General features: G+C 45.6%; 1 protein-coding gene across 1 annotated transcript; it reads left to right on the top strand.

Moving 5' to 3' along the window:
• The first annotated feature begins 25,176 nt into the window (after positions 1 to 25,176).
• Positions 25,177 to 139,585, top strand: FKBP8 (FKBP prolyl isomerase 8). Its single transcript, XM_086947019.1, has 9 exons — positions 25,177 to 25,460; positions 55,143 to 55,494; positions 56,108 to 56,277; positions 57,481 to 57,569; positions 59,129 to 59,346; positions 69,395 to 69,567; positions 71,706 to 71,783; positions 96,742 to 96,873; positions 135,305 to 139,585. Exons 2-9 carry the CDS (start codon positions 55,176 to 55,178, stop codon positions 135,389 to 135,391), a joined length of 1,266 nt encoding a protein of 421 aa, XP_086803145.1. The 5' UTR covers positions 25,177 to 25,460; positions 55,143 to 55,175; the 3' UTR covers positions 135,392 to 139,585.
• Positions 139,586 to 144,179: the final 4,594 nt, after the last annotated feature.

Here is a 144,179-nt window from a genome sequence, read left to right as displayed (position 1 = left end):
CACTGGCTCCAACACCCACACCTTCTGCCCGGGCTGGTAAACAGTCAAGACAGCCTTTTGGTCATGCCAAGCTTTTTGGAGTTCTTGGCTGGCCTTAAGGTTTTCGGATGCCTTCTCCATGTATTCAGCCATCCGCGAGCGGAGGCCGAGCACATAGTCCACTATGTTGGCTGCAGGCTTTTTGAGAGGTCTCTCCCATCCTTCCTTCACCAAACACAGGGGTCCTCTTACAGGATGCCCGTACAAAAGTTCAAAAGGGCTGTAGCCAACCCCCTTCTGTGGGACTTCTCTGTAGGCGAACAAGAGGCAGGGGATCAGGACGTCCCATCTACGCCGAAGCTTTTCCGGTAGTCCATGAATCATCCCTTTTAGGGTCCTGTTGAATCTCTCAACAAGCCCATTGCATTGTGGATGATAGGGTGTAGTGAACTTGTAGTTGACACCACATTCCTTCCACATAGCAGTTAAGTAGCTCGACATAAAGTTTGCACCTCTGTCGGAGACGACCTCCTTAGGGAAGCCCACTCTGGAGAATTCTCCAACTAGGGCTCTTGCCACAACAGGTGCTGTAGTGGTCCTAAGGGGAATAGCTTCAGGATACCTGGTGGCATGATCCACTACCACCAGTATAAACTTGTGCCCTGATGCTGTCGGTGGTTCCATGGGACCGACGATGTCGATCCCCACCCGTTCAAAGGGCACCCCCACCACAGGCATTGGTAAAAGGGGGGCCTTTGTCGTGCCACCTGACTTACCACTGGCTTGGCAAGTGACACAGGAGCGGCAAAACTCCTTGGTATCTTCGTTCATGTGCGGCCAGTGAAAGTGCGAGACAAGCCTGTCCCACGTTTTCGTCTGGCCTAAGTGACCTGCTAAGGGAATCTCGTGGGCCAAGGTAAGTAGGAAACCACGCTGAGACAAGGGGACGACCAGCCTCCTGGTCATGCCAGGCTTGGGGTCTCTTGCCTCAGTGTACAGGAGTCCATCTTCCCAGTATACCTTGTGGGTACCTGTGGCGTTCCCAGCAGCCTCAGCAGCAGCCTGCTGTCTGAGGGGTTCAAGAGAAGGGCAGTCTAATTGGTCCTTCCCCAGATCTTCCCTTGAGGGTCCCCCTGAGCCCAAGAATTCAACTTGATCAAGTTCGAACTCTCTCGGCTCAGTTTCCCTCAATTCCTGTAGGTCAGCCTCCTCTGAGACTTGATCCTCGACCTGGGGCAAGGGGGAAGGCGCAGCCTTAACCCTACTGCTCTTTTTCTTGGGAGGTGTCTGGTCCGTTGTTCCAGGATCCAGCACCTGTTCAGTGGGGCATTTCCTGACCTGTGACCTAGTCACAGCGAACACATGTGCTGGCAAACCTAACATTTCCATGTGAGTCCGGTGCTCCACTTCTGACCATTGTGACGACTCCAAATCATTGCCCAACAAACAATCCACTGGGAGGTCTGGACTAACTACAACCTTCTTTTGGCCAGTTACCCCTCCCCAGGAGAAAGCTACAATTGCCATACTGTGATTGGTAGTGACATTGCTTGCATTGGTCACCAGGAATTCTGTACCTGGCATGATCTGTCCAGGGTCCACGAAGTTAGGCGTCACCATGGTGACGCTGGCACAAGTGTCCCTATAGGCCTGAGCCATCTTTCCATTTATAAAAGGCGTCTGTCTGTATTTGCCCAAAGTATTGGGGCTTACGTCAGGGGACACGTCCGCGTCCCCGGTACTGACAAGGACAGCCTGAGTGAGTGTGCCAACTAAGTTGTCACGCCCCTCAGAACCCAGGGTTAACCCTACTAAACCCTTGGGAGGCGCACTACCACTGCTGACTGTACTAGGGGGCACAGGTGCCTTAGGGGCTGCAGTGGCAGGAGTCTGCCCTCCTCCTTTCTTGGTGCACTCACTAAACCAGTGAGACTTACTTTTACAGTACTGGCACCATCGTTTGGATTGGCCTTCTTTCTTCTTTTGGGGAGCCTGACCCCCACCCTCTTTGGGTTGTTGGGGACCTGTCGAAGACTTCTGGTCATTTTGTTCCCCCTTAGAATCTTTACCCTTCTGGTCTGCTTTCTTCTGACCACCTTGATTCTGGCCCTGGTTCTGTTTAACTCTCGTACGAACCCATTTGTCTGCCTTCTGCCCCAATTCTTGAGGAGAGGTCAGATCCGAGTCGACAAGATGCTGATGCAACAACTGGTTCTGACAATTGTTTAAAATTTGTTCTCTCATCATCAAATTATACAATCCTTTGTAATCAGTAACCTTACTGCCCAGCAACCAGCCCTCAAAAGCCTTAGTGGCACAATCGACAAAATCAGACCAATCTTGAGACTGCGTTTTCTGGGTATCCCTGAACAGCACCCTGTACTGCTCAGTGGTTAGGCCGAACCCTTCAACGAGTGTATTCTTCAAGACTTGGTAATTGTTGGCGTCCTCTACCCTTGTGGTGAGGAGCTTGTCTCTTCCTTTACCTTCAAAGGAGAGCCACAAGATAGCTGCCCACTGACTCTGGGGAACGCCTTGCACAGTGCAGGCCCTCTCCAAAGCAGTAATCCATTTGTGGATGTCGTCCCCTTGTTTAAAGGGGGGCACTATCTTCCCAAGGTGTTTCGTATCGAAACTCTTTTCCCTATTACTAGGTACATTGCTGCCACCAGTGGGGACTGTCCCACTTAACTGTTGCTCTCTAGCGAAAGCAAGCTTTTCCTTGGCCAGGGCAAGTTCTTCCCTTTCGATCCGCAGATTAGCTGCCCTTTCTTTCGCTTCGTACACTCTCCTCTGAGGGGACGTCATCCCTCTTTGAGAAGAGTTGTGAGAGCCGTTGGTATGAAGGGATCTGCCAGAGCCTCTTGATAGAGATCTGGCTCGTCCATTCCCCATGTTAAGCTGACCTGATAGTGGCCCCAGGGGTCCCCCAGTACCGCTATCATGTTTGCTTAAGTTGGACCTGCTTAGTCTGCCGACTTCTACCTGTCCCTTATCTGCCTCGTCCCCTGAGAGATCCTCATCCTCATCCTCCTCCACATCCTCGTTCTCGGTTGCGAGGTGAATGAGGTCAGGATCGTCCCGGGTTCCCTCGAGGGGAGGCATGTCTCCTTCTGGATTAGAAGAGCTACGAAGTTTCTCAGCTCTCCTGGCATCATAAGTCTCCAAGAGACCAATCAGAAAGGACGTTGTGGGGTTAGACCCCTGCTGAATCTTCCGGGAGTGACACAATCGTCTTAACTCCTTGAAGCTCAGCACAGTATATCCTGAAGGGATGACCTGTGGAGGGTCAACTGACACAAGGGGAGACTCGGGGTTTCCTCCTTGGCCCGACATACTGTTTCTAGTGTGGTGTAAGTGATGCACCTACCTACACTACGTGTTTTCCTACTTTTCCCTTGCTAAGAGCTGTAGCCAAGGTGTGCTAAGCCTTGAGGAGCTACAACAGCTGGTTCAGTAGAACTCAGAGTATTCTAAGCTTTAGTTATATGTACTAACAGTACTTGTGCGATCTTTCAACAAGATATTCTTAGGATACGTGTGGTAAAACAACAGCAAGCTCAAATCCCAACCGCTGCTCACCAATGTGAGAAGTTGGCCCGATATGCAACGTTCGCTATTCTAGCGACCGCTATGTATCGTTCCAACGACCCTTATGGTGTTTGGTTGTAAGTCAACCTATAGACCAGCTATCCTAGTAGCGTGGATACGAGCAGTCTAAGGCTAAAGACTCGAGAGGGCGCGTTAAGCCAGCTGTTTACCACACATGTACCCCTTGAACACCCAGTGAAAGGACACCACACAAGTGTTATGAAAATAAACAGTATATTTATTAAGAATCACAACAGCCCTGTACTCTTTATGAGGACAGGGTACTAAGCACAAACCAAATCTCTTTAGCAAATACTTCAAGTGCACAGTTTAGAGACAAGTGTCCGAGGACACGGAAAGGTTAAGGCAAGTCGGAAGCGAGGGACTCGGGACCCTAGAGTAAGGAGGCTATGCAGGCACCGAAATGCCGAGTTACCTAGCCACGAGGGCTGCGGCTGCACAAGTCTTACAGGCGTCGGGGTCTTCGCTGACGAGCCAGGAGCCGGAAGAAAAGGAGTTGCTGGCCGGCGACCAGTGTTGAATAGTTCGTAGAGATTGATGGAACCTGAAAGCAGAGGGGACCAAGTTCGTACTACTAGCCAGTAGTTAGAGGGTACCAGGAAGGCACCGGTTGGCCGTCACCTCGACCAGGTGAGTGGGCGACGCTAGGCTCTGCAGTCTCACGGACCAGGAGGCGTTGTCGGCGACCACGGTGGAGGTGCGAGCTGTCCCACGACGGATGTCGCTGTCGGCGTCTTGAGTGGACCAGGAGGGTCCGGGGTGCTTCTCAAAAGATGGAAGCAAGGGCCAGTCTGGAGCAACCAGACCGGCAGTGTTGATTCTTGGTCGTCGTCACAGCAGGGCACAAGCCAGCGGCTAGTGACCAGACAACGTGCTGAGCAGCGAGCAGAAGGGCCCCACGCAGATCGTGGAGATGCTGGGAGGCTGCACTTCGGTGCTAGAGCGGCTCAGGGTCGGGGCTTCTCGGACCCCAGAGCACTCACCAGAGAGTTATCTCGATGGTCGTGCTGGTTTTTAAGAGCGTGCAGGTTCTGATGATGGCCGGTCCCTCGAGGTCTCGTCGCACCCACAGATCACAGCTGAGCTGATGACGTGGGTAGAGGTCAGAGGTGCCAGGGAAGCCGGTTCTCGTCGAGCTGGGCCGTCTGATTCCTTGAGGAAGGACTTACAGCAAACCGCAGAGTTCTTAGATGGTGCCCGCTGATGCAGGGTGACTACTCCTTAGTCACAAGGGAGAAATCTTAAGAAGAGTCTTGAAGTCCTTTCGTAGAAAGTATTCTTGATTCAAAGATGATCTCATTTGGAAGGGTCCCCGCTCCGGCCTTTATCCTAAAGAAAGGGGTGGGTACATGACTAGGTCCTGCCCTAAGGGTGGGACCAGGAAGGGGGGTAGTTACACCCCTCTCCCCTGCCGGACTTTCCCCAGGCCAGGGCTGTCGCCCCTGGAACTGGTTCTAACCGGCAGATGCGTAGTGAGCACCGGGGTGCCACTCCGCAGTCACCTTCTCGCAAAAGCCCTACCTACCCAGAATACACAAACCCTGTCTGGGACGGTGCGAACACCGCCCTCGACAGGAAACCCTTTGTCCAAGTGCTCCTCGCTGGAAGGACTCCCAGCAGCAGGAGGTCAGACTTGTGTCTGTGGTGGCAGCATCCATTTTGTGGAGCTGAGGCCTTCGTTAACTTTAACCGGGGTTCACAGTTACGTACATGTCGTGCCCCTCTAGAAGGGCGGAATGCTAACCTCGTCGCCAGAGTTGGTGAGAGGACAGCATCCCGATTCGTATGACACCTTACTCGACATGTCTTGATAACGCGACACCGAAGTTACCGATATGGTACGCGTTATCATGGAACAGCCATTGGGTCTTGATTCCGCAAGCTGCAACCGGGCTCGGCTCGGGCCAGAGCTTAGTTCACACGAGCCCATGCACTCTGCCTTCAGGATTGTCAAGGCCTGCCATAGGAGTGACTGATAGGGACTCGGGTGTCCATTGGAGGGTTAGATATAGGGCTACTATATCTAAAGCAAAGGGTGATTACACGACTTTGCCCCAGCTGTCATGCAGCCAGTTGTGTCAAATTTAGGAGGCCAGTCAGGGGTGGCATAATACATGCTGCAGCCCCTGGCGGCCCTGGATACACCTACGCCCTGGGTTACAGGGTCTGATAAGGTGGCCCAGTACCAATTGGTATATGCACCTAGGGTACATCTCGTAATTTAGAAAGAGAACAGCCAGGCTGTGGGTCTGATTGGCAGGCCCACAGCCAGAGAAAGTCGTAAACCAGTGAAACAAAAGCGAAAAATCTGGGTGATCATGGGATTGCAGACCCTACTCTCCTTCACCACCGCACAAAACAAAAAATGACCGACTTCGCCTCGATGTACTTCCAACCAGGGACACTGGGAAATGCACTACGGATCGACTGGTCCGGCAACTTTCTTTACTCTTTTCCACCGATTTCCCCTGATCCTCCCCCCACTAAAATGGCAAGATGATACTCAGAGCGCCAGAGTGGCCACGTCAGTGGTGATTCACGGACCTGCTTTACTGGTCACAACGTCTACATCTACATCTTCTGACGAAACCCCAATCTCTCCTCTTTGAATTTGGCTCCATGGCTCCTGAGCTAGTACAATATGGACATTTGAACCTGCCACAAGACTGCATGGAAATCCTGAAAGAGGCCAAGTGACGGTCCACCCGATCAGCTTATGCCTTAAAGTGGAAGAGGTTTTGCATCTGGTGTGCCTCCAAAAGTGTGAATCCTACAACATGCGAGGAATATATTATTCTTCCATACTCGTTACATCTTGCAAAGTCTGGCCTCCAATTCCTTCCATAAAAGTTCACTTGCCAGCTCTAACTGCATACAGAAAATGTTCTTCACAAACCTCTGTTTTCAAAATCCCCTTCATCAAAGATTTCCTAGAGGGTTTGAAGAAATCTTTTCCCGCCTTGTGCAGGATTCATTTGAGCCCATACGCAAGGCATCTCTCCAATACCTCTCTTGGAAAACAGCTTTCCTTGCAGCAATCACCTCAGTATGCAGGGTTAGCAAACTCCAAGCTTTGTGTTCTCATGAACCATACACAGTTTTCCATTCTTCTAAGGTGGTTATGAGAACTCGCCCAAAATTCGTCCCTAAGGTAGTTTCAGATTTCCACGTTAATCAAACTATTTCATTACCCACATTCTTTCAGAACCCATCCACACCAGCTGAGAGAACACTTTGTTCTCCAGATATACGGAGGATTTTAAAGTTTCATCTTCACAAAACACGCAGATCAGACAGACCTATAATTATTTTCCAGGCTGCACTGGTCTAGCCACTTCTAAGCAATCCATTTGAAGATGAATTGTTTATTGCATCCTGTTATGTTATCAGAAAGCTAATAAAACACTTGATGCCTGACCTAAAGCACATTCCACTAGGGGTAAAGCAGCCAATGCTCTCCTAATGTGGAAAATTCCCATTACAGAGATTTGCAAGGCAGCTACATGGAGGTCTATTCACACTTTCACCAAACATTACTGCCTATATTCTTACGCTATGGCAGACACCCAAGTAGGGTAGGTCTCCCTAAAAAATTATTTGCTTAAAGAGCTTCTGGAATCAGGCTCTGTCTTCTCCACCGCTATAAGTAGGGACGTACTTGCTATTCTATTTGGTGCTCATGACTATCCATGGAAATCCCCTATGAGTGAAGGAATAGTTTCTTACCTGTAACACCAGTTCTCTGATTGGGGTATTTCCATGATAAGTCGTAAGAAGAGATGCTCATTGGTCGTATACATATCATCAATCTTTACCTAAAAAACTGAGATAATTGCCTGTAGCCAAGCATGATACAATCCCGGAGGTCTCTGGGGCCTTAAAGGTACCATGTCTGCTTTCAGCTCTTATAATGGCATCCTATGAAGCTACACTGTCATGTGCTTCTTCATTTCTATACTCTTCTAAAATAGGGTTTGTGAAAGACATTTGAATTGTTTTAGAAAACAACACCTCTCCTTGCAACCTTTTTTATTTACAAAATTAACATTAATTTGGTCATTGTAGCCTCCTCTTACAGGCTGCATAATATTTTCTTAAGTGAGTCTGCAGGCCTTTGCAAAGAAACATCTACACTTAAGAAGCTATATTGGATAAAGTGCTCCGGAGTCTCGCACTTGGGAGGGATTATTTAGTGCTTATGACCTCATGGAAATACCCCTATGAGAGAACTGGAGTTACAGATAAGAAACATTCCTTTCTGTTCACTGGATGGCTCTTTAACATCTTTGAAGTGCATGGTGTGGCCTGCTGAAAGGATAGGAGTAAGTACAATGCTTATTTTTTAATTGGGTGGTGCTGACAAACATTACTCTTTTCTGTGTTCACAAAAAGTGCATGCACAAGCATGTGGCCTTCCAGCAGACTTAAACCATGGCATGATGCCTGCATAAATGTTAGAATGCCCTAATGAGGTGGTCATACTGAAGGTGATTGCCAAGTAGAGTGCAAGGCTGTTCTTCTAATTAACTGTAAAACCATCTGCTCATGCATGTGCCATACTGAGGTAGAACGTTTATTCAAAAGTGAAGGCTCTTGCAACCCACCCTTGCAGTAGGTACACTACAGGAGGTGCCACAATTTTATATATTTATTTGAAAAGTTTTATAAAGCGAGAACAAGACCCTTACGGGTATCAGAGCGCTGTACAGTTGTGGCGAATGGACAAATAAAACACAATTGCACAAATGGTGTACATAAATCTACACTCTGTCGAACAGAGGGAGGAAACCATCAAGGTCAGGAGTTGGGCCGACCCGGACCTAATCAAAATTGCCCTCGAGCAAGATACAAATTAATAGACAATAATACAGTAAGTCAAAACAATAGTGTAAAATAAGAATCAATTGCCCTAGCGCAAGATACCAATTATCAAACAAGAATACAATAAATCGAAACAACGGTGTAAAATAGGAATCAAACTTGTAGACAGGGCATGAGAACAAGTTGATGCTGGTAGTGTTCACTCAAGAATAGCCATTTGACATGTTTCTTGAAAGATGCAGTGGAAGGATAGGATCTGATCTCAGAATGTAGAGAGGCCCAAATTCTTGGAGCAAGTCCGGGGAAAGCACGATTGTAAGATCTTTATTGTTTGGATTTGGGAGGTTTTAAAAGTAAGGTAGACATACTTCTTAGGTTCTGATATGAGCCCGATAGTTCAAGCTTATTTGCCAAGTAAGCTGGGGTGTTGTAGTGCATGGCTTTATAGTTCAAACAAGCTATCTTGAAGCGTATCCTAGCTTCGATAGATAGTCAAATTTGTTGCAAAAGGACAGGGGAGATGTGGTCATGCTTTCTGGAGCCTGTGATGAGCCTGGCCGATGCTTTTAGAGTAGCTCTGAGTGGGGCCAAGCTAGCTTTGGGCAGCCCAGCAAGGGTCACCAAGCCGTATTCCAGTCGAGGGTTAACCAAGGATTGTACAGCAGGCCTCATGTCTTCGTGGGGAAGGAAAGGCTTGAATTTCATATGGGTGTTGAGTTAAAAGTTGGCTCTCATAGTAGTTGCACTGATGTGTGCTTGCAAGTTTAGGTATTTGTCAATGGTGATGCCTAACGATTTAGCAGAGTCAACGACATGAGGGGTGCAATTAAGAGAACTGAGTTGTTTAAGCCAGGGTAGGTGCAGAGTGGTTGGGGGGGGAGTAATCAGAAGGAACAATTGATGGAAGAAGTCACCTAGAGTCATACTCATGAGCGTGCATCCAGAGAGTAGGAGATGTAGAGAACAGCTATACTGTATCTGACACAGGTGTTCATTTACAAACTTCTGTGTCACAACGCAACGTCAAGCTCACATGTTCCCAGACAGAAGATCATACACGGCATACTATTCTATAACATACTATCCAAGTTCACATGTACCCAATCACAGATTTGTCCATGGTTTTACAAGCTAAATCATGCTACAAACAGACGGTCAATTCCTAACCATCACTACCCTGTTTCATCGTTACACTGAAAAATTCAAGGGCTAGGTTATGAGAAGTGGATGATCTGAGGGAATTATCTGTCTTTAATAAGAGGGTGGAGGTGTGTAGGAAGTTCTCCTTTTTAGGTCTCGCCTGTCGATGCGCATGCGCATCGAGCAAGCGAGACTATTGTGAGTTATCCACTCTTTATCTACACTGCAAGGAATCGTGGCGATTCCTTGCAGTGCCCGTGACTTTTAAGGTCAATGCGCATGCGCATTGAGCTTATGCGCATGCGCATTGACCTTAAAAGCGCGTGCGCGTGCACGTCCGTCTTTGTTTACCCGCTCCGCCCCCTCCCGCCGTGTCGCATTTCTCCTCCCCCTCCCCTCTCTTCCTTCCGTCTAACTTCCTTCCGTGTAACATCGCCGCAACGGTCACATCACTCGTCTTTCCTAACACTAAGGCTAACCCTCCGTCCTCCAAGCCCACCCCCCCCTCCCCCGGTAACACTCCACGCGGTTTGCGTCCCTCGCGCAGCTCACCCGCTCCGCCCCCTCCCCTTCCCGCCGTGTCGCAGCCTACAGCAAGACTGACGCTTTTCTTGCATTTAAGTCCGTACACCTAGAGATGTTTGTGCGTCCCCAAAAAGTACTGACTTCAAGAACATTGTAAGCATAAACGTGGACTCATAAAGGGTGCTTTCTGTGTGAAGCTGCCCTGCGCCTGCTGTCAGGTCAGATCCCAGGGTCGAGTGTCCGTGTCCAGGGATGCTCCATGCTCGGCACAGTACTTCCAGAGCCTAGGTGATGTGTGGTCGTGTGTCAGGTAACGACGGTGGCTCTAAAAATAGATGTGATAACCGAGAGGGACAATAGGAGCTCGCAGTGATAACTTTTCAGTGAAAGGTGAAACTAGGTCAGCAGCCCAGTTGCGTAAGCAGCTGCTCTGGATTCCCTGCCCGCATGTGAACTCGTTGTGTAACTCGCATGCTAACAAAGACATCACATGGGCCAGGCTCAGGAAACTGCCGAATTTTAATGACTACTAACTCGCATCTTCTGCTCTGCTTGTCGACTCGTTGTGTAACTTGCATGCTAACAAAGACATCACATGGGCCAGGCTCAGGAAACTGCCGAATTTTAATGACTACTAACTCGCATCTTCTGCTCTGCTTGTCGAGCAGTCGTCATTTCCATAGAATGACTACAGAACAGTACTAAGTATCAGGGCCCAAACTAAAATTGTTATATTTATAGTGGGCTGCGGAAATCATTACATTGCCCACTTCTCTCTTGAAAACATGCATGGCCACTGCTTGCTGTGTAAGATCGCTGAATATCACCGACGAGGCCATCTCCACGGATAATGGGAAGACAGGGTGCTTCCTGGGCTAATGATCTGGTGTGAAACAGGCAGGCCCAAGCTGTAAACTCGACTTCTCAAGATCACGGAATGGTGGATCCTGATAACAAACTCTCTCTCCCTGTGCTTCTGTACTTTTGTTTGCACGGATTAATGGGACTTAACAATAGGATGCTCTATGAAATAATGGACGTTTACATGGACAGTTTAAACCCCCTATTGATTCAGTATGTGTGCTCACGACCCAACTTCTGCACCGTATGATACTTATTGTATAGTAAGCCGCAGCAGTACATTGTTTTGGATTACTAAAAAGCATTTTGATTTCGTAAACTTTGAACGTTAACTGGTAAGGATGTCTGGTAATTCACTCACTCTCACTCACCCTCACTCTCACTCACCCTCACTCACCCTCACTCTCACTCACCCTCACTCTCACTCACCCTCACTCACACTCACCCACCCTCACTCACCCTCACTCACCCTCACTCACCTTCACCCTCACTCACCCTCAACCCCTCACCCTCACTCACCCCCACTCACCCTCAACCCCTCACCCTCAACCCCTCACCCTCCCTCACCCTCACTCACCCTCAACCCCTCACCCTCACTCACCCTCAACCCCTCACCCTCAATCCCTCACCCACACTCACCCACATTCACCCCAACTCACCCTCACTCACACTCACACTCACCCACCCTCACTCACCCTCACCCTCACTCACCCTCACTCACCCTCACCCTCACTCACCCTCAACCCCTCACCCTCACTCACCCTCAACCCCTCACCCACCCTCAACCCCTCACCCTCAACCCCTCACCCTCAACCCCTCACTCACCCTCACTCACCCTCACCCTCAACCCCTCAGCCTCACCCTCACTCACCCTCAACCCCTCACCCTCACTCACCCTCACTCACCCTCACTCACCCTCACCCTCAACCCCTCACTCACCCTCACTCACCCTCACCCTCACTCACCCTCAACCCCTCACCCTCACCCACCCTCAACCCCTCACCCACCCTCAACCCCTCACCCTCACTCACCCTCAACCCCTCACTCACCCTCACTCACCCTCAACCCCTCACTCACCCTCACTCACCCTCAACCCCTCACTCACCCTCAACCCCTCACTCACCCTCACTCACCCTCACCCTCAACTCCTCAGCCTCACCCTCACTCACCCTCAACCCCTCACCCTCACTCACCCTCACTCACCCTCAACCTCATGCTAAAGATTTACAAAAAAAACCATAAACAATTCTAAAAGCACTAACTCTAATGCTGCGAGACCTATTGCATTTCTAATGCTTGTTGTCATGGTCGCCCTCACTTTTTCCTCACCAATACTGATAATTTTGAATGGAAGTGGACTGGAAACCGGCTAACCAGGCCTTAGTGTCAATGCTATTTCCCTAAAACAAGGTAAAAAGATAGAACTGGCTTACACTGTGGCACCTCTGTAAGTCCCTAGTAAACTGTACACTTGGTACCTAGGGTATGGGTACCACAGAGGGTCCCTAAGAACTGCAGCATGTCTAATTCCACCCAAAGGGACCGCCATACAAATTGCATGCAGACTGCCATTGCAAGCTGCATGACATAGTGAAAACACAACATGGTACACACCTCTGTGGGCCATGCCAAAGTCACCATATATGATATATGTAAATCACCCCAACAGCACGCCTTACAGCCCTAAGGCAGGGTGTTTTATATCCTACGCGAGGACATATCTGCATGACCAGATATGGCCCTGAGATGTCTAGTTCAATTGATAGATATTGGTAGTGAACAGGGAAGCCATCTTAAGTTATTGACTGGCTACGGGTCAAAGCAAGTTACCCAGCTACATAATGGCTTTACTGAAATCTATGGTGTTTGGTATCAAACGCCTTGGTTTAATAAATCTATTCTGATTCCAATGTAAGATGTATTATACATGCACCCAGAGGGCATCTAGTGTGCTGGCTGACTTGTGCAGTCCAGCCTGGCACCACAAACCCATTTCTGATCCCCTGCAGGCTAGAGCCTGTGTTCTCAGGAGGTCCGGAACAATGACTGCCCTGGCAGGAGATGTTCACACATCCTCCAGGAGGATGGCTAGTAATTTAACATATCAGGGCCAGTGACTTCAAAGTCCCTGCTGCCTTTGATATGTGACCTCAGCTTTCCCCAGAAATAGATGCCACCCTGAGGCACATTTGGCATCAGGACAGACAGGAAATAAGATATGCAAAGAGACGTGGGGCACTACCAGGCCAGTCACACCCCTAAGGTGGGCTGCCTGATGTTAACCACAAAACCACAATTGCTTACAACATCAGCCTGTCTGGCTTCAACATGGCCGCTGCTTGAGGCATTTTGGGAAAGACGGACGTGCAATACAGCGTTTTTCCTCAAACGAGATGTAACGGATGGTACAGATGGAGATTCAGGCGCAGGGACTTCAGTTACCACCATGGCCTCCCAAATCCTACTGACACTTCTAGGGGTGCCCAACGCTCGGCCGCAATCTATCCCTGCCTGCCTCTACCGTATTTTGGACAACAAACAGTGCATGAGTCTTCCTCTGGAGGCCAGGAGGACTTTTTGCTCCCCTCAATGGGGAGTACAGCTGGAGAAGGGGGTGGGGGCTTTAGTGCCAGTTGAGACAGCCCAAATCCTACTAAACCTACTAAGGGGTGCCCACCACCCAACTGTAATCTCTCCCTGCCTGCCTCTGCTGTTCTTTGGTAAATATGTGGGAGCAAAGTTATAACTGGGACAGTGTGGGATCCTTCCTGGGGAGGCTGGGAGGGACGCTTACCCTCCACTTTCCCTACCCGATTGACTGTCCCATCTTGGACTTGCAGAAGGTGTAATCATGGTGCGAGCCCAGTGAGGGAACCCATACCCTAGCAATGGTTATTTAAATCATTCCTTTTACCTTCCATCTCGTACCACCACCTAACATGACGGAGACACCCGTTGGCCCGAGCTCCATCCATCTCGCTTGACAATGTCTGGTACCAATTCTTTCAAGATCAAGTTCCCCCCGAATCTTTCCATATACGCAAAGAAAAACCTGAAACATAGGACTCTGAGAGACCATCCAGAAAACCTCTTTGCAGACCAGTATCATTGCCAATGCAAAGGGGCCCTCAAAACTGACCTCCTTCTCTACACACACAACACTAACCTATGGATCAGGTCTCTTTGCAATTTTCTCCCATCCTACTCTCTTTCTAACATACCCTTTGGTCGCAAACTCATATGTTTTTCTCCCTTTGGCCTCTTGGGTAACCTTGCTATCTCTATCTACAACAAGAAAATCATGCTCCAAGCCAACAACACAATTTTGACCACAAACTGCATTATTTATTCCACCCTCAAGCCCTCCAATGATGCTCCACGCTCCCCTTCTCCACTCATCCCTAACACCCCTCACCCACTCCTGACCCCTTATAGGTCCACTCAGACAACGCCTCTCTCCCTGGACTCCCCTGCAGTCCAATATGCCCCCCTCAGCCCATTGCTCACAGCCAACACTAGACCGTGAACACCCCTCCCCACAGACTATCTCCGCACTGCCGATCTCCAACCTCCCACACACTAGTATCTCCCCCCTCCGATCGCCTTCCCCACCCTCTTCTCTGCCTCACAGTCGACCCATATGCCTCCCCGCCCTTCCCCTCCTACATCACCCTCTGCCATCGCATCTCTTAACACCAGATACCAACAGCCCACATCTCCCCCACTCATAACAGATGAACATAACTGGCCCCTGCTCAACAAACTCCTTTCCTCGTTCTCCTACCTCTCTCGAAGGATCAACATCCTCTCATTGCCTCTTTCCCATCTAAGCATCTCTCTATCTTCATGTTGCCGCTCCTTCCTTCATCCCCACCGACGCCATACACTCCTACATACCGAGAGACAGCCAACTACACAGACGTAAACTGACACAATCTCCCATAGACTTCTCAGAATTATCCTATCTCCGAGAGTTATGCAACTTCAAGTTCCACCCCCACCCTCTTCCTCTATGAGGAGAGTTGTGGTGCAGCGGCCAGAGTGGCTGACTCCAGAGCGGGGGGGTTCACGGTTCGATTCCCTGCACCGGTGGCAGCTCAGCTCAACATCATGTGTTTCTGGGCAATAGCTCACTTAATCTCCCCGACGGCCCCCAGCGCCTTGAAACCCTTAAGGGGGTGATATGTTTGCTCTTTAAAAATACAAATAGGAATTCCACCAGTGAGCTTCCCGATCCCCACCATTATCTCAGACCGCAGGCTTTCTAACACACACCATCCTCATTTAAGTCCTCCCCCACTTAACTTGATACAAATCCCACCTCCCTCCTCGAACAGCCTAGCCAGAAAGTCAACAGCTACTCCCTGAACTGCATGATACACAATTGTCGGCCTGCAGGCAAATACTGTCTAGAGATATCGGCCTCGATCCTGGACCATAATCTTGATATCCTGATCCTCACTGAAACGTGGCTGACCGACTCATCTAACCACGCTCTAGACCTTCTACCTCCTCCCAATTGCTCCATCATATGTAGAGACCGAAAAGATAGACCAGGCGGAGGTCTCACACTCATTCACAGAAACGTATTGAGATGCAGCATCCTCCAAACAACTCAGTTTCAGTCTTTCGAAAGCATGTTGTAGAAATGTTTACATCCACTACTTCCAACATCAGACTGATTGTAATTTACCATCTACCGTGTCATAACAATTCCTTAATCGAGGAATGTATGGATCTCTTCACCTTTTAACTGATTAGCTCAGACAACCCGATCTTCCTTGGAGACTTCAACCTCCACTGAGGAATTGAGGGTAACAGCATGATGGACACTTTAATAGCCTTTCTCAAAGACAACGATCTCCAACAAAATAGCCTTAAACCCACACACCACAAATGTGCCATCCTTGACCTGATAAACTCCAATTCCCCCAATGTACAGTCATATGACCCCATTCCTGTTGACTGGTCCAACTACATGCAGATCCCATTCTCCCTCTCCGGCTTTTATACCAAACGTTTTGGGCAACCCAAGAAAGAGAAAATATGGTTTAGGGACACGTCCAAACTTCACACAGAAGCCATGGCCCTTCCTTTTATAATCTCGATTTCTCCCCACCTTGATATTATTGAGGCCACTGACAAATACAACTGCTGCATGGAATCCCATATCGACAAATTTGCACCCCTGAAGTGCAAATGATCTAGATCAAAACAATCCAATCCTTGGTTCTCAAAAGAACTTTACGAATAAAGAAAGCTTATCAGAAAGTGTGAGAAAGAATGGAGATTAGCGCCCTCTCACCACTGTATGAATAAACTTTGCAAAGAGCGAAAACACAAAGACCGAATCCATAGAGCCAAATCCAGTCACTTCTGAGCACTTGTGAATTCTGCAAATAACAGACCAAAGCACCTGTTAAGATTCTAGCACAAACTACAAACCCATCCACAACTTCAGCTCTTGAGCAATCAGTGGCCCACTGCAACAACTCTGTGGACTTATTTGACAGAAAAGTCAGAGACATCCATCTCTCACTACACACCAGTGAACCTCCAGAAACAGATTCTACAGTGCAAGGCACTTCATTCATGGTCATCTTTCTTCCCCATTTCCGAACGAGACCTACAGCGAACAATTTCTAAAGTTAAACTCTGGAACCATCTTCAGGGCGCCATTCCAGGGTCTATCAGCAAATCTAATGCCACACACCTACTCCCCCTTTGGACCAACATGGTCAACTCCTCTCTTTAGCAGGGCCTTTTTCCAGAATGACTATAAGTCGGTCAAGTCTCTCCTTTCTTGAAAAAACAATCTCTCGACCCAGAGACATGAACAACTACCGTCCAGTCTCCTCACTTCCATTTTTAAGCAAAGCCCTTGAAAGTTGTGTTGCTTCCCAGCTGACTTCACACATTCGAACTAACAACCTCCTAGACTCTATCCAATCAGGTTTCTGCCGGGGCCACATAAACAGAAACCTCGATCCTACAAATAGTTTACGACTCCCTTAGAATCCTTGACTCTTGCCTCTTGGTCCTCCTGGACTTGTTTGCTGCATTTTACACTGTCAACCATCTGGACCTACTTCGCACTCTTGAACAATGCATGGGCTGTGGAGGCACAGACCGTCAGTTGTTTCTCATCTTACCTAACCAGCCGCTCCCAATTTGTGAAAATGGGCTACGCGTTCTCGGGACCAGTCAATCTACATCAAGGGGTCCCTCAAGCCTCATTTCTCTACCCAGCCCTATTTAACCTGTACCTAGAACCACTATGTGTGATTCTCAGAAACGCTGGGATTCTTTTCCACCTCTACAATAACAACACTCAAATATAAATGAAAATCTCTTCCTCTGGAGATCTTGCCCTCCTTTAAATCACGCTCCTAAAGATTCAAAACTGGATGTCTAACCATCATCTAAAACTCAACCCAACTAAAACAGAATTTCTTTTGATCTCAACTCTGAAAGCAAAAACCTCAGTACAGGAATTGATGGCCAACTTTCCTGTCCTGGATAGCTGATCTGCCATTGTCCACAGTGCTAAATCCCTTGGTATCACCCTTGACAATCACCTAATCCTTCACAGCCACAACACAGCCATGGCCAAAAGCGTACAACACCAACTCAGGCAGCCGCAGGATGTCAGACAACTGATCCCGAACAAGACCTCAAGACAGTGGTGCAGTCTCTTGTCCTCTCCAGATTAGATTACGGAACCTCCCTTTTCTCAGGCATTGCCAAAGTTCATCTAGGCTCACTGAGAGCAACTTTACATCTCTACATACAGCAGCATGCTTCGTGTTAGGTCTCATGAAATGTGAGCCTCCAATGACTTCCCATTGAAGCTCGGCCCAATTCAAAATCACCTGCATTTATTTATTTATTTATTTATTGACATTTGTAGAGCGCGGCGAATACCCGTGGGCGTCTCAGCGCTAATTAAGGGATGGATCAGCAACTGGGGTAAAGAAGATATGCATGGCTATTGGTCAAATAACCACGTCTTTAGCTGTTTGCGGAATGTGAACAGGGAGGGACTTGCTCGGATATGTGCAGGAAGGGTGTTCCAGAGTCTAGGGGCGGCAACCAGGAAACGCCTGTCGCCCCAGGTGACTGTTCTAGTGCGAGGCACAGCCAAGAAGTTCTGAATAGAGGAACGAAGAGATCGGGTTGGGACATGATGGAGAAGATTCTGTTTGAGAAAGTGGGGACCTTGATTATTGAGTGACTTGTAAACAATACACAGGGATTTGAATTTGATACGGCTGCGTATCGGGAGCCAATGGAGATCCCTAATGCTGTTTGTAACTGGTGCGAACTTGGGGATCCCAGCCAGCATTCGTGCGGCTGCATTTTGGATTGACTGCATCTTATTTGTCTCTCGGACTTGGGCATTTAAGAATAGAGCGTTACAATAGTCCAAGGAGGACAGGACTAGTGAGCTGACCAGTGTTTTCCCGGCCGTGTTCGGTAGGAAAGGTAGTATTTTCCTAATCATTCTCAATTTCATATGAGCTGAAGCCGCAGTTTTATTCGCATGTGCCACAGAGCGAGTAAACTGAAAATCTCTGGAGCAAATATGGGTTCCGGAAATGCCCAATCCTACTCCTGGAACTTACCACCTTCAGTCAAGAACGGTACATGAGCATGTCATTTTCTGGTAGCGTCACAAGAATCTGGAGCGCCTTAACTACCTTCATTTACCTAACAATCTGCATAGTCACCTTCAAAAAAGACCTCAAGCTCCTCCTATTTGACTGACAACTAGGTTCCTCAACCTTGACCATACCTAAGTACTCTATCCAGGAGACGAGCTACCTTCATTGTGTATCCCACCATCCTAATCAATGCTTAAACCGTGTACCTCCCTGCCCGACGGCTGCATTTGTCCTGGTCGCAGCTAATGATGCATTATGTCTGAACTGTTGTAAAGCGCTCTGATGCCTTCGGGCCATGTCTACGCTATATAAAATTGCAAAAATAAATACATAAATTGACCTCTGAAATTTGTGGGGCCTCAAGCAACTTCCAAAGTTCAACTATTTTGCACACTTTTTAAGTTGAGAAATATAGTTTTTAAGCCAGTATTAATTAACAATACAGCAAAGTCCTAGTCCACCGGATCACATAAATGGCTTCGAAGAAATCCAACAATATGCTATCAAAAGAGGTCCAACGGGCAGGGCAGCGGGAGGTCTATCGATTTACTTGAACACCAACATCCCATGGTCACTTAAGTCAATTGAGTCAGGTCAAACATGGATCCAATGTATTAAAATCACTCTCCCTCCCGAGCTCGTTTCAGGACAACCGGATTCGCAAGATGGTCGGTCACTGGTCATATGCAATATTTATATACATCCGGCATCAAAGAGTAAATTAGAGAAAATTCTGACCCTTAAAGCACTTCTCAAATCCTTGCAAGCCATTTACCCACAGGCTGGCTTGGTGGTTTCTGGTGACCTGAATATGTTCCTACTACAAACAGATCCCGCTTACGACATCCAAAGAACCAAGCTGCACGGGAAAACAATCCCTCCAACATTAACAGACCATCGTAAAAAAGATAAATATGGCAAGATGTGCGCCCATATGTTAGCCGAAATCGGACTGATCACCTTGAATGGCCGATTTTCGCAGGACCAGCCGGCATCCTCGACCAAAATTGCCAAAAATGCTCAATCAATCCTCGATCATACCTTGGTGGACTTTGAGGTATTACAAATAGTAGTCACCTATAGAATAATCCATAAACTGGAGAGTGATCACAGTCCACAAGTAATGGAGATCAGATCACAACACTTAAGGGCACCAGCAACCAAAGATCTGATGGTAACCCCGACCCTTTACAATCTTAATCGGTTAGCTTGGAACGGAAAGAATGTAGGTGAAATCATGGTTCACGTGAAAACCACGGCGGCAGAAGACGAGGAAAAAACCACACTAGCATACCAGGATAACTGGGAAAAAATGACTGCAACCCTGACTGACAAATTTGGTCAACAAAAGCAGACTAACGAAAGAAAACCCTCTAAGACACATCAAGCGCACTTAGGAGCAATAGGGAGCAAAAAAAGGATTTCCAATCAGAAAATCAGAAAACTTAAAGGGAAAGATATAAAGAGGGGTGACGACATCAAGAGGCAAATACACATTCTAAAGCAAACATACAAAAAAGAAGTATGGACCGTAAAAAAAAACCATCAAACAGAAATCTGGCTACAATTATTAGAAGCCAGCAAATCGAATAACAACATGAAATTCTGTGCAGAAATTAACAAAGTAGCCAACGGAGCAGGTCTCGATTTTAATGTAAATATACTACAGGAAGACTGGATCCACCATCTAGAGTATGGGTACTCATAGTACGGCCCGCGGGCCGGCAGCGGCCCGGCAAGCCTTCCGTGGCGGCCCGCGGACCATGAGACATAGTACCCGTGTTTACAAAGACTGTCTCCAAACACTCTGCTGCTCTGTGGGGGCCGGGCAATTTATTCCGGCGAAGCCGAGTGGAGCTTCAGGGGCGCAAAGAGGGTGTGAAATACAGCATTGCCTCATTCACATGCAAATGGTCTTTTTGAAGACCTGTGAAATGCTCGGGTGGGGCTGTGTGTCTCTGCGCGCTGGGGAAGCAGGCTGGGGAAGCTGTCTCAGCCGGGTGACACAGGCAGGGTGGGGTGACAGAGGGAGGTAGAGGGACAGAGACAGGGGGGGGGGGGGAGGGAGGGAATGGAGACAGAGAAATGGAGACAGAGAAATGGAGACAGAGAAAGGGAGACAGACAGAGGGAGGAGGGCGATAGAGGGATGAGGGTGACAGAGGGATGAGGGCGACGGAGTGCAGGAGGCACAGTGAGGGAAGGGGAGTGAGAGAAGGGGAATGAGGGTGGGAGTGAGGGAAGGGGAATGAGGGAGGGAGTGAGGGAAGGGGAGTGAGGGAAGGGGAGTGAGGGAAGGGGAGTGAGGGAATGAGGGAAGGGGAGTGAGGGAAGGGGAGTGAGGGAAGGGGAGTGAGGGAAGGGAGTGAGTGAAGGAAGGGGGATGAGGGAGTGAGGGAGTGAGGGAAGGGAGTGAGTGAAAGGAGTGAGGGAAGGGAGTGAGGGAGTGATGGAAGGGGAGTGAGGGAAGGGGAATGAGGGAGTGAGGGAAGGGGAATGAGGGAGGGAGTGAGGGAAGGGGAGTGAGGGAAGGGGAGTGAGGGAAGGGGAGTGAAGGAAGGGGAGTGAGGGAAGAGAGTGAGGGAAGAGAGTGGGGGAAGGGAGTGGGGGAAGGGAGTGAGGGAAGGGAGTGAGGGAAGGGAGTGAGGGAAGGGAGTGAGTGAGGGAAGGGGGGTGAGGGAAGGGGAGTGAGGGAAGGGAGTGAGGGAAAGGAGTGAGGGAAAGGAGTGAGGGAAAGGAGTGAGGGAAAGGAGTGAGGGAAGGGAGTGAGGGAAGGGGAATGATGGAGGGAGGGAGGGAAGGGAGTGAGGGAAGGGAGCGAGTGAAGGGGAATGATGGAGGGAGTGAGGGAAGGTAGTGAGGGAAGGGAGTGAGGGAAGGGGGTGAGGGAAGGGAGTGAGGGAAGGGGAGTGAGGGATGGGGGAGTGAGGGAGGGCAGTGAGGGAAGGGGGGGAATGAGGGAAGGGGAATGAGGGAGGGAAGGGGAGTGAGGGAGGGGGTGAGGGAAGAGGATTGAGGGAAGGGGTGAGGGAGGGAAGGGGAGTGAGGAAGGGGGTGAGGGAAGGGGATTGAGGGAGTGAGGGAAGGGGAGTGAGGGAGAGGAGAATGAGGGAGGGAGTGAGGGATGGGGGTGAGGGAGGGAAGGGGAGTGAGGGAGGGGGTGAGGGAAGGGCGGTGAGGGAAGTGAGAGTGAGGGAGTGAGGGAAGGGGAGTGAGGGAGAGAGGGGAGTGAGGGAAGGGGAATGAGGGAGGGAGTGAGGGAAGGGGAGTGAGGGAGGGAGTGAGGGAAGGGGAGTGAGGGAGGGAGAGAGGGAAGGGGAGTGAGGGAGGGAGAGGGGGAATAGGGGGAAGGGGAGTGAGCGGAAGGGAAGGGGAGTGAGTGTGAAGGGGGAAGGAGAGGAAGGGAGAGGGAGGAAGAGGGAGGGAGAGGGAGGGAGAGGGAGGGAGAAGGAAGAGGAGTTAGAGGGAAGGAGATGAAGGGAGAGGGAAAGAGAGAGGCAGAGGGAGTGAGACAGTCAGATGAGGGTGAGATAGGGAGAGAGAGGGAGTGAGAGGGAGTGAGACAGTCAGAGTAAGGGAGACCGGGGAGGGAGAGAGGGAGAGAGGGAGATGGAGGGATGGAGGGAGGGAGGGGGAGGGGGAGAGGGAGAGGGAGAGGGAGAGGGAGAGGGATATATATATATAGTCTATCTATATATATATATATATATATATATATATATATATATATATATATATATATATATATATATTGCAAACAGGTTACTCCTTCCACTTCCACCAGAGGACCCCGGCGGCGAAGAAAGAGACCCGAACCACTTCTGGATTCAGGCAAGATGTTTAATATCACCAAACAACAGTCGATATACCGGGGTCTGGTAGCTCAGTGGACGAAGGCGACTGCTGCAGGGACCTGTGTTCAACCTCATGGTCACAGTTTTTTGTTGTTGCTCGAGCCCCGCCCCCCCACTGACTCTGCCCCCACCGGTGCGGCCCTCGGACACAAACCACACTGTAAATTTGGCCCTCGAGAGAAAGTTTGTGAGTACCCATGATCTAGAGCAAACTCAAATGACCTAAGCGCATGAAAGGAACCAACATCTCACCACCCACCGCTGAATGAAAAGCAGGAAGAAGATCAAACCTTCGGTGCAAACTGGATTAAGCAATGCCAAGTCCAAATGGTCTTGAAAAAACTGAGGTGCGCCGGGCCCGAACGGCTTGCCTAATGGACTTTTTAAACGTGATCAACCGGTTTGGGCAGAATATCTCACACCATTGTATAATCACGCATTTCAATCAGGAAGTATTCCTCCATCATGGAGAGGGAGCATCTTGTACCCAATCTTCAAAGCAGGCGCGCAAACAGATCCAGCGAATTACAGACTGATTGCGCTCATTGACGTAGAGGCCAAGGCATACGCATCAAATCTCCTGAAAGCACTGGAAGATTGGGTTAGCCTCAACAACATCCTCCCAATGACACAGACAGGATTCAGGCCTGGAACCAACATGTCATGTAACCTGACAGCGCTGAATCTTCTTGTCGATAAAGCAATGGCCAAATCTACAAAACTGTACACCTGTTTTGTCGATCTAAAAGCGGCTTTCAACACAGTACCAAGGGAGATCCTATGGGAAAAGATGGCCAGCTGGGGCATCCCTCCGAAGTTGCTACGGGCCATCATAAATTTGTACACATCCACCTGGGTTAAGATAAAACTTGGCAACGGGGACAGAACAACACCAAAAATCCCCACCTATATTGGCCTCAAGCAGGGATGTGTATTGGCCCCCACCCTCTTTAACATCTTCACTGCGGACCTCGATAAGAGCATCTCAGAGATCCAAACTGACCCTCCAAAGTTAGCCCAACACAAAGTAAGGAGTATGCAGTACGCTGACGACATAGTCCTTTGCAGCCAGACCCCGCTGGGTCTTCAACGTGCTATAACAAGGCTGCACAAATACATCTCCACGCACGGGCTACAATTCAACTGCAAAAAAACGAAAGTGGTCTGCTTTGCGTCTCAGCCAGGGCAGCAAACATTCAGATAGCACATCTCTGGAAACAACATAGAGCAAAGTAGCACCTATAAGTATCTGGGAGTACTGGTCGACTCGAGATGGTCATTAAGAGATCACACCCTGCACAGAAAAGCCCAGGCTAACAAATTGCGGTTCGCCTTAAACATACTAAAAACAAAACTAAAATGTCCATCCAATGAATATCTGCTGAAAGTGATTGCTGCCAAATTCTTACCCTCCCTCACGTATGGCTCCGAGCTTTACAGAGGTAAAGACGCTAATTTCCTGAACCTCCAACAGTCAGCGTTGTTTAAACATCTTTATCAAATCCCGCAGTTTGCATCTCAGGCGCAGGTAGGCCTTGAATTTGGGTTACTAAACCAGCACCAAGCTAGACAAGCCGCCTTTATAAAAACATGCTGGAAACTAAGAGCAGCTCAGGAGGACACACTGATGGGTCACTGTTGGTCTGAAATTAACAAACAAACAAAAGGAAAAAAGACATGGAAAACAACACTGGAAGAAGCTTTGAAAAACTTAGACATGCAAGAGACGTGGAACACTAAACACACCTTCGCGGCCTTCAAAAAAGTAGCCAATGGTGCGGCAAAACACAAATCATGGATTGCTGATAAAGCAGCATTGGCCAAGAAAAACCATGGCTGGATGGTATTGCCCACGTATGAGAGATGCGAACCGTAACCTTATCTAGTTAATTACATAACACCATCCACGCAACAAATGCTACTACGACTACGGCTGGGAACCTATATCACAAAAGATCAGATCCCGGCATGGCGGCAAACATGGCCAACAGCACTGTGCAGACTTTGTGGTCTCTCAGAAGAAACTTTGATCCACGTTTTGTGCATCTGTCCCTCTCTGAGTAACTTGAGACGGTATTATCTCCTTCAAACATTCCGCCTTTTCCAAATTAGAACATGCCGGTCGGCAGTCATGTTTGTACTGAACAGCCAACAGTTGCAGATAGCCTGCAGGGCTACCAGATTCTTTCAGAAAGCGAGCCTCCTACTGCTGAAATCCGAAAAAGAGGCGATCAATGGGTCAAAACCTAAAGACACAGCGAAATAAGTGACTATGAAGATTGATAATGAAAGTCAGACTTTATTTCTCCGAAAAGGACATCAGTCTCAGATGCATTTTTAATTATTTATTTAATAGAATAAGCCTTTTTGAAATTTACTTTTTTTGTAAAGGTTTTAATTAACCATACACAATAAAATGTTACTTACTTACTTACTATATAAAATTGCAAAAATAAATACATAAATTGACCTCTGAAATTTGTGGGGCCTCAAGCAACTTCCAAAGTTCAACTATTTTGCATACTTTTTAAGTTGAGGAATATAGTTTTTAAGCCAGCATTAATTAACAATACAGCAAAGTCCTAGTCCACAATCAAAACCACCCATTGAAGCACCTGTAGCCCACCATGCTCATTATCATCACTGTGGAAGTCACTGAGCAACTTCCTGTCTCAGAGGCAGGGAAAGAAGGTAAACAAGAGGCAGACCAAACCGCAGCCAATAGGAAGGGTGCGCTGAGGAGCCAATCGGAGTGCGGCTTTCAGCAGGGATCCAGGAAGTGGCTGGGAGCTCAGGCTCAGCAGCGGTGGGAGGTTTTGAGGCTCCAGGACTGCAGCTCCGGGTGCAGGGAGCCTATGCGGGCTTGTTTATTTATCTTCGTTTTAACAACTCTCGTCTTTCCAACAGACCCTGCCGTCAGTGACGATTGATGTTCATGCTGTTTATTTTTGCTATTTTATTTCCATGCCATATTTGCATTCCTGAAAAATAACGGTTAATCTGAGGTGAGTCTTCTATTTAGCCTAATTTCTTGTCTGTGTGTTATTAATATTTGCATTTCAGCCGTCGCTTATGTCTAAATGTGACGCATGTAGCCCTACGTCATAAATAACAAGAAACATGTTGCTCCAGTTACATTTTCGGCTGAGGGTAACACCTTGTCACTAAAGACTCAGTGCTTTATTCGTGGGCTTTGATAGTTAAAAATCGTAGTTTCTGGGTTGGTAGTTGAACTGGATAAAGAAACACGAGCCACGACTACAACTCCCAGAATGCATCTGCCATTAAACGAAGATCCAGGATTAGACATCCCTGTGGCATTAGGTCATCTGGTAACCTGGTTTTGTACTCGCCTTAATTTCCAAACTCGATTAACCCAGAGCTAGTAAAGTAAGAGTAAGTAACATGCTTTATTCAAGGTAGAACTTCAGTGAGACGGACGGTCTAATTCCCAACTGTATGGTTAAACATGCAAGTAATTATTATCATAGGTTGTTTCTTTGGCTTTTAATTGGAGGTCTGCACTAGTCCCTGGCTACAAAGCTTTCAATTGGTCCTCTGTCATGATTGACAGCTTAGGCAGTAACTTTGTTTTTGTTGCGATTATCACTTTGCATTGTGGTATTAGTAGCCTCATTTTAACATTATTGGCATGGCTTCAAAATCCCAGTATACATCTCGATCTTGACTAAAAAGCCAAGCCTGGCTTAAGAGGTCACACGTGTTATTGGATAATTTTAGAGCTACATTTTAACCCTGATTAGAAGGCCAACCAGAAGGCGATGTTCAGCTGGCCTCCTCAAGAGTTTGCATCAGAACCTCAACTAGGATGCTGTGCACGCCTGAGAACTGCACTCGTTTTAGCCTTGAATATTACCTACGTTTTCCCAAAATCAAGAGCTTGTTATTTTGAGGGCTTACTGCATTTCTTCATACCACATCTCAGTATGATTCAATTGTGTCTTGAATTCTAGTTTAAGAATGTTAGAAATTATTTTATAACTACACGGGAATATGTAATCGTAATAAAAAAAAGGGCAAAATTATATTTTAGATGGACGAATTGGATTTCTCTTTACTTCCTAAAGATCCTTCCTGTAGATATTTGATGTTTAAATGTCTGCGTTGTGCCTCTCTGGGGCGATTGCTTTCATTAACTGTGACACTTAATCACAAGCAAGAAGGTAGTGTAGTTCTGAGAGCTCCCCTTTTGTTTGTTTTTATTGTTTGCATTCTGGCATATACAGTTTTATGTTAATGATGAATAGTTGAAAATGTAAGTTATAAAATGCAATGATAAAGTAATTGTTGGCTACGTTTCTAAAACCTGACATGGTCCTAGAGGACATTTCAAGGTGAGATCTATAAAGTTTTCCCACAACAGGTTAAAGCCTACTGTTGTTTCATAAGTATTGTTCTGGAGAATTTGTCACTCCCTTCTTTTCACAGTGAAATGTGGGTTTCTAGCAATAACACCTCATGGTACTTTTATAATTCCTATATAAACCGTATATCTTAATTTGCTCCATTCCAGGTGTGTGTAGCTCGTCCAGTCTTGTTTTTCCCTTTACATTCATATGTTGTTTTTACTTTTCTTTTTTGAAACCAAGACCTACCCATTCAAAATTTGAAAGTCAAAACAAGGCTTGATGATGCTCTTACAAGAAGGGATAGCTGGAGTTTCTCAGTTATATGTGGCCAGTTTTTGTTTAAGTTTTTCAAATTGTTGTTTCTGGGAAACCATAGGTGTCACTGTGTGTTATAGGTGCATTTCAAAGACCATCTTTCCAGTCACAAAAGTGTGTCCTTTAACTTTTTAGTTAAATCATTGATCTTTTTAAATTCTATATTGTGATTCTTGGAAAGATAGTGGTCCCTCTGTTGTGTGCCACTTTCAGCTAGTCCTGTCTGTAGGAAGGTGGACATGTTACCCCCAACTTTTTGCCTAGTGTTTAGCTGGTTTTCGACTTAGTTGACCTGGGACCCTGCTATTCAGGACCCCAGGCCCTCTGCTCTCTCTGTTAAAATGGACTCCATGTACTCTAGGTACATACCAATTGGAACATGGATCACCTTGTGAGCCCCTGTACAGTGTACCCTAGGTACCCAGGGCATAGGTGCATCCAAGGCCTACCAGGGGCTGCAGCACGTATTGTTCCACCCCTGGCCTTACTGTTTGACACAACTGGCTGATCACTCAGCTGGGGCAAGGTGGTGTAATCACCCTTTGTTTTAGGTATAGTATCTCTATATCTAACATATACATGGACACATATATTCCTATAAGTCACTCCTATGGAAGGCCTTATCAATCCTGAAGGCAGAGTGCTTGGAAATATGTGAGATGGTGCTCTAGCATGAGCTGAGCCTGTCTGCAGCTTTCGGAACCATGTCCTTTAGCTGTTTCCATGATGGTGCCATACCATTACTCTTAAGTGCATTATAATCCTTGCAGTTATTGCTAACTTTGGTTTGGCATTATCAAAACATGTCGAGTAAGGTGTCATACGATTTGGAATACTACCCCCTCGCCAGTTCTGGCGACGGGGGTAGCATTCCACCCTTTTAGAGGGACACAACATCTACAGAACTAGAACCCCGGTAAAGTTAACCAGAGCGTCAGCATCACAAAATGGATGCTGCTGCCACAGACACAAGTCTGACCTCCTGCTGCTGGGAGTCCTTCCAGCAAGGGAGGCCTGGACAAAGGGTTTCCTGCCTGGGGAGGTGCCAGCACCACCCCAGACAGGACTTTATGTATCCAGATAGGCAGGGCTGAAAGGAATGAGACATGCCTGGGGCACACAAGGTGTCCCTGTGCATACCCCGGTTCACACCAGTTGCTGGGGCACTCCAGCCCCAGCTCTGGCGCAAAACCTGACAAAGGATAGGGGGTGTAACCACCCCCCTTCCTGGTCCCACTCATGGGAGGGACCTAGTCGCTAGTACAGCCCCCTTTAGCAGGATAAAGGTAGGAGCTGGTCCCATTCCAAATTAGATTATCCTGAACAACTCTACTAAGAAGAAACTCTGGACTTCGACGTTCTGCTCCACAGAAGACTGAAGAAATCTCCCTTGTGGCCAAGGAGTGACCACCCTGCATCCGCAGGCACCATCAAGCGTCCTAGCGGTTCACTTTGTCGTCCTTCCTGGCGGAACCAGACTTCAGAGCCCGACGAGACCCTGACTTCCAGACCTCTCTGACCTCAACTCACATCTGCAGCACAGCTGAGATCCGTGGGTGCGACGAGACACGTGGGACCGGCCATCTTGAAGAAACTGCACTTCGCTTCCAGCACGACCTCTGAGGCACCCTTGAGTGAGTGCTTTGGGGATTGAGAAGGCCCGAGCCCCGAGCAGCTCCTGCACCGAAGACCAGCCCTCCAGCATCCACGAGATCTGCGTGGGGCCCTTCTGCTTGGTTGCTACTCGACGCGTTGTCTGGTCACTTGCCGGCTGGCTAGTTGCCCCCTAGACGACGAAATCTTGAAACTACGCCGCTGGTCTGGTTGCTCCAGACTGGCCCTTGCTTCCCTGCAAAGGAGAAGTACCCTGGACCCTCCTGGTCCGCACCAGACGCCATCTTTACTTGCCGCGTGGGTTGCATTTGCCAAGGCCTGTTGACTCCGATCCGGGAACCGACAACGCCGACAGCGAGAGCCTGCGTGGGACAGCTCGTGCCTCCATCCTGGTCGTCGACGACGCCTCCTGGTTCACGTGGCTGCAGAGTCAAGCGTCACCTCTTCACCTGATCGCGACGACATCATCTGGTTCCTTCCTGTTTCCACTCCGGTCACTGGCTAGTGACTTTGAACACTGTCCCCTCTGCTTTCAGGTCTCCATCTTCTTCGATCCGCCCTTGGATCACTCCGGACATCTTCCTCCTGGTCGCCTGCAGCATCTTTTCTCCAAGGCTCCATTGACTTCAACAAGGAAACCCGACACACTTTCACACCTATGCAGCCGCAGCCCGTGGGTGAGGTAATGAGAGCATTTCGGTGCTCATAGGTAGATTGACTCTCCTAGTGTCCAGGTATCCTGTAGTTTTGGTCTCAACCAGTCGGAACTGTCCTTACTTACCTATTTTGTAAATTGTTCGTGCCCATTGACTTTGCATTGAAACCTGAGTGTGTGTTCTAGCACTGCACACGCGTCCCGTGGGCCTCCTGCTCCTTACCTAAGGTTAGGGTAGTGTAGCCCCAGCGATTCTACAGCCTCTGGGCATACTCATTCCTTCTATCGTTCTATTTAACCCATTTACTTAGTATATGGTTTGTCGTGCCCCTAGGGCACCATTGTAATTGTGCAACTTACAGTATTTTTCTGAAGAGTATTGTTATGTGCTTAGCCCTCTGATCTCATAAAGAGTTCAGAGGTGTTTGTTAGTAATACATTTATTGTTTATTTTCATAACAACCTGTGTGGTTTCCTTTCATCTGGTATTCAAGGGGTTATATTTGGTAAAACAGCTGGCTTCACATGCCAAAATAGTTTAGCCTAAGTCTGCTCTGTCCATGCTACCATTAGGATAGCTGGTCTATAAGGTTGATTTACAACCAATCATCATAAGGGTTGTTTGGACTGATAAAAGGTGATCACTAGAACTAGTGAGCATCATATATCAGGCCAACTTCTCACACTGTCTTATTAGCCAGCTTCACCTTGTATTATGATACTTGTAATTTCGCTTCTAACATTGAAAGAATGTGCTCAGAAATCGCAGCCTGCAAAGTGCTGTTGACTAAAAATCAGGGCCGGCATAAAGTGTCACACATGACAAGCCTTCTTGCCAGCTACACCAGTTATTAGGTTGCACCCTCTTACTTTGTTAGCCAACATATTTAAATGCTTTGAGTTGTGAAAAAAACACTAGAGTGTTTTAGTGGTCAAGTAACATACCTCAGATCCTTGGCAAGTGTTCAGGAAAAGCAACTACAGAATCATGAATACTTTTTTATTTATTTAATAGATTGATATCTTTTGTATAGCTCTAATACATCTTTTCTCGAAAGCCACTGTAGAGAGGTAGGGGGCGGACTAACAGCATAGCTCCAACTAGCTTCTTAGTAATTAACTCCGAGATTTTGTGTTTTGGAAGCATTCTGCTAGATGGTGCAGCCTGATCCTTGGGCAAAGGAGGGTTGGTCATGTTTAGACTGTTGTGGGTTAGATGCTTTTTAAAAAGATTGGGTTTTTAAGTCTTCTCTGAACTTCAGGTGAATCTGTTAATGATAGTTGAAGTTCCGTCTGAAGACAAGAACCCAACACTTTGAGGATCTTCCATGTTTCAATAGCAATACAAAACAAAAAAGTACATCATAATTAAAGAAATATCTAGACAAGCTTTTAATAGTCCTGAAAAAACGTACAACGTCTTGTGTTGCTGTTGTACCCTGATCTCCATGAGAAAACACGGGGCACGGGGGACAAGATCTTTGTCGGTTCGTAATCTAGCAGTCACAATAAGCTGTGTGAACTGCGTCATACAGACAGGTAATTGAAAATACCTCTTTAAGGAGCAATTTATTGACTGCTGAGACTAGCATTATCCCAGCGGCAGTCTTGCCGGGGCAGGAAAGGAACAATAGACTTGCTAAAGTTGGTTTACTCTAGTGAAATGTGAGCTGCATGTTTTAAATTTAGTTTCTTATCTCATTGGGAAAGAAACAGACTGTCCGTGCTATTATGGGTAAAAGGCAATAAATGCTCGGCACCTTCATTATACATTATATAAGACCCTGAAGAGTATCAATTGCTTTAATTCAGTTAATGGTCCTGAAGAATGTGGGATTAAGGTCAAGATGCCACCGAAATGCTGCATCGACACAATAACCTTCTTCTTTTTGTACTTTGAATTCATACAGTTGCTTTTTATGAAAATGCTGGTCCAAATGTTTTTGATGATGTATCTGGTCCAATGGATGATATATTATATCAACAAATATTAATGGGATTTTTTTTGATAAGCAATTTTATTGTTTTGACAAAGAACAAGAACCCGCAGTTTGGCATCGGATAGCGACAATATTCACACACAGCCAACTGAAAGAGCAGATACATTGCCTTTGACCCCATCCTGTATCATTGAATACAAGCATTATGTACTAAGTTCAGGTTACTCCACGGCATCCAGCCATTTGCCCCACACCCTCCGATATTTCTTTGGACAACCCCTTGCTTCATACATGGGTTTTTCTTGATCCGTTCACCAATCTACCTCCCTCTGCCATTTCTCAGAACATGGTGGTGTGGGAAGCTTCCAGTAGGCGGCTATGTCCCGCTTGGCCACAACCATAGCTGTATTGAAAAGTAGTTTCTCGTTCCTGGACCCGTCCAGTCCATCCGTAATCGTGAGAAGTGAGTGTCGTGGATCATGGGGAACCTCCCAACCCAGAATCTCAGTAAGCTCGCTTTCGATCTCACCCCAGAACCGAAACAGTCGGGGGCATGCCCATACCATGTGGAAAAAGTCAGCCGGATTGTGGCTGCACCTCATGCACGATGCAGTCGGGTAAAAACCGGCTCGATGTAGGCGCCTCGGGGTTAAGTAGGCAGCATGTAAATAATACAATTGAATCAAGCTGAGTTTAGCGGATGCGGTGGCCATCTTGGGTGACATGAGGGCATCTTGCCAATCTTCCTCAACCTGGGGACCCACCCACTCCTCCCATCGGCCCAACTCGGTCCAGTGAGGTCGGGGTATTATTGACCAGTGTCCGATAAATGCGGGAAATAACCCCTTTCCCTAATTCGCCTAGCATTGTCTGTGCTTCGGGAGGACTGTACTTAGGGATCCTGGTGTTATCCGATATTTGTACGTGGAGGGCGTGTCTCAGTTGCAGATATTCGTAAAACTGTGCTGGGTGCAAGAAGTATCTGGACTGGAGGTCCTTAAAAGAGTGCATGAGGCCGCTCGCCCACACATCACTGAGTTGAGAGATCCCACATTCAAAACCCCTGCAGCCTACTGACCTCCCGGAGCCGTGTACCATGCGCAGAGTGCATGACTTCCGGCAAGGTAGACAGGATGGATTGCCGTACATTAGGGACTGGATTTTGGGCAGGCCGAGCTCGCTTAGTTCAAGCCTGTAGGCCGGGTCGGACCTACCCCGTTAAACCCGTCATGTATATTCAATAGGCGAGTCGCCAAGTAATATATGTATAAATGTGTCATCCCCATGCCCCCGTCGAATGATGAAATCCGGAAGATGTTTAACGCCGGCCGGCCCCTCCCCCCCTGAGGAATTTAGTAGCCATAGTGTCCAGCTCCCGAAACCACCCCCGTGGAAAACAGAAGGGGGTGTTTTGGAGAACGTAAAGAAATCTGGGAAGAATCATCATTTTAAACAAAGCGACCCTCCCCAAGGGGTTCTGGGGTAGTGTCTGCCACCTGTGGAGATCTGCCTTAGCTTTCTTCACGAGCAGGGTGACATTGAGGGACCAGCCCTATTCCGGGAGGAGAGTAACCCAGATTCCAAGATATTTAAAAGACTGACGCCGAAGCGGTATCGTGGACTACCAGCCGTAGCAATCTCTGTAGAGATGTAATGGGACCAGGACCCACATACTAGAGTTCATTCGAAGGCTGGAGGCTTGCCCGAAGGTTCTGGAGACAACAAGGGCCTGATTTGGCGGATTCAACCAAAAAGAGCAGGACATCATCCGCATAAAGTGCGATCTTGTCCACTTCAGAGTTGGGCCATTCCCATCCCCGCACAAGACCTTCGGACCGAATCAAGGTCGCTAGAGGCTCCATCGCCAAGGCGAATAGAAGGGGCGAGAGGGGTCATCCCTGCCCCGTTCCCCTTTGAAAGGGGAAGGCGTCGGAGTGAACTCCATTGACCAAGACACGCGCTTGAGGCCGGGTGTACAGAACTCCGACCAGCTGACGGAAGCTGAGACCAAAACCCATCACGGATAGCACATCTTCCAGGTATTTCCAGTCCACGGAGTCGAACACCTTCTCAAAATCGATAAGAAGCGCCAAGTAAGGGGCAAGCACCTGGCGGTTAGCCAGGGCCAGATGCAGCCTCCGCAGACAGTGTCTGGTGCCCCGCTGGGGCATGAATCCGCATTGGTCCGGGTGGACCAACGTGGTAAGGAGGGATTCAGCTGCTGGGCAAGAATTGCAGCGTACAGTTTAACGTCCGTTTTGATGAGGGAGATGGGACGATAGTCAGCACAATAGGGAGATGGCTATTGTGACTTCGGGAGGACCACGATGGTGGCCATGTCGGTCTCTGGTGGGAAGGAACCTTTCTCCAAAGCCCGCCGAAGTGTGATCAATAGCCTCGTTAATCTCGTCATGAGAGATCGGGCAGTCAAGATCGGCCTGAGCAGCAGAGTCCTGCTGAGCAAGGTGAGCACCAATAGCATCCAGCAACTCGAGGAGTGATCGTCCTGGGGTTCGTTCGGCATACTGTTGACGGTAGAAGGCGGGAAATGCGCCGGCCATAGCCACCGGGGATCGTTGTGTCGACCCATCCTGATCCAGTATCTCCGGGATAATGCGGTTTGCTCTGGGATACATGGCGAGCCTATGCAGGATTGTGCTGTTTTTATCACCCCAGCCATAAACTCCGGCTACGGAAGATCTCCAGAGGAGCTTGGCGGCATCCAGCGAGAGTTGTTTAATTAGGGCTCGAATGTTAGTGAGGTGCTGCTCTCGAGAAGCATCGCCAGCAGCTGAGGGGAATTGCTCAAGGCGCAGCACTTGCGCCTCCAGCGAAGTGATTTGTAGCAGCCGGGCTACTAATTGCAATTCTTAAAAACAGAAATGCCCTGCCTTTGCTCAAGGCTGGTGCTTGCCCTTTGCTATCCACCTTGTCCTATGGAAATAGTGGCCATTTTTGTGGGCATGTGTGTGTGTGTATGTATGTATGTATATATATATATATATATATATATATATATATATATATATATTCACAGAGAACTCCAAACGCCACTTCCAACCACGTAGATCAGCTAAGCGTCAAGCAGGAGACGGACCACCAGATTAGGTAACAATTCTTTTAATCCAGGTTTAACGTTCGTTTCAGGAAATGCATAACGCGTTTCGGGCTGCAAGCCCTTGTTCACATGCACAAGACTGTTTGTTACATTTTTACATTTATAATGCCAAGTGATCGTGGTACACGCCCCTCCCACACATCATGTGGTCATAGACATAGTAAACATACTTTTTACCGCAACATGGGCAAACAAGCTATAAGAATAGTATAAATACATATATTTAGACATAAAATCATTGTCATATATTTTGAAAGCAATAAAACTATTACATATATATATATATATCCATCGATCTGAGTTCGCTCTGTCCCAGCCCTCTTAATTACGGTGTGCCGCAGTGGGGTGGCGAACACCAATACATCCAAAAGTCGTGTCAAAGTCCATTCAGGAACAGAACAAAACAAACCGCGGCCCAAATGTGATCGCATTTGGGCCACAGTGTGTTTTGATCCTGAATGGACTTTGACACAGCTTTTGTATATATATGTGTGTGTGTGTATATATATATATATTGTATTTTGTGTGTGTGTGTGTGTATATATGTATGTGTGTGTATATATATATATATATATATATATATATATATATATATATATATATATATATATATACATATATATATATATATATATCTATCCATATATCTCCTGGTTTTTGCATATACCAGAGATGAAAATATTAATTTTCCTCGTCTAATGTAAAGGAGACCAGTTCCCTCAAGCATCTCTGCCTTGTCCAGTGGCAATTCGAATATAGCATTTATCAATAACACCAAAAGGGATAAGTATTTATATTTGCTCCTTGCTATGGCAGTCAAAGGTGATGCTTTAACTGGCAAAGATAATACAATCAGGGGGGCAGGGGAACAAAAAGCGGCACAATCAGGGGACAGAAGGCACGACAAACGGCACAATCAGGGGGCAGAAGGCAAGAAAAACAAGTGCAATCAGGGGGCAGAAGGCAAGAAAAAAACTAGTGCAATCAGGGGGCAGAATGCAAGAAAAATGGCACAATCCGTCCGGAGGGATGAGGCGAGCAGGGGACGGAAGGTGGGCTGCAGGCGGATGGCGAAACAACAGGGGAAGGAGAGACGGTGGAAGGAGAGGCGCACGGAGGAAGAGAGGGAGAAACTTTTCAAAGTGAAAAGAACATATCACCACTGTATGACATCCTCTGGAGCGGAAGCAGCCATCTTAGTTAACAGCACCACTAGGCCACATATCTTCTGACTGCATGCAAGATTTAGGCACCACCGCAGACATACACCGAGCCAAAAAACTCACGCCGAGCCCAAATAAAATCATTAACGGCCCCACCGACAGGCTTATGATTCTGCAGATGTGGCAAAGTGTGGACGGGCCTACAGAACGACAACGAGCCACTAGGAGACCTACCCACCCCCAACAGGCCCCAAAGACAAGTAGACTGTAAAAGACCTCCCTGTCTGCATTGTCCCCATTAAGAGCGAGACAAAGGCAAGGCAGCAATTAACATAACAGGCACACTAATGTGCGCCCGTCATCCCTGGACGAGTTAGGTTTGACTTAACATCAAAAAAGGCAAATATTTACAACTGGTTATTTCAGACTCCTATCCTCTGTGGAAATCAAGCTTCGTCATCTGGCGGATGCAGGTAAAAATACTGTACCACGCGTGGCCGTCTCGCGGAGCATAAATTAACATAAGTGTGTAACTGATCCCTGAGAGGAGATGTCAGCAGCCTCGTTAGCTTGCACGTTATTCCGATTCTGTTCTGTACCAGCAAAAACGTTTTTTTTTTTTTTTACAATGCGGACAGAATCTGCAAAAAAGCGTTGATAATGCTAAAGGACAACATCGATTTGTATTTGCGAATTCTTCTTCCAAGTACTATGGGCAGATCCTAACCCTTAAGTCATTGTGCTGTTCAAAGAAATATCCTGTTCAGTGGGGGAAGTTAGGCACGTTCAGCATGACGGTCCTTAAAATTGTTTAATTAATCTTCTTTTGTATATAGCAGTAAACATCAGTCTGTTCATTAAGGAATCTGCATACAGACTGCAGTCTGTATTCATTCGCGTATCGTTCGGATAATTATGGTAGTTGCAACTTTATTATAATTTAAAAAATGTTTCCCTGCAGAGGCCCAAACTTTACAACAGGTCATAAGAATAAAGGAAATTGCCATTTTTGGGAAATCTTTCTCTACTAGCCTAACAAATAAGTAAAGCCAGAGAGGGCACGTGCGGTGGGCAGCGTTTCCAAAACTACATCGAAATGTAAACTTGTACGTGTGAGGCTTGTAACAACAATGATGATGGTGCAAACAGTGGGGTTGGTTAGACTCTGCCCGTGCCAGCAATTCTCTGGCCCCCACACAGCTTGCACCCGATGGAGCATCTGACCTCACAAGGGGCTGCCATGAAAACCAGCAGGACCAGCGTCTACGAGCGGGGAACGGATTCAGTGCCAGATAAGCAAGAAGGCATTCCGCCGTAAAGAGCGCGCGGGGTGCAAAGCGGAGTCACGGGGAAGTGAACCCGGGGATGCTTTACTACACTGTACTCATCACTCAGCACTAGAGCGCCGCTCCCGCACCCCTGTGTCTTAATCCTATACGGATTACCTCTGTCTTTCGCCCTTTTGGCAGATGTTTACATATCTCCTCGAAGTGACATTTTGCCAAAAAGCGTTGGCAAAGCCAGTAGGTCCAGGCAATGGAAAGCAACGTTACTATACCGTACGTGCCATACAAACATTACGAATGTCAACGCCTGAGGAGTGAATCCTGGATGCTCAGCTGGAGGATTACAAATTTTATCAATCTTGGAAACCAGATGAGGTTTTGCCTTACAACATGAGGGTTGGTATATGGTAGGGGATCACAGAAAAACAGATTGCATCGTGAAAATCATTTGACTTGCAATGCCCTTTTCTGCTTTTCACGGCGTGTTCACTTTGCGTGCACTTTCATGTATGCGTAACACCACCTCATGTTCCTGCCCTGTATGCTAGAAGCAATAGGACAGATCAAACGAGGCGCTCACTTTTCCGGTGAAATCTGAAACCTGGCATTTTCAGAAAACCCTAGTAATGTCAGATGCATCGGCGGGACCATTTCATGTTCCTAATGGGACCGAACCATATGTCAAGCCTTCTAGTCCTAGCAAGTGCCTACGTGCCCGAATGACTCCACACCAGGACCCTGCCTTGTCTACACACCAAAGGAAACATTGCTTACGCTAGGGAGGGTACGAGAGGGCACGAGAGGGCTGTCAGCCATCACCAGGAATGAAACTTGACATCAGACCAACATGCTTTTCTTGCAAAGCACCACGAAGTACCAGCAAGCTATATATCAAATATAGATTATTATCACTGTGGCGAGGGAGGGGAGGCAGGCGAGAAGACGGGAGGGGGAGAAAACGGCGAACCAGCGTTCACTGAGAAAAAAAAATGGCGGCCGCAAAGCTCCAAAAATTGCGGATTCGGGAGCGTGTCTTTGTGATTCTGAGTGACGGATGACGTCACAGGTGGAAAGAATGCAAAGTACACGCCCCCGAATCTGAAAGAGACGGGGCTTGTTTGGAGTGACGCCTCTCTCCTCCAATGGCTGGCCTCCGTTTAGGAAGCCAGCCAATGGAGAAGAGAGGCGGGTTCACACTCCGTTTCTCAAAACACACTGAAAGACAATAATTCTCCTCGACCTAAACAGTGCGCTTGCGGTGCCAAGACACAGCCAATTTAAGACAAAGGCATAAGGGGCGCATCAATCTATGCTCCACATTTCTTCCATTCAAGATTGAGTTTAACTCTGTTGCTAAGGAAGGAAAACAATGCTCTTAAAAACAGTTATGGGACAAAGTCATTGTAAATGTACTTAAGTACACCTGTTTAACCAAGACTTTAGCACTGAGCTACAGGCAAAACACACTTCCATCTGCTTCAGCATGAAGGTGTTTGTAGCGCTATGCAGTGGAGCCAGTGCTAGCCAACGCACACAGGGGTACTGCCGGGCGTGCACAGTTCTCGGGTCCTGATTCACGTGCACACGTGTGTGTCTGTGTGCTCTATGTCTCTGTGTGTCTGAATGTGTACTGTGTCTGTATCTGTGCGTTGTGTATCTGTATGTGTGTGTCTGTATGTGTGTTGTGTGTCTATGTGTCTCTATAGGTGTGTGTGTTTGAAAATGCGTGCGAGTGTGTCTGTGTAAACACATTGCTAGGCTGCACCAGTGCGTTTTAATCAATTCAGCTGCACAACATCTTCGAGGCATGAACAAGGGCTTGTTTTTATGGTGATTATAGCAGACAACTCCAGTGAGCAAGTCCGGAAATTTCAAATAATGGCCAGGTCTACTTGCAAAGTGATCAAGCATTTGCAATGCAATAGGTCTCGCAGTAGTGAGAGTTTGAGCTATTGGCATTGTAAATGGCAATTCTTTTTAATTACGTGTTGGTTTTTAAAACCTAAATGAAAGGCATTGTCATTTACAATGCCAATAGCTTAAACTCTCACAAATCCTTCAACGTTCAAGCCACAAAACTATCGGCCACCTGTTTTGGCATCATGAGGATGTTAAATAAAATCTTCCCCCTCCTTCCCATGGAAGCCAAACAGGTGGCCATACAAGGTCTTATACACTCACGCCTCGATTTTAACAATGTGCTTTATCTCGGTGCCCCAGAGTACACCCTGCGCAGACTGCAGATAATGCAGAACTGCGCAGCGCGCTTACTGCTCAAAATCCCTCGTAGACAATCAGTGAGGGCCGGACTGGTTAGCCTTCACTGGCTACCGGTTCGGCAGAGGGTTCTTTTTAAAGCAATGTGCATAGCCTACCAAGCATTCTGGGACACAGGCCCCAGCATTGCCCGTGACTTAGTTACTCACCACATCCCCAACAGAAGCCTTCGCTCCAGCCAGACCTTTCTAGCAGTGGCGCCAAGAATAAAAAGATCCAGGTCAGGCGGAAGGACGTTTTGTCTATAATGCGTCCAGAACCTGGAACTCTCTGCCACTACATCTCAGAGCCAATCCCAACCTCACTGTGTTTCGTAAACAATTAAAGACTTTCTTGTTTAATTCCCCCCATTAACCATTAGTGTTCTCCTCCTCTGTTCTCCGGTAGGTTCTGGTTACTTTAGCGCTTGGACGCCTCCGGGCAGCAAATCGCGCTTTACAAGTTCACATCTATTCTATTCTATTCTATTCTACCTATTGCATTGCAAATGCCCTCTTTCGGCCGCCTCAGAACAGTGTAATTGTGAAGGGCATATGAGGTACATATATGTTCCTTAGTAATTATAATACACTAACACTGCTGGAGGGTAACTGAACACGGAACAATAATGGAGAGAGGTGAGAGCTGATACAAGACAGTGCATATTGCATTTTTCTTGATTTATCTTTGTTTAGTAAATTTTATTTATTTGTTTTCTTTTTATCTGCACCTTGTTATTGCAGCAACTTTCACCTGTTTAATTTACCCTTAACTTAAAATGTCTTTGAATCCTGCGTTTGTGATGATGTCCTTTTCTGATCCTCTGGACAAATGTACAATACTAGCACAGAAACTGTCAAAGAGGACAAGTGATTGGTGGAATGGAGTGCAAACATTGCTCACTAAGTTTTACATCTTACTTTTGTTTCTCTTTATTTCGTTTTCAATAAGTGTTTCCTTAAATGTGTGCCCTTGCTCTTTGCAGCCATGAATATTAGGAATTTAGATGAACTTACCAACAACGGCTGGATAACATTTTGTCACATGCACTGCATGAATGTAAACCTCCATGTTGCATGCTGTATTTATTTATTTGAACAACAACCAAACCAAAAACAATGATCATATACAAGAACAACAATTGACACCATAGTATGTGTAGGCAGAAAGCAGTCCATACTGAATAAGAACTATTCTTCAGTCAAGATCCTCTCTCAGTTAACTAAGCAGCGCCTCACATTGAACAGTATCTCCAATCAGCCCACGTTCTCTCATCTCAAGTGTAGCATTCGATTACAGGACCTGACTTCTGATGTGTTATTTTCTCTACCGGAGAGTACAATTCTTAATAATGTATTGGAATTGAAAGTGATGCGGTTGGACCTAAAGGTTTTCCTTCTGCAGCTGCATGGCAGATAGGTGTGAGTACTGGCGAACAACAACATGGTAACGTTAGTTCTACAAAAAAAAAACAGGGGTCCTAGACCCAGAAATTGACCTGTAAACCTCTCATCTGGGTAGCACTTTTGTGGGTTTCTCATGTCCGTTGGGGAGTGTACAGTCTTGGATATTGATTGGTTTGGCATGAGGGTCTACTCAGCCTGGTGAGGTGGATTTGCAGCAGTCTAGTAAATAGTGAGGCTATAATATAAGGCTGTGCTTTTTGTGTGGATGGGATAGTTTGATGGATATTAAGGTCTAATGAGATTAAGGACAGGAGTACGGTCCCCCCCATTGGCTTGGTGAAAGGAATTCCTATGGTTGTTTCCATTTTTCTGCACAGCTAAAATAATTATAGTTGGAGATTTAAACTAATGGACTGATGCCCCAGTTGGCAAAAGTGCATGGAATGTTGTTAACTCTTGTAATCTTTGAAGTGACAGAAAAGATTTAAGGTATCCACCCACCATAAAGTCCATACTGTGGACCATCTGTGAACACTGGAATCTTGTATCGAAAATCTACACAATTAGCCTGTGATTTCGTCATCTCGCCATCTTATTAATTTTCAGTTGAACGCATACTCTAAATTAAAAAGAGAATGTTTTCACAGCTGTAGCTGGTGTGGAATAGACATAAATATGTTTGAAAAGAAGCTGGAACTTAAGGCTCCAATGGAGTTATGACCATTGCTCAGTCAATACTAAATGGATCTCGGACTGGGTCTTCAGGTGCAAGTGTTAGGCAAGAGATTATTTAATGAAATAAGGACCTAGACTTTAATAGTTGTAACAATCAATAGTAGAGAAACGGATCGAGCATGGTTGAAGCAAAGACTGATGGAGTTGATCCAGGGGCGTAACACAGGCCCCCGCATCCCCCGCAGTGCGGGGGGCCCAGGGCCTGCAGGGGGCCCCCTCAGCACTGTACTCACGCCAGAGAGCTCCGGATTAAATCCGGGGCGGGCCCCTCTGTGCACCTTGCAGGGGGGCCCCTACAACTTTCGTTACGCCACTGAGTTGATCCCATGTTGGTGTGCCCAAATCCTCGGTGGCACCTCTTAGAGCTGCATGCTAAGGAGCAAAAAAACGACAACAGTGTTACTCCGATTTAAAGAGACCTCCACTGTCTGCCACTTGAATCCAGAATTAATTTCAAAATAGCCTGCTTCACACACAAGGTGAATTATCTCGGTCTGCCATGTTATCAAAGAAATAACCTTAACTTTTAAGGAGGCCAGGGGAACCCCAGCGGTAGATCGAACTTTCTGCTGTAAATCCCCATGACGAAAAATCTAATGCTCTCAACCAAGCTTTCCCTTTGCAAGCTCAAGTCGGGGCGGGGCTAAGCATGTAGAGGGAGGCAAGCCCCGGAGCTCCTCCGCGGTCGCCCTCCATAAACATCGATCCTGGCCAGCAATCCTGGAACACAGCGCCACAGTCTGCGCATGAAGGTCCGGTGCCCCTTTTAAGAGGGTCGACGGAGCCTGGAAGGGCCTAGAAGGGCTGAAAACTGGGGTTCTTACCTCTCTCCCTGCTCGTGAGATCTGCAGGCGACAAGATGGCGTCCGCGACTGTCGAGGCTGGCGTCAGGCAGTAAGGGGACCCTTCGAGGCTGGCGGCAGCACTGGGGAAGCTGGAACCCAGCCGCTGGGACCGGAAGAAAGATTGCTGCTCCCGTTCACGATAGCGGTGAGGAGGTATCGCATGCCGGCGGGCGGGGGCCACCCAGCGACATCTGTTTCCCCCCAGCTGCCTGACCCTAAGATGGCGGCGCCCGGGACAGGCCGGACTTTTGCCATTTAGCGCGAAATCTCCTGCTGAGGGCCCTACGAGATCCCCACTAAGGACGGCGGAGCCCCCCGCATCGCCCTGGACCCAGCACCAAGAGCAGAACGAGGTCAGAAATGGGAAAAGCAGCCGAACCAACACGGACCCAGACGAACATCATTCTGCCTGCCCCCCAAATGGCGCCCAAGTTGGGTCACCGCACTGGAAAAACATCTCTGTATTCCCTATCTGCCTGGGAGATAGAGGGGATGAAAGCACACATCCTCCCTCCACAGGACTTACAGGGTTAACCAATCCTGCTATTTCCACGCATTAGAATTAAGATGGAAAAATTGTGCTGGGGGAATTTATGGCCTTGAGAAAATCTTTCAAAACAACGAGGTTTCCTGAAGTTTGTCACGTGACATGACCAGTGCGAGCCACCTAAATCCATAATACTAGACTATCATCAAGCGCGGAGAGAAACGTGGAGACAGAGAGCTTACTTGGTTGCTGCTGGGATTGAGACCTCCGTCATGACTTCAAACAAAGTAGTTGTAAAGGGACAGCTGAAATTCCAGGAGCCTAGTCCCGACAGGTCGACGATTTCGAAGGGCTGGAAGAGGTCCCCCGCTACACGGTGGAGGAGGGCACTGGACATTCCAGGAGCCTAGTCCCGACAGCTCGACGACTTCGGATGGCTTGAAGTGGTCCCCCGCTACACGGCGGAGGAGGGCACTGGACATCGAATGCTGTCTTATTTAAAGCGCTTTGATAACCTATTCGGTTCAAGTTACTGAAATGTGCAACGTAACTGATTCTATGTAAACTGCTGTGTTAACATGTAACGAAACTTGTGCTATGTAAAGCGCTCTGATAACCTAATCGGTTCAAGTTCGCGCTATAGAAAACTCTAAAAATAAAATAAATAAATAAATAAAATAAGCTCCCAGAACTTTGAACAGCCTCTCTGAACATCTCAATGCAATTGAAACTGTCTAACCTTCCATAGGGCCTTACCAACTTACAGTTGCACACACTACCTGAAACCAGATGGTCTCTTCTTTACTATTGCATCAACTACATCATTGGTTTACTCAATTTTTCTCTTAGTTGGTTTACGTATTACCATACATATAAATTGAACCTCTCTTCATATTTCTGCTAGTTCTGTGTAACCTGTTTGAGGTGAAGCACTCTGCTATCCATGCGGTGAGGTCTTTACTATATACCTACTACAAGAAATTACATAAAAAAGGTGTCTCGGACAAGGCCCAGTAACGGATCCAGAACCTCACTGTCAAATTAAAATATAATGGCTTCCCTACTGGCTGCACACTTCATTATTCACACGAGGTCATCCAAAGGCTGAACATAGAATGCTGAACTGAGTATTATTCAATAGAATTAAGGCATTAAAGCCCTCATTTGCATACCCTGGTAACTGGAGAATGTCCCCTGTGAAGGAAGTACTTGTGTGTTCTATTTTGCAGTCCCAGTTAGGGGCTCGCGGAGTTATTGTGTAGGTGAGTCAGGACTTTCTACAGATGTATCCTTGATTTCAGTGGCAAAACTGATAGACTTGAGGAAGGTCATGTTTCCTCAGAGATCTGAGGGAGATTTACATTTTAGATCCTGTTTGTCTGAGTTATTAGTGAGGCTGCAGAGTATGCTAAAATTATGTTATTTCTGAATGGAAGATGATGATGACTATGAAAGTCCACTTCCACGTCTATGATCCTGAAGAGAAAATGGCACTGGGTGTCACCGTGCTTGTCTGAAGGAACAAAGTTGTAATGTTGCAGGTGTAAGTTAGAACACCGCGAGAGTGATGAATTGCAAGATCTCCAGGATAGCAAAATTGCTTTGTGCTTCAGAATACTGATAACAATAATAATTTTATTAACCCCTTTGATGCTCATGACGGAACGGTTCCGTCATGAGCATCGGTCGAATTGTGCTTATGACGGAACCTTTCCGTCATGACCACACCCGTTTTCATTAGGGCTCAGCACCGGGGGAGAAATCGGGGCCGCACGGAAGAGGTTAATAACTATGTTGTGCTTTATACTACACTTTTCCCATTTTAAAAGGCTATATATAACAAGTTTGACAATTGGCCAATTTGCGGCAGCTCAGTTTACCAACTTCTGAAGGATGGTAGGTTGAATCGAAATTTGCCTAGCTTACGTAACGGTAAGTTTCAATTCTATTAAGGACACGGAGGCGAGGATTATGCTATATCTTCCTTCGCTTTATTAACATAAAGTCTCCACAGCAGCTTAGGAAAAGATATATAATAACCAAAAATGCTTAAACATAAAGCATTGACGGAATGTTCAACAAATCAAACAACAACTCCCAAGAGTCTCTTTGTATAATGATAGTCCATAGTCCTTCCACTCTGTCCATCACCACTATAAATCCGGACCTCTCATCTTCTTCCTCCTCTTTCTTCGCGCAGATCACGCTGAAGCCTTATTGGTCCTGTTTGGCACCCTCGTTGCCTGTCGAAAAAGAAACAGCATCAGCGAGGTGGTCCAGGAATGCGACAACAAGGCGAGGAGCATTCAATGACTGTTACAGTACCAACAACGTAAAGGAAAACGCTTTACTTACTGCCATACGGGTGGGAAAGACACCACTGTAGTCTGGGTGGGATAATCCTCGCCTCCGTGTCCTTAATAGAATTGAAACTTACCGTTACGTAAGCTAGGCAAATTTCGATTCTATGTCAGGACCGGAGGCTTCAGATTATGCTAGTTCAAAGCTTACTTACCACCAACTGGGCCAAATCCACCACCGGCTTAAAATAAAACCTCTTAAAGGTGGAATCCGAGGACCAATCCGCCGCTCGCATCAGGTCCTCCAAACGAGCACCCACTGAGAATGCCTTAGAGGCCATGGCCCCCCTGGCGGAGTGTGCTCCAAAGAGAGAAGTATTGATGCCCGCTTCTTGCATGACCCACCGCACCCACCGAGCAATAGTGGGCGAGGAGACAGCTTTGTGTGGCTTCCGCAGGGCAATCAACAACTGACGCTCGCCCGGAGGGCGTAACTCCAAGGTCAGGTCCTCATATGCTTTGAGGCATTGCACAACACACAACTTAGGAGTGTCAAGAAAAGCTGGATATGAAATGGATCGCGACGACGTTTTAGTGCGTCGGCCCACGGTAAAAGTAACCCCATCCGGGGAAAAAATGCGTGCAGAGACATCCAGCGCGCGCACATCAGAGACGCGTCTACAAGAAACCAAACATAACAACATGGCCAACTTCGCCGACAGCTCCTTAAGAGACAGATAGGAATTGGCCGGCCAAGACAAGAATAAGTTCAGAACCAAATTGACGTCCCAAAGGACGGAGTACCTGTGTTCAGGAGGCAACGCGAGGCGGATAGCCCGCAGGAGCCGACAAACAAAAGGGTGTTCCCCTACCGGATGGCCATCGATGTGGTCGTGGCCTGCCGAAATCGCCGATCGGATAGCATTGATCGTTCTATAGGCCATGCCCTTGTCGGCTAAATACGCCAGGAAATTCAGCACGGGAACGAGGCCTGCGACCAAGGGATCCAAACCCCTTCGTAAACACCAACGCATCCACTTAAGCCAAGCGGATCTGTAACGATTCGTCGTACTATCGGCCCATGCTTTGGAGAGCAAATGCTCAACCCACCCCGAAAGGCCCGGTAGCGTCCAGCGTCTCCTGAGAGTCTCCACGCCACGAGGCGGAGAGAGTTCTGCGTGACGAGGGGATGAGGTTCCTGATCCGGGCTCGTCAGGAGCAGAGGAAACAGGGGGAGTAGGATTGGAAAATCCCAAGAAAGTTCCAGAAGAACCGGAAACCACACTTGAGACCTCCAGAGTGGCGTAACCAACACCAGCTCCGCTCCCTGGCGGCGTATTTGGGCCGCCGCTCGCATGATCATGGAGAACGGGGGAAACGCAAATGGCTGTTCCCGACTCCAATCCTGCAGAAAGGCGTCCGTGGCCTCCGCTAGAGGGTCCGGCCTCCAGCTGAAAAAACGCGGCAGCTGGTGGTCGAGACGGGACGCAAAGAGATCCACCAAAAAGGGACCCCAGAGACCCTGCAGCCATCGGAAGACCTCCGGATCCAGTTTTCACTGGCTGGCGTCCCTGAGATGTCTGGAATGCCAATCCGCCACCTGGTTGGATTGACCCGGCAGATACTCCGCCGTCACCGCAATGTGACGAGACAGGCAATAATCCCAGAAGTCCTTCGCCAGGTCCGCCAATGCGCGGGAACAAGGGCCTCCTAGATGGTTCACATAACGAACCGCCGAAATATTGTCCATCCGTAGCAGGACACAGGCCTTGACCGAATCTTTGGTCCAACAACGAACTGCGAAGGAGCCCGCCAGGAGCTCCAAACAATTGATATGCAATCGTTGTTCTTCTGAAGACCAGGCGCCGCCGGTGGAAAAATCCCCGCACCGGGCGCCCCAACCCGACCTGCTGGCGTCGGACTCTATGATCAGGTCCGGAGCCGAACCGAAGATCGCCCGACCATTCCATGCCTCCATGTGAGACAGCCACCATGACATTTCCTCCTTCACTTCGTCCGTGAGGGGGACCCACTGATCGTAACTCATCCCACGGCGCAGATGTTGCGCCTTCAGACGTTGGAGAGCCCTGTAGTGCAGCGGGCCTGGGAAAATCACCTGGATGGAGGACGAGAGAAGACCCACCACCTTGGCGATATGTCGCAGGGACGTACGATCCCTCGCGATCGTCTGCCGAAGCAGGTGTCGTATCTTTGTGACCTTCCGACACGGCAGGCTCAAGACCGCCTGCACCGAGTCCACCACGAAACCTAAAAAAGTGATTTTCTGAGTGGGAACCAAAACCGACTTGGAGCCGTTGACCACAAACCCCAGTCTCTGGAGTAGACCGACAGCTTGTCGCAGCTGGTCCGCCAACACCACCGGGCACTGCCCCATGAGGAGGATGTCGTCCAAGTATACTAACATACGGACCCCTTGACTTCACTACCGGGTGGAGAATCTTCGTGAAGCACCACGGGGCCGATGAAAGGCCGAACGGCAGCGCGGTGAATTCGAACACCTTGCCGTCCCACAGGAATTGTAGGAAACGACGATGAGGGGGGTGGATGGGGACGACCAAGTAGGCGTCCTTGAGATCCAGTCTCACCATCCAATCCCGAGGGAGGAGCACGTCTCGAAGGAGGTGGATACCCTCCATTTTGAAATGCCGATAGACCAACCACCCATTTTCACACAATGTCCAGCACTCTACAAATGTATGGAAACGATCTATTTCTTTATCGTTCTAGTAACTAACGAAAAAATAATTATGGGTAAACATCATATAACACCATATAGTTACAGCATTCCAATTATTTCATCCAAGTAAGTTAGGGAGTCTTCAATAGTTGAGTAATCTTTTTATTCTGTTCAAAATGTTTTCTTCATAAAAGCAATGTTGTAGCCAGTGCCTACGCGTTTCGTCCTGACGGACTTCTTCAGGGCCGATTAGTCACTGTTTTCCTGTCTAGTCTGATGCTTCCTCTAATGGAATTGTATGTAAATTCCTTTCTCAGCGTAGTTATGCAAGTGTTGAGACAAATATCTTGTAAACAATAGTCGGTTGTCCCGTGATTCAAAGAGATGTTTTCGTACTTTCTTTGATGAGGTAATTTTTTCTTAACCGGAGTGTTATGGGCCCAACTTATTGTTGCGAAGTGTAAAGTCGAAGCATCATGGCATCGTGACCGCATTCATTTACCAACCACCCATTGAATTCCTTGAGATTGATCACAGGCCGCTTGCCCCCATCCGTCTTGTCCACTAAAAAGACGTTGCTGAGGAACCCGTGTGGGTGGCGCGTTGATAGGCGGATGGCCCCCTTGCGCAGCAAGTCCGAGACCTCCCCGTCTATCAACTGCGCGTCGGACACCGAAAAGACCATCGGGCGCGGGGTCCTCACTTGCGTGGGCTGGTCGTAAAATTCTATGTGGAACCCTCGCACAGTTTGCAAGACCCAAGCGTCGGCAGTGAGCAATTCCCACTCCCCGTAAAAGCTTGCCAGCCGCCCCCCAATAGGAACTTGATCCAAACAAAGGACACTCACCGGGGGCGTTTCCCTGTCCGGAGTTCTTCTTGAACCCTCTGCCGCCGAAGCGTTGCCCTCTGGTGGGGTAGAAGTTGGTATAGTTGGCAGAGGTCTGGTATTGACCTCTTCCGGAGCCTTGTCCTCTGTTGTTGGTCTGCTGGCCACGGCCGATCGCGCGGCCCCTACCGCGACCGGCCCCTCCGGAGAAACGCTGGTGAAACACCCTCTTAATGCTGGACTGGGCCTTATCCAGCGACGTGAACGTGTTCACCAACTTGCCCAGTTCCCTGATGAAGGGTTCGCCGAAGAGGCCCCCCTGGGCCACAGCACCCGCCTCCGACGAGGCCAGGTCCCCCAATTTTGGGTCCAACTTGATCAGGAGCGAACGCCGCCTCTCCGTCGACAGGGCACAGTTGGCGTTGCCCAAGAACACTATCACCCTCTGGGCCCAATTCGAAAGCACCTCCGGAGAAATGACGGTGCCATTCGCCTTAGCTTCCTCCGCCATATCGAGGATCTTCGTGGCGGGCCCCACCGCATCCAGCAGTTTATCCTGGCAGGCCCTCCAGGACCGATCGATGCCTTTCCTGGGGTCCTTCATGAATTTTGCCAGGAAGGTGGCCATCTTGGCATCCAACTCCGGGGTCATGGCCACCTTGCCCTCCAAAGTCGGCCTAGGGCACTCCCCGCGCAGGCAACCTCTCGCCTCCTTTTCCAGAGGCTTGCGCAGCCTGCCGGCTACAAACTTCGCCACAGTCTCCCCCGGAGTCCACGCCGCGGAACGTGGATGGACGATCTCGTCCGGGTCCAGCATGCCCGACTCATCCCGGGGCATCTCCTTGGGCGGGGGCGCCGGAAGCCAAGATCGGGTCGACTCCCCGTCGTCATCCGTATCCGGAGAGTCGTACACCGGAGAGGCGGGGGCCGTCGACACGTCCCCTGAAGCACCAGGGTCCACTAAGGGAGCCGGGGGCAACGCCGTCGCCTTCGCCAGGAAGGCGTCCCGAAGACGCTCAAACGCGCCCCGGTCCACGCCCTGGGCCTCCGATGACGGTCCCTCCTTACAAGGCCTCTTCGGGGCGGGTGGCAACCCGCCGGACGTCCCCGGATGATCGGGGGACGGAGGCACGTGCGCAGATGCCAGCTTCGCGCACTCTTCCACGATGCGGGCGGAAAGGCGGTCCTCCATGGGGCCTACCACCTCCGTCACGCAGCAGTAAATCGAATTGTCCACCGCCTCGTAAAATTCGTCGTCTTGCAGACAGGAGTAGGGTTCCTCCTCGTACTCCCCTTCCATCCTGGATCTCAAGGGCAAAACCAGGGCACCCTGTAGGGCGGCAGTCGAGACGGATCTCAAATGTGGGCAGGCCAACTGGCTGCGATCAAGTTTTTGGCCAACCGACGTGGCAGGTGGGCAGCACCAACCCCCAAGCGCGCAGACCCTCCTCGCCAGGACCGGGTCTCCGCACCCCTCAAGCGCGCTAAGCCACACTGTAGTTAGGACGGTGCATAAGGTCACCCGAAGGTGTGTCACGCGGTCAGAGCCGCAATACAGACCCCAACGGGGCGTCAGGAGCAGGGAGGTACAGACCCTGAGCACCAGGTGTCAGAGGGGTACGCGAGGGTTGGCTCCTGCGCAAGCAGACTCCACGGCGCGGCTCCTGGCACTGCGGAGGCGTGCCGAAGGGTCGGCGAGACGTCCGGGCGCCCCCTGGCGGCTTACTCACTCACTGCACGCAAATGGGAAAGAAAGATCGCGTAGGAACGAAAAAAGCGTTCCCGCGACCGGGGACTCTGTAAGGGAATAAACCATGCAGGGAGTCCCCAAGGTTGTACACACAACACAATCAGCAAACACCAAAAGGAAAAAAGTATGAAAAGCACTTATCTGGCTGCGGGAGCAGCGAAGAAAGAGGAGGAAGAAGATGAGAGGTCCGGATTTATAGTGGTGATGGACAGAGTGGAAGGACTATGGACTATCATTATACAAAGAGACTCTTGGGAGTTGTTGTTTGATTTGTTGAACATTCCGTCAATGCTTTATGTTTAAGCATTTTTGGTTATTATATATCTTTTCCTAAGCTGCTGTGGAGACTTTATGTTAATAAAGCGAAGGAAGATATAGCATAATCTGAAGCCTCCGGTCCTGACATAGAATCGGCTTTTCTGGGATTCAGACTTTTGACCCCCCAGACACAGCGTACCTCAGTGGCGAGCATGTATCAGACTCAACTATCCTCTTTAAAATGTAAACTATCATCTTTGTTAAGTCTGTACTTTGTCCTGTTGTGTCTGGAGCCTATGAATGAAGGTGCCGAGCATCTCCCGCCCTCCTGAACTTAAGAAAAGTATGTTTTGATGGAAATCTGACATCTGAGGCATTCCAATGTCTCTTAGGCTCTGGCTGTCCTTGCTTCTGACTTGCCTCCTAAAAGCTAGCCTATATTATTCTGCTGCTGCCACCACTGCCCTCCAACCATGGTTATTTGTGACAGATCCAAAATGGTGTTTGACTGCTTGAGGCTGACTGAGTAAGACGTCCGTCTTGAAATGACAGCATTTTTCAGCATAATCACAGAAAAGGTATTCTGGCTTTGTCTTGCGTAAAGTTGTATCTGAGGAACATGGATTCACCAAGCCCTCAATCAAGAGTGATCAGAAACGAACACCCTGAAGTTATTTTTGGAGCACTGGATTGACCCTTGTTTTGACTATACTTTTGGATCTGCTGAGGAGGAAAAAGCTATATTTGGGTTAATGTTGAAAATCGTTTTGACAAGCTGCAGTGTCTATCTTTTAAAATAAAATAAAAATTAAGTGCATCGTAAGTTCACCTTGGACGACAGATGTTGGGTCTGATGCAGTTTTACCAATTTGCAAATTCTCCTCCCCAAACTTTATTGCCAACTGCTGTGTAGCAGAAGTTGTGTTGAACTTCTTGATTGGTAAATCTTTTTTACTTTTCCTGTTTTGTAATACTTTAACATTTATGCTTGCCAACACATGTTTGAGCTGTTAAGTGTCTTTACATTTACCTGTGAGGTACACTCAAGTTGCCTTAGCAGTTGGGTGGGCAGACAACAAGACCATAATATCCAGATCATTGGTAATGTTTTCAATTCATTCCTGTATGGCAATTGAAACTGCTCCCCATTTATAGTCTTTGAGTGGGCCTGTGAAATTATTCTTCCCGGCCTTGGCCGTACTCAAAGGCTTCTGCATCACTACAACAAAAATAGCAATTTGTAAAAATGTATTCATCCTAGATTACATTAGTTATTCCTTATGTATATGTATTTCAGACAGATGTAGTGCCCACAGTTTCAACGGCTTTTGGAACTATTTATCGCGTTTGAAATTGGGGTGCCTGCACACACCGTCACCCTTATAAATTTACTCTGAGCTTCATCCAGCAAGTCCATTTAATTCTGCATTAGGGCCACATTTGTACGTTTTGTGGCAAATGGCCCTCTTTATTGGCGAGGATTAATAAACCTGTGGGGCAGTGAAAAGGTTTATATCTATTTCAGAGATAATGTATCAAATAATTTTCCCTATCAAAAACACTTGTAACGGTGCAAATCATGGATAATAAAATAAGTCTATGAATATTGATCAGTTTTTAAGTTGTTAGGAATATACCACATCCTAAAAGTATTCACAACTGGACCACCATGTTACTTATTTACTTCTCTACACGTAAAACGCAAGGTGTGTTATTTTTTTGTAAAGCTATTAACAGTTAGTTCAGTTCAGTCGCCGGAACATAATAGTATGGCATAGTGATTAGGTTTATGCTCTAAAACTTCAAGAATTTAGTCCTGATTCACATAATTAAACCACAAATCTATAGAAGCCAGTAAGCTCACTCCGTGGTTTGAGCTTCTTTTGCCCTGACCTGGCAGTCTAGGCTGGACTGTTCCCATTGCAACGAGGTTAAGACTGATTTGCATATGGCTGGATCCAATCTGAGGTGGCAATGTGGGCAACATAACGATGGACTGGGATGCGGCCAGAGTAATTACCAGTGGCAAAGATTAATTTAAGTTTTGCATCCATCACTTTTTTGTAGTCTTTATTGCAGAAAACTGGGCATAACCTACGGGTCACAAGTTTTAATTCACAAATGCCTTTTATACACCAGAGTTCATTGAAAGGAGTGCCAGTCAATTGGTGTAATAATAGCATCTTAATAAGCAGCAAGGAAAATTAATCATGGAGCTTTTTATACAACTGGCAAATAGAATTAGTCAATGCATGTTAGTAATGCAGCTGTACTCTGAACATGGCAGCAGGTGGTAAACCTGTTCATAATTCCTTAGTTACTTGAACTTGCTCAGTAGCTTTTCAAACATTCTGCACCTGCAGAACATGATATCCCTTTGGCCGCAATCCCATTCTCTAAATCCGCTGGTTATATAACTGACAAAACAGGTCACCATATCTCGCCTATCAACTTGCTTCGGTTCATTCAGTGGTTCTTCCCACTTAGATGGCAGTGATGCAGTACTTTCTGCTCTTTCTGCTCTTCCCATATCAGCAACCCCACCTCTCAAGAACCTACTTCCTACAGCTGTCTGGCTGCTTAGTGGTGCTAGGAAATCGGATGGTAGCACAGGAGTGTCATTGCTCAGAAGACTTAAGACACTCTTGTTCAAAATGTACCTTGATGTTTTTCCTCTTCAGCACGCCTTCTGAGAATCTACAACTCTGCATCACCTTGCTCCCATAGAAGACTAAACACACATATGTTCAGATTGTAACTTATAATGTAACCTGTCCTCATTCTCCCCACCCCTTTGCCCTTTCCAAGCTGCTTACCTTCCTTGTTGTACTATTACAGTTTTATGCAAAGTACTATGTTGCCAGGTCCCCGCTATCACACATCTCAAATAAAAAGCATATATGTAGATGTCAGCATTATATTATTGTCATTTATTTAGGTTATCAGCTGCCATAAGAGCTGTGTTGCACTCTTGGGTGTCTGGTGTGCTCTCCATGCCATTTCAGTGTTTTAATCTCAGATCAAAGTCTGAAATCTCTTTGTATGAAATGTTATATGCTTAGTGATATGACTTGCATGGACAGAGGTTAATCAATGGATTCACCTGTAAAAAAAAAGTATCTGCAGTCTACAGATCTGTCGTTTCTAATAAGCCATGTAGGGCATCTCCTGGGTGTATATGACTTGTTTTGCCTAGCAGATACTCTTGAGTGTGTTTGTCTAGATGATTGTTTCTGTTGGGAGCCTCATGTTAACTAATTTCCATGTGGTGTATTTAGGCATAAGTTACAACTAGCTTTTGAATCGCTTGTCTGGTCAGAGCATAAACTAGTTTCCACATCCAAGCCAAAAATATATCCTTTGCACGCCTAGCCATTCACGCTCTACAAGTAGTGTTTGCAAAATGTATGTTTTCTGTCCTTTTCTTCTGTCTTCTGATATTATGTTTGAGAGACTGAAATAATCAATCATGGTCTCTATCCCATCTTTGGTGTGGTTATTTAGATCTTCAAACCTAGTATAGCATGGTCTTTCATCAACAGAGGTTACATTTTGGTAAAATTGAAGACACCTTTGTTCTCACATTCATCTATAGGTGTCAAAGCAGACTTTAACCCATTTTGGGAGACTAGCATTCTAGAGAATAGACCTTCTTGGTATAGCCAGTGCTTAATTTGTAATAGAATAAAGTCTGGGGCACAAAGTTTGAATGAGAAGCCTGCGGTTGTTACGATTGTGTGTTGGTGTGCCAAAAACTGAGGCTGTGTAGAGCTGATTACACCTCAAGCCTCTAATCCACAGTTTGACACGTCCTTTCCTTTATCTCACTTTTGCAGGTTACTTTACATCCCCACTTTTCTCCTTTTGTCACAGTTTTATGTCTTTCTCTTCCTCCATCTATCCCTTGTGTGTGTGTTTCCACTTTCTTGCCTAGTTCTGGTTCAATGTTTGATGAGGAAAGATAGGTGCCTGTCTCCAAAACATGAATATCATAGGGCCCCGCCAGCATCCAACAGTTCAAATTAGACACAATATATTATTCACTGATTAGCACTGCTTCCTGGTTCTTCCCACTCTGGCATTGTATAACTATGACGTGTAACACGTTCTAAATGTTTTAAGTAAATCTTAAGTCAATTGTACAGTAACAGAAATTTGAGAACGTTTGATAGATAAAACTGTAAAGTTGTCAATTAACTTCACCTACAGCACAATTGATTGAAAATCACTCACTTCTAAAAAAATTTAATCTTAAAGGTTTTTTGTTGTTGAGCAAGTTTAACAACAATGTTTTGTACGTTTAACTACTTTTCATGTAACTAACAAAGCGATGCATAAATATGGTGTAAGAAACACATTAACAAGAGTATTTCACAACTGTCAAAAGAGCTAATAGGTACTTTTATTGAGGCACCTAAATAAATAACAGTAGCCAGTACTCTAAACAAGCTGGCCAATCAGGTAAATGTGAAAAACAACAGACCGAAAACCTGTTAAAATCTTATAGTCTGTGAAGTCCAAAACTACCAACATCCATTCAAGTTGCTATTATTTTGATCAGAACTTGCATCTTTGTCATTCAATTTCTTTTGCTTCTAAAAAGACTTATTTTCGGCTCACCTCAAGCATAAGTTCTGACTCTTTTTCTCTTGTTGGTATTTTCAGAATCCAATTGGATTCTTTTCCCATATTCAGCCAATGGCTTCCCTTGAGGAGAACCAGCCAGATGTCCCTGACGCGTGCGACTCGGAAGGGAGTGGCGGCAGCCCTCCGGATTCTTCAGACAGCCAAAACAAACAGCCAAGGAGATCATCGCTGCTGGACAACAGCACTGAGGACTTTGAGATCATTGACAGCGAAGATGACGATTTGAGTGAACTGCCTCTGCTGGAAGACATAGGGACCACAAAGAAACCAATTGCTTCTGACGAGGAGCCACAATCGCAGAAGTCTGAGAATGTTGAGGATGAGGCCCCAGAGGCCAAACCTGCTCCTGAGGAGTGGTTGGATATCTTGGGTAGGTTAGACTCAAAATATTTACTCTTAAAAAGTAAATGGGGCTAGCCTTTTGGAAAATATGTATATTGATGACTAGCCAACTCATTCATGTGACTATTAAGACTAAAGTAGGGACCACATCATCTCATGCAACTTCGTATGTTTATACCGTGTTTGGCCTATTTCCTACAGGTCTTCTGGGAAATGTTAGTTTTCTTTTAAGCCATTCTGTCCCCAATAGATCGATTTATTGGTTGATTTTTTCTATATTTAAAGTTAATGTGTAGCAGAAATGCAATATCTCCTAACAAGTATGTAGAATAATGTTATACTCCTGATACAAAATCAATAACGTATGCAAGTCAGCCATGAGGAATACCTGCTGGATTTGAATAATCAACCTATATTTTAATGAAATATATTGGGTGAAAATGGTCGGTGGTCTACTGCTACAGTTTAATGTCATTCACCAGTATGTGCTGTTTTTAACTTGGTAGGAGTCTCCTGACTGTGGCGTAGGCATAGTCTACGCAGAATTCCCACGTTTGTGTAGTCTGTGGACATCCACGGTCTATCGTTTTGTCAAAGCGTGGCCTTTCAGCTCTAAATGTAGTTTTCATGTCTATTTTCAGGAAGTGGCTTGCTTAAGAAGAAGGTTTTGGAGGCCGGGAAAGGGGTGGACAGCCGGCCCAAGAGCGGCCAGGAAGTTACAATACAGCTCAAGACACAGCTAGAAGATGGGACATTGGTGGAGGAGCAGCCAAGCCTCACATTCACTTTGGGTGATGGCGATGTCATGCAGGTGGGTACCTCGGATTGTGATTCGTTGCGCCTGTCATCTTGTAAATGTTTATTGTCCATCAAACGCAGTGTGCTTCTTTAATTTTAATTGCCAATAATATTGCTCTTTTTTTTCCAGAATTTACCTCCTCTTGTCCGTCAAACGGATATGAGAAATTTGTGTTTAATACACACATGGTTCCTTAAAAGCTCTACCTGATAATGCTTTTATAAATCGAAATTTCCTTCACATGACAGTTTTTTAAGAGTTCTTTCTACTCTTATGATGTTAATCTCTGGTTGAAGTAAACAGAATGATTCTCCATTCAGGATTTGTCATATACCCACCTATCCGGCGCAGGTTACAGACGTCTGTATTCAGCACCAATTACAAATCTTAAGGTTACGTGTAGATCACTTGCCTTGTCCAGCAAGGAGTCCATAAAAGGCGATGTGAAAGGCAACTTCTTTGCACAGAATGTTTCTGAGGCAGCCCTCCATGGATTGCATTTAATCCATGAGCCCTGGCTAAAGACCTAGTAGAGGATGCACCAACATGAACAGTTGTGCCAGCATCCTCTTCAATCTACTTTCCTTGGGCGAGCCTTGATTTTTGTCCACACCTTGTTGTCCCACTCTTATGGAAGCATCAGTCTCTTCAGCATCATAAAAGGCTCGATTTATTAATTGTAATCGCACCTTCAGCCTAATGATCTTACTTCTATATGGGCACTACCTCCTAGAGTGTCCGGGTCGCACCTAGAGTGTCCGGGTCACACCTAGATTGGTGAGTGTCCAGGTCACACCTAGATTGGTGATTGTCCGGGTCACACCTGGTGTGTCCGGGTCTCACCTGGAGTGTCCGGGTCACACCTAGATTGGTGAGTGTCCGGGTCACACCTAGATTGGTGAGTGTCCGGGTCTCACCTGGAGTGTCCGGGTCACTCCTAGATTGGTGAGTGTCCGGGTCTCACCTAGAGTGTCCGGGTCTCCCCAAGAGTATTCGGGTCTCACCAGTAGTATTCGGACCTTAACAAGAGTATCCGCACTTTACCAGTACTGTCCATTAGACCGCACTACATTCCCTTGTAGCCGCTATGTGTCTCCTTCCCATGTATATCTGAGTGGGCATGAAGTGGGATGTGGAGGAATGGATATTTGGACAGTTTTGACTCTTAACACGTTATGACGTCGACGATGAATGTCCTCGTTTTATCCTCTACAGGCCCTTGATCTCAGCGTGCAACTTATGCAGTTGGATGAAACATCCTTAATTGTGACTGATGCAAAATATGCATATGGGAAACACGGAAGGTAATGGCCGTTTTACATTGCATACGTTTGTGTTTCAATTGTAGAAATGTATCACTTTTGTTTTAGGAAATAAGCAATCCAAACCACGTCAATGGTCTGGTCTGCTTTATACAAGCAGTCCGCTCTATATGTTATTTGGAATAATACCTCAACAAATTTTATTTCTTAGCCTAGAAATTCCTGTAAGAAGTTAAGGTGGTTTTTAGTTTTTAATATAGTTCTTTATTGTTTCAATGTATTTGACTGCGGTTTTTAAATATATTGGAGGTGACAGATGCAGGCCCCAAGCCATGTGCCTTGCTGGTCCACTCGCTCCTGTTCACACGCGTTAAAGTCTGGATTAGTGCTGGGTCATTTGAGTGTTCAAACCGGGAAGAAAATGTTTTCAGTTATTTTTCCGATCATTTTAAAAATGCATTTTCACTGAGGTGGAGAAAATGCAGAAAGAATGGTTACTGGGTTATGTCTGTGTTTTTGCACCATTTTTATTTGTTCACCACTGAGGTGTCTTTTGGAATCTTGGCAGGTATACGATATTTTTGTTACCTAATTCAGTGGTACTCATTTTATCTTCTTAAAGGATGAAAGGCTGAGTATACCTACCAGGAGTTAAACCTGTGACTATGAGGTCAAACACAGACCCAGAGAGTGAATGCATTAGTCACTGTGACACAAGATCAGTTTCTCCACCTTTTCCTTGATATCTTATATTACCTACCCCTAATCGACATTCCTTGCACACTTTTTCTTCCCTTCATTCTCCTGCTTTCACACTTGGTCTCTCTGTTCTAGTTTTGTGCATCCATTTCAATGGTATGCCAAAAAAAAGAAATGATTAAAACATCTCTTTTTTTGGACTATAGAAACTCTCTATTCTCGTTGATCATTAATACTGCCCTCCTTTTTGGAGTTATTCATCAATGTGCTTCACTCCAGAACCAAGGCCAAAGCGGTAAGGCATGGCAGTGTTCAGGGAGAAAGGGTTTGGAAAGGTCCTAAGGTAAAAATATGTTGTAAATGTAAATCGTTCTTTAGACATGGCAATATCACTCTTTTAATGGAAATCTAGAACTGTCATTGAGAGATATCTGCCTTAGAATGACCAAGGGGCTTTTAAAGTGGTGATGCCTTAGAGGAGTGACATATTTATTTATTTGTGGTATTTTTTGGTTCTTTTCATTTCACCTTGCGGACCCTTTAGTACATTTTGAGGTACTTAACAATATGTACATGTTGTGGAAGTTTCAAGTACTGAAACATGGTTTTTCAATTTGAAGATTGTGTTGAAGGTTTCCTCTTCAATAGAGCAAGGAATTGTAGTTGGAAAAAGTGTATTTCTCAATAAATAAAAAAAGTCCAAGCGCATTCTTCCTACTTATATGTTGATAGTGATGTAGAAATCCTTTAGGCGCGACAGAGTGAGGATTGGTATGCTCATTTCTTCTTGTTATGGTCCGAGTGGGCCCTGTTAATGGACGTTGACGCATTATGCTCTGTTCAGCTGATCTTCAGTTGTGTCTTCTTGACAGTATGTATTTCTTTTGTGTGTGTTTCACTAGTAGCCAACTCATTCCTCCAGATGCAAGTCTGCACCTTGAAGTCAAGTTATTGGATGTAAAGGATGGCCCTGATCTGGAGACTCTGGTTGGAAAAGAGAAGGTCGAACTGGCCAATCGGAAACGAGAGCGGGGAAACTTCTACTACCAACAAGGAGATTATGTTCTTGCAGTCAACTCGTACGATATAGCGCTACGGATTATTCGCTCAAGCTCTAAAGGTCAGCAAAGCTCATTAAGGTTAATTTGCATATGTTGATTTGATCGATGCTTAGTGACTACTACCCAGTTCTTGGTGCTCAGCAGATGACTTTGAAAGATCTCAAATGTGTGCTCCATTGATACTGTTCTCAAAACAAACAAGGCAAACTAGTGGTTTGTCTGATCATTTGTGCTTTCATCCTCTCACTCTGTTGAATGTGGCTTCAGCTGACCTAAGCAGTTGATTGTGGATCCAAAGCCCAGGTTAGGGTGCACTGTGAACTAGTGATTGACCCAACTCATCCTTGTTCTTAGTTGAGATAAATACTGAAATAGGTTCTAAGAGAAGGAGACCGTAGTTTCGGCAGCCCACTGCAAATGTTTCTTCTTCAGCCTTTTTTATCTGTCCTCACCTGCAGAAAGTAGCCCATTTTGGAACCGATGAACAGAAACAAGAAGCATTTCATGGAAACTAATCACTGGGTCTATATAATTTGTTTGCGCTTGGCAATTTTAGGGAGTCAAACCTTTTGATCACCAGAAAGGAAACCGAAACTTTTAGAAAGAGCAGAGGACATGGAATTTCTAGGCAAGGATTCCCAAGTAGATAAAATTGGGTTCCATTACAAGTTTATTATTAATTGGTTAGTCAAGGGCTGGATTATTGTATCCAGTGCTACAGTCACTATAAGGAAGATGTTGAAAGAAAAAAAGGGGATCCAGTGTTGACCTGTTGGACGGTCTATGCTAGGTATGTTATGATAAGAGGTGCACGTACATCAATCCAAGTCATATTGAACCGAGGAGAGCAACAGATGGAGAAGGGGTTCTGTTTTCCTTGTCGTTTAAGTATACATAGTGATACGTGTGACTAGGATAAAGGTGGGTAGTGCTGTTTGCTATGGAGTGCTGTTAAATGTGTGAAGAAAGACTAACTTTGGACTACGGGAAGTGCTGATTGTGTGCAGTAAGGGCTGTCTATAATGATTTCATGTGGCCTGTGTTCTAGGCCTGACCAGGAACTGTCTAAGTTTATGGAACATATGGAGCGAGCTGCATTTTAATCGTGTGCTTTATTTTAAATTTTGTCGTGCTGCTGGTAACGCGCTATAGAGCTGCTAGAGCTTATTAAATTGTGCTGCCTACCTTAGGTGTCGTTTTTTTTAGGCCGGGGAACAGTCAGGCTCACTCGCACTGTAAATTGGATTCCACCCGCATTCGGCGGGATATAGCTAGCTTAGCGGGTCCGACCGCCATCTTGGGTGGGGTTGAAGGCTGGGAGCACTTCGGGCGCCATCTTGCTTAGGGCAAGGGACGCAGGAGGCGGACTCCCGCTCGGTCCAATATCATAAAAGGATGGACGAGCAAGGGCGCAGCGTTCGCGCGCGACGTAGGCGCGCCAGAGGTAAGCCCGTTTGCGCAACGGGCGCGCATAGGGTCGCTCCCTCTATCCCCCCGCACTCTCCACGCCTAGCCTATTCTCGGGCTGAACTACTTGAACTCAGACCGAGCCAGGCGCTCTCGAATCAGAAGGCTAGTGTCTTATCTAAGCCTAACTCCCTCTCTTGTGGGTTGCTTAACGTTCGGTCGCTTTGTAAGCACCATACAGAGATCGCTTTCCTCATCGAGTCTTCGGGGCTCGATGCTTTGTTCCTTACGGAAACCTGGACTCGGGAGGACTGCTTGGTTGAACTGGGCTTGGCCTGCCCCCCATGTTTTAAAATCATTCACACCCCTCGGGTGAAGAACAGGGGTGGTGGAATTGGCGTCATTTATAGAGAAACGCTGGGTCTCTTCCAACTTAAAATTAGAGAGGTTTCGGGCTTTGAGCTGATGGGGTTCTCTTTTAAAGATCTTGAGAGAACACTGTTCACGGGCGTTTTGTGCTATCGCCCGCCGGGCTCTGCACCCTCCCTGTCAGATTTCATTGACCTGATATATGACCTCTCTAATACCCACTCCAAGCTGCTGGTCTTAGGGGACTTCAACCTGTGGCCGGGTGGCCCGCTGGACAGTGCGTTTACGACACTTTGTCAAGCTTTCAGCGACATTCAGCTGCAACAACTGGTCCGGTCCGCTACTCACAGGTGAGGTCATGCCTTGGACCTGGTCTTCGCAGCCGTACAACTAGTAGTGGTCAATGATATCCTATGTCAATACTGGACTGACCACTCACTGGTTGCCTTCTCTCTCTGTCTGGGGGAGTACTCCTCGGGGGAGGCCGGCGCCAGACAGGCTAAATTGGGCAGACACTGGTCTCGACTTCTAAACTCATCGCTGCTGCCTACCTTACTACCAGATAATTTCTGTCTGAGTAATTCGGCGGTGGAAAGTTATATCACCTTGTGCCGGTCCATCTCGAATACCTTGGACACGGTTGCGCCTCTCCGTAAGTCTCGAGGTAGATTGAACCGGGCTTGTCCCTGGTATACGGAGGAGCTGCGGCAGCTGAAGTTGAGCTGCAAACGTGCCGAGAGAGCCTGGAGGAAGCAGTACTCGGACCCAGCGAGGGCTTCCTTCAGGCTGGCACTGCAAGAATACAAGGTGCAGATCAGGCTGGCTAAGGCGGCTTTTCTGGAAACCACCTTAAACCAGGCGCCCAACAAGTCACAAGCCCTGTTTAAAATCGTTAGGGACTTGACCCACTCTGTGTGCGCGGCCAACACTGTCCCTGCGTCACAGGCCTTGTGTGACTCCCTGGCGAGTGCCTTCGAGGAGAAGATCGTTAAGATCATGGAAGGCTTAAAAAACCCAGTGCCTCCTGCTCTCGGTTTGGGAGCTCCGGGCAGCCTGTCCAGTCGACCCCGCCCGAATGTCTCTGACTTCGGCTTGGGAGCTCCGGACGGGTCACCCAGTCGACCCCAGCCGAGTGGCCCAGTCCTTAGCTTGGGAGCTCCGGACACTCCTTCCAGTCGACCCTTGCTCAGTGGACATGCCCTCAGTTTGGAAGCTTCGGACGTCGTGGCCGGTCAAACCCGGCTGAGTAGGCTTGCCTCTAGCCAGGCAGCCCGGGCAGCCCCGGACACTTCGCCCAGTCGACTCCAGCTGAGTGGTCATGCCTCCAGCTTGGGAGCTCCGGAAGCTGTGTCCAGTCGACCCCAACTAAGACGCTTCCCCACTCCCTACTTTGAGGAGTTTTGCAGCCTGGCACGAACGGTGTCATCGGGTTCTCCGCTTGACCCATTGCCACCCAAATTCTGGAAGACATTTCAGGCGGAACTCTTCCAGCCTCTGTACTCCATCTGCCTCCAGTCTTTGGACTCGGCAACGGTTCCCGAGTGCTGGAAGCTGGCAGTCGTGTCACCACTGCTTAAGAAACCGACTCTGGACCCCGCCTGTCTTTCCAACTACAGGCCGATCTCTTTGCTCCCTTTTCCTATTAAGATCGTGGAAAAGTTGGTGACCCGCTCCCTTTTGGGCTTCTTGGAAGAAATCGGGTGGTTCGATGAGGCACAGTTTGGTTTCCGTCCAGCGCATGGGACAGAATCCGCGCTGGTAACCGTACTTGACAATCTTCGTTCGCGTGTCGATAGTGGTCGGGCAGCCTTTCTGGTGCTGCTCGACATGTCGCCCGCGTTCGATACGGTTTGCCATCGGACCCTCATCAGGAGGCTGGAGGAGTGCGGGGTCACAGAGGGGGCAAGAGACTGGCTGGTATCCTACCTCAACAACCGGCAGCAGATGGTCGCGCTTCCTCCTTTCCGATCGGAGTTGCGGAAAGTAGGGCAGGGGGTTCCACAGGGCTCGGCCATCAGCCCTATACTTTTCAATCTTTACCTCCGCCCTCTGGTCCAGCTTATAAAATCTTTTGTTATCTCGGCTTTCAATTATGCTGATGATACCCAGCTGGTCTTCTCCCTGGAAGGAAATAATGCGGTCCCGCTGGAGACATTCCATCGCTGCATGGCAGCTACAACGGATTGGCTTCGGGCCAATTCCTTGCAATTCAACAGCACAAAGACCGAGGTGCTCCACTGCTCCATGGACCGGATTCCTCGGGTACTTCCGGAGAACTTTTGGCCATCTACTTTCCCCGAGACAGTGTCGGCCGCGGAGTCAGCTCGTAACTTGGGGGTGATTTTCGGCCCAAATTTACAGCTGGACATGCATGTTAATAAGACCATCTCCATGTGCATGATGCTGTTACGCATGCTGCGTAAAGTCTTGCCCCTTATTATTATTATTATTATTATGTTTCTTATATAGCGCCAGAATCGACCCCCGAAGGGGTATCTCCGCGCTTGCCTTGGGAACCCGTTCTGGCTTTTCCCTGTGAGATAGCCCCTACAAGGCATCCCCAAGGTGAAAGCCAGGCATCCCGCCGCGGGGGGCCGTTGTGGAGATTAAGCAAGCTTAATGCCCAGAGTTGCAGAGTGTGAACCCATGATTAGGTCAGGCACCGAAGCGAGAATTATCGAGTCCAAGGACATTTGAGCTCAAGACCCTGCAGCGTTGGGAATCGAATCCTGGTCCCGGGTCTGACCTCTGCTTCAGGGTCTGCCTGCTCTAACCAGTGAGCCACACTTCTCCACTTCTCCCTGAGCAGGCCAGGCCGGAAGTAGTGCGCAGGACCATACTGAGTCGTTTAGACTACTGCAACGCGCTGCTTCTGGGGGCCCCAAAAAATCTGCTGGGGAAGTTACAACAGGGTGCAGAACATGGCCGCTAAGCTGGCTCTCTCTCGCCCTAACCTTAGCTCCTCCACCTTAGCCTTAAGGGACCTACACTGGTTGCCGGTGCACTTGCGTGTATTGTATAAAGCGGCGTGCCTAGTGTTTAAGGCGGTACATCGACAGGGCCCAGTGCCACTGCAGAATATGTTCGCTTGGTACTCTGCCTCGCGGTCCCTTCACTCTTCTTTGGCACAATTGCTTGTGGTTCCGAGGTTCCAGAGAGTAAGGATGGGTGGCCGCTCGTTTAGTGTCGCAGCGGCCAAACTCTGGAACTCCCTGCCACTCCCTTTGAGAAGTCAAAGGGACTACTTCCCATTTAGGAAAAGCCCTAAAAACGCATCTCTTCCCTAGGGATGTCTGAGCAGTGGAAGTGTTGTTGACCGGATCTCAAGCGCCAGGATGACCTTGGGGCGACAGGACCGCGCTATATAAGTACACCTACTACTACTACTACTACTACCGAGACATGGGTAAACATCCATGTCTCTCTGGTGCTAAGATTTTGTGGTCTTTAGCTGTGGAGGAGAATAATGTAGAGTGGCAGCAGGGTAGTGCAGTGTGCCGTCTGTGAGGAAAAATGTGTAGCACCGAGACCCCTGCCCAAGTGGCGCTGGGGTTTCGAATTCTTGAGCTGCCGTAGGAAAATGATGTTATATTGGGGAAGGAAATATGTCCGGTTCTCTGCATTGTCACTGTGGTGGGGGAAGATGCAAGACTGCTTACTTGGTGCTGTGAGTTCAGGTTCTTTGGCTGCTTGGGGAGAATGGTATGTTGTGTTACAGTGGTTGACAAAGTGAGAGCTGTACAGTAGTGTGTCCATGGAAGGGCGAGGGTGGGGGTAGGATTGTAGGCATCCCTGTAGGAGGGGCACAGGAACATTTCAATGTGTGAATAGGTAAGATGAGCAAGTGACTGAATTCATGAATGAGCATAGTATAATATAATACAGGCTCAAACTATAAATTAATTCTGAACAGATTCTCCAGTTGCAATTACCCATCTTGCTGGAGTTAGAATTTGTATTTTTAGTACAAGGACTCTCCTCTGGGAATTTCTTTTTTGATATGTGCAATCTATATTGGCTCCCAAGAAGTACAGGGCCATTCCCTAAATCTAGTTTGGAATGATAGGATCCGAATCAGACAATTGAAGTGCTATATTAATGGGCATTAGTGATTGTGTACCTCAGTACTTTGTATCAACATAGGTTTACCTAATTGGTTATGGTTGTTAGAGAGTCAATAAATACTTTATTGTAGGAAGTGTTCAGGGCTCCATTTAAAATCCAAAGTGCTCTATTAGTGGTAGTGTGGGTGAGCAGCCTTAGGCCTAACACAGAGGAGTGTAAGACATGTATTGCACACACATGATCAATAATAGACACACGACTCAAGAAGGAGAACATGACCAATTTGGTAAAAAGTTTACTTTGTGTATTTTAAGACCCAGTTCTTCGTAATAAGGTGTAAGTACGCTTCTAATGAAAAATACTTTTCACTTTCAAAAATTGACTCTTAAAAAGGTTTCCACACTGTCCAGTGTTATCCTATGGGGTAAACAGTATCGCTGGCAAACAGGTGGGTATCGAACTTACAATTTCAGTCTACAAAGCCAATAGTCAGCAAGGGCCAGGAGTCCGATGAGTATCAACACGACACCACCAGCCTCACAGGGGGGCCAGGTGCAGAGGTCCTAATCGGAGTTCGACCCATTGCTTTACAATGGAGCAAGGGAGACAGGGGTGCATGGAGTCACAGTTCTTGCAGGTAAGTAAATAGGTTGCAGGGGCCAAGCTTTGGGAGTTAGGTTAAGCACAGTGGGGGCACAATGCAGCACCAAGCATACACCACCAGTGGTACAGGGGCAGCCAGATGCAGGGTGCAAATTTGACATCAGGTACCCAATGCTTTTCAATGAGGAGTCTTTGGTCGGCAAAGGGGCTGCAGGTTTGACACAGGAGGTCGCAGGAGGAAGGCTACTGACAGCAGAGGTAAGTTGGGATGTAGGGGGTTGTAGGGGCACTGTCGGTTCAGGTCAACAAAGTCCAGGGGCTTCAGGTGCAGGGTGCCTTTCGATGTCTGAGTCTTCCTATCGGAGCCAGTCACGGTCGAGGGGAGTCTCTGGATTCACACTGCAAGGCCGTCATGGAGGGCAGGAGGGGTCAGCCAATGCTGGGCACGAGGTCGGGATCGCCAGGGAGACTTCACTGCACAGGTGAGCCACTCGGGCCGTAGCCGTCGGGTGCAGAGGGGCAGGAGACACGGATCCGCCTGGATTAGGAGTCCTTGGTATCGGTTTCTTCTGGACTAGTCTGCTGTCCTTGGGAGATTGGAGGCTTTATTGAAGGCAACAGTGAAGGGCGGGTGCCTATGGAGTGGAAGAAAGCGGTGATGAACCCTATGCGAAAGAATGCAGCACATCCGTGGACAGACCTTTCCAACCTCCGACCCATCTCCCTCCTGCCATACCTTAGCAAGATGACGAGAAACATGTGAATACCCACCTGTCTAAATACATTGAGGCAGCGGGGGGTCTAGACTATTCTCAATCAGGGTTTAGACCCAATCACACCACCGAATCCGCCCTCCTCTCAGTGACTGATACCATCAGGATGGCGCTGGATGGGGGGGTGGGGGGGCTCGATGATTCTGGTGCTGTTAGATTTGTCTGCTGCCTTTGACACGGTATCACATGAGATTCTTCTCGGCCGCCTGCGGGAGGTGGGCATAGGAGGCGTGGCTCTGTCCTGGTTGGAGAGTTTTCTCTCAGACCGCTCACAAGGAGTCAGACTGGGCTCCCTTCCTTCCATCTCAAGGGAGCTCACCAAGGGAGTGCCACAAGGCTCATGCCTAAGCCCTACACTTTTTAACGTGTATGTGGCCCCCTTGGCTGACATTGTGAGAGAATATGGGTTCACCCCGGTATCGTACGCTGACGACACCCAGCTTTTGTTCCCCTTTCAGTCCCTCACGCCCGCAATAAAAAAAATCTTTTGCGGATGGTATGAGAGCCGTATCAGACTGGACGGCCACAAATTGCCTCCAGTGCAACGTAGGCAAAACAGAGGTGATGTTATTCGGGGAGGCCCTCCTTCTGTGGTCTCCAGAATGGTGGCCCCTGGACCGTGGGCCAGTACCAAGTCCAAAACAGACGGTGAAGAATCTTGGTGTGCGACTATATCAGGCACTATTGCTCAAAGAGCATGCCAGTCAAGTTGCCGGATCCTGCTTTCATACCATTGGACTCTTGCGGCGTGTCTTTCCATTTTTGCCTGACTCTCATAGAAAAACTCTTGTCCAGACCCTTGTAGTCAGTAGGCTGGTCTACTGTAACGGCCTGCTCATCTCGGCCAATGAGGAACAACTTAATAGATTACAAGTGGTCCAGAATACTGCGGCGAGACTGGTTCTCAACGCTTTGCCCAGGACTCCCTCACGTCCCCTTCTGGACAAACTCCACTGGCTGCCTGTCCGGCAGCGTGTGAAATTCAAAATCTGCTGCACCATACACAAATGTCTTTTTGGCTCTGGCCCTAAATATCTTATTGACAAGTTCATTCCCTACAGCCCTGGACGCTCCCTGCGTTCCAGTAATCAACAGCTGCTCCAGGTCCCTAGGATTAGGAGGATTAGGCAGGGAGGCTGAGCTCTCTCTTACAAAGGTCCCATTCTCTGGAACTCACTTCCACTCACCCTAAAACAAAATTCCAACTTCCAATCTTTCAGGAAGCTTCTTAAAACTTACCTATATTCGACCTCCTAACTGCTAGACACCTCTCAGCTTATAAACCATTTGAACACCTGTAGCAAAGCGCAAGCGCGGAGATACTCCTTCGGGGGTCGAGTCCTGCGCTATACAAGAATATAAATAAATAAACCGTCCTCTAGGGGTTTTGGAGGTCATTGTTGTACAAGATGGGTCGCAGGGTCGTCAAATCTGGAGACAGACCAGTAAGGTTTGGGCCAAGGCAGCTGTCTTCTGGCCTCTGCTGCAGGGTGTCTTCTTTCTTCCTATGTTGTCGCAGATCTGCTTTCTAGCTGTGGGAAGCCACCTAAATACTAAATTATACCTCTACCCAGGATGTGCATTGTTTCTGACCCAGAGATCAGAGGCTCTCCATCCACAGGTACTGAAACATGTCTGTGTGTGGAAGGCTGCCTAAAACCAGTCGGTGCCCACACCAGGGTTGGTAGATTTTCAGGGGCACCTCTGAGGTGCCCTTTGAGTACATGTTTTAATTAATCTCACACTGGTATCGGTGTGGATTTATTACAAGGATTTGTTTGGTACCAAACACTCCTGGGTTCAGTGAAGCCATCATGGTGCTGTGGAACTAGAGTTGTCAACTTCCCAGCCCATGTCCTCTGTATTCCCTGGCACTTAAAATATTAGGGAATAGTTCCCTAGTATTGTAGGGACATTTGCGGTCATGCAGATATACCCACCCCTGGGATACAGTGCACCCTGCCCTAGGGCTGGTAAGGCCTGCTAGAGGGGTGACTTACCTATATCATAGGCAGTGCTAGCTGGCATGGCACACATGCCATCTCGACTTGGTCATTCTTTCACGTCACAGAGGCATGCCAGCTGCAGGGACAGTGGCATGGTCCTAGTGAGTGTCTCCCAGGGGACCTCTTCAGCTTCCAGGCCCTAGGTACCCAGTGTACCACTTAATAGGATCTTACAGGGGGGGGGGGGGGGGCAGAAGTACCGATTGTGGACATGTTTTTAGTGAAAGAACACTTGAACTGGGACCCTGAAGAGTAGGGACCCAGTACTTTACAGTCAAAGTTGCATCAAAAGGTGGAGGAGTACTGCAACAGAACCCTATGTTCTCACATGTTTTTAAATATTTTACCCATTATTGAAGCTCGTCTGTATCTATATTTCAGCTAAGTGGGAGGAGGAATGACTTCAGTAAGTAAAACAAAAAAGAAACCATAAACTTTGGTTGGACATGTTTATGACTTTTTAGGCCAATATCTTGTTTAGGTTTTAATCGTTGCTCAGGTCTGTGAAATATGGCAACAGTTGATACAAATTCCTATACTTAAAAATCCATCATGGAGAGAAAGACATACAGAAGAAGTAGATACTAAAAAAGGAGACATTTTGCAGCAGTACTGAGGTGTAGTGCCCGGTCAGGGTCCGCGCATCCTCCAAATACTGAAGCTTGTTGTTCACATCCGCCTACTGCACAAGCCTATTCTTCAGTTCCTTGATTTGCTGATGGATAACATGTTAGGATTGTGTATACACTGCCTTAGATGTCAGTTCTTCTGAATTCACTTGAGTGGAAGAAAAGACAGGACAGAGAGATGTCTGTGCTGCACCAGTATGCCCGGTAGAAGAAGTGATTTAGTAAAATAATACCTGTGTTCTCTGTTATCCGCAGTTGATTTCACCCCTGAGGAAGAAGCAGAGTTGTTGGATGTGAAGGTGAAATGTCTGAATAATCTGGCAGCATCCCAGCTGAAATTGGACCACTTTGAGGCAGCCTTGAAGTCATGTAACTTGGTGCTGGAGCAGCAGCCCGACAATGTCAAAGCTCTCTTCAGGAAAGGAAAGGTATGTGCATGCTTCAGTCTTGGTACTAGTTGTGTGCTTTCACAGCTGCAGTTCGTTTAAGAATTCTCTTGTCCACACAAGCCCTCTATTTAGAAATCAGTGCAAAAACATCAATGGAAAACTCAAAGATTCCTACAATTTAGACGAAAATAAAAAACACTTTGTAGCGTGTTGTTGGTGACTGTTTTTTTGCTTCACTCCAAAATCTTCCTTCTTAGGAAGTCCTCCTCTTTATGCATCATTTACCCAGTGCTCTTTTCTCACCTTTTCTTAGCATTTGTTTTTATACGTTTCTTTATTTTGGATGACTTGGGGGTCAGGGGGTTTAACATGGAGCAGGAGTTGTTCACAGGTCCTGGTTTTTCCCAAGGCAGAGAACTGCACGAAAAAACTTTTAATTATAGAATATCCAAACTGACACCAGGTCCAGTTTCTTTAGTTTTTGAACTTTGTCTGTTTTCCAGGCTAAAGGTTCTTGTAGTTTCAATAAAGCTGTGATCGAGGAGTGGCCAAAAAGAAGAATGGCAGCCCAAATTCTCCTCTTTTTATCTTTGCCCTCCTTATATAAACTTCAGACTCCTCAGTCTCATTGAGGCTTCTTTTATTCACACCCCTCCTATGATTTGTTTACGATGTTCAGTTGACTATTGCTGTTTGGAGGGCAAGGTTGGGAAGAGCACATTCCCGAGAATTAGCCAGGTCTTCTCTAAAGTTAGGGAGGTTCCGGCACTGGCTTGGTTGATGCATAGAAAATGGAAGAATGTCCATAGGTTTCTCCTAGCAGTAGTTCAAATAGCATCAGCCCTCCAAATACTGCCTTGGTGAGTGGCGATTACAGAACCTGCTGAATGTCTGTGGATGTCTGATCGTGACGAAACCATACGAGACGTCAACTAATGAGGAATCTCTGGGGAAACTGGAAGGGCTAAGCAGCAGTGTGTGGAATCTGGTTGAGTGAAGAAGCTCATGGGGAAGTGGTGGGAGAGCGGTACAGTAGTGACCCTCCAACAATAGTGTAAAAAAAAAACCTGCAAATAATGGGAGCTCCTAAGGCAGGGATTTGAAATATCAATGTAGAAAAACCAGAGGCAACTCTAATGATATCAAACACTAATTTATAAAAAGCGCATTCAACAGAAAAAGAGGGCATGTGAGGAAGTTACATAGAGGGTGTGGCAAACAACATTCTTGTTATTATTTAATTTTAAATCAGTTATACTTATATAGTACCCAGAAATTATTAAAAAACATTTTTGAACTAAAGCCTTCAGCATAGGTATCAGAAATTTACAGCACTCATTTATTACATTCATATCCTCATTCATTCAATCAAACATACCCACTCCAAATGCAGCAGAGTACATTGAGTATGACTAAGACTTCTAGTTGCCCGTTTTAACAGATTTTTTTTACAGATAAATACAGACCGAAAACAATGTGTTTCCTGCCATTATTCATTTTTAGAAGCGGAAAAATACTGAGAATGTTGCTTGTTGTGAGAGTCTCTCCACTCTGTCCTTCATGAGTTCTTTAAAACTGTACACGTGTCACTTAACAACCCCTGAAAAATCTTCAACTATCACTGTACCTCAACTGAATGTTTCGAGGTCTAGAGAATTCTATTTGTGCTATATTTATCATTCGAAAACGCTACCAATTTAATCATAACTCGGTTAAAAATAATACCCGGAATACAAAAGAGCATATTTAGCTTTTTTTAGGTTTAAGAGTATAGAAAAGGACTGGGATGACTTTTGAATATTTGGTTTGCGTGGTAAGGGAACGTGGCAGAAAAATGTTCTTAGTCTTAGGGAAATTGGTCCGAATCATTCAAAATAAATTAAGGGTGGCAAGGAAGATTGGAGAAGGCCAGAATAGATCAAATTGAATGGCGGGAATAGAGGAACAAGTGCAGAACCTGATAGTTAGTAGACGTGAACAAATTTAAACCTGGTACAACAGGATCCAACTAGAACTTCATAGCAAGCTAACGTCGGGCACTGTTAACACAATAGGAGATAATGTCTGAATTATATTGGTGATGGCCATGCTGTCTTCTTAATAGTCTCAAGATAGACTCTTCATCTCATTTGTGAATAAAACATTTTTCTTTACGGTTTCATTATTTGGATTCACAGGTTTTAGCGCAACAAGGCGATTACAGTGATGCTATCCCAATTTTAAAGAGCGCTTTGAAGATGGAGCCTACAAACAAGGTATGCTGTTACTGATCTATGATGTTCCCATTTATGCAGCTTTTTGCTGCCCTAAGACCAGAACAAATGTAAGCACTGAGTGGCAGCTACTGCTCTTTTATTTGCGCGTTGCTCTTTCATGGCTAGGGTGCATATCATTTTGTAGCACTTTGATCCTCTCCTCTCTACCTTCATTTAAAAATCTAATATATGTAACTGTGAGAAAAATCACTTGCTCATAGCTACAGTGACTTTTGTAGTTGGAATTGCTGCATACATGGATTCGTTCTGCTGATTCTGATGGGAAGGGAGAGGTTTTTCTTTGGGTTTTTTTCTCTTGAGTTTCTCCTCCATCTGTTGTCGTCATTGGCTTGTTTTCTCCAGTATTGGATCTTTCATAGATTCACAAGCTTGAATAATTATATGTTGTCGAAGTGGGAGTCCTACAGTACCATAATAAAGCAGTATGTTTTATTAACATAGGCTGTAATGCCAATAAACAATCACTTTAATAGCCTATCTATGTCCTTTTAAAAAAAGGATTAAACTTTAGCCAATCAGGCGATCGCACCCTGTAGAACACTGCCAAGAGAGGCAGATTCCCTCAGGTTTTCTGCTGCATGTCGTGTGAAGAGATTCTCGCTGAGCTCTGCTCCGTTTCTTCAGCTATTACTTCTTTTTGAATCTACCAAGATTATATTTTCTGTTTAATTTGTTTGACCCTGGCACGAGTATGTCAGAGTAGCAAAAACAAGGTAAAGGACTACAAAATAGGTCTAACTTAACTCCTGATGAGAAGGACACTGCGGATTCTTTTACTTCACAGGAGAGGTCAAAGCAGAGGGCTTGCAAGCGTCTCCAGAGATGCGCAGAAAAACCATAAAAAAGACTTACTATGAGTCTTCATAAGGCACTTCTCTGAGGGAAAGAAAATGGGGAAAAAACTTTCTCAGAGGCAATATCAGAAACTACAACTCCCTCTTCAGCCTCGAAATCCTCATAACCTGACAACGAGTCTCCTACGGCAAAACTACTGTAAAAAATCATTGTTGACAGCAATTACGATGACAGTATTGACTAGGCCTCGTGTACGGCAGCCTTGTCTAAGGCGGCCTTGTCTACCGCAGCCTCCTCTAAGACTGCATTGTCTACGATGGACTTGACTAACTAGTCTACAATGGGCTCGACTGTCTAGTCTACGCTGGCCTCCTCCATGAAAGTTGTCTGTGACTATAACAACAAAGATAGTATTTTGGGGTTCGAGGGAATTTAATTTATAGACCTATTAAGAGCAGTTTCCCCCTTATAGCAATATAAATAACAATATATCTCTTCGGGTCTTTACGGTGCACTAGGATACTGAAAGGGATCAAGACAAAGGAGTGTGATCTATGTTAAAAAACTCTCATTTCCAACACACATATCTTCATGGTTGGCTTAATCCTAATGGAAATTCATCCCTTAAGGACTAGAACCCTCACTCCCCCATGGGTGACATGCTTCATCATTTGGGTTCCTCCTTACCAGCAAGAAAACCTAGTCTTGCTGGGAGCTACGACTTCCCAAATATTTACGAAGGAGCTCAGAGATGTTTTTCAGTATGTTTTTAGGGAGGATACTAAATCCCATACGAGAGCTAGTGGGGTGATAGAGATGCAGTGCAATAAAGTGAATAAACAAATGTGTTAAAGGAAGTGTATTAAAACTGTCTAGGTTGATGCACAAAATACAATTTTATTCACGTGCTCAAACTGGCAGGATTAAAAAAGCAAGGTGTGGGGAACGGGGACGGGAGAATGAGAATCGTTACGAGTTGAAGCAGGTCTGTAACTCTTTTTATTCGGTTTAACAACACCGAGATAAGTTCAAGGTTTGAAAGTACAGTCTCCTGGGAAACAAACAATGCACGAGGGTCCTCTCCTTTGGGGAAGGGTCCGGGTCTTCGGTTCCAGTCTTGAGGAAGCGGAAGTTGACCACAGGGCTGGAGATCACTCGGAGAAAAGGAAAGAAAAACAGCCACGTTAGGGGCTGGGCTCGACATATACAAATGTGGGAGGAGGGTAGGGTAGTGAGGGTTCACCAGGTTACTAACACCAAACCTATCAGTCAGGGAGTGTAGGCGGCCGACAAGATACGACGGTAGTGACCACCCTCAGACTACCCCGTCCCACCCCGTGATTTGAACAACCCTTGAAAACGCCCCCGTACCTTGTGGAGCCACACTTCTCCCCTGGAAGTGTGGCGGGGCGGCTCGTGGTATCGTTGGCCTCCTGGCTTGTCGTTACTCAGTTTCAGGGGTCCCAGCAGCGGTTCCACGACAGCGGCTCCGTCTTCCTCCGTGGCGTCCTCCTCGTGTTCCAACTGGCATTCCGAAGGTTTCGCGCCGGCAATCCAGAACGGAGCTTCCTTAAACGCCCCCGCCTCCTCCGGTTGGTCAGTATCGGGTGACGTCGTCTGACCTGATTGGGCGAGTGCAGGTGGACATGCCCCTAGCGTCACAGGGTCTGGATACAGAGGTACACGTCCCTGAGGCAGAGCCGGGGAGATCCAGGAAACGTCCAAAGGATCCTGCGGACGGGGTGGAAAGGAAGAAGCATTAGCAAGGACACCCCGTCCGTCCGAGTCAGGGAGTTCATCTAAGTCAGGAAGCTCCGCTTCGTGACACATCCCACCCCCAGGATTGACCCGATCGGGGGAAATCGGATAGCGGGACAGAAAGTCAACATTCCCCTGCAAAGTACCCTTTCGATGACGGACCTCGATCTGGAAGGGCTGCAGGGCCAAGAACCAACGCAAAATGCGATCATTGTTCCCCCTATTACGCTGAAGCCAAGTTAAAGGAGCATGGTCCGTGTACAACACAAATGGCCTCCCCTCAAGATAGTACCTCAGTTTTTCAACACCCCAACGAACAGCCAAACACTCCTTCTCAATCGTTGAATATGCCTGTTCTCTCGGAAACAGCTTGCGGCTGATAAAGAGCACGGGCCGTTCAGCCCCAGTCTCATCCTCCTGGGAAAGGACCGCACCAATGCCAACCCCCGAAGCGTCAGTCTGGAGGACGAAGGGTTTAAGGAAGTCAGGGGAAATGAGGACAGACGAGGAAGTCAAAGCGTCCTTCAAGGCTTGGAAAGCCGAAGACTGTGCTAGAGAGGGTGCAGGAAGTGCAGCAGATTTGGTATTCTTCCCAAGGAGGTCGGTGAGAGGAGCGGCCAGGCTAGCAAACTGAGCAATGAACCGGCGGTAATAGCCCACCAGTCCCAAGAAGGCCCTGAGTTCTTTCTTTGAAGTCGGGTAAGGCAGAGCGTTAATTGCTTCCAATTTCTCCATCTGGGGCTTAATTTGTCCATCGCCCAAAAGATACCCAAGGTATTTTACCTGCTGGAAAGCAAACCGGGACTTCTTCGCATTGATGTGGAGACTGGCCTCCCCAAGACTGGACAGTATTTTTTTGAGGTGAGACAAATGGTCCTCCCAGGTTTTACTAAACACTACAATATCGTCCAGGTAAGCAGACGCATATTGTAGGTGAGGTGCCAGCAGCGTGTCCATAACTCTTTGAAATGTAGCTGGCGCCCCATGTAAACCAAAGGGGAGTACTGTAAAATGGTAATGACCAGATGGCGTTGAAAATGCTGTTTTTTCCATGTCTTTTGGAGCAAGGGGAATCTGCCAGTATCCCTTGGTGAGATCTATGGTGGTGATGTACCGAGCCTCCCCAAGGCGTTCCAATAACTCATCGACTCTGGGTAGAGGGTACGCATCCTGTTTGGATACCCGGTTAACGGCCCTAAAGTCGATGCAAAAACGGATGCTACCGTCAGGTTTCGGTACTAACAACACCGGCGAGCACCAGTTGCTATGGGAAGGAACTATGATCCCAGCCTTCAGCATGCCGTCTACTTCGGCTTGGAAAGCCGAGCGTCTGGCCTCAGGAATACGATAGGGCTTCTGTTTCACCACTGTATTTGGGAGAGTAGGTATGCTGTGTTCCGCTAAGTGAGTACGACCCGGTTGATCAGAGAAAACTGCTGAATGTGACAAAAGTAGTTTTCTGACTTCTTCCTGTTGGGTCGACGATAAGTCAGGATTCACAGGGGCAGCATCAACAGTATGCTCAGTATGAAGTACAGGGGAGACCACATTGACTGACTGTGGGGGTGGACCTAACCATTTCTTTAGAATGTTAATATGATACATTTGGGTTTTGCCTCTTCCTAACTGTACCAGATACGTGGTACGTCCTATTTTCTTCAGGATTTTATAAGGCCCCTGCTTCCTCATTTTGTGCGTAGAAGAGGGTAACAGAATCAGAACCCAATCGTCTACATCCAACACTCTCCACTTAGTACCACGGTCATACAGGGTTTTCTGTTTAGTCTGTGCTACCGCTAAGTGTTCGTGAGCTAGGGTTCTGAGTTTATGTAGCCTACTCTGGAGTTGTCTAGTATAATCCAACAGGGCTTCAGCTTCTTGTGCTCCTTCTGTTTCCCAGCTATCCTTTGTGATCTCGAGGAGCGTTCTAGGGGGTCTCCCAAACAACAACTCGAATGGGGATGTCCCTAAGCTGGATTGTTTCTGACTACGTAGTACAAAGAGGGCCAAGGGTAGTAACTGATCCCAGTTCTTTCCATCACCCGATAACAGTTTCTTTAGTGTCAACTTAAGGGAGCCGTTGTAAGCTCAACCAAACCATCTGTTTGGGGGTGATATACAGAGGTTTTGATGTGTTTGATATTGAGCTGTTTGCACACTTGCTGCATCAAACGGGACACAAAAGGGGTGCCCTGATCTGTAACAATCTCTTTTGGGAAGCCCATGCGTGAGAAGACTTCAACAAGCCTCTGGGCTATTGCTACTGACGTGGCTGACTTGAGAGGAAAGGCCTCGGGATACCGCGTAGCATAATCAACCAAAACCAAGGCATACTGATGCCCGCGGGATGATTTGGGTAAAGGCCCAATGAGGTCCATTCCGATACGGTCAAACGGAACCCCTATGATAGGCATGGGCACCAATGGGGCAGGAGGTGGAGTGTATGGATTCCGTTTCTGACATATTCTACACTCCTGACAGTATTTCTGAACCTGGGCATAAATACCAGGCCAAAAAAAATGTCGTAGTATAGACTGGCTCGTTTTTTCTACCCCGGAATGGCCAGCTAGCAAATGGGCATGACCAAAGAACAGTATCTGCTCTCGAAAGTCAATTGGGACCAGCAACTGGGGTTCAGCGTCAGCCTTGGCAAGCCTATACAATAAACCGTTTTTTTCTAAAAACGTGGGATAAGTTCTAGTGGTTGGATCCTGCCCACTTCGTGCCACCTGCCATGCGTTGGCGAGACTTGCGTCATTCAATTGGGCAGTCCTGAAGTGAGTATCCCGGGCCCAAGGTTCTGCGGCCAACAAGGTGTCATGGGGCAGAGATAGATGTTGTAAGGTTTCCAACAGCAAAGTACTAAAGGAAGGATTATCAGTCCCTATGATTATGGGCTCAGGTAAACCCGCCATAACTCCCACTACGACTTCCATATTCTTTCCTGAAGGTGTATGAAGGGTGATTTTAGCTACGGGATATTCCTTGACGTCCCCATGGACACAACGGATACTAACCCGTTTCCCTGGAATGTGAGAGTGGCGGTCTACTAGCTCTTCCCTTACTACTGAATGTTTGCACCCGGAATCTAGCAAGGCTCGTATACTAGTACCGTTTAAAATGACACGTACATAGAAGGTGGTTCCGGTTTCTTGTGCATACAGGATAGACCTGGGAGCATAGCTCACATCCATAGGTTCGTCTTCTCTGTCTTTTTTCTTTCGACAAAATCGAGCAATATGTCCCCATTCTCCACAGTCATAACATTGAGGCCCTGAATTGGGAAGTTCAGGTCGTTGGAACCGGATTTTCGGGGGTTCAGGAGTGGGTTTTTGAAACCGTTTCTCAGTTTTGACAGGTGAAATGATTTTAGTATTTCTTTCGGGCTCCTTCATGTACGGCTTACCCTGAGCCCGGGCATAACAAGTAGCCATTTCGATAGCATGCTCCAAGGTTAACCCCGCATGTTGTTTGAGCCACCTTTGGGTACTATAGGGAAGGGACTCGATAAACTGTTTGAGATATATTTTATTCATAATGGCGTCGAGGTTCCCTTCATTTGGCTTTAACCACAAGTCGGCAGACTCCTTTAGTTTAAAGAACAGGGTTTTGGGTAGATCCCCTGGTGACCCCTTCTCTTGCCGAAACCTTAATCGATGGGTTTCTTCGTCTACCCCCAACCTATCGAGGATGTATTGTTTCACAACCGCATATGCAGTTGTTCCATCCCGGTTTACTGTCTGATATGCTGCCTGGGCCTCACCAGTCAGCAACGGCGCCAAATAGAAGGGCCACCTATCACCTGGCCAGGAACTAGCTCTCGCCGCTCTTTCAAAGTTCAAAAAGAAAGCAAGGGGGTCTTCACCTGTGCTAAATTTCTGTAATGGAACGACAGTACCTGGAGGTGGGGCTGTAGCCCTTCCCTGTCCTATGACATTCATCAACTGTGTTTTGTCCTTCCGCCAATTTTAGGATATTATCGGACTGAGTTTGAATGGCTTGGGAAAACGCAGTCCGGTCTGCTTCCATTTGGGACAAAAGATTCTCCATCTTGTATCGGATGGCGTGGTTCACTGGATGATCCGAGTCACGGCACCACTTGTGGGGAACGGGGACGGGAGAATGAGAATCGTTACGAGTTGAAGCAGGTCTGTAACTCTTTTTATTCGGTTTAACAACACTGAGATAAGTTCAAGGTTTGAAAGTACAGTCTCCTGGGAAACAAACAATGCACGAGGGTCCTCTCTTTTGGGGAAGGGTCCGGGTCTTCGGTTCCAGTCTTGAGGAAGCGGAAGTTGACCACAGGGCTGGAGATCACTCGGAGAAAAGGAAAGAAAAACAGCCACGTTAGGGGCTGGGCTCGACATATACAAATGTGGGAGGAGGGTAGGGTAGTGAGGGTTCACCAGGTTACTAACACCAAACCTATCAGTCAGGGAGTGTAGGCGGCCGACAAGATACGACGGTAGTGACCACCCTCAGACTACCCCGTCCCACCCCGTGATTTGAACAACCCTTGAAAACGCCCCCGTACCTTGTGGAGCCACACTTCTCCCCTGGAAGTGTGGCGGGGCGGCTCGTGGTATCGTTGGCCTCCTGGCTTGTCGTCACTCAGTTTCAGGGGTCCCAGCAGCGGTTCCACGACAGCGGCTCCGTCTTCCTCCGTGGCGTCCTCCTCGTGTTCCAACTGGCATTCCGAAGGTTTCGCGCCGGCAATCCAGAACGGAGCTTCCTTAAACGCCCCCGCCTCCTCCGGTTGGTCAGTATCGGGTGACGTCGTCTGACCTGATTGGGCGAGTGCAGGTGGACATGCCCCTAGCGTCACAGGGTCTGGATACAGAGGTACACGTCCCTGAGGCAGAGCCGGGGAGATCCAGGAAACGTCCAAAGGATCCTGCGGACGGGGTGGAAAGGAAGAAGCATTAGCAAGGACACCCCGTCCGTCCGAGTCAGGGAGTTCATCTAAGTCAGGAAGCTCCGCTTCGTGACACAAGGCAAACAAGTAGTCTGGATTTAGAGCTTCTTATTTCTCAAGGTCCACGTGTTTCAGCCATGTGATCTCAGACTAGTATTGGTGGCTTTCTTCAGGACCTATAAAAGGATGTGCTTTTGCTACTGCTAATATTGTGTATAATAAACAAGATCTAAAAAAAACAAGATATATAAAAAAGAAATTGATACTAAACCAGTATTCCTGTAACGTGATATCTGGCAATGCGGTGAATATCTGAAAAAATGAGAGAAAAGAAAGAAGATACACACAGATCCCTTTTTAAACGTGCTCTATTTCTGACTTCATCAATTGTCAGTTTTTTGTATGAATATTTCGACAATTGTGCTAGACTTACCTTCGAAGGTAGGATAATAAGCCTCTCCTCAACCTGGCAGGCAGCTCAGGGAAGGAGGCCCAGCTCTGCGGACAAAAATAAAGGTAAAAAACCTTTCTATTAAATTTTACTTTTAGTGCTATGAAAATGAAATATTACTGTATGCTTAACAGAAGTGGCAAATCAACATGCATAATTGAGAACCTCCTAACGGGCCATTCAGGAAAACTTTATAGGTGGATTAATTGCTGTCCTGCATGACAGGATCTTAAGCCATCTGATTATAGTGATAAGGTCACATAGCAATCTATGTTATGTATACTTCTGTCCAGTACGGTTTGTGCATACTCTGCATAGTTCAAAGTCTATCTAATTCCTTTGATTAGTAAAAACAGAAAAAAAACTAGATGTTAGATAGTAATAAAATTAAGCACAATGCAAAACGTTTTTTTTTGTATATATATATATATATATATATGTTATATTCAAACGTTTTTTTTGTGGAAAACCTTTATTGCAGCATTCATAAGGTACAAGTATGGGCCTACAACCACGGGGGCCGGCCGCTAAACAAAAGTGAAACCTGATTTATCAGTATTTAACACAGCTCCTCAGCCGACAACCCTGAGGTACGGCAGCGATTAAGAATGGATCTTGTACTTATACGCATTGATACATTGCAGGAGATAATAAAGGTTTCATTTTATATTATTTAAATGGACGGATCAGGTGCCATACAATATGAACAATAGGACACGGGGGACAGGCCAGGAAATCAGGATATGTAGATAAAAGAACGATACATGGGACTACGGCGTTAAGACTTACGATTCAGAGATCACAACAGTGCAATATACATTTCCGTAGACGCCAGTACTCGGGGCCTGCCCACCCAAGGTGCGACCGGACGTAAATCCAAGGCACTAAATACCAGATCTCGATAAGGCAAAATAGAGCACTAACCATACTGATCCAAAGGGAAGGGAGAAAAGAAAGGCCATAGAAAATAAGAAAGGCAAAATAAAAAAAAAACTTCCAACCCCCCACCCTGCACCCCTGCCGATAGCTATAGCCTAACCCCACTAGCAGCGTGCCTGTCGCCCACTAACCTAAACCCTACAAGAAGGGAAAGAAGAAAAAGAGTGGAGGAGGGCATGGTCATACGATGTTCCCTACCCCTAGTCCCCCCGCCCAACACAGATACCCCCGGTAGCGAAGGACGGATGTCGAGCTACTCCTACAAAGGACCACAGGGGGTACCGTGATACACCGCCCAGCCTTATTATTCAAACAGTTGCGATTCAGGTGCCAATAACAGTAGTTCCAAATCATCCCGATGTAATGAACTTAACCCTGACCCTTCCGAACCAGCACACGGACCCTCCCCAGCGAGACCCTTGAGCACACATACAAGTCATAAATGAGACGGAAGCCATCGAACGTCAAGACATTACCACTTGTAGCTGATAACTCTACTAAAAGTTCAAGCACTAAAAGTGTCCTTCCCCGCGCTGGGCTGTCGCGATGTTTCTCGTCCGGGATCGTAGAATCTCCAAAGGAGGAAGAGACCACCACACGATGAGGGGAGAGTCTATGGCACAGGGCTCCGGGGGGGGGAACTCCACACGATACTTCCAAAGTCAATGACGATGTAAGGTACCATGACACACTCACGGCCTCGGGGACACAATCTTCCAGAGCACCATCCATTGGTTCTAATATTCGCTTCTCTACTTGTTCCCTCACGGCTTCCTTACACAAAGGCAAAATGGCCGCTGCATAAACAGCTGTAGAATGCTGATTCAACCGTAGGGCACGGTCCGGGGCCTCGAGCAGAATCCCAGTTAGGCATGCATCCATGTTAGTTAAGGACTCATCCATTTGCGATTGAAACGCCCAAAGTTCCGACAGTATCGATCTTAACGTCAGCCCTGATGTCGTTTGATCCATTTTATCAAGTTCGGTACCAGTCTCAGTCAGCTCCCCGGGTGAAACTGGCATTTCCAGGTGGGGCGAACAGGATCACAAGAGGGCAAGCGTAAACGGTGACTCGCCGTTATCCACAGCCGCGGTGACTCGGCGGAACACCGCTGGCCGGGGTCCCGACCCGCAGAGACCCCGCAGAAATCTATGCCAGATCCGCGGGACGGGGAACCCCACCTTCAGTCAGCAAGCAGGTCACCTCTTTCTCAATGCTGGGATAGGAAGACAATCGCCACCAAATTCGGGCATAGGTGAAGATTCCAATACGATCGACCTTGCCTACAACGGTCGGCTACGATCACTTTGCCTACAATGGTCCTCTACAATCACCTCGGCTTCGATGGTCCTCTATGATCACGTCTCTTTCAACGGTCCTCTACGATCCCCTCTCCTTCAAAGGTCCTCTACGATCCCCTCGCCTTCGATGCTTGTCTACGATCACCTGGCCTTTGACGGTCATCTACGATCACCTGACCTTCGACGGTCATCTACGATCACCTCGCCTTCGACGGTCATCTATGATCACCTGGCCTACGACAGCCGTCTGTGATCACCTCATCTACGTCGTCATCTACGATCACCTGGCCTACGACGGCCGTCTGCGATCACCTCGTCTACAATCCCCTGGCCTACGACGGTCGTCTACGATCACCTGGCCTACGATCACCTGGCCTACGACGGTCGTCTACGATCACCTTTCTTACAACGGTCGTTGGTTGCAGGCCACAATATTTAAACCTGAGGTGCAATTAAAAATATTAAATGCGCCATACCATGGCAACGCTCTGTTTGACAAGAGCATGTTGGTGACGCCTTGCAAGGAGTCAAGACGGATACTGATACCGCAGGATCTTTAGGCATGTTACAATTTCTAAGAAAACACAGTTTAGAGAGGCCCGCTGAGGCACTTACCATATCGAGGAAAATACCAGAGGTATCCGTCTTCTCAACCCTCTCAGCTGCCCTTTAGGCCAGCTTACCAGCAATACCAACCATATAGGACACCACCAGTGGCAGCCTACTGCAAGCAACCACCAAGGGGAAGACAAGCAGCGCAGGCAAGAGACAGTAGCAAAGGTACTCTGTAATTGTGCCTCATTCATTGTTTATATTTCAGCCACATGTTGTGTAATGCCTGAGTTCTGGAAGTCTCATGACTTCCTTTTTTTCTGTCAACATAATGTCCCACTTCTATGGTTTTTAAATATTGTTGATGAAATAAATTGATCTCCATTTGGAGCTCAAAGGCATAGACATCATTGTATCTCTGTGTCTCATTGCTCTGTATTACACCTCTTGAAAGGGACCTCTGTAGGTCTTTTTAGCCCTGTAAAGATTGTCTGAATTCTGTGGTCTAACGTGATGTCTGGGCAGGCACCTGCTAATTACTTAAAACTACATTTTTTTTTTTTAATTTTTATTTTTGGTGCAAAACAAAGATAGTATGTACAGCTTCATCCATCGCATGGTCACACATTAAGTACTAGGTGAATGAAGTAATACAGTATACAGTAACGACAAAACGTATATCATTCACATTAGTGCAAATCATTTAAGGCCTTATCGGCGATGTGATGAATAGGGCTCTGCATGTGTCGTAGAAGTACAGTTTGCGATTTTGTGTTTTGTTGGCTACTATTCGTCTGAGTCTTGCCTTTTTTTTCTTACAACAAACATAACACAGGAAAAACAGCACACTTAGTCCGGCACGTATTTGAAGTAGTAGCTTTCGGCACTCGTAGCACAGTCCATCTGCAAAGAGAGCAGTGCATTGTATCAAAGCCCCCTAGTTCCCACACCCACCCTTACTACCTCCCAAGGCAGGTCTCACCCTGTTCCATTGCACACGCCCTATATACATTTATACACCCCATCAATGCTCCTCTTCACTCTCAGATCCTTCGATGTCATCCTCTTCCAGTGGTTCGCAGGTGTCCCCTCTATAGGAGTTCCAGGGTTTCCACACCCCATTCCATTTACGTGGGTTACCCCTCAATTTGTACACCGCCCTTTCAGTCAACATAAGCATGTCCATGTTACGGAGCCATTGGGGCAGCGTGGGGAGATCAGCCGATCCCCACTTCTGCGCTATGTCCCGTTTCGCTGTTACCATCCCCACTGTGACCCAGGTCCTTGCATAAAAGGTGAGGTCAGTCGGCTCCCAGATGTTTAGCAGGCAGAGCCGTGGGTCTAGAGTGAGGGTGGTGCTAAGTGTCTGAGCCATTGTGCGCACTACCCGTTGCCAGTAACCGACAATCAGTGGACATTCCCACACTGTGTGAATGAAGGTCCCTTCTTCCCCGCAGCCCCGAAGGCAATATGGATGATCCGCCCTGTGCAGTTTATGAAGCAGTGTACGGGTGTAGTAGATTCTGTGTAGGATTTTCAGCTGCACTAGGCGAAATTTAGACGATATGCCTGCTTCACGCGGGGATGCCATGGCTGCGTTCCAGTCAGTTTCATCCAGGTCACCCACTTCCACCATCCATTTGTCCTTCAGTTTCCCCAGTGGATCAGGCATATTGTTAATCAGTTTGCGGTATGTCAGCGATGTTGCCCCCTCTTGCATGAAGTCAGTTAGCAGACGATCCTCCAGAGGGGAGGATTCGGGCAGGGATGTGTCGGGCGGGATCGCTGCCTGCAGTGCGTGTCGGACCTGGATGTATCTATAGAGCTCTGTGTTCCCCAACTCGTATTGTTCTTGTAGAGTGGCAAAGGAGATCACTCCTTCCCTCGTCCACATGTCCCCCACCCTGGAGATGCCGATGCTATCCCATTGTGTGAAGCCCTTAGAGCGCCGCAAGTGGCCCAGAGCCTTCGCGTCCCACAGGGGCGTAAGTTTCGTAATGATGCCATCCCACTTCAACTTTGCCTGCGCCTTGTACCATATGCGGACTGTATGTTTCGTAGGCCCAGTAAGTTTTGCCGCCACTCCACGGTGGTACAGTGGGGCCAGTAAACTGTTCGTACCCAGTTGCGCCCTATCAGCCTTGAATGCTGGGTCGTCCTGCGGGGCATGTATCCACTGGTTAAGGATTTTGAGCTGGGCCGCCCAGTAGTACATCTGCACGTTTGGGAGGGCGATTCCCCCGTCGTACCATCCCCTGTTTAGTTTGGCGTGAGAAATGCGGGCTGGCTGGTTGCCCCATAACAGGCCCGAAATCTGCGCCGTTATTTTCTGGAGGAAGCTATCCGGCACCAAGTACGGGGCGTTCTCCAGCACATATAGGAAACGTGGCAGAGCCATCATTTTAAATAGTGCTGCACGGCCAAGGAGCGTTAGGGGGAGATCCTTCCAATGGCGCACGTCCCCTCGGAGCCGGGCCAAGGGAGGTTGCAGGTTGAGCCGTGCGAAATCCACCTCATTCCGGGTGATATGAATCCCCAGGTATTTAAATGACGTATGCGCCAGTTCCAGTGGGCAGGAGTCCGGGAGAGGCGGGAGCGGCCCCCGCAGTTCAAAAATGATGGATTTGGCCCAGTTAATGGTGTAACCCGAGACTCGCCCATGAGCTGTACAGAGAGCCAGGAGGTTAGGGAGACTCTCTTCCAGGTCTGTAAGATAGATCAGCATGTCGTCTGCATAGAGGGATACTCTGTCCTCCCATAACGGGGTCCATTGTAGTCCTTTCAGAAGTTGGGTGGTGCGTATCGTAACCGCCAGTGGTTCTAAAACTAATGCGAAGAGTAGGGGCGAAAGCGGGCAGCCCTGTCGTGTACCTCTGCCTAGGGAAAAGGTTCTTGAAATGTGGCCATTGGCCGTCACCTGCGCCACTGGGTCCCTGTATAGCATTCGTATCCAGGAAAGGAACACCGGGCCAAAACCCATACGTGCGAGCACTGCAAAAAGATAGCTCCATTCCACCATGTCGAACGCCATCTTGGTGTCCAAGGAGAGGATGGCAGCCGGTTCCTTCAGTAGTGGAACTCGCACCAACACTCCATGTACCCTGCGGAGATTTAAGGCAGTGCTGCGGTGTGGCATGAATCCGGATTGGTCCGGGTGGGTCAGGTGGGACAGAGTCGGCAAGATCCAGTTCGCCAACACCTTGGCAATAATTTTGGCCTCCGGGTTCAAAAGGGAGATCGGTCTGTATGATGAGCATTCGTTGGGGGGCTTACCTGGCTTTGGTATCGCCACAATAGTAGCCATCCGCTGATCTGGCGGCAGTGTACCCTGTGTTCTAGATTCCTCGTACATATTGAGTAGGGGCGTGCTTAAGGATTCGGCCATGACTTTCAACCATTCAATGGGAATCCCGTTAGGGCCCATCGCCTTGCCTGGATGAAGGGCGCCTATAGCCAGCTGGATCTCCTCCACCGTAAGAGGCGCGTCTATATTCTCGGATATCTCTGGTGTCAGTTCTGGCAAGGGAACGTGTGCAAGAGCAGTCTGGGCCTCCCCCTCCCCCACCGCTATGTCTGGGTTGTAAACTGAGGCGAAATAATCGGCGAGGACTTCCACTATCTCGTCGGGGCGGGTGTGGTTGTTGCCCTGTGGGTCCGTAAGTTGTAGGATATTCTTCCCCCCCCCTGTCTCTTGTCCAACCACGCCAGCAGTTTACTGGCCTTGTCCCCAATATCATACACCCTGTGTTGTGTGGCCGCAATGTCCGACATCGTGACCTTGCGCATGTGGTCTGTAAGGCGGTGCTGGTGAATCTGGAGTTCATGGAGCGTGTCGTCCGTGGGGTTTGCCATATGGGCTGTGTTGGCCCTCTCGAGGCCTAACTCTATCCCAAGGGCCTCTTGCCTGTGCTCCTTTTTGTGATTTGCGATTACAGCTATGGCCTGACCCCTGAACACTGTCTTATACGCCTCCCACAGTATAGAGGGGGAGTCCACTGAAGATTGGTTTTCTTCAAAATATAGCCGTGTTGCTCTCTTCAAGTCCTTATTAATCCGAGGTACCTTGAGGTAGCCAGGGAAAATCGCTTAATCTTATCCCCCAGGCCCCTCACGTTCCAGGACATGACAATTAGTGAGTTTTGTGGGGTTGGACTATCCATTGCAGCCATAGCGAGACTCCCAATCAGACCTCCCTGCGCCCCGAGTGGACCAGAAGTTTCCAGTTACATAAGACATGCCTAGAGACAGAAGTGTGCATAGAACATAAACTTGCAGGACCGAAAAGTCCCATAGGAAAAACTTACTCAACTCGCCCCCCCTCCCTGCTATACGGACTCAAAACTGCCCGCCCCCCCAACTTAGCAGAGTGCATACCCCATCCCCAAAACAGTGTACTTGCGCGTTGGGGTGAGGGACTCTCCGCAGCCGGCAGTCTCTCATTCATACCCCCGGAGGCCCTTCACCCAGTGTCCAATGGCGGGAAGCGCTTCACAGCTTAAAAGTCTCAATACAGTAGCAAAAAATGAAGTGTTTCCAAGTGGTCATTGTTCCTCAACCTCTTCCCCGCCGCCTTCAGCTCCCAAAGAGTCACTGTTGTCCGGTCCCCCTCCGGAGGCTTGTGAGTCCCGGCGATGGCCTTCAGTCCGATCTTTTCTGGAGCGATTCGTCCGTCTGTGGTTCTGACCCGGTCTCCATCCCTCGAGCCATTCTTGCACGTTTTCCGGGCTGTCGAAGAACCAGGTTTTGTTCTCCGCTACCACCCGTAGTCTTGCAGGGAATAGCATTGAGTACGGCAGTTCTCTGGACCTCAGTTCCTTTTTCACGTCGAAAAATGTGCGTCGCCGACGGGCGACTTCCGCGGTGTAGTCGGGGAAGATGGCAACGGTGGCGTTCTGGATTTTGAGGGGAGGGGAGGACCTGGCCGCCTGCAGGATTGCGTCCCGGTCACGGAAGTTAAACAAACGTGCCACTATGGGTCGCGGGGTAGCCCCCGGTTTCGGTTGGCCACCCGGGACTCGATGGGCCCTCTCCACCGAAAAGAAGTTGGACAGTCCCTTCGGCTTTAGTTCGTTAGTTATCAGGTTCTCTACGAAGAGATCCATCGCCTTCACGCCTTCCGTCTCCGGTACCCCTATAATACGGATGTTATTGCGCCTAGAACGCCCCTCCTGCTCATCCAGCTTCTCCCGGAGCATTCTATTGTCTTGCGCCATCTTCCCCATTTCACGCTGGAGTTCTGCGACGTCTTCCACCAGTGATTTCGTGATCACTTCCATACTCTTGACCTTTTCCGACATTTTGTGGAGGTCCGCTCTAAGTAGGGTGACGTCCATGGAGATTCCGCCAACGGTTGTTTGTAGCTGTGCCAATGCGACCATGACGTCGTCCAATGTGGCCTTTTTCCCCCCTGGGGAGTCGGCCGTCTTGCCATTCTGTTCCTTCCCTGCCGGGGATCCGGTGGGCTTGTCGGAGGTGAATCGATCTATACGAGTCTGTGTGACGCCACCCTTAGGGCCTTTCCCCGCCATGCCGCCGAGTGTCGTGCTCCTCGTGCCCCTACGCGCCAGGATGTGAGGATCGGTGTGGACCTCCTAGCCAGGCCGGTTCAGCAACGATCCGGTCGGGCGTGCTTCTCCAGGGCGCGAGGTGCTCCGTTAGTCGCCGAGTGCGTAGCGACTATTCAGGTCACAAGATGGCGGGCGCCCACTCCGCTGTCGATGCCCAGGCTCTCGGCACCTTAGGAGACGACCTTCGAGACTTTCAGGACTCCAGTGGCCCCTCCTGTAAGCACCGCTTCCTCGAGTCGTATGGGCCGCCTTCTCCGACTCCCCAAGGTGCAGTCGATCTATTGAGTCCACCGCCACACGGGCACTTCCGGTACAAGTTCTCCGGTCAGGACGCACTTCCGGTGGGGTGAATATCCAGGGAAGGTCCCGGCTCCGGAGGTGTTAGCAGGCCGGTCGGAGGCTTCGACGTATCTCTGGCTACGAGCGTCGGATTTTCTCGCTGCTAGTCGCTGCTCACTCCGCCCGGTCCTGGGATCCGGTACCCGCCTTGGGGCTTGCAGTTGTGACAGATTTTTGTGTCGGATCGACGAAGAGGCCGCTTCAGCCGCGGAGCTCGTCCCTTATGCTGCCGCCATGATCGGCTGCTAGCCACGCCCCCCCTTAAAACTACATTTAATGAATTGATGAGGAGTATCTGCAGTGGTGCATCCTGACCTCTTTGAGGCATTTAATTAATGCCCCAGGATGGAATCAATGTGTACAAATGGCGCCCCAAGCACGTAACTTAACTTTCCAAACACCACAGTGGGTGGGTGGTGGGTTACGGGCAGGCATATCCATCACCTCTTAGGCCCATAAGTTCATCCTCAGTGCCTCGGAACTGGAACACAGTGGTACATTTGATAGCCGTGGCGCAGCATCGCAACTGACCTTCTTGCTGGTATCGATACTCCTTCTTACACCGAGCCACTTTGTCTTACATTGTACAAAGGATAGAAAAGGACCGTATGTGCTTTGCTTTAATAGTTGGCGCAAGTGGCTTAGCCTGGTGAGCGCTGGGTTGGCTGGTGTGCTATTCTGGGACAAGCTTAGAAGGGATTTGAAATACACTTCTTACAGCTTGCCTCTGGGTACATTTCAATATTTGTGATCCATTTTGGGGCACCCTGTACAAAGTACCTTGCAAGTGCAACAGTATACTTAGTGTAAGGGTAGCAGTCACAATCTGGCTGTAGAAGTAGGACCGGAAAATTGGTTTTATGTGGACCAAGAACTGCTTTGAAGTTACCCAAACTATCCCCGTCTCCCCTCTCCTTGTGTTTTGCGTTTGGGAAAGTGACGAGACAGCCCAGTAAATGTTGAGCAAGGATTTCTTATTACTTTGCCTAGATTAGGTAATTCTTTGTTTTATTTAAGTAGCAAAAGTTGAATGTAATCTGTAGATAGTAGGGTGCGTTCCCTGCAGTCAGCAGCAGAGAGCGCCATTTCATTGCAAAATATCAGTCCATAGAGCCTCTGTTGTGTCTGACAGGCCCTTTTTGTGTCTTATCCAGACTGAGCATAAACCAAACCATAAGCACCAATGATTCACTACTCGCATTGTTTCACATTTTGGATACGGGGCGCAGTCTTTTGAAATGGGGAAATAATTTGTAATACGTGTTCGTAACATTTCTATATATACGGATGGTTACCTGGTGCTACCATAGAACAATGGTGGGAGTTTAGAAAAGAAATCTAAAAAGAAGCACCTGAATTGCTTAAAATTAAGTCTCTTAAACCAGAAGCCGGTTCCAGGTTCAAACTAAGGCTACGTATAACCTGGAGATTAGCAGTGGGAAAATTCAACACCCTTGAAAGCTGGTAATGTGTAAAGGATTTCCACATAAATAGGGATGAGGGACCATAGACTGCATTCTAGACCACACTGGACTTTGATTGTGATTTGTTCTTAATTTGTGAACGAATGGAAGCTGGGTTACCAGGCCTAAGGCCAGTTACCAGCAGCCGAGCCGCCTGACCCTGAATAGTAATTCCTGGCATTGCCCACCATGTCATTTAAAAACAGAAACATTTTCTAAAATAAACTTAAGATGGATAATGCTAGATGAATCCAGAGCAGCTGGTGTCAATTAAGGTCCGGGTCCTTTCTCTCTTAACCTTTTATCTTCTCAACTAGTAGAACCAGTTACTCCCAGATAGTGTACATACATTAATGGAATTTGACGCCAGACGAGTTATCTCCCCTCTGCCATACCAATGACTCAGTATTGTTGTCAGTGTACATATAAAGTTGACCCCTCTGGATGGAAAGAATCTCATGAGTGGTACAACGTAGTGATTCAAGAGGTGTGGAAAGAGTGCACAGTCATGATAGAGCCTCTAATGGTGAGAAAGACTGTAACTTGACAGATTGGACACCTTTCATGAGGGAAGACTTGCACCATTCCTGGGAAACCTCAGTACCTCTCATGGCTTTCAGGAGATAAAATAGAATGCCATGGTCTACACTATCAACGCCTATGAAAGATCTAAAAGGAGCAGTATGTTAGAACTGTTGCCTTCCACTGAGTGGCATCAAAGTCCTCAAGGAGTTTAGATGCTGCAGGACAAAGAGAAATGGGCTGGAAAAAAAATTCCAAATTGTACGGTCCATGTCTGGTTTCTTCAAAATTGGGGTGACTACAGCGGTCATATATAGCCCCAGAATCTCAGTGATTTCGACCGAATCATTAAATATTTGCTAGATCGGATCTACACTCTAGCCTTCAGTTTAAGGATGGAAGCTGGGCAGGGATCAGAGAGGGGGAACCCAGAAATAAGACCGAGCAGAGTGAATGTCTTTCAGAGTGTACATAGCAAATGAATGCAGTTTGTGGTGTTTGACTACTTGATGCACGGTGGCAATTATCAGACTGAATATCCAGCAGTATAGATTCTACACAAAATGCAAATTGGAGAAGTTTGAGAACAACTTCAGAGGATGTGTTAAGGTAAAAATTAATAAGATGGTGGGTTTACCAATTCAGAGACTCAGAGTGTAGATTTTCAGACAAGATTCCAGTTTGGACTTTCATAAAATCCCATGCACTCATGTTACCTTGGGCATCAGAGTATTAATTGCAACCACCAACTATAATTATTTTTGGTGCACAGAAAAAAGGCAACAAGCATTAGGAATTCCCTTTTACCGAGTTGATGAAGGGAACCTTCCTCCTGCGCGTAATCTCATTAGACCAAAACCTCCATCAATCAACTCCATCCACACAGAAAGCAAAACTGTCTTTCATTATAGCCTCCCTATCTACTTAGCTGCATTGAATCCATCTCACCAGACTGGCTAGACCCTCATGCCAATGCTATGGCTGTTATGTTTACCCATGTTGGGGCATTCCACATTGCCAAAGCCTTTTTACATTGCTAGTTTGAACTGTGACTGATGCACTCCCCCTGCAGGTAATCTTGCATATGGGGGCCACTGATGTGAACTTGACGTGGTCATTATTAAAATTTTAATCATAGTAGTTGGAGAGATTTTCATTGAACATAAGTAGCTCCTAATGCAGAAAAGGTTGTAGACTTACATCATTAAAGCCTTTAGATTTGTTCGGCTCTTCCTTCCTTTGCCAAAAGCCTATTATTACCTCAGCATGGTCAGAAAGGAAGCAGGATTTCACCTTCAATGTGGGCAGAATAATCTTTACCTGGCCACGTAATCAACATGTGCATATCTGGGACATTAGATTTGTACTTTTGTGGGGCACCCTACCAACAAATAATCCAGTGTGAGACCAGCTCTTCAGAAGATCAGCACATTTTTGGCCTCCTCCCACATAAAATAGTCCTTTGTGAAAATAATTGGGTAAATAGTTTCATCTTTCAAAAATCCCTCAAAAATGTTTAGAACTCAAAAGAGCAGTGGGGTTGAATGCGTCGAAAATGTTCCCTTTGTTTCTGCGTTCAAGGATGCTTTTTCTGCTCCCCATAGTCACTTGCCTAGGTCTATGGAGACACCACTTCTGCAGCTTAGATCAGGGTTCTCTTCCAAGTATGCTTGGCACAAAGGCTCTGCAGAGTACTTATATGTTCCTCCAGGTGGCATGCATTAGAGCATCATCATGGTGGATGTGGCTACTGTATTTGAGGAGTTTCCTTTCACAAGTGAGGCTGACATGCCTTTAAGGAGAGGTTATACACTAGGTGCTACTCACTGAGGGAAATAGTTTTTTCCAAATAAGGTCATCAAGTTCTGGTCTACGGACAGAAGAAGATTTGAAAGGAATTTGATGGAAACTTTAAGATGAGTTGAGGAGAAGGAGAGATTATCAGTGTGGTTCCTGGAGGTACTCTTATCAAACAGATGTGAGTCCGCTCACCTCCATGGAGTAACACCAGGCTGCTCATTACATTTGAGTGTGCTATTAGCTGGCCTCGATTGCCCGGTCAGCAAACGTCAACCAATTCCAGAGCTTTTCTGCAAGCAACAATACAAGACATTATGCAGCACCTCTTTATTCCTATACAAATACTCATTGCAACAGAAAGGACCTGACAAAATTTGATTCAGAAACCAAAAACTGCCAAGGGTACACTTGGAATTCGCATCATAATGAAGTAATCCAAAAGCTGCAGCAGGAGACAAGGAGATGTTATTTACATACTAAAGTGCCCTAGTAGTATCTCGGTAGAGGTGGCATGGAAGCTGAGATCTATACATTCTTCAACACTGAGCTTCAATAATGGCTCATCCCTTTCAGGCCATGATGGATGAAATACGAATACTGGAATAATTGAAGAAATCTATAGCTACTCTGGTTATACTATAAGAAAAGAGATTGAGGGTGGCATCACTCAGTATCTCTTTAATTGAAAAACAATCTCCAAATTTTGCAATAGGTTTTTATCTTGCATTAGCATGGTTAATGTGCGTATTAGCAAATTGAACCAGAGCTTGAATTTGTACAGACATTTTATGGATGCAACCACAATTATAGCAGCGGGTTCTTAGAAAACATTGGATTGGCCAAGGTGAGAGTTCATTTGGGCTTTAGCAGAAATAGTTGATTTAGAAATGACGTACAGTTCCGAGATTGAGGCAAGCGATCTAGGATTATCCTGTCGTACAGCATAATAATTTCTCAGAGTTCTCGTCAAAATGAGACCATTCAGAAAAAGATGAGATCTCCTTTTTACTCTATTAAAAATAGGTGCTTTTTACGGGAGTTTCCAAATTTAGATCAAGCTGCTGTACGAGGAGCAATCTTGGTTAATCGCGCCACATCATCTCATTTCATTGTTTCAGTAAGTGCTAGCAGTGGTTAACCACTTCCTCCAGTATTCTTTGCATCAGTGTCTTTTGCCTACGAATAGTACCTCAGTTCTATTTTATGTTCTTTAGTTACGGGAAATTATACCTCTATTATACTTTTATTTTTATTTTATAAGCCTAGTTTTCTTGCTATTGTGATCTTGAAAATATCTTTGTGTTTTAACCGTATTCCTAATTTAAACTTTGTGTAATTATGGTGTAGTTTGATTGTAGGGGTTTTTGAAAGAAATCTGGCTTTTTCAACATAGAGCTGTATCATATTTCATGTCATGGGTCTGTCGTTACTTTTTCTAGTTCTCCTAATTGGTAGTTTCCAAAACACGAAGGTAGGTATTTTCTGTTGTACAATCTTCATATGAAAACGGAATCCATAGTCTTCCTCGTGCAAACAGTACCCATGATATGTTAACAATGCTCAGTGAATAGGCGTGTACCATTTGTCGTCTCCTTGAATATGTCCAGAGCTGAAAAGAGGCTGAGTTACCCTGTGTCTGTCTGCTTTAGAACAACAGATAAAATGTTGCCTGAACTAACTAAGAATGCAATGTTGGCATCTTAATTTAGGCTTTGAGAGACAAATACACTCCATACACAAGGGTTCGGATAGGTCTAACACTATCTAGTTCCTTTATAATAGTTAAACATCAGTTGTTCATATAGCACATAAATATATATGCTGTTTCTAACCACTCCCTATTGTAGCAGATGTAAGCACTGAGTAACTATGGCTGCACCATAAAATTGATTGATGAAGCCATGAGTAAAATTCTGGACATGTGGATTTATGGCGACCTGTCACATCCTCAAAGAGGCTTCTGTGAGGTACATTATGAATAGGCTAATGCAAGGAGCTTGTCGGAACACCCTCTGTACTATGGCTGGTCTCAGAATGTATGGATGACTGCTATTTGTAGCCCTATCATTATGGCTTTGCCTTGAGCACTGCTGTTTGGTAAGTGCTTCCAATTCCGGACACTAGATTTAATGTAGGCATGCCATGTTGTTGCATTATCTTTAACATGCATTGTAAAACGTCAGTGATTTCTATGTAGGGGAAATGTTTTAATGCTGTATGGCTCTGTTCATGGATCGTCAGTGGGTAAATATCAGAATGTCTAAAAGCCATGTTAACAATATGTTTTGATTTGCCAGTCCTGGCTGGCTTTAATGCTTGCCCCCAAAAAGATTTTAAAATATATGATTTTCTATCATTAATCGCAAAGGATAGTAATGATAATTATGCAAATTGTTTTAATTATTCTTCAATTCGTGCAGTTTCACCCAGCAAATTGATAATGTTGAGTTTATTTGTGGTGCGTACTGTGTACACCAAAACACGTACAATTCCTGCACATAAGAAGGAAAATTTGTATATGCATTTCAGGGATAGCACTGTGACTCTGAATCTGACGAGCATGCACAGAGATATATATTTTCACATAAGGAAACAAACATCTAATATTTTCATGTAGGAAATACACGTGTAGCGATGCACTTGTGGAAATATCACATTTAACCTCATTTGTACTTTTAACCATTTTATTTTCTTCTCTTTATTTCAATAAGGAAAAGCTTTTCCCTTTTCACAATTTTGGGGGTGTTTCCCCAATGTCACCCGGAAAATGAATACCTCTTCAGGTTGGAAACTCCCTACAAAGGGTTTGTCAATATCAACAATCATGCAGATGTGTGGTTTGCTGATGTCCCCACCATGAAACGCCCACAAACCTGTCCTGTGAGTAGGAAAGTTCACAGTGCAGGCAGAATTGTTTGAGCAACTCTGCTTAGGGGAGCAAATTGACATTCTGTGACTCGATAAAGTTTATTTACATTACTAAATAATGGCATACGAGCACCTAAGTGCCACTTAACTTTGAGAATCAGGACCTAGAAGCCCATTCTGATCTTACGTTTTCTTATCATTTAATATTTTTTATACTAATATGTTTTTAGCGTGTCTAAACGAAATGCCAAGTTAAAACACGAAAAGGTATGGTCCTCACAGCAAGGCAGAGCAGTTGTTATTTCATTTATATGAAAATGAAGAACATATAATTAAAAGGTCTGCAGGATCTACTGGGCACTACAATTATGCCAAAGACAGCCACATCTTTTTGCAATACCAAGGGACCACAAGCATCTGCCATTGTCTTTTAGCATGGCATTGCTCAACATATTGCTTATATGTCCAAAGAAAAGTAAAACCTCCGCCAGTGAATAGTCACTCTGTTGCTTGGAGAGGACGTCAGGTTTGATTTTCACCGCCTGACCTGAAATAAGAGCAAATGACCGCACCACTAATATTTCTTATACTTATTATTGTTTTATTTTTAAAAATTCTTTAGAATGTATGGAGCCAAAAGACACTGCTAATAATTGGCAAATTATTTTTAGTTTATTATTATTATTATTATTATTATTATTATTATTATTATTATTTAGGGTGAACTCGACCTGAAGGTATTGAACTGCTTTACATGAACACCAGTTACATTACAAACTTTCACATACTTTATTTTTTTGATGCACTGGGAGATTAAGTGATTGCCCAGAATCCTAGGATGATGAGCCGACGCCAAGACTCCAACCTGGTTTCCCTTTTCCAAAGTCGGCAGCTCTGGCTGTAACGCCACATCCTGTTCCAAGAGAAGTGCGACTTCCCCATAAGAACTGAACCGTCTGTAGATTGTATCACTTGTAATAGTGCTAGTTGAAGCCCACTCCACCCTTCTGAACTTGAGGCCTCAGGCTGAACCCGCAAGCGTCTACAGAAACGGGCTCCCTCCCGATGTCCACTCGTGCATCCAGGTGACAAACTGGCACCAATGACTCTCTTAATTGTGCAGTTAAGCTTTGTGAGTCTCAAAGGATGTCAGTGGGTCCTAGTATGCCATCCAAAGACCAGGGCACTTCTCATCCTACTAATGAGTGGGAGGCCTGTTTGCATCACAGTGTACTGCATGTGGCCTGAATATGCTTTCTGTCCGCAAAATGATGCTGAAATCAAAGCCACTATTTTGCTTAGGGCAGATATGCAGCAGGGCAATCAAAGAGCTTGTGCCTTACACCCAACTCTCATAAATACCAACATGCTTCACCCAGCTCACAGGAAATACATTTCAGTACCAGCCATCCTCTGCAAAAGTTTAGAAGTTGAAGTACACTTTTGGTAAAAGAGGGCAAATACTGTGACACAAGGACCAATTCATAAACTGACATCAGTAAGGTGCCAGACCCTGCAATTCAGTACCCTATTTTGTGCAAGTCACACTTATGATTTTCTTCTTGCGTTAGGATGCCCTTCACTAAATAACTGATGTATTACTTTCACATCTGATTGCTTTTTGTATGATTTTCTTAGTTGACATCTTTGTTTTTTATGTTTTAAGACTATACACGCAGAGCTGTCTAAACTGGTGAAGAAGCACACTGAACAAAAGAATGTGGAGTCGGCCATGTACAAAAAGATGCTTGGTACCACCGGCAATGACCCTCCTTCAAGTTCCAAAGCCAAGTCATGGGTACGAACCATGTATTTACTTACCTCGTTTTGTATGCCACCACTAGTATTGTTGAAGGCTGTCTTAGAAGTATTTGAAAGTTTTTTTAATACTTTTTCCAAGTGCAATTAGATGAAAGTTTTCACGCTCTGATAGCCTTCACCTTTGGTTTGTCATTGTAGTTACGGAAACTTGTGTTATACTCTATATAGAAGCAGGTTTAGGTCCTGTTTGGGTGAAAGTAGTTAAAGCCTCTTAGTCACCCAATGGAAGAAGAATAAAAACTGAAAATTCTTGTGACAATCTACATTTCTCAATGCTGCATCTACTTATTTAAGGATCAAGTAGACTGTGAAACATGCAGTCTTGCTCTCTGATCCTGAACCTGCAAATAGTTAAGGTATTATAAGCCTTTCAGATTGCTTTTTGTGCTTAGACTCCCTCCGTTGGAATACGTTGTCATCCTGGATTATGCCTAAAACTGCCCCTGTTTGCTCAGCCCCTGAAATTGAAATCTAATTCTTTGAAATTGCATTAATAAATAAAATGCACATATTTGTGGATTACCCCACCCACTATGGTCTACTTGTGGATAAAGAGAATGAAACCTCTTCCCCATAAAGTTGTGTATTAGGAGTTTTGGGTACTATCATGGGGAAGTTCATGTTGCTAGTGCTTGTGGGTCACTGCACATCTTCGTGCTTTCGACCAAAGCATATTAACCCCTTCGATGCTCATGACGAGCTCAGCTCGTCATGAGGTACACCTCTCGTGTGCTCATGACGAGCTGAGCTCGTCATGAACAATGGGAATCAATGATTGTCAGCATAGAGGGAGAATACCATCAGCAGCGATGGTGTTAAGGCACTCTGGACAACAAGTCAGTTTGAACACAAACCAGAGTCTATGTAGCAATTAAAGTTCTTGAATCCAGTATGTAAAGTAAATATAATTTATTGTAGATTAATCCAAGTTAAATGATCAATAGATATAATGATAAAAGTCCCACCAGGAGCAGATCTTCTCTCGCTCAGCCTGTCTGCCATCAACTGTCTCTACCTAGAGCAGTCAGGTACTTAACATTCTAGTATGACATCAAACATTCTATTACATGCAGTGGCTAAGCAATGGGGAAATCTAAGTAAGGGAAATGTAAAGCATGAGCAAGATGTAACACATCCCCCTTCCTTATAAAACAACAAATAAAGATAATGGAATAAATTGCATTGCATTCATAAAAATATAACAATTGAAATATAAGATGGATTGCATTTTCATTTTAAAATATAATGACTAAAGGAACACATTACATAGCATTCTTAATTAACAGTTGAAATGCAAGAAGGATTCCATTTTCATATTTAATGACCTTTCAAATCTAAAGGCCACATCCCCCTTTCCAAAGAGAAAAGAAAAAAAAACATTATCCACTAGAATGAAAAAAAGGATCACAAGTATAACTAAATAAAATCCACTAGAATGGAAAATATGGATAAATACAAAATAACATCCATAGGAATGAGAATAATAGCCAATAGAATAACTTGTGGCTTTTAACAACATTGCAAAATGGAACTCCTCAGAGTCCATAATCAAAAAAATTAGCAACTACGGCTCTTCTAAACATCAGCAACTGAACCCCTCAGAGTCCATACACGCAAATTGAGCAACTTATTGCTCTCCAACACAATAGAATGATTGAACTCCTCAGAATTCATATCAAACAAATGGAGCACCTCAAAATGAGCACTGATGTGGCTCCTCAACTACACATCTAATAAATCCCAACTCCTCAGAGTTCATAAAAGAAAATGGAGCGCCTCAAAATGAGCACAGATGTGACTCCGCAAATTACATATTTAATAAATCCAACACTAGGACAACTAATCCTCTGAAAAGAAAACCTCAAAATAATTTGAGCACCCAGTGGTTCACAACAATAAAAGAAAATGCAAGACTCTACTCAATAACACATGTGAACTCCTCTAATATTTTAGAGCACTAATTAACCTGGTACATCAAAAACCAGAAAGAACAATATTGAACACCTCAATGGAAATTGAGCACCTAAATGGTGGTTCAAAACAGCATATCGATATCAAACATGTCAGGAAATGAGCACGAGAATTAACAAAGTAAACACATAACTCTATACGAAATGAGAAGCAATAATACATTAAAATAATATAAACATCAATAGACTGTGAGTTATGTTAAACAGAATGAAATAGGCAAGTTGGTAAATATGAATGGTAAAGCATATTGAAAATTTTCCAAAATAAAAAATCAACATAACAAAAGTAGTCACCGAAGTCTGACTGTTGAAGTACTGACAGCGTGATCTCTCACCCAAACTCCAAAGTCTTATTGTTGAAATGCTGCCGATAGTGTGATCCTTCACTCGAACTCATCATCAAGGAGCAGAAAAACAAATTCCTCACTAGCAAAAACTTCGAAAACTAAATATTTGTAGATCGTAATGCCCCCTTATTTGAAGTCCGTAGGTGCACGTTGTTATGGCAACCTAAATAACAAATTAAAATGGCCACCGCGTTGTCACGTATCTGCCGGATGGTTCACGGTGAAAGCGTGCTGACAAGAAACCACGGACAGTGGCAACATCGGCAAATTAGACGTCACAGCAGGAAGAGAACGTAAGGCAGAACGTGAGGTGAAAGAATCACCAACTCCCTGATGCTCTCCAAATACGTCATCAAATGCACAGCAGCAGGGACCGAGAGAAGATCGCCGCCGTCCACTCGACGACCAACCGTCATCTCCACACAAGACGGTGAGTGTACAATATAGGTAACGAGAGTTACTCTGCACCAGGCGCAATAAACTTTGTAAGCGCTCAAGCCATTGCTCACACAAGTCATTGTTAATCATATTTAAAAACAAGAATAAATGAAAAGGAAGAAACGTGTAAAAATCAGTACAGAGCCTTAAAACAGTATACAGGCTTGAAACGTTTGAAGAACACTTGCCGAAGTCAGAGTAGACACTGTACACAGTGCTCTGCTTAAAGATGCCAATCCAGCATTTTCTTTGGCCAAAACAAAACATTAAGTCAATTTTCACGCTGCTCAACTTCTTAAAACGTTTAATACAACGGAATGTTGCACTTGCATTCAGATAGTAGCTGGCAAAGACGTATTTTCAAAACTTGGCACACAAGTTCCTTTTAAAAGTTTTTGGCAAATCAGGGCAAAATGAATTAAATATTAATAATTTTCTTCAGGTTTTCCAAATTCAGGTCACGTAACGCAGTCAGAAATCAAACACCCTGGGATGGGAGGCTGTCCAGATGACTGGGGACACTGGTGGGGCTAACCAGGGCGTTTCAATTAATTTACCTTTTCTTTTCAGCTTTGAAAAGTTCCTTAGTTGCAGTAGTAGTACATTAAATCCGTCTTCCTTCCACGCATAAGTTCAGTTCCGTACCTCGTCGCCAATTTGTAGCAATTAAAGTTCTTGAATCCAGTATGTAAAGTAAATATAATTTATTGTAGATTAATCCAAGTTAAATGATCAATAGATATAATGATAAAAGTCCCACCAGGAGCAGATCTTCTCTCGCTCAGCCTGTCTGCCATCAACTGTCTCTACCTAGAGCAGTCAGGTACTTAACATTCTAGTATGACATCAAACATTCTATTACATGCAGTGGCTAAGCAATGGGGAAATCTAAGTAAGGGAAATGTAAAGCATGAGCAAGATGTAACAGTCTACTCCAGACCACTAACCATTACCACTCTGAAATACTAGACAATGTCAATTTGATTGCCATGCAGGACCTCAATCCGTATGATTGAGAACGCTAGAGGAGGACCAGATTGAAGATGAGATGGGCATCAATACTTGAGAGGGGTTGCCTCTACGTACACAGTTTTGAGAGTTCCATAGGATATGGTGTAGGACCAGCTCCAGAACAAAGAGGGAATAGATAACCATTAGCAGGAACACATATCCGAAGCAAACAACCAGCAGACGTGAAGAACTTTGTCTAGACAAGCGGATCTTCATATACTTCTGAGGAATACTTTATTTTTGGTCTGCCTTGCAAACTAGTCTTACTTTCAGGAACGCACACTAAGCTTCAATGGACATGCATCTGCATACTGGAGATACTTTGGAGCTAAAGGCCTGCGTGTTTAGCCTGGCTAGACTGCAAAGTTGTTAGTACAACTGCAGTCTTGAGCCATCCTAGTCAGAATTCACCAGCTGACTAACAGTTGAGGATTACCACAGATTAAACATGTGTGAGGAGAGAGAGACTATGTTTTGACCAGGTTGCAGCTCCTCCTCAGGAGCGGCGGAGTGTCGCCCCGCCTGCTGCAGCAGGCAAACACAAATAAATAAAATGACATGTCAATGACATTTTATTTATTTGCCACTGCACTGGCCCGCGCTGTCTACAGCTCAAGGGTGGGGGCGGGGCTGAATCCTGCAAATGTTGGATGACAGCACTGGTCTACAGTGTGCATGTAGGATTGGCCGGCCTTCTTGCGATGGCCAACCTGACGAGCACAGTAGACCCAGCAATCCAAAGGCTGTAAAACAGCCTGGGGATTGCTGACCCTGGCTGTTCGCCTCAAAATGAGCACAGGGTGAGCCTGCTCCCATCAATCCTGGAGCTGCTTTCACATCATGAGAGTAGCTCCAGGTTTGGTTGGAGTTATATTCCACAAGCAGGAATCCTTTCTTTTCCTGCTCGTGGACAGCAAAGAGAAGTGCTGCAACGGTCCTGCTTCAGCTCCTGAATTTATGGTAAGTTGTTCGCCTTCACGCCTTACCTATTTTTATTTTAGCTAGCCGCCACTGGTCTTGACAGTGTGTGGCATGCACCTGAGTAATGCCTACAAAAACAGAGGCCTTTAAGGTTTCAGCCTTGATTGTTCTGTCCAGGTTGAGCCTCTGGATGTTAAGTGATTCTATGCAAGGTTTGCATGTTAATCCTATTTTTCAAGGCATGTGGGCTGCTGAATTCATATCTTAGCATAAATCGCCGCCTAGTGTTGGGTCCGGAGGTTTGCACTTTGTTGTCTTTGAAGTATCACGAGATAGGTGACTCCTCCCCTGGACTACAGTGCGCATGGGCATCTAATCCATCTTCAGATTGTTTTTTTCCGCCATTGGGATCGGATGCTATTCCTCAACTGCAACTTCGGAACCAAAACTTTTCAACTTTCTAAGGCCAAAAGGCCTTCCACCTCGACGTTCTTGTTCTCATTCAGTAAACCTTTACTCAATAACACTTTTCATCTCGATCCGGTCGTCGACGCGGGCCGTTGGGCCTTTTCGCTGCCACGTGGGTCTGCTGCCGATAGAAAGGAACCCGTTTAAAAGGTGCCCACAAAGTCACTCCAAGTTCCCACATACTGATTAACATATAGTATGCAACAAGTGCCTCTCTCCCGAGCACAACGAGGAAGACTGTCCAGCTTGTGCTCCGTTCCGGTCGAAGAAGACTATCCAGAACCGTAGGGCCACTAAACAAGAGATGCAGCGGCAGGCACCGGAACCGGAATATTTTTTCTATGACGAACATGACCTCCCAGAAGCGGCGGACTCTGACCTCGAAATTGTCACCGTAGAAGACCAGTCGGACTCCGATGACTAGATCAAACAGTGAGTACCAAGCACCCTAACCCGCTTCCATCTCAAGACGAGGCTCCGGTCGAAGCATCGCCTAAAGGCCTTAGCCGAGATCAACAAACTCCTTCAGAGACCCCGCCTTCCGGCTCTGCTCCGGAGACCAAACCAAAGCCTTCTGATACCCCGGGAACGAGCTACACTGTTCCCAAAAAGGCCACCGAACCGAAAAAGGTTGTCGAGCCGAAGAAAATCGTTGATACAAAAAAGGGCGTCGAGACAAAAAGGGTCGTCGATCCCAAAAAAATAGTCGACCCGAAAAAGTCTGTCGAGCCGAAAAAGAGTGTCGACCTCCAAAAAACAGGTCACACTAAGATTCCTGTCGACCTGAAGAAGGCAGCTGAGTCGAAGAAAAAAACGGTCGATCCGAAGAAGGTTATCAAACCGAAAACACCAGTCGAACCGAAAAAAGGTAGCGAACCCACAACCAGTCGATCCGAAAAAGGTGATTGAGCCGAAAAAAACGGCCGATCAGTAAAAGGTCGTCGAACCAAAGAAGTCGCCGAACCAAAAAAGGCAGTAGAGACAACAAAACACGCCGAACAAAAGGGAGTCGTCGACCCGAAAAAGGTCACGACCCAAAAACAGCAGTCAAGCTTAAAGAAGCTCTAAAGCCGAAGGCCCTCAAACCAAAGACTCATAAACAAGTGACTAAGCCAAAATCTTCGGCGCCAAAACCACGGACAGTTGAGGAAGAACTTTTCCACCCTGACCCAGTGGACGAAGAACAACCTAAACTGTATTTAGACCCTAAAACAGCACGGTTAACAGTTTACCACAGGAAGAAGATACCTTTGGACACTGACACTTCTTCCCCTGTTCCTCCAAAGAAGAAAGACTTTGCAACATCTCCCTCAAGGCCTTTCACTCCTCCTCCTTTCTCTCCTAACATGCCTTATGTACCTTACTCTCCCTCAAGTTATGATGAGACAGAAAACATAGGGGACAATCCTCAAGATAACTTTGTATAACCTGAGGATCGGGATATACAAGATAACACATGGGATGACCAGAATGATCCTTATGATGCATACGACCCACGACCCATCCCTGACACCTCTACATATCCTACAAAGCCGTCGCCTACTGACGGCACCATTGTCTTTAACCAACTATTGGATAGGGCAGTTAATTATCATAATGTAGATATGCACACTGACCCAGTAGAGGAGGATTTACTATTTCACACTTTTCCAACTTCAGAAAAAAGCGTGTGTACACTTCCTATGTTAAAAGTACTGAAACACGCGCCAGACATATTTAAAGATTCAGCCAGAGCGCGTGTCCTCACTCCTAGAATTGAGAAAAAGTATAAAGCAGCCCCTACAGACCATTCTTATATTAAGTCACAGTTGCCTTTAGACTCATTAGTGGTAGCAAACGCTCGAAAGCGAGCTAATTCATAAACAACAGGAGATGCTCCCCCTCCTGACAAAGAGTCAAAGATACTAGAAGCCTCAGGCAAAAGAGTGGCATCCCAAGCAGCATATACTTGGAGAATTGCAAACACACAGGCTCTATTAGCATGATACGATAGAGCACATTATGACCAGCTGGAAGGTTTACTACAACACCTCCCAGAACCATTTAAATCTAAAGCTAACGACCTAATACAGGAAGGCAAATTTATAACACATGCTTCCATTAAATGTGCACTTGACGCAGCTGACACAGCAGCTAGGTCCATCAACACTAGCGTATTACTACGCCGGCATGCGTGGCTACGCATTTCCGGATTTAAAAATTAAGTGCAGTCAACCATCCTCAACCAGCCAGTTACGAAGACTTTCTGTGTGGCCCTGCTGTAGATACCATCTTGGAGAAGATGAACAAAGATATTGATACTGCTAAGTCTATGGGAGCACTTCAGTTTCAACAATCTAGAAGTTCCTTTCGCCGCTCCTCCTTTCGAGGCTCAGGTAGAGGCAACACATCCCAAACTTCCTCTACATTCAAAAGTAATACCCAGAGCACCTTTAACAAAGGCTCCAACAGAGGAGGTTATAGAGGCAATAATAACAAGGGCAGAGGACGTGGCGGCAACAACACCAGAGCCTCCAACGCCACCAAACAGGAAACAACAGTTACAACGCAACAATTACAACGGACTACTTTTACAAAGTAACTACTACATCGCAGGATCCTTTACAACACATGCCTTTACAACGCATGACATTACATAGCAGATGCTATTACAACGCATGCCATTACAATGTAAGTATAGGTAAGTTTATCTTTTTTAAAACATTTATTTAATTTGGGTTTTGGGGTACAGGGGTATTTTAAGGGTTCAGGGCTAGGTTTTGGTTATGGGGTACAGGGGTATTTTTAGGGTTCAGGGCTAGGTTTGCGTTATGGAGTACAGGGGTATTTTTAGGGTTCAGGGCTAGGTTTGGTTAATGGGGTACAGGGGTATTTTTGGGGTTCAGGGCTAGGTTTGGGTTATGGGGTACAGGGGTATTTTTAGGGTTCAGGGCTAGGTTTGGGTTTTGGGGTACAGGGGTAGCTTTAGGGATTAGGGATAGGTTTGGGATACAGGGGTATTTTAAGGGTTCAGTTTAAAAAAAACTACTTTAAATAAATTTAATTAAATATTTATTACTTACAATTTTTTAAAAAATTATATACTTCCCTATACTTACGTTGTAATGGCATGCGTTGTAATAGTATCTGCTATGTAATGACATGCGTTGTAAAGGCATTCATTGTAAAGGATCCTGCGCTGTAAAAATCGCGTTGTAATGGTATGCGATGTAAAAGTATGCGTTTTAACGTCATACATCCCTACCAAACAGTGACTTGCTCACACTCCCTCCAGACCACACAACACCGGTCAGAGGCAGACTAGCACAATTCCTATCAGTCTGGAACGCAATTACCACAGACAGGTGGGTCAGACAAATTATCCAGTATGGTTATTGCCTGGAACTCACTTCTACTCCACCCAACATACCACCCAAACATGTCCAAAGAACACATCACGCGGTTACAACAAGAGGTAACATCCATGCTAGAAAAGGGAGCCATAGAGCCAGTCCCTTTTCAACACCAAGGGACAGGAGTATACTCCCTATACTTCCTTAATTCCCAAAAAGGACGGGTCCCTCAGACCAATATTGGACCTCAGACCTCTGAACCAATACATACTCTCAGAGCATTTCCATATGATCACTCATCAACAAGTACTCCTGTTACTCCAACAAGGCGACTTCCTCGCAACATTAGACCTCAAGGATGCATACTTTCACATACCTATACATCCAGCTCACAGGAAATACCTCAGGTTCACGATAGAAGGTCAACACTATCAATTCAAAGTTCTCCCCTTCGGAGTAACTACAGCACCAAGGGTTTTTACAAAATGCCTTGCAGTAGTAGCAATATAACAAGACGAAATGCCTAAACTGATACAATTGTCAAACCAGTAATTTGGCTCAAACGGAAGAACAACTCATTGACCGTAGATTTGCTAATTAATAGCTATTTAATCATTTTAAATAGAAAAAATGCAATACATGAATTCTTGGCAAATTACATACATTAAATCAAGATGAATTGAACACAACACATTAAGAAATAATACATACACATTTACACTAATCAGACATATCAGTCATTCAAATCACATGCATACATTCATACAAAGCCTGACACACCCTAGAATCACGGATGTGCCAGTGTGAAAAAGTGAAACAAAAGTAGGCTTGCTCTGTAAATAAAACAAATGTTACGAATAGATATTTTTCAAGGAAACAGTTCACTCAGAAAATTAAGTATCAGTAATAATTTTCAACACAAGTTTCATCAGCAATGTGTACAATAAAACTCGAGTGAGGTGTCACTCAACACTTGGGTTTATATTAGACCAACTCCTTAGACAGAGGCCTACGCGTTTCGAATCCCAACAGATCTCAGATGGGATTCTCCTCAGGGCCAGTGAGTTTCTGAAAAAAACTGAAAATAAATTCTGCATGTCAGCCTATTCCGAGTGCTTAAGAAAACAAATGAGTGGAGTAACTACAGCACCAAGGGTTTTTACAAAATGCCTAGCAGTAGTAGCAGCACACCTAAGAAGGCAACACATCCATGTGTTCCCCTACCTGGACGATTGGCTCATAAAAGCCAACTCAGACGTACAGTGCGCAAACCACACATCTCAGACAATACAGCTGCTGCACAGTCTGGGGTTTTCCATAAATTACCCAAAATCACATCTGCAGCCCTCCCACATACAATATCTGGGAGCAACAATAGATACCTCAGTGGCAAAGGCATATTCAAATCCAGCTAGGATAGCCAACATACAGGCTCTCATTCAAAGATTTCAAATACAACGCTCCCTGCCAGCTCGAGTGTTTATGCAGCTTATAGGCATGATGGCCTCCTGCATATTCATTGTCCCTCTTACCCGACTTCAAATGCGTCCATTGCAAGAATGCCTAGCACAGCAGTGGAACCAAGCTCAAGGACAACTAAAAGACCTAGTGTCGGTAGACAGTCGAACTTACAACTCTCTGCAGTGGTGGAACCCACAAAACCTTTCTAAGAGGCGACTGTTCTAAGAGCCGGTTCCACAGGTAGTGCTAACTGCGGACGCATCACTGACAGGTTGGGGAGGCCACCTACTTCAATACACAGTCCAAAGGCTCTGGACAGTCCAGCAGAAGACTCTACATATAAACCACTTAGAGTTGCTAGCAGTATTTCTAGCGATGAAAGCCTTCCAGAAATACTTGAACAACAAGGCTGTGTTAGTGTAAGGATCCGAAGTAGTTTCCACAGGAGTGCCAGGAACCGAAGACTGGCCCAACCCCTTCCCACCTACACCGATTGTGTCTATCAAACCCTAGAACACAATGGTGATATGGAGGAAAAGGAGGGAACAAAACAATGGAAGGCAGGGAAGAACAAGACTCCACGGACAGGTACCCTCAAACTGGAAGCAGTGCTAGAAAGAATGTGTGCAGGTTAATATGCAACAAGTCGCAATAAAGTACAAAAAAATGGCATAACATCTGTCTATTCACCTCAATACATGTATGATGTGTAGGGTATTTCACCTCAAGACTTGCAGGATGTGCAGTAATCAATTCAGACCTTTAAGAGTATTATGTTTCTCTTCTCACTGACAGTGAAAACGGACTGTTTCCTGCCTGGTTAGAGGAATTATATTTAACTCTTTGCTTTGTACCAAGTATGGAAAATAATTAGTCTAGATTCTGTTGTCTCTTACTTTGTAAATGCAAGGCTAATTTTGAGAAGAGAAACTTGTTAAATTAACGGGTCTCAAGTCTGCCATTTATCTGAAAAACAATATCACCCACATTAGTATTGTCACAACTTAATGTATCTGATATAATCATAGAAAGAGGCGCTAAAAGCGCGTTACCCGGTCTTCATGTGTGAAGCACTGTGATGACTGCCAGTCTGGAAATGCCCGGGAGTTCGAGTCAACACAAAGTAGAAAACAGAAATCAGGAAAATCCTCTAAGCGGGCCACCCCAAACACCCAACCGCCTAGATACCCCACACCTGCTCCCAGCTAGTCGGGCTAACTGGCGGAACACCAGTCCGGCCAGTGAGTGAAACAGTGAGACGCAGGCTGAGGCTCCAGAGGCTCTGGGAGAGGAGAGCCGGCAAGGGAAAATCCTAGCGGGAGATAACTTCCGAGTCCGCCGGGAACTTAAGGACGGAGGCGGAATAGGGGGGTCCGGTTCCTTAGAAGTGAGCGGAATGACCCCCTACAACAATGCGGTAAGCAGGAAAAAACTCCAGAAACAGTAAATACGGCTGCACGGGTCCGGACGCCAAGAATCCAGGGAGTGCAGTGAAAGACTGCTCAGCGGAAGTGACGCGACGAAGTCCCGAAACGTCGTAACATGGGGGAAGCTAGGTTTTAATCTCTGCTTGACCTCCCTCGCGCATGCGCGCCATCGGGCAGTCAACCTTGTAAGCGATCTCGAATATCCCGGCGAACTGGCAGGCGTGACAATTAATCCGTACGGACAACATGACAGCCATGTACTACATACAGAAACAGGGAGGGACACACTCTCCGCAGCTGTTTCACCTAGCACAGAGCATATGGAGGAGGGCAATTCCAAAAAACATCTTTCTCCTGGCAGAACACCTCCCAGGAATAGACAATCAGATCGCAGATCTACTAACCAGACACAGCCAACAGATACACAAATGGGAAATTCACCCTCAAGTCCTCCAACCATTCTTCAAAAAGTGGGGGCACCCAGACATAGATCTGTTTGCCACAAAAGAAAACTCAAAATGCCAGTCCTTTGCCGCCAGGTTCCCACACCCGTTGTCACTGGGCAATGCAATATGGATGAACTGATCAGGCAGATTGGAGTACGCTTCTGTAGTAGGGGATCTCTGTGTATAGTCCTAATCTAGTGAATAGTCCCCCCCTCCCCCCCCCATGTGCGTGGACCCCGGAGCAATCAAAAATAATCTCTTAAGGCGTCAAAAAAATGCAGAACTGCACAGACACTTAAGAGAGAATTAAAGACAGATAATGCAGCCTCTAAAACCAGGCTACACTGTCCAGTACTTCAACTAGAAATTCCACCAAAAATCCACAAACAGAAAAGTCTGTCCAGATTTCCCTTGCCTCAGCAGCAAAACCCCTCTGGAATGATAGAGAGGAAGACCTGGACAGACAAGCCCCATAGGCTGCCATTATGTGGCTCAGAACAGGATACTTTGCCTTTAAGAGAACATTCTAGAACTTCACAGTATCCCAGAATGCACTACAGGTCCCTTTTACTTTCAGTTCTTTTTTCCGGCTCCTGCAAGCAGGACCCTGGAGCATTGAGCTCTCCCTTTTCAAGGGTTTATTAGTGATTTTTCACTTTTGTTTCAAGTTGAGTGATTTCTAAAGTACTTTAGTTCTTTTCTTCTTGGTTTTTGCACCTTTTTGATGTCAAATATGCCTGCATTATTTGACAAATGACCGGAGTGCTCCAGGAAGAAGTCCAAATCAGATTCCCATGAGGTGTGTATCCTCTGCCTTCCCTCTTCTCATGTCCCAGAGGAGTGTGTGATTTGTCAGGGCTTTTCTGGCCGGACCCTGAAGGACAGAAAGAAGATCCGGCTTCAGGGCCTTGAGGAAAGAAGGCTGAAGGCGCAAGGTGGGTCTGGACGGGCTTCCTCTGCCCGTACTGAGGCCTCTGGGGGGCTCCCCAGGGGCAGGAAGACCAGCAAGCGTCCCCATTCTCCGTCTGTGTCGATTGCACCGACTACGGCGTCGAGAGGGATGACTACAGTCTGTTCCGCGTCATCTGCGGTGAAGCGACGTCGACGCTCGACGTCGAAGGAATTGAACAGACCGCCGTCGAAGTCTCCTATGACGATTTCGTCGTCGTCCTCGTCGAAGTCATCGTCGAGTGATCGGCGTCGAAAGCCCGGCGTCGGCGCTCACCGTCGAGGAGACACCGCCGATCGCCGTCGGCGGAAAGGAGAAGATCCTCGTCGAGGAGTAGATCGCCGTCAAGGCGCAGAAGGTCGCGGTCGAGGCGCAGAAGGTCGCCGTCGAGGCGCAGGAGGTCGCAGTCGAGGCGCAAGAGGTCGCCGTCTAGGCGAAAGCGCTCGCCGTCGAGGGAGAGACGTTCGACGCCGAGGAAAAGGCGCTAGACCTCGAGGGACCGACGCTCACCGTCCGGTCGCCGTTCTTCGATGCCGAAGAGACGTTGAAGGAGATCTGACACCATGGGAGGTTCGCCAACGTCCCAGGCTGGAAAGGAGGGCGGATCACCGGGCTCGGTGTACTTCGCGGTGTATACCCAGTCACAGAGGCCGGTTACACCCCCGCCCCCTTTGCCGAGGGGTCTCCCTCCAAGGGCCCCTACTCTTCCTCCTTTACCACCACTTCCGCAACCTGGACCTCGACCTCAGTTGCCAGAAAAGCCGCCTCCGGTCCCTCCGAGGTCGGTCTCACTGCCCAGACTTCTGACCCCTCCCAAGGGGACCCCTACGCTGAAGGCCCCGGCCAAACCAAAATCGCTCGCTCCGGTGGAACCAGTGGATCGACCGAGGCCAAAGAAGTTGCGATCACGCTCCGGGCGGAGAGGAAGATGGAGGAGTCGACGTAGATCCTCCACCAGATCAAGATGTCGCCATAGGAGGCGGGGATCTAGGTCCCGCACGGAATCCTCCAGGACCCGGTCCTATTCACCGACCTTGTCGGACTCCACAGGGACAAGGGTGTCTCCAGTGGACGACATCAGCACGTTCCAGGAGGTTCTCCTGAGGGGGCTGCAAAATTGGGAATCACGGTGACAGCTCCAACACCCACGACGTCCGTGATATTCGAAACGCTTCACAAGAAGCATTTGTCTCGCCCTCTACTGCCAGTAGTGCCTGGTTTGGTGGAACCTGCGGAGGAGCTGTTCCTCACGCCAGCGGTGGTGAAGGCCGCTCCCTCCCGACTTCTGAAGAAGTACAGGGCCCTGGATTCGGACCCGGCCTTGCTGCGGATAGATCCGGTGCCTGACTCTGTTATAGTGACGGCGGCCAGGAAGTTACATTCTACCTCCCCGTCCTCCACCGTGCCGCCGATAAGGAAAGCCGATGGATCGACTCGGCTGGAAGGAAGGCTTGTGGGACTGCATCCACGGCCATGAAAGCGTCCAGCGATACGCCGTTGCTAGGGCGGTATGACCGTGCCCTGTGGTACTCCCTGCAACAGTTCACGGAACTTCTGCCACGAGACAAGAGGGAGGACTTCCAAGAGATCCTCAAAGAGGGTATGCTGGTGTCGGTGGTGGGGGATGTCTCTCTTTTGGCTGCCCATGGGTACTGTCATGGGATAAACCAGCGGAGCCATGCTTGGCTCAGGCTCACATCACTCAAGCCGGAGGCCCAGCAGGGGGTGGCCAATCTGCCTTTTTCTGGGGAAACCTTGTTCGGAAAGCATGCAGATGATGAGATGGCCCGCATGAAGGCGGAGGCAGAGACCCTGACGGCTGTGGGCTTGGAGAAGCCCAAAGAAAAGAAGGCCTACCGCCCGTTCCAGAGATGGTTCGGTGCACAGGGAAGAGAACGAGGTCAGTCTTCGGGACAGCAGCAGCAACAACAGCAGCAGTTCCGGAGACCCTTCCAGAAGCGCCAGAAGGGTAGAGGGGGACAGCAGTCCTCTACAGCGAACAAGGGCCCGGCCGGATCTCGACCCTGAGCGGTTACTTCCCCTTCATCCGTTACCCGCTCCGGTGGGGGGAAGCGTTAAATTTTTTCTGGCAGAGTGGAGAAAAATTACTCGGGACAAGTGGGTGCTGAATATTGTTTGCAATGGATACAGTCTTCGGTTCACCAGCCCGCCTCCATCAATTCCTCCGGTCAGCTCGCGGTTTCAACTGCTCGAGCTCCAGGCGGAGGCCGATATCCTGTTAAGGAAAAGGGTGATAGAAGACGTACCTCTGTCTCAAAGAGGAAGAGGTCTGTACTCCCGGTTCTTCCTGGTTCTCAAGAAGGACAAGAACAAGTTCATGACCATTCTGGACTTGCGACAGGCAAACAAGTGGATTCGCAGAGAAAAGTTTTGCATGCTGTTCGTTGCATCAGATTTACCCTCAGTTGCAACAGGGAGACTGGCAATGTGCAATAGACCTAGAGGATGCGTACTTCCATGTGCCCATTGCACCCAAACACAGGAAGTTCCTGCGATTTTCAAGTCGGCACCAATCATTATCAATGCACAGTACTGCCATTCGGGCTGAAGTCTGCGCCCAGAACATTCTCGAAGTGCATGGCACTGGTAGCAGCACACCTAAGGAAGAACAAGGTGTTTGCCTACCCGTACCTGGACGATTGGTAGATCAAGGCCTCCTCCTTCTCGGAAGCTCAGGCACACTTCCAGAAGACGTGCATTCTTTTGAACAAGCTGGGGTTGCACATCAACATGTCCAAGTCTGTCCCGACTCCGGTCCAGTGCATTCAGTACTTGGGAGCCACCATCAATACGCTGTCAGCAAGCGTGTCTCCTTCGGAAGAGCGACGATTATCACTCCTTCGGAAGGCTCAGGCTCTTATGACCACTCCATCTACAACAGTGAGGACGGTGTCTTCTCTACTGGGATCGATGGCCTCTTGTATCTTCCTGCGCCACACGCACGGTTGCACATGAGACCGCTGCAGGAGTGCTTGGAGGATCAGTGGGATCAGGAGAGAGAGGGTCTTGGGACGACAAGATACAACTGTCTCTGCATGCTCTTCAGTCTCTGAAGTGGTGGTGTTCAGCGAAGAATCTCCTCAGAGGGGTTCCCTTCCACAAGGACATTCCAACTCAGACTATCGTGACGGATGCTTCTCTCCACAGTTGGGGGGCACATTCAGGAGACTTACAAATTCAAGGAACGTGGTCCCCGATGGAGTCCGCGTATCACATCAATTTCCTGGAACTCAGAGCTGTTCACTTGGCACTGAAGGCCTTTCATCCGTCCTTTCAGACCAACTCTCTGCTTGTACAGACGGACAATACGACGACGATGTATTACCTCAACAAGCAGGGGGCTCGAGATCACGCACTCTGTGACAGGAGGCGCAGGCGATCTGGCACTGGCTTCTGGCCAGAGGACTGACGATAACGGCTACCCATCTGCCAGGTGTGCAGAATGTTCAGGCGGACGCACTCAGCAGACTGATTCAGGAAAACCACGAATGGGTCATAAACGACGAAGTACTAGGAGAAGTCTTCGCAAGGTGGGGGACTCCAGACGTAGATCTGTTCGCCACCGCCGAAAACAGCAAATGCCGAGACATCGCCTCCAGGTACTACCAGCAGGGGACGCTGGGGAATGTGTTATGGATCAACTGGTCGAACAGCTTTCTGTACGCTTTTCCGCCCATTCCCCTGATTCCGGCAGTGCTCATCAAGCTGTCCCAGTCCAGGGCACAGATGATCCTGATTGCCCCGGAATGGCCCAGGCAGTGGTGGTTCACGGATCTGCTTCACCGGTCTCTCCTTCCGCACATACGGCTGCCGGGCAGGCCGGACCTTCTCAGGAAGTTCGGGGGCAGATGTTGCACCCCAACCTCTCATCTTTGAGTTTGGCGGCATGGCTCCTGAGAGAGTGCAATATGGCCATTTGAATCTACCAGAAGATTTTATGGACATACTGAAGGAGGCTAAGCGACCTTCCACTCGGACTTCCTATGCTTACAAGTGGAAGAGGTTCTGTATCTGGTGCAAGTCCAAGAACTATGACCCGACGACGTGTAAGGAAGAATTCATCCTTCCTTACCTTCTACATTTGGCGCAGTCTGGCCTTAATGTTCATTCCATTAAGGTTCATCTCGCTGCATTGACTGCCTACAGGAAATGCCCTTCACAGACTTCCTTCTTCCAGATCCCTGTGATCAAAGAATTTTTGGAAGGCTTGAAGAAAGTATTCCCTCCTGTCCGTCTTCCTTCGCCTTCATGGGAATTGAATGTGGTGCTGTCCAGATTGATGAAGGAGCCTTTTGAACCTATTCATAAGGTTTCGTTGCAGCACCTGTCCTGGAAGGCGGCGTTCCTCGTGGCCATTACATCGGCCCGCAGGGTGAGTGAAATTCAGGCGTTGTGTTGCCAAGAACCTTATACTGTATTTCATGCTGCTAAGGTTGTTATGCCTACTCACCCTAAATTTCTTCCCAAAGTTATTTCTGATTTTCATGTCAACCAGACCATAACTTTGCCTACAAATTCTTTATCTCCTGGGGAAAGGTCTTTACATTCCCTGGATGTCAGGAGGGTGTTGAAATTTTATCTGGATAAGACCAAAGATATTCGTAGGTCAGACCAATTGTTTATCAATTATGGATCAGTCAGGACCGGTCTTGTTACCTCTAAACAGTCCATCTCTAGGTAGATTGTGTCCTGCATGCAACTGTGTTACCAAAAGGCTAATAAGACCTTAGGGGGTAAACCTAAGGCTCATTCCACCAGGGGCAAATCTGCCATGACGGCTTGTCTCCGTAATGTTCCAATTGCAGAAATCTGCAAGGCCGCCACTTGGAAGTCGGTCCATACCTTTGCTAAGCATTACTGCCTGGACACTGATGCCAGGGCAGACACTCAGGTTGGGCAGGCTTCGCTGCGAAATCTGTTCGCACAATACTGGTGTTATTTCTCGTTTCTCCACCGCCGCTTTGGTGTGGGGATGGGCTTGCCATTCTATTCACTAGATTATGACTATACACAGAGATCCCCTACTACAGAAGGAGTAGTTTCTGTCCTGTAACTCCAGTTCTGTAGTAGGGGTATCTCTGTTATAGTCATAAGCGCCCGCCCTCCTCCCCGGTGGAGAGAGATATTCATGTAAGGAATTCTACAGGTCTGGCGTGTTACGCCTTCAAAAAGAACTGAAAGTAAAAGGGACCTGCAGTGCATTCTGGGATACTGTGAAGTTCTGGAAAGTTCTCTTAAAGGCACAGTATCCTGTTCTGAGCCACATAATGGCAGCCTATGGGGCTTGTCTGTCCAGGTCTTCCTCTCTATCATTCCAGAGGGGTTTTGCTGCTGAGGCAAGGGAAATCTGGACAGACTTTGCTGTTTGTGGATTTTTGGTGGAATTTCTAGTTGAAGTACTGGACAGTGTAGCCTGGTTTTATAGGCTGCATTATCTGTATTTAATTCTCTCTTAAGTGTCTGTGCAGTTCTGCATTTTTTCGACACCTTAAGGGATTATTTTTTATTGCTCCGGGGTCCACGCACATGGGCGGGACTATTCACTAGATTATGACTATAACCGAGATACCCCTACTACAGAACTGGAGCTACAGGACAGAAACTACTCCTTTTCCGCCAACCCCACTGATTCCATTAGTGGCACGCAAACTAAGGCAACAGTCCCTCACAATGATCCTGATTGCTCCCACATGGGCAAGACAGCCATGGTACACGACACTCCTAGAACTCTCAGTAGTTCCACACCAAAGACTGCACCTATCGCCACAGCTGCTAATGCAGAACCATGGAGAAATCTGGCTCCTTAAGTCTTAGAGTTCGGATATCTTAACTTGCCTCCTGACTGTATGAACATTATCAAGGAAGCAAGACACCCAACTACTAGAGCATGCTACGCAGCTAAATGGAAAAGTGTTGTAATTTACTGTAATAATAACCAAATCAATTCATTAGATGCTTCCATCCAAAACATAATCTGTTACTTGCTACATCTGCAAAGATGCAATCTAGCATACTCTTCCATAAGGCTACAACTTGCTGCTATAGCAGCATATCTCCAAAACAGACAACACCTGTCCCTGTTCAGAATACCACCTATAAAAGCTTTTATGGAGGGACTTAAAAGAATTATCCCTCCAAGACATCCACCTTCACCAGTCTGGAACTTAAATGTAGTACTTACCAGACTTATGGGGCCACCTTTCGAACCACTCCATTCCTGTGAATTACAATTCCTAACTTGGAAAGTGGCATTTTTAGTTGCCATTCCCTCCCTCAGGCGAGTGAGTGAGCTACAAGCACTAACAATTCAAGAACCTTTCATGCAAATACATCATAATAAGGTAGTACTCCGTACTAATCCTAAGTTCATGCCAAAAGTTATATCAACGTTCCATATCAATCAGTCAATAGATTTGCCAGTTTTCTTCCAAAACCCGCAGTCAGTGGCTGAAAGAGCCCTACACACACTAGAGGAAAGAGAGCTCTGTTATATTACGTTGACAGAACTAAAACTTTCAGAAAGACAAAACAAATATTTGTTGCTTTTGCTCTGCAACATAAGGGTAACCCTATTTCAAAAACAGGAATAGCCAGATGGATAGTTAAGTGCATTCAGATATGCTATCAAAAGGCCAAGCGCACTCGAACAGTTCTCCCAAAAGCCCACTCACCGCGCAAAATGGGGGCATCCATGGCTTTCCTAGGAAATATTCCACTAGAAGACATATGTAAAGCAGCTAGATTGTCTACCATACACACTTTCACTAAACACTACTGTGTAGACGTGCAAGTAAATCAGCAAGCTGCTGTAGGCCAGGATGTCCTCAAAACTCTCTTTCAAACGGCTGCAGCTGGTACAGGTGACCACCGCTAGAGGAGAAACTGCTATACAGTCTATGCTAAGATATGAATTCAGCAGCCCACATGCCTCGAACGGAAAATGCTACTTACCAGTATGCATCTGTTCTTGGCATGTAGGGCTGCTGACATTCATATGGCCCACCCTCCTCCCCGGTGCCTGTCGCAGCTGCAGTATTCTTTCTACATACATTTACAAGGTCATCTCTTGCTTTCCTATACTCAATGTTTGCCACAATGGCGAAAAAAAATCTGAAGATGGAGAAGATGCCCATGCGCACTGTAGTACAGGGGAGGAGTCGCCTATCTCGTGATACTTTGAAGACTCTTCCAGTACAACAAAGTGCAAACATCCGGACCCAACACTAGGCGGCGATCTGTGTTAAGATATGAATGTCAGCAGCCCTACAGGCCAAGAACAGATGCATACTGGTAAGTAGCATTTTCCATATACAATGTAGAAACATACAAATGTACTACATAATAGATATATGTATTGTCATTTGACGGTCAAGGTTTCTGTGGTGTTAGACATCTGTTCTGCAACTGCAGGTGTGCAAAGAGAGGTCAGATCTCATCATCGTTTTAGCCAGGCTCCTAAACCCTCATTGTTCGAGGCATGTGGGCTGCTGAATTCATATCTGTGCATAGATCGCCGCCTAGTGTTGGGTCCGGATGATTGCACATTGTTGTCCTGGAAGAGTCTTCGAAGTATCACAAGATAGGTGGCTCCTCCCCTGGACTACAGTGCGCATGGGTATCCTCTCCATCCTTAGATTGGTTTTTTCCGCCATTGGGTTCGGATGTACTTTCCTTTACTTGAAGTTCGGAATCAAAACTACACTTTCTAAAGGCCAAAAGGCCTTTGGTATCGTCGGTATTGTCTCGAATCAGTGCCGACAGCTTCTTTACAAACTTTATTCACCTTGGGACGTCGAATCGGGCCGCGGGCCTTCTCGGCGCCACGCGACCAGTCGTCGATGGAACGGAGCCCATTTAAAAGATGTCCTCTTTGTAACTCTAAATACCCACATATCGATAAACACCCAGTTTGTAACAAGTGTTTATCTCCTGAACATAATGAATCCGACTGCCTAGCCTGTGTCCAATTTCGATCCAAGAAAATACTTCGGACTCGACGGGCCGCTAGACTCATCATGCAGAAACAATCGCCAGAGCCAGATAATATCATCGGCGACGAAGAAGATCTTGTCGAGGACGAAGAATACGAAGAACTGTCGGATCAGGCGTTGGAGCATGACTCCAACTACTACGTCGAAGACAAAGAAAACATCGTCGAGGTAGGGGATGACGAACAAGGAATGGGAGCCGTAGAGGACGACTCCAGTGATGAACCAGGCCCAAACGTGAGTACGGGGGCCTATACCTTTACCTCCATGGTTCCACAGGCTCAGGTCGAGGCATCGCCACAAGGCCTTAGCCAAGATCTCGAAAGACATTCTATAGCCCCGCAATACAGCCTAGCTAAGAATATTCACAAAGAGCCATCGGATCAACGTAGGTTGGTGATATCGAAACCAAAAATGGTGGAAGACAAAATGAAACCGAAACTGATCGACTACACGGTCTTCGGACCACACTACGTCAAACAATCAGAGTCAACACCAAAGAAACTCGTCGACCATACAGTCTTCGGGCCAAACTATATCGATCCATCTGCGCCGAATACAAGGGTCGTCGAGCCGAAAACCAGCGGCCCTCTATCAACTCCGAAACAAAAGGGCGCCGACCCGAAAACATCGGCGTCGACAGCCGACAACACAAAAAAGAGACTTGACCCAAAGAAGGTTGTCGACCCCAAATTCAAAGGCGACAAACAATTGGCTCCAACAAAGAAAACAATCAAGCTCAAGAAAATCGACCCGAAAAAGGCCATCGAACCAACATCAAACGGCGTCGATCCGAAGCCATCGGTTCCGAAATCGACACAAGGACACAAGCCCATAATCGAACCGAAAAAAAACGGTTGACACAGGGAAAACTTCGGCTCCAAAGACACAAGCACTACAGAAACAAACTGTAGCGCCACAAAAGAATATCGGACCGATTAAGTTTGGCCTCCCACCTTCCTAAAAAACAAAGGCGGGCGACCCAAAAAGCGGCATTGAACCAAAACAAACTAAACAAAAGACATTGGCTAAAACAACCACAACTGCTGAACAGGAAGTCCTACATCCAGACCCTGAATCAGTTGAACAGTCAAAACTTTACATTGACCCAAACTCTGGGAAAGTCACTCTCTACAAGAAGAAAATAAGACCAGAGACTGTGAAAGAGACTTACACTATACCACTCAAAAAGAAAAGGGACTGTTCTACCTCACCTATTCCATTTGAGACTATTCAGCCAACTAGGCCTAACCAATACTCATATACACCCACACACTCAGATGAAGAGGTGGATCAGGAATATGATCAGGAATACAGCTACCCAGTAGACACTGACCAAGACCGTCACACTCAACCATGGGCTGACCCAGTACATCCAGGTGACTCTCAGCCCATTCCTGACACACCTGCATACCCTGCTAGGCCTTCTCCTACAGAGGACACAGCTGCTTTTAATTCATCCATCACAATGTGGACATGCATGCAGACCCTGTGGAGGAAGATTTCCTCTTTGACACTTTTGCCACATCAGAAAGAACGGTTAAAACACTACCTATGTTAAAAGGTGTACTTAAACATGCAGGAGACCTATTTAAAGATACCACTAGGGCAAGGGTCATTAACCCAAGAATAGAGAGAAAATACAGGCCGGCGCCACTAGACCCTACATATATTAAGGGACAACTGCCTTTAGATTCTTTAGTGGTGGCAAATGCACGTAAACGTGCAAACTCTCAAACTACTGGGGAAGCTCCACCTCCCGACAAAGAATCAAAAATCTTTGAGGCTTCGGGAAAAAGGGTAGCCGCACAGGCAGCTAACATATGAAGAATATCTAACACACAAGCCCTGTTAGCTAGGTATAACAGGGCACACTATGATACCTTAGAAACACTTCTCCAGCATTTACCTGATGCTTACAAAGAACAAGCAGAACAATTAGTACAGAAGGGAAAGCTAATCTCTAACGCCTCCATTAAATGTGCCTTAGGTGTAGCAGATACAGCTGCCAGGTCTATTGACACAAGTGTTATGATCAGGAGACATGCCTGGCTACGCATTTCTGGTTTTAAAAGCGAAGTCCAGTCCACTTTGTTAAACCAGCCAGTCATCCCTGACTACTTATTTGGTCCAGGAGCAGATACAATACTGGACAAAATGAAAAAAGACACTGAGAAGGCTAAGTCTATGGGAGCCCTACAGTCACAGCAACATAGGGGCTCCTTTAGTCGCTCAAGTTACAGGGGGGCTGCAAGAGGCAATTCATCACAGCAGACCACAAGCTACAAGGGAAACACACAAACCACCTACAATAAGAACAATAGAGGTGGATATCGAGGCAATAACAACAAAGGCAGAGGACGAGGAAACAACACCACCAGATCCTCCGCCAATACTAAGCAATGACTCCTTGGTGCTACCCCCAGACCATATAACACCGGTCGGGGGACGATTGCAACAATTCCTACCAGTCTGGGAAAACATCACTACAGACAAGTGGGTATGGCAAATTATCCAAAATGGCTATTGCCTAGAGCTAACCTCCACACCACCCAACATACCTCCAAAAAACCGTCCTATGTCTGTAGAACACCTCGACTTATTGCAGCAAGAAGTCATCAGCATGCTCCAAAAAGGGGCCATAGAACTAGTACCATTAGAACATCAAGGTACAGGAGTATATTCACTATACTTCCTCATCCTCAAAAAGGACGGGTCTCTCAGACCAATATTGGACCTCAGACCCCTAAATCATTACATCTTATCAGAACATTTTCATATGCTCACCCTACAACCGGTATTACCACTGTTGCAGCAAGGAGACTTCCTCGCAACATTAGATCTCAAAGACGCATATTTCCATATCCCGATACATCCAGCTCACAGGAAGTATCTCAGGTTCACGCTATTAAATCAACATTACCAGTTCAAAGTCCTTCCATTTGGGGTAACAACAGCTCCAAGGGTGTTCACAAAATGCCTAGCGACAGTGGCTGCACATTTAAGAAGACAACATATTCACGTCTACCCGTACCTAGACGACTGGCATAGTCAGCCCAGCAGTGTGCCAGCCACATGTCCAAAACAATTTACCAACTGCACAGCCTAGGCTTCACGTTAAACTACCAAAAATCTCACCTTCAGCCATCCCATGTACAGCAAAACCTGGGAGCAACAATAAATACTCTGACAGCAAAAGCATACCCAAACGCTGCAAGAATAAACAGTATGCAGCTACTAATCAAAAAGTTCAAGCCCCAACACTCGCTCTCTGCTCGAGTGTTTATGCAACTCATAGGCATGATGGCCTCCTGCATCTTCATAGTCCCTCATGCCAGTCTACACATGCGTCCGTTACAGGAGTGCTTAGCACGGCAGTGGAACCAGGCTCAAGGACAATTGAAAGACCTAGTGTTGGTAACCAGTCGTGCATACAACTCTGCATTGGTGGAATCCACAAAACCTTTGCAAGGGACGACTGTTCCAAGAGCCTGTACCACAAATAGTGTTGACAACGGACGCATCCCTGATTGGATGGGGAGCCCATGTCCTTCAGTACACAGTGCAAGGCCTATGGACAGCACAACAAAAGAAAATGCACATCAACTTGCTGGAAATTATGGCAATTTTTCTGTCAATGAAAGCGTTCAAAGTACATTTATGCAACAAAGCTGTGTTGATCCGGACAGACAACATGACAGCAATGTACTACATACAGAAACAGGGAGGAACACACTCTCCACAGCTATCACATCTAGCACAAGCATGTGGAAGTGGGCCATTCAAAGAAACATTTTTCTCATGGTGGAACACCTCCCAGGCAAGGACAACCAAATAGCGGATCTGCTCAGCAGACACAGCCAACAACTGCACGAGTGGGAGATTCACCCCACAATGCTCCAACCATACTTCCAACAGTGGGGACAACCAGAGATAGACCTGTTCTCCACAAAAGAAAACGCAAAATGCCAGTACTTTGCCGCCATGTTCCCACATCCGCAGTCGCAGGGCAATGCGATATGGATGAACTGGTCAGTCGGATTTGCGTACGCTTTTCCCCCAGCACCGTTAATACCGCTAGTGGCACGCAAACTACGCCAGCATTCACTAACCCTGATCCTCTTTGCTCCAACATGGGCGAGGCAACCATGGTACACAACGTTCCTAGAACTTTCCGTGGTGCCTCATCAAAGGCTGCGGCTAACACCCACTCTACTCACTCAGAGCCATGGAGACATACAGCACCCACATCCGCAACAACTGAACCTTGAAATCTTGCTCCTGAAGTCTTAGAGTTTGGGTACCTAAACATACCTCCTGACTGTATGAACATTATCAAAGAGGCAAGAAAACCTACAACCAGAGCTTGTTACGCTGCAAAGTGGAAGCGTTTTGTCATTTACTGCAATAACAATGACATAAACCCACTAGATGCTTCAACGCAAAATATCATTTGCTATCTTTTGCACCTACATCGTTGCAATTTAGCCTACTCATCTATAAGAATACATTTAGCTGCCATTGCAGCTTATATTCAAAACAGACAGCATCTTTCTTTCGCTATTCAGAGTACCTACTATTAAGGCATTCATGGAGGGAATCAAAAGAATAATTCCCCCAAAATACCCACCTTCACCTGTCTGGAACCTAAACGTTGTTTTAACCAGACTAATGGGACCACCATTTGAGCTATTGCATTCATGTGATTTACAATTTTTAACATGGAAAGTGGCATTTCTAGTAGCAATTACTTCACTAAGAAGAGTTAGCGAGCTACAAGCCCTAACTATTCAAGAGCCATTTATCCAAATACATGCAAATAGGGTAGTTCTTAGAACGAACCCTAAATTCATGCCCAAGGTGGTATCCCATTTTCATATCAATCAAACAATAGAACTGCCAGTGTTCTTTCCAAATCCACAGTCAGTACCTGAAAGGGCTCTACACAAACTAGATGTCAAAAGAGCACTTTTATACTACATTGATAGAACTAAGGATTTTCGAAAAACGAAACAATTGTGTGTTGCCTTCTCACCACAACACAAAGGAAATCTGTAGAGCAGCCACATGGTCCACAATACATACTTTCACAAAACACTATTGTGTAGATGTACATTCAAAACAGCAAGCAGCTGTAGGACAGGCTGTTCTAAAAACTCTTTTTCAGACTGCTGCAGCTGGCACAGATAACCACCGCTAAGGGAGAGACTGCTATACATTCTATGCACAGATATGAATTCAGCAGCCCACATCCCTCGAACGGAATATGCTACTTACCAGTATGCATCTGTTCTTGGCATGTAAGGCTGCTGACATTCATATCGCCCACCCTCCTCCCCGGTGCCTGTCGCAGCTGTAGCATTCATTATTACTTTCTTACTTTCTTGCATGGACATCTCTTACTGTTCCATACTCCATCTCTGCCACAATGGCGAAAAACAATCTAAGGATGGAGAGGATGCCCATGCGCACTGTAGTCCAGGGGAGGAGCCACCTATCTCGTGATACTTCGAAGACTCTTCCAGGACAACAATGTGCAATCATCCGGACCCAACACTAGGCGGCGATCTATGCACAGATATGAATGTCAGCTGCCCTACATGCCAAGAACAGATGCATACTGGTAAGTAGCATATTCCTTGTGCCTAGGCTGTTATAAATAATGTGATTCAGTTTGTATTACAGTTTTTCACCTTGCCCGCATTACATCCTTTACATAGAATGATGCCTCCAGTTATAGCTATCCAAGTACGCCCACAAATTATGCTAATTCAATTTTAAGCAGTATGTCAATATCTTTAATTTTTCAGAAGTTTTCCTTCCCTATGTCCATCCATATCACCCATGATGAAATAATTTATAATTGATAACGTTAGTCAAATAGTTTTGTTTTTCTTTAAAGCCCATATTATGCAGAGTAAACATGCAGCAACTAGTATACAACAATTATATTCTTTATATTGGGTTTAGCTTAAACATTGGTCCAAAACGAATGTGAACCGTTTACTGAAAAAAAGTTTAAGGTTCGGTACAGAGGATAATGGCATAGCTGCACTCTCACTGGTATCCAGCTGACTCTTTAGGAACAAATGTGAAGGAAGATATTTGTCACTTAAAAGAAAGCAGAGAAAGAAAAAGAAGAGTGAGTTTGGCAGTTTTAGCCCGTTGGTTCCCGTACACGGTTTAATAAATTGAGAACCTCCAACCATGAATAGTACTGTTGAACAGCCCTGATGGGGCCCCAGAAAAAAAATTGCTCCATGATTTTCATTGGCTGTTCTCTGTATGGGAAGTGAGTGATTTGCTCTTGAATGTGAACTTTGAGTTCTGCAGCGAGGAACAGCAGCAGCTCATTATCTGTAATGCAGGAAATGGCTGTCATTAGTGCTACTTTAAAGTAATAAAGATTTGAAAAAAGAAAGTCTGCACTATAGTCACTCTATTATTTTTTAAACAGTAGCAAGTAGTATCTCATATCCCTACCACACAGTTTCAATATGAAAATTCGACTCCCTATTAATCCCTTAATGCCAAAATATTGAAACTGCTTCCCTGCACACATCAGCCTCTGCATCACCCTACTGGACCAGTGGACCTTGCTTACACCATGCAGTGTGATGTGGTTCTGCAGGTGTCAGTTTTCATGCCAGTTTTTGCCTTTATGGCGTTGCGCACCCAGAACCACTCTTGCTTGCACCGCAGCAGCACATCAGTACCACTGATGCCGTCATCAGCAGTGCACCAGTACAGCAGTCCTGATCTTACAGCAGCAGTTCATCCAGCAGCCGTGCAACCAGTCCAGACCTGCCCTTAACGCTGCAGTGCAACCTATACCAGTCTCTCTCTTGCAACAGCAGAACAACCTCTTTTGAGTCCTGTTGTTACGCATCCGTGCACAATATGCCAGCTCCTTCTCTAACAATATTACAATATGGGATCTCTGCTGGGATACAGTCAAATACTACCTCATCAGCAATAATCTTATTGGACAGGCGGTAATATTCGTAAAAAGCAGTTATTTAACAATGGTTTGCACAAATACTCACTCAACCATATATCAAAATATCTGTCTCAATGCAGCATGTTCCAACACTGTTTAGAACAAATTTATTGGGCAAACTTCCACAAAAACAGTTTATGCACAATTTCTCCTTGTCTGGCTATGGTGTTCGGCGCCTGGCCATGACACTATGAGGTTTCCTATTAGTGACTTGCTGGAAGCGCTCAATTGAGATGTGAATTGTCCTGAGTCTAGGCTGTATAGTCCCACACACGGTTAAGCACCAGGCTCTCCATTTGGAGGTCAGGAAAACAGTTGTCAGTGAGTCTGTGGGCACTTGACCTTGTTGTTTCCCCAGGAGGCCTTCGAAACGTAGGTTGAAATGCGTCAGCACGTGTAGGAGCACGACGACTTATTTTCAAGGATACAAAGGATTACAAGTCTGGCGGATATTGTTTCGCAACATTTGGGCTTTCATGGACCTTCAAGGCAGGTTGCCATGTTACCCATAGGCAGACCACACGATAAAATTGAAAGTGGACTCCTTTGCCTAGACTATTGAAAGACCAGGAGAAAGTATGCTTTTGAACTATTTTTATTTTTATGGCGCTTATACCAATACATTTGGAACATGCGCTATTGAGACAGATATTTTGAAATATGGGTGAACGAGTGAGATGGTAGTTGGAGATTTAGAAAGTTAAAAGGAAAGTTCGAATCAGTGCTTTATGGAATAGCTACTGTACTGTTATGCAGTTTTTGCTGTGCCTGTGCTAAAGATGTTGTATGAAATAATTCACAAACTTTGAAGCAAAAATTGTTCAGCTCAGCTGCATGTTGGAAGCCTAAAAGGCATTCAACATGCAGTTGTAATCAAAGGCCTAAAGAAGTTATACCAAATAATCACAAACCTGGTGTAACTAATTTCGCTCCCCGCCCAAGACTGTATCATCTCTTCAAATCAGGTGCATCATTTACAAGGCAACCAGAACCAGCACCCCTGCATGACCAGCTGAGAAATTAACCACGCATGCAGACCTCGACACACCAGAAGCCAGGGCATCACCAGACTAGAAACACAAAACTGAAAAAGTAGAGGAATCTAGAAGACAAACCATGTGTATCTTGAGTTCCAAGGTCTGGAACAAAGTCCCCCTCAACAACAGAACTGCCTCAATCTGTATGCAATTGAGAGAGGAGCTGGAGCCCCACCTTTTCTGGGACTCATTGGCTTCGACCTTAATTGTGCAACCAATAAGGTCAAATATTGTAAAACTTTCATTTATTTGTCAATTGCATTTATTTATAAAACGGTTACATTAAAAGGCAAATAATCAGATGTTTCATCAATGTGACATCAATCTGCCCCTAGAACTAGAAAGTTAAAAAAGGAAAAGAAATAAAAGGGGAACTAAATCATTGGGAAAGTGGCATAAGCTTGATTACACAAAATCAATTAATAGAAGAAGAAACATTTAAAATAACAAGCAATAAAATCAGTTATTACCTATTTACTTACCTTGCGGATTGGTCATACAAGCAGTTTTGAAGCCGCATCCATTAATTTAACAAACCATTTGGGGCACTCATCCTTCTTACCAATTGAACAACCTGGGCACATGTGCCCATGCCAGATGTATTAAACACAGGCCATAGACGAAGGCTAGGAACGTCTGCCAGATATTTAGTTTTATAGATCCAGTGTTGATCACTGCCTGACAGTAGTTTCTTCCCGGCCTGAAATGAATTGACAAATGAGGATCACTCTGAATCTCAGGCTTATACATTTTTGTTTTATGACCCATGAAAAGAACCTATAAAAGAGAGCCTAAGCTTGATAGAAAGATATGTACCCATTACACATGTTTTTTTGCGAATTAAAAAAAAAAGATCATCCAGGATTGTTTTTAATTTGAAGAGATTGTTAACTTTTATTGTAAATATTGTTAGGTGTTATGTATGTGTCCAATTTCTAATAGGTTTCTAGGCTGTTGTGCCTCTCTTATTCCAAACCAGATGGTTAGAAAGCACTCTGATCAAGTTTTCTTAAAATGTAGGCTTGCATAATAAGACCACATTCCGTCCTGACTTGTGCGTAAACAGTTGATTTGGGTGTACTAAAAAGCTCACTAATCTAGCTAGCTTTAAGGGCTCGCACTACAAGACCAAATTCATGTGCAATCTATACTTGAGCTGTTGAACTGGCTAGCCCAAACAGAAGTCTATACATGTGGAGTGGTGGGGACACTGGACGTAAAGGAGAACCTCGTTGTGACCTTACAATGCCCGTTTGATGTATATTTGTTTTTTGAATTATTTTTTACAAAATGTGATTGGCTGGATAGGGCTGAAAAAGTATTTTCTCCCATCTTGAAAGTCGAAAGTCTACTCCAAGTGACACGTTTCATGGTGTGAAAATAAAAATGTTATTGGGGGCAGGTGGGCTACTGCAAAGGTGACCAACCCCAGGGCAGTGTTCTGGAGTATCCAGACATGTTGGAAAAAAAAAATCCAGAGCAAAAACCGCCATAAATGGCATATGGCATTCACAGGATTTGTGTGCCTGTCTCCGTTCACATTTGGTTTGCAGGTTTTAGGCAACGTGTTAAAAAAAAGCACAAGCAAAGTCAAACTCTAAAATAAGTGCAGGCGTTGGTTTTAAGTATGGAGGTAAAGCGCAGGACGTGGATGTTGAATTTATGTACCTATTACTAACATCAGATTTGTTAGGACTTTGCACCCTCGAACATCCCTATTCATTGTAATTGATATTTGAGAGCGCCAACTCTTGTTAGTGCTCTAAAGCTAAGGGGACACTGTACAGATACTGTAGATAGATTCATGCCTACAGCTGTGAGCTTATTAGTGTCCAGGGAGTTGTGTGACCATGGATAAGGATATTCTCTCTTTAAAAAAAATCTTTAGACAGCTAATCGAGGTTAGTACCACCTTTTCCCTCAAACAGCATATTTCTCAGCAGTTACTGCAGGGATAATATATTCTCTTTCAGTTCAGATATGCTGTCGATGGTGTTTTAAGTAGCCGAATCGTGCCTTTTGTTTTTTCGCTGGTTTCATATTTTAAAGATAGACAGGTACTCAGGTTAAGACCGCAACATTTGGTGGTTTATTTCTGCCATCATTGTCGCAGCTTTTGTCCACAAATTTGTTCCAGCTGTGTTCAGTGAGGGACTTTTTGTGGGATAACTACACTGCTTATTTGTGTTGAAATTGGTGTAAAACTTAAGTCCTCTTCTGTGATGATGCTGGGGGGATATTTTAAACAAAATGATAGCTTTGATATGCTTAACCTCTGCAGAAGACACAAACTTCCATCAATATAACATTAGGTCGAACACAGTCTTTAGAATCTGATTTGTTTCTATTCAACTCACAGGGATCATAAAATCTCTGATCCCAGAAGATGCTTGAAATCTAATCTTGCACCACTCGAGAGGGTCTTTAGGAATGGAATGGAACCAATAATGACTTGAGGTCAGGAAAACAGTTGTCAGTGAGTCTGTGGGCACTTGACCTTGTTGTTTCCCCAGGAGGCCTTCGAAACGTAGGTTGAAATGCGTCAGCACGTGTAGGAGCACGACGACTTATTTTCAAGGATACAAAGGAGTACAAGTCTGGCGGATATTGTTTCGCAACATTTGGGCTTTCATGGACCTTCAAGGCAGGTTGCCATGTTACCCATAGGCAGACCACACGATAAAATTGAAAGTGGACTCCTTTGCCTAGACTATTGAAAGACCAGGAGAAAGTATGCTTTTAAACTATTTTTATTTTTATGGCGCTTATACCAATACATTTGGAACATGCGCTATTGAGACAGATATTTTGAAATATGGGTGAACGAGTGAGATGGTAGTTGGAGATTTAGAAAGTTAAAAGGAAAGTTCGAATCAGTGCTTTATGGAATAGCTACTGTACTGTTATGCAGTTTTTGCTGTGCCTGTGCTAAAGATGTTGTATGAAATAATTCACAAACTTTGAAGCAAAAATTGTTCAGCTCAGCTGCATGTTGGAAGCCTAAAAGGCATTCAACATGCAGTTGTAATCAAAGGCCTAAAGAAGTTATACCAAATAATCACAAACCTGGTGTAACTAATTTCGCTCCCCGCCCAAGACTGTATCATCTCTTCAAATCAGGTGCATCATTTACAAGGCAACCAGAACCAGCACCCCTGCATGACCAGCTGAGAAATTAACCACGCATGCAGACCTCGACACACCAGAAGCCAGGGCATCACCAGACTAGAAACACAAAACTGAAAAAGTAGAGGAATCTAGAAGACAAACCATGTGTATCTTGAGTTCCAAGGTCTGGAACAAAGTCCCCCTCAACAACAGAACTGCCTCAATCTGTATGCAATTGAGAGAGGAGCTGGAGCCCCACCTTTTCTGGGACTCATTGGCTTCGACCTTAATTGTGCAACCAATAAGGTCAAATATTGTAAAACTTTCATTTATTTGTCAATTGCATTTATTTATAAAACGGTTACATTAAAAGGCAAATAATCAGATGTTTCATCAATGTGACATCAATCTGCCCCTAGAACTAGAAAGTTAAAAAAGGAAAAGAAATAAAAGGGGAACTAAATCATTGGGAAAGTGGCATAAGCTTGATTACACAAAATCAATGAATAGAAGAAGAAACATGTAAAATAACAAGCAATAAAATCAGTTATTACCTATTTACTTACCTTGCGGATTGGTCATACAAGCAGTTTTGAAGCCGCATCCATTAATTTAACAAACCATTTGGGGCACTCATCCTTCTTACCAATTGAACAACCTGGGCACATGTGCCCATGCCAGATGTATTAAACACAGGCCATAGACGAAGGCTAGGAACGTCTGCCAGATATTTAGTTTTATAGATCCAGTGTTGATCACTGCCTGACAGTAGTTTCTTCCCGGCCTGAAATGAATTGACAAATGAGGATCACTCTGAATCTCAGGCTTATACATTTTTGTTTTATGACCCATGAAAAGAACCTATAAAAGAGAGCCTAAGCTTGATAGAAAGATATGTACCCATTACACATGTTTTTTTGCGAATTGAAAAAAAAAGATCATCCAGGATTGTTTTTAATTTGAAGAGATTGTTAACTTTTATTGTAAATATTGTTAGGTGTTATGTATGTGTCCAATTTCTAATAGGTTTCTAGGCTGTTGTGCCTCTCTTATTCCAAACCAGATGGTTAGAAAGCACTCTGATCAAGTTTTCTTAAAATGTAGGCTTGCATAATAAGACCACATTCCGTCCTGACTTGTGCATGAACAGTTGATTTGGGTGTACTAAAAAGCTCACTAATCTATCTAGCTTTAAGGGCCAGGGCTTGCACTACAAGGCCAAATTCATGTGCAATCTATACTTGAGCTGTTGAACTGGCTAGCCCAAACAGCAGTCTGAACAAGCTACATTGAGCCAAGTTCATTCATATCTGAAATTTACCCGGGAACGCCTTGATCCCATAACAGAAGGCAGATATCAGTTTATCTTGGTGACTGAGAGGGCGTGGACTGCAGAGGATCAGAGATTTCCTGAGAGAGAAAGCACAAAGCAGAATTCAGTGACTGTCATTTATTTGAGGAACAGGGGTAAGAGGTGAAGCGTTTGAAAAAACAAACAGCAAAAGACTGGCTTGGCATATCATTTTCAAGTGCAGCAACAGAGATTGTGAATTTTATTGAATAATGTAAAAATCCTAAAATACTCTACACCAGCCACATTATCTGTTGAAGTAGTATAACTACATGGTTATTGTTCAGATGGTGTTTTCATTGAAAACACATTTTGTATTTGTTAATAATGTTTGATCTCTATGGGTGGTGGTGTTGCACAAACATTTGCAGTTTTCATACTCCGTAAGCAACGTTTTGTCCTGCCAAGTTTGGTGAAGATCCATCCACATGGGAAAAAAATTAAAGTGGGCCGGTCAAAAAGGCGAATTATGTCACATTTAGCTCCAATAGGCAATTTTGCTGGAATCTGCAACCCTAATGGCTAAACTGATTAACACCAAACTTGTCATGAAAGTGGAACGTCACCCAGAAGGCGATTCTTTTCTTTGTTTGATTTAAATCCTCATCATAAAGCTTTATTCTGCATAACCGACATAAACGCACATAAAAAGATATTAGAATAGTATAACACAATAAAAACCAAATAGTATAATACATAAAATACTATCAGTAATAATGCAATAAGCACAATCCAGCCATATTCCTTGATAAAACGTAGCACCACTTTAAAATGATTACCACCCGTCACATCTGTCTTACAGTTCTAAGACCAAAGGTAATCAACCTCAACAACCATCAAGAGGCTAGCCTTTTTTGCCTGAACCTCCAAATTTTTAGCAGAAAACGTGAGATGGTAAATACAGTAAATTGTCTGACATCACTTATACGGATCCTAATTGCTGGTCTACAGTCTCTGATCCCCTAATTGCGGCATAGCGGTAGGATCCACTTCCTGCTGAACACAGCATAGGTCAGACAAAAAATTATAACCTGATCAATGATCGTATGCACCTGAGGACAAACTGGGCAATTCCCATCTGTCATTTTGGGTACATACTGCCACTTGGCCGTGACTTAGCAAAGACGCCCAATCTTCTCTAAATATCCTTCTGTAACATAATCATCTTTAAATTTAAATTCAAGGAAGACAGCAGTGAGGAGGTCCACCCTAGCATGACCTAAAGTCAAATTGTCTATGTATTATTATTGGGAACCCTTAAGTAATTCTTTCGAAGTCCCAGTGGCTTCTGCAAGGGTAGACCAGAGATGTCAGTTGGCATTGAACAGACCTAAGCCAGGGGAATTTAGAAGCCAGAGGCAGTCTCATGACATTCCCCAGGCCTTGCGGTGATGGAAATAGTTCTGGGGTAGCCCAGATCCTACGCCAATACAAAATTGGTCCAAGGCCTAAGTGGATGTTAACGGAAAGATTAGTGAGGAGTTGCGAAAAAAATAATTTTAACCTTCTTCAAACTTCTCAGATCCTTGTAGCCTCAAAGTTCCCCTCCATAAAAAGTTTCCCAGAGGGCTTGAACATTATACATTTGGAGTGGTGGGGACACTGGACGTAAACGAGAACCTCGTTGTGACCCTACAATGCCCGTTTGATGTATATTTGTTTTTGAGATAGGCATTTTTAAAAGTTCCCAAGCGGGCTTTAAAGGATTAACACTCTTGTATATGTCTGCTATTTCCATCTGCGAGCACTGACTTGAGTATCCTGTAATCCCCACTTTGAATTATTTTTTACAAAATGTAATTGGCTGGATAGGTCTGAAAAAGTATTTTCTCCCATCTTGAAAGTCGAAAGTCTACTCCAAGTGACACGTTTCATGCTGTGAAAATAAAAAGTTATTGGGGGCAGGTGGGCGACTTCAAATGTGACCAACGCCAGGGCAGTGTTCTGGAGTATCCAGACATGTTGGGAGAAAAAAAAACCAAATCCAGAGCAAAAACCGCCATAAATGGCATATGACATTCACAGGATTTGTGTGCCTGTCTCCGTTCACATTTGGTTTGCAGGTTTCTGGCAACGTGTTAAAAAAGCACAAGCAAAGTCAAACTCTAAAATAAGTGCAGGCGTTGGTTTTAAGTATGGAGGTAAAGCGCAGGACGTGGATGTTGAATTTCTGTACCCATTACTAACATCAGATTTGTTAGGACTTTGCACCCTCGAACATCCCTATTCATTGTAATTGATATTTGAGAGCGCCAACTCTTGTTAGTGCTCTAAAGCTAAGGGGACACTGTACAGATACTGTAGATAGATGCATGCCTACAGCTGTGAGCTTATTAGTGTCCAGGGAGTTGTGTGACCATGGATAAGGATATTCTTTCTTTAAAAAAATTATTTAGACAGCTAATCGAGGTTAGTACCACCATTTCCCTCAAACAGCATATTTCTCAGCAGTTACTGCAGGGATAATATATTCTCTTTCAGTTCAGATATGCTGTCGATGGTGTCTTAAGTAGCCGAATCGTGCCTTTTGTTTTTTCGCTGGTTTCATATTTTAAAGATAGACAGGTACTCAGGTTAAGACCGCAACATTTGGTGGTTTATTTCTGCCATCATTGTCGCAGCTTTTGTCCACAAATTTGTTCCAGCTGTGTTCAGTGAGGGACTTTTTGTGGGATAACTACACTGCTTATTTGTGTTGAAATTGGTGTAAAACTTAAGTCCTCTTCTGTGATGATGCTGGGGGGATATTTTAAACAAAATGATAGCTTTGATATGCTTAACCTCTGCAGAAGACACAAACTTCCATCAATATAACGTTAGGCCGACCACAGTCTTTAGAATCTGATTTGTTTCTATTCAACTCACAGGGATCATAAAATCTCTGATCCCAGAAGATGCTTGAAATCTAATCTTGCACCACTCGAGAGGGTCTTTGGGAGTGGAATGGAACCAATAATGACTTGAGAATGAGTATAGTAGTCGTGCCAGAGAATGCGAAGTGAAAATGCATGTGTGTGTCTACTCTAAGGACCACCTTCATATATGTGGACCTTCAAAGCATGATTTCTTTCTTTCCCAGAATCATCAAAATATGTAGCGAGTATAGCTCTTCCCTCTTTGTTTTATTTATTGTCTCTGTGTGTGTTTGGCTGCAGTAGGTTCATTTATTATGTTTTAACTATGCACTGCATGGCGATGGCACTAGTAGCACACACTATATGCAATGCAAAAATCAGGTGCAAAAAGCAGCAGGAGAAATACCATATGAACATAGTACCTGGTATTTTGCCTTCAATCACTGGTTTGTCCCTTTTGGATTGGAAAATATCAGGAAACAGTGTTTATTGTGCACAATACTTCCCTGCCCCATTCTGGTTTTTTTACATGTTATTTCCTTTACTTGGGACCTGGAGGACATAGCCCGTTCAAAAGCCCTAGTCTAAACTCACTTGGCACACAACCTATAGTAGAGACAATGTGTAAAACTGGGCATAGATTGTGCTTAAAGCCAGTCTTACATTTTGTGTGGCACCGAAGCTGTTAAACATGTGAGATTATGATGAGTGCCTGCCCTCAGGAAAGGTGTGTGTGTGTGTGTAGCATCGACAATAAGGAAGTAATCCTTATTTCTGCAATATTTCAATGGCTCATTATCGTTATTCTAATGTACATTCTGTTTAAATGACAAAAAGCATGTCTCAAATAGTTAGTCTGACCTTTTTAGGGTCTGAAATCCATGTTTTCTTTTATAGCACAAGAATAAAATATTAAGCATTTTGCTTAAATAAAGATTAAGCCAGTTGACACAGAGCCAGGTACAAGTCTGGATAGAAGGAACCAATAAGAGGAACTGTATTCATAATACATTGAACTGTATCTTTTTTTTCTAACACATTTTATTTGGTTTTCCAGATGCAAAATGGGCCAGAGCCCTACAAGTGCCTGCAAGAAACAACATGAATCAGAAGTACTATACCATTTTAAATAATTGTAACTCCTGCAAAACAGCAGGTCCAACAGTGTAAACATAGTGCAGACAATCTCAGATCCCAGCAATTGTATAAAAATTACAAAAATACAGAGGCAAACAATTATATAACACGGAACGAGATGTCTAGTGGACATTGGCAAGAGTGGGGGGTCAGTCAAGGGTCCAAGGATGGGAGGAGGAGAAGGTCTATCCCTCGGTATGTCACCCAACGGGGCGTTAAAGTGTATCTTAAGCTCTTAGGACTTTTTTTTGTCTTCTTTATAGGATTCTGTCACTTTCTATAACAATGGGAGTTCTTTGTGAAAATGTGTTGTTTCAAGATTTCGATAGCATTTCAAAATCTTACCTTTGGTGATGGGGTAAACCTATTGAGAGCAAAAGGCTACACAGGAGAAGGGGAAAATTAATGCATCATAGCATTGGGTGGATTAATAGAGGGAAAGAACCGCTTCTTTTCTAATTTACACTCAGCTGGGTCAATGGGGACGGCAGTCTTTTATTTCTTAATCTTAGATCCACTTACTGATATGTTTGCGTTATGTGACTTGCTCCTTATTTCAAAGGACAGTTAAAAATCTCTTGTAGACTCTACAAAATATCCTAGACTTCTTCTCCGTGCACTTACTTGCTGTTCAGTCACGGAACGTTAATTGACTTTTTCTAGGTATATAAATCAATGATCATAGTTTTCTTTTGCCACTGGAGGTTTTAATGCCTACCCATACAAAATTCACTGTCATTGGTATGGCAGTTTTCTTCTAAGCACAATCCATCATGCACGTCTATCTTTTGCCTGGTCCCCGGGTGCCATTTTAGCGGGAGAAAATCGCTAGTCTACCTTCACTAAGATCTTGCTAAAGTTTATCTGCAATCATAGCTTTCTTTGACTGACTGGCCTTTTGTTGTGTGTGAGAGAACTCCATTAAGGCCAGTATTTTACAGTTGTAATATTTGTAGGCTTAGGCAGGCTCTGTTGGATAGACCTGGTAATAACCCATTGCATACTACTACTATATTGTAACTCCAATTCTCATTTAATCTTTGGTGGTCTTAATTTTCATGCAACATTTGCAAACATTGTTTTGCATTCCTATATGTTTGTGTTTCAGTGTACTTTAATTACTTATGCTTTCTTGTAACAGAGTATTTCCTGGAAGTGGCTGTTTGGAGCAACTGCTGTGGCAATTGGAGGTGTGGCTTTGTCCGTAATTATCGCTGCAAGAAATTAGCTCCTTAGGAGGGTTGCCGAACGGACCAAAGCCATTGTTTGGGACTACAGCGTGACCAACTCAGCGAAGCTTGCAGTCCATAGTAGATTCTTCAGCGTATGCTCTTGGTGTTGAGACTCTTGTTTGGCTAGGCGTGCAAATAGGTGGGAACACTGATTGAGTTGAGGAAACATTTCCAAAGTTGCCTCCTTTTGAAACAATCTGTAAAAGAATAAGTCTCAATGAACACAACTGTGAATTACTTGGTACTTTATGTGTAATCTATAGTAAACACATTGTTTCATCTGAAGGTAAATGCCTTTAGGTGAGGCTTGTAAAGAGGAGAGTTGGTAACTAATGATGGTATAATGTGTTTTAAATTTATATTTATTTGGTTAACTGTAAAATGTTAAGCCTATCTGGCCAAATGAGCACCTTGAGTTTCTTGCAGTTTAGTCACATGTATAGGAAGACAAGAATTTACTGCAATAAAACTAACTTTAAAGTGCGCCCCCAAGACAGTTGGGTATTCTGATTTTTCAAAATTATTCTGTTCCAAAAGTGTTTTTCGAGGACCAGCCCATATATAATGACAGGATGTAATGTTATCTGCTAATTATGCCTGTACAGGCAATGGGTAATACCAAGTGTATAAAAAGATGAATAATTCTAAGTGATGTATGTTTCCCTCTTTGAAGGTGTCGCTTGTGGTACAGTTATGTGCTGTTTTTTGATCTTTCCACCCACATAATTGTTTGCAGCAAACCTATTTCCTGCCTTTTTGTCTGGACATACATTTGTTGCGGACATGGACGCCTTATGCAATGTGACCACAACAAATAATTTTGAGGACCAAAACAAACTTGTTATGTCCAAGACCTATTTTGACTCATAAATGATATTTATATGTAAACCCAAGGACAGTGCAGTCTTCTTCTGCAAAGTACTTTGTCTGCCCAGTGATTGCATCGTCGAGTGCAAAGCAGCCTAAGTTAACAAGCATTGAGCTTAATTTTATTTTTGTAGGAATGTGACCTAAACATTGTTGGTTATTTCAAAGTAGTATCTGGCTGTGTCCCTATTTATTCTCTACTTAAGCTGCCACATTCTTCTGTACATTCTGCTGCTGTTTTCCCCACTTAATACATTTATATCCTTAGAAAAAGAAATCAAGGCTTTCGTCAGTGACCAAACTACAACTTTAGTCATTAATAAATGTTAATCTATACATTGTAGTTTCCTTTGTGCTTGGGCTGATGCCATGGTCCATCTCTATACTTGGTCAGTTGTTCTAGAATGCTTTTACCTCTACCTATTAGATCTATATTTTTAGAAAGAAATTAACATTTAATGGGGTATGCTAATATCCTCTAGAGGTGGCCACAAAATAAGCCTTAGGTATGAGAGTGTTCTGAAAATCACATATTCTAAAATAATAATCCTAGACATAGTTAAAAGGAAGAGGGGGAAAATTAAAATCTTGCAGGAAACCTTTAAAAATATTCCCAATTAACCATGTAGTGCGTACTTTATAGTGAGATGTAATATATTTTAATTTAGAGCTATTTGGAATCTCTAACATTCAGCAAATTGAATATTGGAGTTTATATTCAACAAACTACTTAAGTGAAATATATTTTGATATTAATTTTCCTGTTGTTTTCCTCCACCTTGTTTCTTTGATAGGTCCACATGCTTGCACCTTCTGCTACATGGTCAAATATTTCCAATTACAGATTGTAACAAATGGCAAAAATGTCTTGGCAGTAGAGGGGATAATTATTCTTAATCCATATCACAATAACAACAATTATTCTCACCAGTATAACAGCAGTGCAATAAAGGCACCATTAGATGGTAAATTTCACTTGTATTTTTTTATACAGTGAGGTAAGCGTAATGTCTGGTGTGTGGTGTAATTGCAAGTAAGTTGAGCAGTCCCTTCTCGTACTCAGTTGCTAATGTATTGTGAAATAACCCCAATTATCTCATAAATTTGACCAAATTGTAAAAATGGTATTAGAATACTTATGTACTTATAGTCTTGAACTAAAGGTCTACTTATGTGATCTTGGAAAGAACATTTGTTATTATTGTTTGTGTAGTTGCATCTTGTGATTTGTACAACAGGATATCTATGTGCATTAATGTTTGAAAAAATAAATCTTAGAAATACCCTATACTGTAATATTCACTATCCTGACCATATAGTAGGTGTTCTTTTCAAACATGATTGCTAATGGCACTTGCCTATACTAGCACAAATTTAACATGATTGTAGCCTCCCTTCTACTTCTGCAAATATATTTTCCACTGCATTTACCCTCGTTATGTCTGCCATGTCATTAGTAAAATGCTAGTCATCCTTGGTATATTTATACACCGCTCCTTGCAAGCATAAATTGAACCTTTGCCTTCTTTAATAGATGGCGAATATTTTATAATAAAATAGTGATGCCACGAATCTAGTGCGCAGAGTGCTGAAAGCTTAAAAAAGCACATTACATTCAAAGAGAAAATTTCACATGGTAATGAAGAATACTGTTCATTTATACTTCCAATTTACCACTGAAAGTATGCTATAGTATGTGAAATATACCTGCTTGCTCTGTCTGGAAAGTTTTACAATCTCATATAAATAACTGAAAGATTGTGTAGTTGTAGAGAGTGAATTCTTTGGGGGTGCTTGTGATGCTTAAATGACTGCTGTTTTGTAGAGCTATCCTCTCTTCTTTCATCTCCCCCATTCTTCCAACTCTAATTGAGTATTTCTGGCCTAAATGGTTGTAGAGTTGCCTACTTCCATGCTAGTTTGCCCAATACCTACAATGGAACAGGGTATTGGGCTTCAGTGTTTCTTTTCAGTGATATAGAATTGTAGCATGTTTTCTTTCTTTTAAAGCATTTTTCTATGAAATAAGGCTCCTGCACGCCACAACAATTTCAGAAGACCTATTTCTAGAAACTAGTTCATAGCCAACTTTTAGTTTGCTGTCCGCTTTGCCTGCACCTGTAGGATCAAATTGAATGTTGGTTTAATTGCATGACTTTCGTCACTAACTCATTTATGTAACATGTTTTTGGATTTACTTTTGACGTTTAATAGACCATAAAGCGAAAGTTCTTCAATAAGCCTCTTCTCCAAAACAAACATATAGATGTTCTGTTTCCTAAATTAATTACAACGTCGAATACAATGCTTTGTCCAAAGAGATGGATAAAAGGTATATCAACCTTTACGTGGTAGTGTGCTTTGGTTTTTTTAAGTTCGTTTTGCCTGGTTACTTGGTTGTTTGCAAATCATTGCAATCAAAGCAATTCCAGACAAAATACAAAGGGTCTTAACATTATTACAATTGCCATTTCTTTCAATGTTCTCTTAAAGTCCCCTTATGAAGTAAGTTCTTATATAATTCCTATTGTTCATAGTTAGAACTGGCCCTATTGGGTGGGCATTTTCCTCTTGTACAGCTTAACTTATTCTGTGTTTTCATTCGTTCAGTTAATTCCAGTCATCCCTGCTTTTGTATTAGTGTAGGGGTAAAAACCGAAAACCGACCAAATGAGTGACCCCTTTCTTGCCAAAGGGATGATTTCCCAAAAGAAAAGCCCCCTTTCTTCAGTCACTTCTGTTGCTCAAAATCGACACTTAGACTGACATAAAAATACAGAATTATGTCTATATATTTGTGGCATCAGAGAAAGGTTTAAATTTGCAGCTGTGCCGAATTATATTTCTTAAGAAACCCATGTGAAAATGGTGCTTAATGGAGTTCTAAAAAATGTGAATAGAGCAGCGTAACCTGGATACTGTCCAGTGTTCATACGCACTTGAATCATATTTCCAGAAAGTGATATCTTTGCTGTTCCCCATCCATTGCGATAGATCAGTCCCAAAGTACATGTACTAGAGGAGCTACATACCCGTATGCGATATTAATAATGTACAAATAGAACACTGCTTGATCTGACTCAATGAAGACTTAATATAAGCGAGACAATTCTACAGATGCAGTGCTTCTCATATTTATAGCAAATGTTTCCTCATATCCATTTAAAAAATATATTTTGCTGCGTATCCCTTTGCGATCAAGCAATAGATTTTTTTTGCCTAAGTCAATTGGAAGAGAGTCTGTATCTCCTTTACAAATGTTTTGAAAGAAAAATGTAGAGCTGCAACATATAATGTAAATAAATGTACATAACTCTAGGATATGTCCTATGTCTCTCTCATTCCTTCTCATTATATTAATTCCAAAAGATCTTAGTAAAACTCCAGAAACATCACAAAAATATTTCCTCAAGGAATTTATGCAAGTGTTTTACAGTACGTATAAAAATGCATCTGTGCCCTGGACGTTCACAACTTGGCCATCATTATGAAGGTATCTTTGTAGTACAAGTGAATCATACATTTGTTAAAAAACATTATGATAACATTAGAAGGCAACATGATGGGTTAACGTTTTAATATACACTACTCTTATATGCATTATGCATAACACACATCTGAATAGTCAATTAGATCATATTTGAAAATCCTGAATATAAATCATAAATCAATATTGGTTTTCAGTAATCATAACAGTGGTTTCCTGCCTGTGTCTTTTATTTTTTAGATGTATATGCTTGGTGCTCAGGACTCTTGACTACGGGGTGAAGTATTTGTGACAGTAATTCAAGTCCTCACAAAGAAAGCTAGTAGTTGATCACAAGATTAACAGTCTGTTAAAAGATGTGTCCTTTAGAGTGCTTTGGTAAATGCTATTAGGAGTGTGTAAACAGTGATTACCATAGAGCACTTAGGAACTCATGCACCTCTAATCTGAATTTTGTTGGTTGTTTAAATGTTTCTTCTCACAGTTGTTGTGTTTGATTTTCCTGGCACGTAATGTTTGAAGCCACGTCAGCAGAGAACATTTAGATGTAGACCTATATGGTTTAATATCTGAAGCAAGAAATATTCCAATAACTCCAAGTATTGCTTTTATCTTGTAACCCGTCTCACCTTCTTTTCATGCTGTGCCCCAGAGGTGCCTATTACTGTCTGTGTGGGCCATTTTAACGTGAGAGCACGAAAATAATGGAGTGTGGTTTCTGAGGCTTACTAGTCAGAAGGATAAGCTTAGGCAGGTTTTTTTTGGGGGGAGGGCTTTTGCTCTTTATTGTGTATACATATATAAATATCAGTTTTAATAGAACAGTGGAGCGGTCCTCTTCTGCTTCTTTTCAGTAAATAGTTCCCGGTTCACTCCCCTGCTTCTGCCTTCCTCGTCCTGGTTTCTCTTGTGACCTCAGAGTCCAGGCGTAGGGTGACTCTCGAACAAAAGTGTATACAGTAATGAGTCAAACATAAATAGAATAATAGATCCTGAATGTGCTCTTTGTGCAGTGCCTTCCACCGTGCTCACAGGTACCTGTGCACTTTTATTTTCTCCAATAGCCTCTCTGTTACACTTGCACACCAGCCCACCACCTCTGAAATATACTCCCATGTGGCGTTGAGACTTGCCTGGTACCACGGCCCTCCTGGGTAATGGTATCGGGTGTCACAGCGTCTGCCTTTTCTCGGGGGTCACTGGACTGGAGGCCAGTGCTCTTGGAGTGGTTGTCTCCTCCAGGGGGTCCAGCGCCATCACTCATCTCTCACTCTCCCGCTTGGTCAACACTTCTCGCCACACTGTCTTTTTTTCTCCATCGCCACTCGGTTCTCTGCTGCCTCCATCTTCCTGCTTCCTTCTCTCCTCAACGGGTCCGCATTTTCCATGCCCCAGCAGACCGCACAGGACTCGGACGGTCCCTCTTGTATGTCGCCTCCAGGTTCAGGAAGAAGCCCAGCTCCTGCCTGAGCAACTGGTGTGTCAATGTTCCCTTCCCCAAGAGCATTGGCGGCAACCATCTTGAACGTTCCAGGCACATCAGGTGCCATATTACATGGTAGCTTATGACTCTTTATGACCTCCTAAACAGGTTTTTATGTTCAAAGCATACCAGTCCAGCAACCTAATTGTTGGAGTGTTTAATTGTGATTGTTCGGTCATTTATGAATGTAAACAAAATTCTTCTTTAACTCTCAGTGGCACAGATTAGGCCGTTGACAGAAGACTGGAAGGCGTTTAAGACTGTACCTAGACATTTCCATCAATATGCTGTTCATGTTATCAGTAAGAAGCCCAACACTTTCCAACCAATAACTGCACCACATTTTTAAAAGTCTTACTTCTTGAAGTTGAACCACCTTACACCAGTACTTCCTTGTTCTTTATTTAAACTCCTGGCCTAGATGAATTTGTGTAATGATTTCGAATCACAGTTTGGAATTCTGGCATCTTGAAGTTTCCAGGTATATCGTTATTTAATTAGTCTTTAAGAAATCCTGTGCTGTGGTTAACACTTGCTGAAAACATTAGTGTTAGAATGATTTGTGAAACATTTCTGTAAGAGATGTCTCCCAAACCACTCTGTTTGAGAAAAATAAAATTAAATGTATATATAATGTAATGTGCGCAAGAATGCGGGTTAAGGTTCAGTACCATGTTCTGATTAAAGTACTTTTAAAATTACCAACCAACAGCATGCTAAAGTAAATATTCACTATTTCTAGAAACTATTCACATTTGCAAAAAAAATGCCAATAACCAAATAATATGGGGAGTACAAAGCAGAAACATAATATAATAAGAATTGTGTGTTGGCTCCCAAACAAGGAAGCAAGACACTAATTTTGAAATGAGTGTGCAGGAATTACAGTTTGTACATTTATATAAATGTCTTTCCTTGTAGCACAATATTTGAAATCAATTTGCCAAGTCTGTTGCTTGAAAATTGTATTTTGTGAATGTACTTAAGGGCTATGTTTATCTTTTATTGTTGAAACACTGCTTTTCATAGTGTTTATAAAAAAAATCAATACCATGCTAAATGTCTACACATATGTCCCAATGGCATGATATGCTTTCAAAACTTTAGATTTTTATAGATTTTTATGCCTCAGAGAAAATCTTGTTTTCTTCTATAGTTTAATCCATGTTTCGTGTCTTGGAATTCCTCTAACTTGCTTCTTTAAACCACTAATTACAAAATATTCCAATATGAGAAAATGAAGCTAAATCATATTGAGCTTTCTTTACAAAAAACCCTTAAGCATCAACTAAGTGACGTTTTAATATTCACTTATTTTTTTGGAATTTGTCTGAACTTTCAAATAACATTAAAACAGTAAGCGGAACATTTTCACAGCAGCTGCTGCAAGTCCAAGTGAGAATTTTCCTACCTAAGTCCTTCTGATCGCCTGGAGTATTCATGCTGATGAGGATTTTTTTATACAGAACCTGGAATAATTAGGATTATTAACCATTGGATTAAATAATTTCCTATCTTTGAACTCCAATAAAAAATTATGACACAAAAAAAAGTGTCCATTATAGTTTGAAATTGGAAAGTAAACTTGGATTAAATCTTCGTGTCCTGTTTAACCAGTGTTTGGTTTCTTGATTTCAGAGCTTTAGGAGTGGATATATTATGACTAAATTCTAAAGCAATTTATCTATAGCCTGTCTTTTTGTTCATATTAATAAAAAATAGAACTTCTTTGTTACTTGGAAGTGTTCCAGTTAAACAGAGTGCATTTGAATTCTGAACGCATTATTGAAGAAGTTGTAACTTTTAACCATTTAATGCAGTGCATTTTCACACTTTGGCCAATAAATTGATTACAGGGATGTTCCCAACATAATTGCAGATGCGTAGAAATGTAAAGAACTTTGAAAGCATGATTAAGCACTATTTTGCATTCTGTCTTAAAATTGGCAACACTGCTGCACGTGGGCAAGATGGCAATTATTGGGTAGCAGCAATGAAGCTGTAGGGCAGTGGTGAAGTATAAGAGAAGGTATGAATTGGAACGACGGAGCTACGGTTGGGCCATAACATTTGTCATATCACATGCACATCTGTATTCACACTCTTATTTTTGGGGGATTATCTTCTTTCACAGCTACACTAGATTCAAAGGTGTATAGCAGTATTGATTAGAAATGCTATTGTAATAGCTACGCTGGTGGTCCAAATACATGCTCTTGAGATTTCTTAAATTCAATTTTGGGTCGTACTACATAGGAGTCATGTCTTAAATGTTGCAGAAGAGCCCCATTGGCAAGCTGAAGAGGGAGATATACTTAGCCTATCTGCTTCTTCTGCACCATCCTCTCAAATACTCATTCACTGTCAATTGGTATAAGTTTGCCAGAGGTTCTTTGAAACCAATCTTGGACATCATAGCTGCCCAGGGTCTCTATCGTATACATTTTAAATATATTTATTTTTTGTAAATTCAAGATAAGCTATTCTTTTCTAGAGCACCTAATAACTGGATTCTGCTCCTGGGTTTTCATGTTTGATTTATAAAAGCAACATTTCTTACATTCCTATGTAAACATGTTGGCATGTAACTGGATTCTTGTTATAACTTTGTTTTTCCTCAAATATGTTATACGGAGACACTAATAGCTTACTCCCAGAACAGATATGGAAGAGTATGTTTGAGTCAAATGATATTTTTGTTTCTGTTGCAGTTCCCTATTCGCAATTCTAAAGTAATTCTTCTATTAAAGATATTTATAAAAAATAAACACAAGGCTACCAATTTTTCATTTCAAATACATATATACTGTTTTTCAATGTGGTATGAACAAGAATAACTGACTGTTCCTCAAGTATGCATAGTACTTTGTGTGTATCAGAACTTGTAGTTAACTTAACAATTTACTTGTTGACATTAATTTCCAGCAAGAAACCTCCTCAAAAGCAT

The sequence above is a fragment of the Lissotriton vulgaris genome, chromosome 12 (assembly GCF_964263255.1).
Source record: "Lissotriton vulgaris chromosome 12, aLisVul1.2, whole genome shotgun sequence".
Lineage (NCBI taxonomy): Eukaryota > Metazoa > Chordata > Amphibia > Caudata > Salamandridae > Lissotriton > Lissotriton vulgaris.
The sequence above is the reverse complement of the archived record's forward strand: the minus strand, read 5'-3'. Positions and strand labels throughout refer to the sequence as shown.

Excerpts from the sequence above, each read along its gene's own strand:
- FKBP8 (XM_086947019.1), top strand. The coding sequence starts at position 55,176 with ATGGCTTCCCTTGAGGAGAACCAGCCAGATGTCCCTGACGCGTGCGAC. Across the intron at positions 56,278-57,480 it reads GTGATGGCGATGTCATGCAG|GCCCTTGATCTCAGCGTGCA; the intron begins GTGGGTACCTCG and ends TATCCTCTACAG. Across the intron at positions 59,347-69,394 it reads TATTCGCTCAAGCTCTAAAG|TTGATTTCACCCCTGAGGAA; the intron begins GTCAGCAAAGCT and ends TGTTATCCGCAG.